The following is a 125939-nucleotide window of genomic DNA, read 5'->3' as shown; positions in this document are numbered from 1 at the left end:
CTCAAGCTTTCCTAATAGCTTAAAATTTCCTTCTTGACCGGTGATTAGTCCTTCCTGGAATTCCTCCTCTTATACTTTCATGGCCCCTCAAGTCAAAATTAAAGCCCACATTTTTCCCTCTGTAGTTTTCCACTTATAACCCTACCCACCTCTGCCCCGAAACACGTGCCTCTGGTGTGTGAAACCCTTTAACTCTGCTCTAGAGCAACCATCTCTGTCTGCCTTTATCTGGTTTCATGATTTTTTTTTCAGCTACACTGACCTCTTTGATAAAAACAGTTGTATTTTATATCATTCCCTCTTTCTGGCTTGCTTATCTTCTGATATATGAATGAATGATAGAAAGAAGTAACAGGACTGGAGAGATAGCACAGAGGGTAAGACACTTGCCTTGCATGCAGCTGACTGGGTTCGATCCTGGGTACCTTATATGATCCCCTGAGCACCACCAGGAGTTATTCCTGATTGTAGAGTCAGGAGTGAGTCCTGAACACTGCCTGGTGTGGCCTCAAAACAAACAAACAAAAAAAAGGAGCTTAATGGCAAGAAAGAAAGAAACACTAAAATGCTTCCTGTGGTTTCTGCAAGCACTTCTCCAAACAGTTTCCTGCTCCACAAGGGTTACAAAAAGCCCCTGTCTGGGGCTGAGGAATACAGAGGAGCCACATCTTTAAATAGAGAACAATACTAAAAGCACTATGATCCAGCAGGATAGCTCACTGGACAGCCTGCAGACTTTCCATGTGGGAGGTCTGAGGTTCAATTCCTGATAGTGTGAACAGTTCTTTCCACACAGAGATAAGAGTAGTTTTTGAGCACCATTGACTTTGGCCTTCGAGCAAAATGCTCTCTTAATTTCATGGATAAAGGTCTCTTTAGGTCTGAATGGAGGAGGAAGAGTTCTGAAGATCTATCAACATAATCACAGTATCAGGGCCCCATAAACAATAGGCTCACATTGCGGAATATGATCAACAAAGTTGATCAGGTTAGATCCTATATGTTTTGGAGGCCACATTCAGCGGTAATCAGGGCTTACTCCTAGTTCTGTGCTCAGGGATCACTTCTGGTGGGGTTAAGAACGGCATATGGGGTGCCAAGGATTGAACTTGGGTCAGCTGTGTGTATGGTATACCTGTTATACTACCTCTCCACCCCTGCTAGCTCAAATATGAAACTCATTAAATCTACCATAAATTCTTCCTGCTACAGAGTAACTCAAGAGCTTGTCACAGACCTGTTGTCCTTGATTATGGGCCAGCCAGGCAACTATGGTCTGAGTTAGACAGCAGAAGTAGTGATATGGTCTCTCGAAGGCAACTAATTGTTCACATACATGCTCCCCAAGGGCACAGATGAACCCTGGGCCTCTGAAGACATCAAACAGGTTTTATTTCTACCTTAGAACCATAGACTGCTGATGCTGACCTTAGTTCATGAAAGTTTATTTCAAAGGGGATGACACACAGGAAAGATTTAGCGGGAGGAAACTACAGCATAGAGAAGAGGCAGATCAGGGTCTGGGAAGGGGAGGTGGATCACCAGATCAAGAACACCACACAAATCCACACAAATATATTCTCTCTCCATCTTGGCAACAAACAATAGAGTAGTTAATAGCAAAATACTTTGATAACAATAGTTTCCACTTGTTGAGTGTTTATTATATACTTACTTTATTTGAATTATCTAATTTAGTTGTCACAGGGCTGGAGCGATAGCACAGTGGGTAGGGCATTTGCCTTGCATGCGGCCGATAGGGCCAACCTGTGTTCAATTCCTCCACCCCTCTTGGAGAGCCTGGCAAGCTACCGAGAGTATCTCGCCCACAAGGCAAAGCCTGGCAAGCTCCCCGTGATGTATTCAATATGCCAAACACAGTAACAAGTCTCACAATGTTACTGGGCCTGCTGGAGCAAATCAATGAACAACAGGAGGACAGTGCTACAGTGCTACAGTTGTCACAATCCTAATAAGTCTCAAGACAAGAAAGACAAGATTGGGCCAGAGAGATAGGAGGCCCTTGCCTGGCACATGACTGACTCCGATTAGATCCTCAGCACTGCATATGGTCCCCCGAGCACCTCCAGGAGTGATTCCTGAGCACGGAGCCAGGAGTAGCCCCTGACTACTGCCGGGTGTGACATAAAAACAAATAAAAAATCCAAGACTTATAGAAGTCACATTTGTCTAATGCTAAGCAGATTGTAAACTGTATCTTAGAACAGTGTTTCTCAACCTTTTTCCACCTGTGGTCCTGCTTCTGACCATGTTCCCTTCCTGTGACCCCCGTTGATGTGACTTTTGCCTGTGTTCCCCTTGGTCTCTCTTGGAGTTCACAGGGACCCAGATGACCCATTGTTGAGAAATGCTGACTGAGCTAAACCCAAGTCTACCCTCTGTTTTGTTTTGTTTTGTTTTGGTTGTTGGGCCACACCCTGTGGTGCTCAGGGCTACTACCAGCTCTTCGCTTGTGTGTCACTCCTGGTGGTGCTTGGGGGACTGTATAGTGCCTGGATCCAATCAGGCAGCCTATATGCGAAGCCTGTCCTGCAGCCCATTGAGGGGTCTTTCCCACCCTCTCTCTTCATTCCCGATTACTGGACGACATAGCTTTTTTGTTCTGTATTTGTTTTAGAGCCATACTCACTGGTGTTTAGGGTTTAGTCCTGGCTCTATGCTCAGGGATCACTCCAGGTGGGAATCGGGGAACTCTATGGGGTGCTGGGGATCAAACCTGATCAGCTGTATGCAAGGCCTTCCCAGCTCTACTGTCTCTCCTGCCCGGTGGCACAGCTTTACTTCTATCAAAGCACTGGGTTGTTAGGATTGGCTCCAGGCCAATAGCTATTAAAGGGCAGATCTGGGGTTTACACCAAGGCCCATGTGCTTCTGCAACCCTCACAGCTTATATGCTGGGACCACCTAGGTAGGTGAGGCCAGCAGAAGGCACATCTTCTATGGGTGAGTCACAGAAAACATTCCAAATTTCTCCTAACTCTGCCTTCCAGGGACTCAAACACACAAGATGACAGGTGAGCCACAAACCACCTCCCCGCCACCCAACTCCATTCCTGGGCTACTGCCCTTATGCTAGGAAATTCAAATGAGGCCAGAAGTCATCAGATACCAGCTTTATTCATTCTGTCCATCCATCAGACATGTGGCATACCCTGCTTGAATCAGAGACTGAGCCCTCTGTGAAGGACCAGAACAATGCCAACACTCACACCGTGGCTCCCGAGTAGCCCACAGGAAGTAGCTGCCAGGCAGGGATCCTTGCTTCTCATCTCTAAATGTGTGCTGGTCCTTCACATGGTCATTCAAGCTGCATCCAGAGACCAGTAGGTGACCTGGGTATCCAAAATCTTGTTTGAAGGACACCTCTTACTATGACTATAACCAAAAAGAGTCGTAGGAGCAGGGGTGGTAGTGGGTGGTGGTGATCCAGTGACAGAAATTCAGATGGAAATTCTTGGCACACCCCAGATGATATGTGTTGAGCAGCCTCCATGGAGAAACTGACCACGGATGGCCGGGGTTGCCCTGGAAACAATCTCCTCAGAGTCTACTGCACTGTGCAACCACAGTTAAGATTGACCATCCCTCTAGTGACTTCCTGTCACTCATTTTGCCTGCTACCCCCTATTCCTGCATGCTCCACTGGTGCCACTCAGGGCAAGCGAGGGGCGTTTCCTAGCACCGGCAGCTACTCCCTTCCCTCTAGTTTCTAGAAGGACTCTGGGCCTGCCCTGTGGGCAAAGAACACTGGCAGGGCAGCCTTCTTGGTGGCAGTTCCAGCGCAGGCCGCCTGAGGGCCTCTGGTACCCGAGCACAACGTGCCCACGGGCTTGGCCGGGGAAGGCCCCTGCGGGGAGGGAGAACCCGGGGCCAGTGGGTCTAGGGCAGCTCTGTTTCCAGCACCTGAGGGCGGGCCGGGCACACCACCAGCTCTCGGGTTTCAGGGGATGGCAGTTGCCTGTCTAAAGGCTCCTCTGTTCCTTGGAATTGTACAGAATGTCTCCTGCGGCTTTGCCGGCCTCCCTCCTTTTTCCTGTTGACGCGCCCCCATCTGCTCTGAATCACCCGACTCCACAGGAAGGCCGCACATGTTGACTTTACTTCCCTCAGGCCAGCTGCCTCCTGGCTTCAGATGGAGAGGTGAGAGGCAGAGGCGGGAACAGAGGGCGATGACCCACGGCCTTTTCAAACCAAGAAGGAGGACAGAAGGAATCTGATGGAGTTGAGGACCAAAGCAAAGAGTTTCTGACTCCCAGGAATAGGAGAATGGGGTCCCAGAGCAAGTCCCTGTGCTGGCTGAAGCACCAGGACCCCGAGGTGGGCAGCCATGGGGAGCAGGGCTCCTGGTGCAGGTGCAGGCCTGGGTAGTCGGACCTCCCCCAAACCCGCAGCTACCCCACCGCTCAAACACAAGTCAGGCTGAGATCTGGGGAGACAGTCTGGGCTCCTCTGCCTCCCCTCTGTGCCCCCAGACTGCTGAGCCCATCTTTTGGAGACGCTGCCAGAGGACACGCTTGGGCTTTTTTCTACATTCATTGCTCTACTTTCTCTTCTCCTTCTTCAGGGATTTTCTTACGGGCAAAGAAGCCAAGCTGCAGAAGAAGAGATAAGCGCCATTGACAAGTGCCCAGTCTGGGGTCACCGCCAAGAGCCCTCCGATGCCTCTGAAGTCTTCACGTTTGTTCTGCTTCCAAAGTGAGACTCAAATTTATTTTATTTGGCTTAGATCCGTCTAGCCCTTATTTGTGGCGTGCAGTGGAGGCGGCCCAGGCATGATCCCCACTGCTTAGCTGCCCAGCACAGGCCCTTGTCCTTCAGCGCTCATCGTGGAGTCCCCTAGCCCATGGGCACCCTGGCCCACACTCCGGGGAAAGCAGTTCTTACCCTCCAAAGGCAGAAGACGAGAAGGGTCAGCAGCAGCAGCCCAGCCAGTGCACTGCCAAGGAGGATCCACAGTGAGATGAAGACAGGATGGGTCTGGATCACCTCCAGGAGACTCTGGGAGAATTAGAGTGGGTTCATTTGGTTTCTTCTTTTTGGTTCTTTTGTGACACATGCCTCCTCTGAGACTACTCCAACTCCATGCTCCAGGGGCCTTATGGGGTGTCAGGGATTGACCTAGGGTTGACTGCACACAAGGCAAGCATTTTACCCCTATCCTATCCTCCAGCCCAGCAGAGTTGGTTTAATTTTAACCCATTAGCCCACATTTGGGCAAATACAGCCTTAAAAAGGAAGAATAAAAGCAATACAACTGAGGTGGCCATGGAGGCTGTAATAGAACCCCGACACAACGATTTGTCCTTTCTTTTCTCATTTCCTCTTATTCTTTTTTCTCTTCCTCCTCCTCCTCCTCCTCTTCCTCTTCCTCCTTCCTGTTCCCCTCCCTCTTCTCTTCCTCCTTCTCCCAGGCTGTCACACCTGCCTCCATGTGGGCCCTGCTCTGTCATGTCTGAATCACCAGCTGCTGCCTACCAAGGATGCTTCTGCTCTGAGAAACCCCAGAGATGCCTTGTCTCCTCTCCACCTCACTCTTTCCTGCACTCGCAATCAGCCTCCAGTCCCACCTCACTCCAACGGGCGGTTTCGGCCATTTGTAGAACACTGCCTTCTTCGACTCCCAGCTCAAAGGTGCTGACCACCATCAGAGATTTGAATTTGGCCTGAGGAACATGTGGGTGGGAGGAAATGGAACTTGACATGGATGATAGTGAGGATTCAAGAGCAGTTAAAGGTCATCATCATAGTCATCCAGTTGTAGGGATCAATATTGCACTTCCCTCTACACTCTGGGTTTGCTTATTTATTTGTTTTTGGGCCACATTCAGTGCGATCAGGGCTTACTCTGGCTCTACGTTCAGGAATCACTCCTGGCAGTGCTCAGGGGACCATACGGGATGCTGAGGATAGAACCCAGGTTGGCCACTTGCAAGGCAAGTGCCTTACCCACTGTACTACCTCTTCAGCCCCTATTTTCATTTTTATTTAAAAATATTAAAAAATTTTTGTTGTTGTTCTGATGGTACTTGAGGGCTCCTCACAGGATGTGTTTGTGGATTACTCCCAGCAGTGCTCAGAGGACCATGTGATGTGAGGGATCAAACCTGGGCCTCCTGCATGCAAAGCATGTACTTGGCGTGCTAAGGATCTTTGCAGCTTCACTCTTCCCCAATTAGAGATGAGGGGAAATAACAGTTAATAGAGATGAGCCATATGAGATGCTTGAGGTCCTCCAGTGAGTAAGGTACAGCTCTGCTCTTACACCCTGAAGTACTCTGGCCTCTGTGTTTGGGGATTGCTCCCAGTGGAACTCGGGGGCCCTGTGGGGCTGGGGATGACAGGCAGAGCCTAGGGAATCAAAGGCACCTCTCCGGTCCCAGAGGTCTATCTAATTCCGAATTCTATGCTACAGGCTCCAGATGAGGGCAAATGGGGAAGCGTAAAATTTTTACCCTCCGGAAAAACTCATTGTGAACCAGCCTCAGCAGTCCCACAGCGATGTCGGTCCCCTTTGCCAAGTGCCCCAGCTGGCAGCGCACCACCTGACACCGAGTGTTGCTCTCATTCTGCCACGGAGGAAGAGATATCAGGCCCCTGGAGTGGAGAATCCCGCCCCGCAGGCCACCAGCCTGGTCCCTCTCCTACCCATTCCCACCCTGTGGCTCCTACCAGCCTGCTTGTATGCTGAAGCTCCTCTGGATGAATGGGGGGCTCTGTGGGGCTGGTCAGGTTGTGCACTGTGCAGCTGGCCTGGAGGGAGATCCAATTTGAGGAGCAATGCTCAGGGGTTATTCCTGACTCTGCACTCAGGAATTACTCTTGGTGGTGCTCAGGGAACTATATATGGGATGCCAGGGATTGAACCCTGATTGTCCATGCGCCCTACTTGCTGTACAATAGTTCTAGCCCCTGAGTTCTAGAGATTTTTTTTAATAGAAAGGATTCTATTCAGCTATGAGACTGAACTCAGACAAGCAACAGCTAGAGGGAGATCCAATTTGAGAAGCTCTCTTAGTGGCCAGAGGCCAGCTGCCCTGAGCTGAGCTGGAACATTCCACCTGTGCTCTGAGGGTTCTTTCCTGGGAAGCCCCTTCCCTTAGTTCAAAGGGGCCACAAGTGTCTAAGATGGTCTCCAGGGGATGTGCCTGAGGGCAGTGGCCCAGCAGAGAGGACAGGAAGGGCAGAACTTTGAGAAATGCACTTGATTCCATCGGCTGGGCCCCATGCCTCAATCCACCAGGACTCACATTGTGAGCGATGACTTGAGATAGGGAGAGGAAGTAACTGCCCCCGTGGGCCACAGCGGGAAGAAGCGCAGAGATGATGAGGCCATGAACTGCGTAACAGCCCAGGTTCTGAACCTGAGGGTTGGAGACAGAACTAGTGAGGGAGGGCATCCTCTCTGAGGCCCCAGAGGTCCTCCTGTGGCCTGTCAGTGCTCCCGTCCCTGTTATGCCCATCTCTCCCTCCTTCTCACCCTGAGTGTGGTCTTGAATTCAGGGCCAGGATCCACTGGAAGGCTCCCATAGGGCTGAACTTCATAGCGGTGCAGCGTGGACTCACTGTGTGGCCAGGCACAGTGCAGACACCGGCCCCGGTGAGTACAGGGGTCAGGGGAGGACGGGCCAGCAGGTGGGTGAAGAGAAAAGAGGAGGGTGTGAACAAGTGTTATGCCATGTCCAACCCTCCCCTCATCCCACTCCCATCCCAGGATCCAGCAAAGCTCTGGAGGATGTGTGAAAGAGAAGGGTATACCCATGTGGGACTGAAGGTGAAAGTAAAATAAAGGCACTGGAGGGAAGGTCACACAGGTGGTTGGATTGGTGTTAGAACACTGAATGTCTGAAACAATTGTTTTATAAACAACTTGGGAAATCATGGTGTTATAAAAGAAAAATGAGAAAAAAGAAGGAGGGGCTGGAGAACTAGACCAGTGGGCAGGGTATTTGCCTTGCAAGGGGCTGGCCTGGGTTTGATTTCTGGCATCCCATATGGTCCCTCGCTCCCCACCCCCCAGCATCAGCAGAAGAGATTATTGAGTGCTGAGCAGAAGTAAGTCCTGAGCACTTCTGGGTGAGCTCAAAAGAGGATGAGGAGAAGGAGCGCAAGGAGAAGACTTCAAGATTTGAGGAGTGTGTGTATATGAGAACACAAGGAAGAGAGGGAAGAAGCAGAGCTCAAGTGCGGATGAGGGGGTCCCTGCAGGGCTGACCTGGAGAACAGGAGGTGCGGCTCATACTGGACATGGGCCATGGTCTGTGCTGTGTTGTCCCACAGGCTCTCATTCCTCTCCAGGCTGTTGCTGTGGGTTTGGGGGAGACTCACAGCTCTCCCATCTTGGCACCCCTCTCTCAAGCAGAGCTTCCTCTTCACCCTGTGGCCCACTGCCTCCACCCCCAAACCAGACCGGGCAGGAGAGGGCTGGGGCAGGGTCCCTCTGTCCCCACCTGGTGACACTCAGCCTCACCAGGACCTGGCGCAGGATGGAGGAACAGCTGAACTCAAACTCCAGCAAGAGGGTCACCTGGTGTGGGGTCAGGGACAGAGCCACGTCCTGAGGTCACTCCAAGATACCTCCCCCGAGCTCCCTGGCTATGCCCTCATCCTGAGCCCACACACCTTGGCTCCGGTCTGGAAGACGGGGTGCCCCACGCTGCAGAGCCGGGTGTGTGAGGCTGGGGCTGTACATTCCACCTTCATGGTGCCACCAGCATCCCTCTGAGAGGAGGAGTGGGGGGAGGCTGGGTCCAGGCAGTCCCTCCATACTGCCACCACCCCCAGGTGTTATGCCATGTCCACCTCCCCTCATCCCGCTCCCATCCCAGGATCCAGCAAAGCCCTGGAGGTAGAAAGGAAGACGTGTGAAAGAGAAGGATGTGCATATGTGGGACCGAAACTCCTCCCATAAAATGCCCCTCGCACCTGAGGGCTGAGACTGGCCAGGTGGAGGTTCCTGGAGAAGCTGAGACTCAGGCTGGTGTTATAGGCATTTTCCTGCCTGTTCTCCAGAGTTGCTGTCACCAGCACCTTCTGCCGCCCAGCGCGGACCACATAGGGGGCATTCCTAGGAGTGGCATATGGTGGGGGGCGGTGTCTCAGGAGTTGGGGAGTGCCCGTGTATCACTTCTGGTTATAGAGAGAGCTCCCCACCCCACAGCTTCCTTCAAGTCCCCTCTGGTCACAGGTCCCTCTGCTCTGACCAGTCCTTGTCCATCCCACCTGGAGCCTCTGATGTCCATAACAGCATGCAGCACCAGGTCAGTGACACACTCATTGTCAGGGCCACAGTCCTTGGAGAAAGGGATCTGGGAGACAGAGAATAGGCTGAGGGCCAAGAGGAGATCAAGAGTGATGGAATGGAACAGGAGAGGCAGTAGCAGCTGTTTGGGGCCCATCAGACCCTGCCACGCCCCTCCTTCCTCCCTCCCTGCCCAGATGGACCCTCAGCACGCATGCTGGCACTTCCCACTGAGCCCCTGCAACGCCACCCTCCCTCTCTCCTGGAGAAGGCATCAGGATGTGGTTCTGCTGACCAGCTTTCGCACAGATGTGACCGAGCCCTGGTCCAGCACTGGTCCCGGCTTGGTGGTGTTGTCTAGAGCAAAGTTGACAGTCAAGGCCACTGGCCGGAGGTAGTCAGATGTGTCCTGAGAGAAGCGGGGTCAAAGGTCACTGGGAGCCAGGTGTGGGAGCACCCAGGACCCCCAGTCTCCTCCCTACCCAGAACATTGCCATGACAGTGATCACACCACCAGGTGATTCCTGTGTGCCATGAACTGTTCTAAGGCTCTGTCAGCCCCACCGAATCCCATCACAGTCCCTATGATGTGGTCATCTTATCATTTCCCCTTGTGGGCAAGAAAACTAAAGTTTGCAGATGGTGCAGCATAGAGTTAGGAATTCTACATCATGTATATGTCATCGACATGTATATGTCATATGACATCTACATCATGTATATGTCACTGTCACTGTCCTCCCGTTGTTCATCGATTGTGAGACATTGTGAGACTTGTTACTGTGTTGGGCATATCAAATACATCATGGGTAGCTTACCAGGCTTTGCTGTGCAGGCGAGATACTCTCAGTAGCTTGCTGGGCTCTCCAAGAGGGGCAGAGGAATTGAAGGCGGAGGAATCAAACTCGGGTCGGCCAGGTTGACCGCGTTCAAGGCAAATGCCCTACCCGCTGTGCTATCGCTCTACCCCATCATGTATATGTATAGGCTCTATATCATACACACACACACATATAGCATACATATACAGACAGCCCTGGAGAGATAGCACAGCAGGAAGGGCATCTGCCTTGCATGCGGCCAACATGGCCGACCTGAGTTCTATTCCTCCGCCCCTCTCAGAGAGCCCGGCAAGCTACCGAGAGTATTTCGCCCGCACAGCAAAGCCTGGCAAACTACCCGTGACGTATTCGATATGCCAAACACAGTAACAAGTCTCACAATGTTACTGGGTCCATACGAGCAAATGGATGAACAATGGGAGGACAGTGACAGTGACAGTGACATATACATACTACCTTATATACGTATATAGGTTATACATCATTACATATAGAGGTTGTGTATCATATGCACAATAGGCTATATACATAGATAGGCTCTATATGAATCATAACATCATACATGTATCATGGATTACATATATGGTAACTGGCAGGGCTTGGGTTCAAGCCTGCAGGAGACTTTCTTCCTGCCTTTGATTTTCTTGCCAGCCCAGAGGACACTCCTCGACTGAGCTATCCCTTCTTCCCAGGGTGCCAGGCTTTCCTGCATCCTCCTCACCAGCACATGGAAGTGCAGCTGCTCACAAGTGACATTTCCCACAATGAGCCGGAGTCTCCGTGGGGACAGCCTCTGGCCAGAGCCGTCGAAGGCCGCGCGCACCCCAACTGTCCATTCATCCAGTGATGCTGTGAATTGCACATCTGGGCAGGCAGCGGGGAGGGGGTGAGACAGAGAGAGAGAGAGAGAGAGAGAGAGAGAGCATGGAGGGGGGTATCAGACAGGCAGGCCAGGGGCTAATGTGCTTTGGACACTCACAGAATCGCCGGTCCCAGCGGCCTGGGGTGCTGGATGTTGCCTGGAAGCAAAGCTCTGCGGAAAGGCAGGCTGCGTCCTGACCCCGCCGCCTGCAGTCCCGCTGGACCACGCTGATGTCTGATGGACTCACACGCAACGAAGGAGCCAGGCGGACAATGGGCCGGGAACTGGGCAGAGGGAAGGAAAGTCCAGCAGAAGGTCAGAAAGTGGTTTAAGGTCAGTCCCGGTGTGTGCCTCTCTGAGGCTGAAGGAGTGGGTCAGGGGCTATGTGCTTCTGCTCACTCTCCCCAGAAGTATAAGAATAGGGTCTGGAGAGATAGTACAGTGGGAGGTTGCCTGCTTGCCTTGCATGAACCTGGGATGGCCCGGGTTTGGTCCCCAGTATCCCATATGGTCCTTCAAACACTGCCAGGTGTAATTCCTGAGTGCAGAGCCAGGAGAAGCCTTGGGTATCACTTATGTGGCCCAAAAATAAAAAAAGAAGAAAGAAGAAAGAGTAAAGAAGAGGGGAGGGGAGAAGGAGGAGGAAGAGGAGGAGGAGGAGGAGGAGGAGGAAAAGGAGGAGGAGGAGGAGGAGCAGCCCAGCAGCAGCAGCAGCAGCAGCAGCAGCAGCAGCAGCAGCAGCAGCAGCAGCAGCAGCAGCAGCAGCAGCAGCTTATGGTACTTAATCCACAGGAGCCAATTGTAAGCTAGTGAGGCCAGGCCTGCACAGGAATCAGTGGCCTGGAGCACTGTCCTAGAATGCGGGCCCAGTGCCCTGGCATTTCCCTGCTCTGCACGCTGCTCGCAGCTCTCTGGATTTAGACCCTCACCTGAGCAGGACAGCTGCCCCGTGTGCTCCCACGGCCACATCGACCAGATCATCTCCATCCAGGTCCAGTCGACCATCCACACTGCGACCGAAGTAGCTGAGGGCCCATGGCATGGAGATGGCTGCGATCCGCTGTGGAGAGGAGCGGGAAGAGTGAGGAAGGTGCAGAACCCACCTTTCTAGCTTCTGGCTCTTTCTTCCTTCTTCCTTTTTGATTCTTTTTTGGTCACGCTCAGTGCTGCTCAAGGCTTACTCCTGGTTCCATGCTCAAGGATCCCTCCAGGGGATGTTTCTGCCAGGCACAGGAGAGAGAGCGAGAGACATCTGCCCGTCTTCAGGATTCCCCCCTCACCACCTCAACTTTCAGGCTACCAGTCAAAAATAAAGTTAAAAAACAAAAACATGGGGCTGATAGTACAGTGGATAGGGCACTTGCCTTGCATGCGGCCAACCTGGGTTCAGTTCCCAGCATCCCATATGGTTCCCCCAAGCACCGCCAGGAGTAATTCCTGAGTGCATGAGCCAGGAGTAACCCCTGTGCATCGCCAGGTGTAACCCGAAAAGAAAAAATAAAAACCCAAAACATGTATTTGTTTAGTCCAGGTCTCAAACTCAGGGAAACCACTGAGGAGCAAGGTGCAGTGGCCATTCCCTCCCTGTTCCCGCCAGCCCGGCTTTCCTGCTGACCTGGGCGGGCCGTGCCCCTACTCCGCGCTGGACCCCATGATAAAGATAGAGAGCCCCACGGTGCCCGTCCTCCAGGGGCGCCCCCACAGCCACATCTATAAAGCCGTCCTGGTTGAGGTCCGGGAGGGCAGCCATAGCGAAGCCAAAGCGGGCGTCTTGAGGGGGTTCTGGCTGCAGTACGGCCTGGAGCGTCAGCAGGGGCTGCTGTGGGCAGGAAGGAGAGGCCAGGGGCCATGTTGGGAGCCACCCTCACCACGTCAACACATGCAGTGCACTGCCCTTCACAAACAAGTTCTCGGGGTCCCAGCAAGTCTCACCTGGCCCACCAGATACACATAGACTCGGCCTGTCTCCTTGCTCTGGGGCCCCAGGAACATGGGGGCAGCCACCAGCAGGACGTCGGTAGTTCCGTCCCCCTCCATGTCCAGGGGGCAGAGCTCACTGCCAAAGTAGGAGCCAATCTGGGAAGTCATGAGGAGCGGTCACCCAGAGGAAGGGAAGGCAGTAGGGACAGATGGAAGGTAGTATGGACTGATGTGTGTGGTAGACAGGCAGAAGGTGTGTGGACAGATAGAAGTTGGTATGGGTGGGTGGAAGATGGTATGGACAGGTGTGTGGATAGATGGACGGTGGTGTGAATGGATAGAAGGAGGTAAGGACATATGAAAGGCAGCATGGATGGATAGAAAGTGGTGTGGATGATTGAAAGATGGGATAAATGGATGGAAGGTGGGATGAATGGATGGAAGGTGGGATGGATGGATGGATGGAAGGTGGTATGGATAGATGGAGGTATGGATAGATATGTGGATGGATGGAAAGAGGTATGGACGAAAGAATGGTCTGTGTGCAGACCGAAAGTGTTGTGAACAGCTGGAAGGTGGTGTGGACAGACATGTGCAGTGTTCCCCCATGATAGGCCCTGAACCAGGATCCAGCACAGAACTTTCTGGTCACTTTGGCCCCCTCAGTCTCTCCGCACCCCCAGTGGCCCCTCTAACCTGGATCTTGCCTTGCTGGGTGCCCTACCTGCTCCCCCTCAAGGCTCTGGGCCACACGCATGGCCCCGTCTCTCTTTAGCTGGAAGGCGATGACCTTTCCTCGGTGTTCAAAACGAGGAGCCCCAGCCAGGAAGAGGCGGCGTCCCCCCCGCAGGAGCATGGAGGACACGGAGTAACCTGACGTTATCAGGAACCGGGTCACAAAGAAGAGTCATGGTGGGGGGGTCATCAGGAGAGTCACCTGCCCCACCAGCCCTTCGCCCCGCCCTCCCTGCCCCACGGCTCACCCAAATAGGCCGCGTGGTTCTGCAGAGCAGCAGGAAATTCCTCTTCTAGTGCCGCCTGTGGGGGGGACAGGTGGTGCTCTCCTTCGAGCCACAGCACCGAGCCCCCCCAGTCGTAGGCCCCCACCATGCCAAAGAGAATTCCATCCTATGGGGAGAGGCAAAAGGAATTGCTGAGTGGGCAGTGAGGAGGCAGGGGAGATGCCCCGGGAGGGGTCACAAGGGCTGGCCTGGGAGGTTAGCGTGGATGTTGGTCAGAGACGGTCTTGGAGAATGGCCCTGGGAACTGACTGAATGGGGGCTGGGAGGAGTCAGAGGTGCCAGGGGCCATGTCTGTTCCAACCTTGAGTCGATGAGTGGAGAAACCAATCTGAGACATCTCCAGCCCGAAGGAGCTTTCATTCTTTTCACGGGATCCTGGGGCACGGGAGAAGTGGTGGAAATGTCAGGGACAGCCATCACTGTCTGGCCCTGCCCTTCCCCCAGTGCTGTCTCCAGAGTCCATCCTCACCTTCCAGGCCAAAAATCCGGTCTCCCAGGGCATCCACAATGTCTGTTAGAGCCGCTTCATCCGTGACATTGAAAAAGAATTTCTCATCAGGGTCACTGGCAATCGCTCGGATCTCACGGAGGAAAGAGCTGGGGTCTCGCTGCCGCCGGAGGTAGTGACCCAGGACCTGGGTGCAGGGTGGAGGGTGCTGTCAGCGCAGTGGGGCACAGCCAGCCCGCACCAAGCAAGGCACGGAGCTGGTGTCCCTCCTGCTCTTCAACCCAGCCGCTGCCAGATCCCACTCAGGTGCTCACCGCAATCCCATAGCGCGTCACCCTGCCTGCTTCACAGGCCTGCAGTGCCGCGGGCAGCTCCTCTCCGTCATGTGATTCTCCATCAGTGACGACCACCAGCAGCCTGGCAGCCTCTGGCCGCCCCCCACGGGACTCACTGAACCCTTCTGTGCTGAGAGGAGAAGGGTTGGTGGTGCTCAGAGCTCGGAGACAAGAGCGCCAGCGCTCAGCATGCATGGTGCCCCCATGACATGCCCCCTCCCAGCCCCTCTTCTGCTCTGTCCAGCTTGGAGATTGGCACAGTGAAAGCCCAGATGTCAGAATGGGACACATGGACGGCATCGTCTCAGTGACAACACGTGCAAAACCCAGCCAGCAGGGGTTGCCTCTGAGAGAACAAATATCAAAGAAATATGGAAGGAAGGACAATGGCCCGGTTCATGTGTGGGAAGTGAAGTGCAGACTGAGACCAAAGGGGAAGCAGAGAGAGACAGAGACAGTGAGAAAGAGAGAGGGAAACAGAAACAGAGGGAGCCAGAGAAGCCAGAGAGATAATGCAGTGCGGAAGGCTCTTGTCTTGCATGCGGCTGACCAGGGTTCGATTTCCCGGCACTGCATATGGTCCCTCGAGCCTGCTAGGAGTGATCCCTGAGTACAGAGCCAGGAATAAGCCCTGAGCACTGTTGGGTGTAGTACAAAATCAAAGAGAGAGAGGGAGAGAGAGAGAGAGAGAGAGAGAAGTGGGGGGGGAACAGAGCAAGAGAGACAGGAGAGTGTTTCTCTCTGTAACGATAAACAAGGCAGAAGCACAGGAAGCCACAAAAGTGGACACTTGGTACCATCCTATGAGGGCTAACAACATGCAGGTGGCAATAAGCATGCAGGACTCCCGTGTTGCCCGACCCTCCCTGCCCCGCCCCCACCCCGTGTCCTCACCAGGCCTCCAGTACTGCCTGTGCTGTCTTGGTTTCTCGTCCCTCGCGCCGACTCAGGTTCCTGGCTGCCCTGACCACCTCGGCCTTAGTCCGGAAATTCCCCAGAGACCACTCGTGCACAGGTCTCTCCCCGTACTGGACCAGCCCCACCTGTGAACGGGGCATGAATCACAGAGGTGAGGCATGCAGGGGGAGCCAACAAGGGGCACCATCTGCATTGATGCTATTTTTGTCTCCTCTCTCCTGCCTCTTCCGTTCTGCCCTCCACACTCTTCTTTTTTTTTTTTCTCAGTATTTTAGGGGCTCTGCACATGTCGGTGTTTTGTGAATGATTCCCAGGGGCCCTCGGGGAAGCCCAGGCCTACCACTAACTCTCAGTCAATCGGCTGTTGGTTCAATGCAAGGACCTGAGGATGTGGTGCTGCTCAGGCCCTGCAGTGTTGGGGTATCCAAGCTGTCCCTAAGGTCCCAGGAGCCTCTCAGACTGCTGCTGGTGATGCTTAGGGTCCATGTGGTGCCAAGAACTTAACCCAGGTGGGGTGCACTAGGTCTAGCCCAAATTGCCCTCTGGACTTCTGGCTCCACCTCAAGTTCTTTCATTTGGTTTAGGGATGGGGAGGGAGAAACACCTGGCAATGCTCAGGGTTTGCTACTCCTGATTCTGTGCTGGCTGGGGATGGTGCTTCTGGTGGGGGTCCAGGAGCCATGTGGAGCTGGACATTGAACAAGGCCTCCGTCGTGACACTCCAATTCTCCCTGGCCCCAGGAGTGCCTCCTCTTACCTGTATTTGCTCCGGGTCAATGAACAGTCTCCCTACCAGTCTTCGAAGGAAGGTCTGGACCTCAGACCAGGGGTAGATGCTGTTGGAGCCATCCAGGACAATCACTACATCCATGTATGTGGGGCAGCCTGGAGGGAGGGGCGTAGTGATGGGGAAGGTGGCAAAGGGACCAGGGCAGAAGGGTTTCTGGGAGAATATGCTGGATACAAACACGGGTTAGGTATTTCTTTCTATCAAAGTAAGTGTGCCAGTCTCTGGGTAAGTGTGGAAAGAAATCAGAGGAATAGGTCACTGTTACTGTCACTGTCACTGTCACTGTCCTCCCATTGCTCACCGATTTTCTTGAGCGGGCCCAGTAATGTCTCCATTGTGAGACTTTGTTGTTACTGTGTTTGGCATACAGAATAGGTCACGAGTAGCTTGCCAGGCTTTGCTGTGCCCGCGAGATACTCAGTAGCTTGCCAGGCTCTCTGAGAGGGGTGGAGGAATCGAACTCGGGTTAGCCATGTTGGGTGCGTACAAGACAAATGCCCTACCCGCTGTGCTATCACTCCAGCCCGGGGATAGTTATATGTCTGATTTACCTTCGGAAGAGCAAAGAAGAGGCAGGGAGAGTTCCAAGTGCTAGTGTGTTTGTTTTTCTTACTGGGAGCCGGCCTTAGCCCGGGGAGTAGCCCCTAAGCACTGTTAGGCACAGCCCCCAAAACAAAACAAAACAGGTAGGAGAAAGACAGGACAGGGGCAAGACAGCTGCCTCGCACGCAGATGACCTGGGTTTGATTCTTTGCATCTGTGGGTCTGCCAGGAGTGATCCCTGAGCACCTCTGGGTGTGGCCAAAAAAGCTAAAAACCAAACCATATAAAGTAAAGAAGAAGAAAAAAAATCAGTGCTAAGTAGAAACACAGACATCTTTATGCTGTGGGAGAATGAAAGAGAATCTGTTGTGAAGGTGGGGCCAAAGGAGGCAGCAACTGAGAAGCACTGAAGACAGAGCATGTTTAAAGAGAGGAGAATAGAGACCTCTGGATAAAAATACTTCAAAAAATGGGGGGGGGGGGCCACATCGGTGGCTGCTCCTGGCTGGTTTGGGGTGCTCCTGATACTGCTTGGGGGCCTCTTGGTGCCATGGGAAGATCTAATCCAGGCTTCTGGCATGCGAAGTATGCACATATGAACCCACTGAACTATCCTGGCCTATAAAGCTATTTAAACAGGAGAGTGGGGACAGAGCGAGAGGACAGCAGGGAGGGCATTTGCATTGAATGTGGCTGACCTAATGGAATACTATAAGGCTGTTAGGAGAGATGAAGTCATGAAATTTGCTTATAAGTGGATAGACATGAAGAGTATCATGTTAAGTGAAATGAGTCAGAAAGAGAGGGGCAGATGTAGAAGGACTGCACTCAATTGTGGAGTATAAAAGAACATAACATGAGACTGACACCCAAGGACAGTAGATACAAGGGCCAGGAGGACTGCTTCTTAGCTAGAAGCCTGCCTCATGAACAGAGGGGAGAAGGCAGCTGGAATAGAGAAGGGATCACTAAGAAAATGATGGCTGGAGGAATCGGTCGGAATGGGAGATTTGTGTTGAAAGTAGATAATGGACCAAACATGATGACCTCTCAGTGTCTGCTTTGCAAACCATAATGCCCAAAAGTAGAGAGAGAGTATGGGAAATATTGTCTGCCACGGAGGCAGGGGGAGGGTGGGGAAGGGGGGGGCTATACTGGGGATATTGGTGGTGGGGAATGTACACTGGTGGAGGGAAGGGTGTTTGATCATTGTGTGATTGTAACTCAAACATGAAAGCTTGTAACTATTTCACGTTGATCCAATAAAATTAAAAACAAAAATGTGGCTAACCTCAAAATCTGGAAAAAACCTGAGTGCCTGAGAACAGATGACTGGTTAAAGAAACTTTGGTACATCTACACAATGGAGTACTACGTAGCTGTTAGAAAAGATGAAATCATGAAATTTACATACAAGTGGTACTACATGAAAAGTATCATGCTAAGTGAAATGAGTCAGAAAGAGAGGGACAGACATAGAAAGATTACATTCATCTGGGGAACATAAAATAACAAAATAGGAGACTAACACCCAAGAATAGCTGAGATAAGTACCAGGAAGTTTACTCCATGGAGGCCAGCCGCACATGCTAGGGGAAAAGGCAGCTCAGATAGAGAAGGGAGCACCAAATAAAGGGTGTTGGAAGGATCCTCCCAAGATGGGAGATGCATGCTAGAAGTAGACTATAGACCGATGCCACCCAATGTCTCTTTTGCAAACCACAGCACCCAAAAGGAGAGAGAGAACAAAAGGGAATCCCCTTCCACAGAGGCAGGGTGGAATGGGGTGGGATGGGGGGGGTGGGAGGGATAATGGGATCATTGGTGGTGGAGAATGGGCACTGGTGGAGGGATGGGTACTCGATCATTGTATAACTGAAACCCAAGCACAAAAATTTATAAGTCTACAACTGTACCTCATGGTGTTTCACTAATAAAAATTTTTTAAAAATAAACAATCTGATGAATGAAAAAAGAAATGTGGCTAACCTGAATCCAATCTCTGGCATCCCATATGGTCCCCCAAGCATTGTCAGGAGTAATTCTTGAGTGCAGATCCAGGAGAAATCCTGGATCATCACTGGGTGTGAACCCAAACCCAACACCAAAACCAGAACAACAAAACTGAAGAAGATGGAGGTAGACAAACAAAGGTCATGTGGTAGAATGAGGAGGAGAATGAATGCTATGGCCAAGGCTCAAGACATGGAAGGAGCTGGGTTTGTGAAGCTGCTTAGATTAGATTATTGAATCTTCTATTTTTTTTTGTCTTTTTGTTTTGTTTGGAGGCCACACCCAGCTGTGGTTTACTCCTGAATCTGCACTCAGAGATCACTCCTAAGGGGCACAGGGGGCCCCTATGATGCCAGGAAATGAACCCAAATCAGTTGTATGCTCCCTAGATCATAGAGTCTTGACACCCTAGAAGAGTCTTCCTCTTTTTTTTGCAGGGAGGAGGGTTGATTGGAGGAGGGAGTTGTGCCACAGCAGCTGTGCTTGGGGGCTACTCCCGGCTTTGTGTTCAGGGTCATTCTCAGTGGTGTTGGGAATCAAGTAGGTCAGCCACGTGGCAGGCAAGAGCCTTAAGCCTCGGCTTTGTCTCTGTCCCTGGTAAGAGCAGTCTGCTCTTAACACCAGGCAGCTGCAACTGAGGGGCTTCACAGGCATGGTCAGCAACAGTGTGGACAGTCATGCAGGCCCCTCGCAAGGGTCCTGCTGTGGCCTCCTGCCTCCCCACCCTAGTCCCTCTGCTGGGGTCTGAGTCCTCTCCCAGGCCCCTGCTCCAGCTCACGTTGTGCGGTGGGTGCGAGGCTTCCCTGGAGCCGGAATGAAGCATCTACTCGGGAACAAATCCCAGAACTGAAGACAGAGGAGCCGCAGGCACGAGACCAGAGAGGAGCACAGGCCTGGAAGGTGCAGAGAGAGTCACTTCCAGAACAGGCTGAGCTGGAGGAGACCCTGAGACCCCCCTCCTGGCTTTCCCCTGACCCCCCATCCCCACCTGACCATATTATTCTTGTTTGTCTCGGGGTTTACTCTTCACTCTATACTCAGGGATGACTCCTGGAAGGACTCAGGGGACCCTAAGTGGTGCTGGGGATGGAACCTGGGTCGGCCACATGTAAGGCAAATGCCCTAAATGCTGTACTGTCTCTCCAGTCCCAATTACCATCCTAGTCTTCTCTCTACTACAGATTTCAGAGGACACGCCACCACTACTTCCTGTCCCGCCTTCCATAGCTCACCATGAATCCACCGTCATCATCTGTCTCTAGTAGAGACATCCCCAGGTGCATATTCAGAGCAGGACGAGATGAGTTTCCCAGTGGATAGTCACCTGGTCAGAAGGAGGTTGAGGGCACTTGCATTGAGGGGTTTGAGGAAGAGGAGGAGAAAGAATCAGGATCAAGTTGGAGACGAGGCATTTAAGAGAAGGTAAAGCATGAGTGCATGCATGGCATGGCAGCAGAACTGAGGCATGGTGGAGAAAGACATCTTACCTAAGTGACCCTTGACACATGGGGCATTGTGGGCACCTCCGATCAGGCATCGGTAGACGTCTCCCCTCCGGTTGCCTGAAGGCCCATCCCAGGGAGCACCCACCAGCATCCTGGGAGGAGGCACAGTGTGAACAGGACCCTTGGCACTGGCCAGAGAGAAAGTGCCAGGGGTGGAAGTGTGCCCCCCACCCACTCACATGAGGCAGAAAGGCACGCACTTAGTAGCTTGGCCCTCCATCCAGTTCCATGACTTTCAATCTCTCCTTACCATCGTTGTCCACCCCCAACATGCTGTAAGACACTGAATCCAAACTCGGCCTCAGGTGGCCCAGGAAACAGGCGTGGGTGATGCACGTCCAGGTTAAAGGAGGAGCAGAGACCTGGGAGCCGGGTCAGAAGGTTCGTTAGAGGCTGTCTGAGAGTGCAGAGGACACTCAGAGAGCCAAGCAGAGAAGCCCCGGAGGAGATTCAGCTCTCAGCTAGCACCCTGCTTCTTCCACATCAGCTCTCCTGGCCTCAGCCAGTGCCATGGACTCAGCGCTGCAAGAAGGATCATCTCCTTGCTGTGTCAGCATCCAGTCTGGCCTGGGCCCTCAGCCACGCTGGGGCACAGCTGTATTTCCATTCTCGCCCCTGCAATGTCATTTACAGATACATCTGGAAGGGTCAAGTTTCTCTCTTCCAAATCCTTCCTCCTACACAGCCTCCTCTCCAAGAGGAAGGTCAAAGGAAGGAGGGGACCATGCTGCAGCACAATTCTTCCAAATGCCAAAATTCCAACCAAATTCTCCCCTAGAACCCTGGGCCAGAGAAAAATAAGCAAAGGCTACAGGACTGCCCATCTTGCTCTGTCCGTCTTTCTTACTCCTAGTGCTTTATGCATTCACCAGTGTTTGGGGCGCTGGTCAAATCCAGCCCCAAACCTCAATGGTAATTAGCTGGGTGGGACCCCCCTGGCCTGCCTACGCAGAGTTTGCTCCATCCTTACCACATGCCCCTCACCCCAACTTCCCACAACCCACTTCCTTTCTAACTCATTCACCTCTCCAACTGCCCCTAGACTGCCGGCTCAACTTCTTTTACCCTCTAGTCCACCCCCCGACCATGTCCCAGTTATTCAGCCCTGACCCTTTTCAAATCAGGGCTGGTATTTTAGGAAACGGAGATTATAGGGCACAGGCAGGGAAAGATTCCTGGTCTCTGGTCTTTCCATGATGCTTACCCTTCACTCGCTCCTTCATTAAAAGCACACCCCTCTGAGGCACTCCACCCTACCACTGCCAACGGCCTCAGCTCTGTGTCAAACGTCTCATTTTCAGAAAGGTGTCTGTATGGGAGCCTTTTTGTAGCCAGAAAACTGGCAGGGCTTATGAACATGGACTGGAGCACATTGGTCAGATAAACCCAGAGCTCTGATCACACGCTCAGCTATGCCTCTGGCCCCAGAGACCACCAAGGGTATAGAGAAGGATACTAGAGATCAGACTAGCCACGTGGAAGGTCACGCCATGTTTACTGTTAGTCCCTCTACTCCTCCAGCACTCAGGACAGGACAAAGACATTAGCGACCAGAGACAAATCTTACACAAGTCGTTGCTGCACGGACTGAAGCAAGAGCACAGCAGGTAGGGCGTTTGCTTTGTACGCAGCCAACCTGGGTTCAATTCCCAGCATCCCATTATGGTCCCCTGTGCACCGCCAGGGTTAATTCCTGAGTGCAGAGCCAGGAATAACCCCTGTGCATTGCCAGGTGTGACCCATAAAGCAAATAAAATAAAATTAACAAAGATGTTGCCGCAGTTAGTACTGAAGTGGTAATACAGGTATAAGAGCACAAACGCGGGCTGGACTGACCATGCAAGGGGCCTGGAGGTCTGAGTTTGATTCCCTGTACCACAAAGTCCCCGGGGAGAGCATCACCAGGGGCATTTCCCTCCACCCCAGTGCCATAGCTAGCCCCCAAAATAACAACCACCAAAAAAAAAAAAAAAAAAGCAAACACAACCCACCTTGAGTGTACATGCACACATGAACACACACACAATACACACACACATACACACACACACACACACACCATACAATTGTGTTAAACACTCACCTGAATTCCCTAACCCCAAAATTTTGTTTTTTGGCCGCACCCAGCTGTGCTCAGGGCTCACTTCTGAATGTTCTTAGGGACCACTCCTGGCAAGTTTGGGGGGCCATATGTAGTGGCAGGATTGAACCTGGGTTGGCTGTGTGCAAGACTTGCACTCTACCCACTGTACTATCTCTCTGGCACCCAACAAATTTTTTTTCTGATGCCTGGTATCAAACTCAGGACCTCGTATATGGCAAGGTCACTCTTTACCACTGAGCTACATCCCCACCCAATTACTTTTCACCCTAAAGGTTCTCATGCCAACAACGCAAACTTCTTTCACTCGAACCAGAAACAAGAAGCGAAGCCCTCTCACCTGTCAGAAACAGCAGCAGCAAGCACAGGTGAGGGCTGAGGGGGCGCGCCATGCCCGGGGTGCTGTGTCCGAGTGAGAAGTCCTCTGGGTCTGTCCCTCTCCTTCTCTGTTTTCTTACTTTCCCTCCCATCCTGCCCCCTCCCACTGGCAGCTAAAAATAAAGTTGGAAGGAATGGGAGGGGTGATGCTGGGGAGCTGTGGGGAGTCCCAGACCAAGGAATTCCGAGCCATCTCAGTCCAGTTCCCTGCCCTGCTGCTGCCCCCTGCAGGCGTCATGCTAACACTGTTCTTGACTTGCTCCGGTTTCCTTCCTCTGCTTTGTCCAGCCCAGGCAATAAAGGCTTCCCTCCAATTGGAAGTAGAAGGTAGGCACTGGAGGTCAAGTCTCCTTCCTAACCTTATTTATCTAACTTAGGATATGAAAAATGAAGGAACAGCTGCATCTCCCCCATCTCTTCTGGAGTCCCAACATATAAAGATAAAACTTACCTACAGGGGCTGGAGTGACAGCACAGCCAACCCAGGTTCGATTCCCAGCATCCCATATGGTCCCCTGAGCACTGCCAGGAGTAGTTCCTGAGTGCAGAACCAGGAGTAACCCCTGAGCATCGCTGGGTGTGACCCCCCCCCAGCAAAAAAACTTACCTACAAACCAAGTTTGGTCTTTTTCAAGGGTGGGACCATATCCAGCAGTATTCAGGGTTCATTCTGGGCTCAGAAATTGAAGAGTGCTTGGGTGGGACTATGTTGTGCCAGGGATTGAACCCTGGTGGGGCACGTGAAAATAAGTACTTTCCCTGCTGTACTCTCTCACTGGAGATAGTACCATTATGAGATGGAGGCAGGGAGGACCAATAGATGATGGGATGAAGAACCAGTGCAGGTACGTCTGATAAACTATTAACTACTGTGGGGTATGTACATACACATCTGTCTCATCCCCCCTGCCCCGCTTAGGGCTTATTCCTAGCTCTGCACTCAGGCACCACACCTGGTGGGGCTTGGGGGACCTTATGGAGTGCCAGGATTGAACATGGGTTAGCTGAATACAGGGCAAGCACCCTACCCATTGCATTATTGCTCCATTTTGGAAGGACCACACGCAGCAGTGCTCAGGCTTCCCCTGGTTCTGTGCTTGGGGGTTGTTTCATGTGATGCTTGGGGGACCACGTGGCACTGGGAGCCACAAAACTCTTCCCTCCTCCACACAAAACCTTTGTGACAGCCTGTTTAGCTCTCTCTAGCCCACAGTGTATATATCTACTAGAACATCACATCCCATAATCTACGGGCCAGAGCGAGAGGTAGGATGTTTGCCTCGCACATGGCCAACCTGGGTTCAATCTCTAGCACCCTAATGGTTCCCTGAGGATTGTCAGAAGTGATCCCTGTGAGGCTGGAACGATAGCACAGTGGGTAGGGCGTTCGCCTTGCACATGGCCGACCCAGGTTCGATTCCCAGCATCCCATATGGTCCCCCGAGCACCACCAAGAGTAATTCCTCAGCACATGAGCCAGGAGTAACTCCTGTGCATCACCGGGTGTGACCCCCCCCCAAAAAAAGGGGGAAAAAAAGAGAAGTGATCCCTGAGTATAGAGCCAATAGTAACCCCTAATCACATCTGGATGTGAAAACAAACTTAAAAAAAAAAAAAATCCCATATTCTATCTTTGGCTATACACTCCTAAATTTAGTATCATGGAGTTTCTTTGATTTTGGTGTCTCTACTGCCTTAGTAACACACCCTGCAGGCTCTAGGGGCCCACTAAATGTGAATGATGATACCAGGGGCTGGTGAATGGACAACCCAAACCACAGTGACAGCAACACACAGGAGCAGACCAAAACATTGAGTCAATGAATCTTTAATTCGCTGACCTGGAAGACTTCTCTCCAGCATAAACACAGGCCACAGTTACTTACACAGAATCACTGTACAGTATTTACAGCAAGATGCTAGACACAGCATCATTCTGGGGAGGTGGAAAGGGGGGAAAACAGACTAGGGAACAAGAAGCCTACAGCTGTTCAGAGTGGAAGACAGGCCAGGTGACCAGGGAAGCTGGCTAGTAGCCAGAGAGGCATCAAACCATCTCTGACATCAAAACAGAGTGGACTAGGACACAAAGTCTTTAGGATATGGAATTTGAAGGAGATAAAAAAATCTGCCAGAGCCACCTTTGCTGAGAACAAAGAAAGCTGTTAGAGTCTTCCACCTCATCTGGCAAAAAGTAATTCTGAGGATTAGACAAATTCCTAGGACAGCGAGGAGTTGGGGGGTGGGGCGGGCGGGGAAGGGATGCAAAGACAGATTCTTAGACTTAAGAGACAAAGTGAAAAAAGCCAAGAGATACAGACAATATGATGAGGGAGGAAAAGAAGAAAGGCTGACAGATCTGAACACTGGGATCACCCTAAGATACCTTTCTTCATGTCATCCTCCCCAAAGTGGCTCCCTTGGCTCCTGAATCTCTAAATTTTAACTTTAACTAAGGAGTAGAGGAAGGAGCTGGTAAACTGGGGATGGATGAACGACAAGTCCATCTCACCAGTTCAGAGATTCCCTCCTTCTCTGGTCTGAGAATCTCAGGGCTTGAGTCGTAGCCAAGGGTAGATCAGGGTGAGAAGAGAGAGGATGGAGGACACTAGGCCGCAGAGCCCTACAATCCCAGGGCCACAGTGCCAGAGGCCCAGTTTGTCCAGGGGAATGAAGAGATCACAGGCATTTCTGATAACGTCCAGCAGAAGTGGGGGGTGACCTCGGAGGACCCGAGCCAGAAGCAGGATTTGGAACTGAAGCTTCAGAGCGAGCTGGGGCAGGCCTCCTCCTGGAGTTCCTGTACCCTCAGGTCCCCCAGTTTCAATCCCTCCTGGGGTGCCTCCTCCGGAAAGCTTCTGTCGCCGATTACAAGCTGAAGACTCTTGTTCCATCAACAGGCGGATTTCATAAGCATCCCGGCTCAAATTCATGATGAGGGAGAAGAGATAGTACCTGAGACACATGGGTGAGGGTCAGTGCAGGCAGGTTCATGTTCTCGGTGCACCCACTAACCCTAATGGTTTCTCCTCACTGTGCCAAGGGGGTCACAGCCCAAAGAGGTACTGTCCACCATGATTAGCAATGCCTTCCCACCATTTTCTAACATTCATGTCTACTTTAAGACTTTGACTTCACATTCATGAGTATCAAAAATAGTTCAAGAACTAGCACAAATTTCACATCCACTTGGCAACCCATTAGTATATATACACACATATAATGGCAACCCATTAGTATATATACACACATATAATACTGCAAGAATGTGGATGGGGACCACACTTAGCCAACCAGACCAGATGGTGCAATGCTGGGTCCCAGTGGTGCTGGGGGCCTCTAGGTCTACATCTGGTTAAAACTCAGGGGTCAGAACTGGACCTGGGGCATACTAAATACAGATTTCTGACCTTCATGCTCTCTCTCAGGCCCCAATTCTCCAAAAGTTTTTGGGAAAAGCAACAAAACTTAGTATTCAGAGATTTAAACACAACAAAATTTATTTAAACACAATGCTATGCTTCGGGACCGGAGTGATAGGTAGGTACGTGGCTGACTTGGGTACAATCCCTGGCATCCCATATGGTCCCCTGAACACTGCCAGAAATAATTCCTGAGTGCAGAGCCAGGAGTAACCCCTGTGCATTGCTGGGTGTGACCCCAAAAAGCAAAAAAATAAATAAATAAAAGAGACCCAGAGGTGAGTAGTAGCTTGACAAACGTGTTAAAACAATAAATTCCTTAAGAAAGTCCTGATCTGGGGGCAGAGAGAGCACAGCAGGTATGTTTGCCATCCACGTGGCATACCTGGTTAGATCCCCAACACCCCATATGGTACGCAGAGCCCACCAGGAGTAATCCCTGAGTGTAAACCCAGGAGTCTGGCTTTGAGCAAGCCTCAAGCCATCTCAAGCCAGCCTTGAGCAATGCTGGCTGTAGAGCTCCCCACATAAAAAGTCCTGTTTTTCTTTTCACACATGATAACAACAGTGGCTTACACTCAATACAATTTCCCTGCCACAAAACATACTCTGAATTCAACACTCTACCAAGGCTACATCACCATCATCTTTGGTCTGAATCAACCATTTTCTGCTTGGGTTTTTTGTTTGTTTTTTTTGTTTTGGGGTCATATGCAGTGGTACTGAGAGCTTACTCCTAATGTATGCTCTCAGGGGTCATTCCTGGTGGACTTGAGGGACCATATGCAGTGCTGAGGATCAAATCCAGGTTAGCTGCATGGAAGACAAGCACCTGACCTGCTATACTATCTCTCTAGCCCTTGGAGAAAATTTAACCAAAACAAAGAAAAAAAAATAACCCAACCATCTTCCCGTTGGCTAACTAACAGACCTTGCTTGAATGATCTATCTCTCCTCTTCGCTTTGAACTTATGCCCTTTACTTGGCTTCTATTGATTTTAACTTTATTGACTGAATTTCTGTGATTGGCAAAACTGTTAATGATGGTTTCCCTGCCCATAATTCCAACACCACACCCATCACCAGTATACCCAACTTTCTTGCTCAAGGACCCTAATGGCCTTCCCTTTCAACCCCTCCCCACAACTCATTTGTTTCACACTGGCTTTTAGTTCTGTTCCTAATTCCCTGGTCTTTCTCAGTGTCAAGTCTTAAAATATCCTATCTCCTGTTTGGGAAGGTCTTTTCTGGTATTATTTGCTTGGTCTAACTCCAACTCTGTCTCCTGGATTGAGCTACAGTATTACTTTCTTAGCCAGAGAGCTAAAGTTTCAATCTGAATTAATGGAGAGAGCACTGGCTTGGCACGCAGGACGTCCTGATTCAATCTTCATAGAGCATATGGTCCTCTGAGCTCCATAGCACAGAGCTGGGAAAAGCCCTTGAGTATTGCCAGGTGTGATTTGAAAATAAAATAAGAAAGAAAGAAAAAGCCACTTAAATTAACCCACCTGGATCTCAAACTCCCTGTACTTTTCCACAAAAACTATTTGGTTGGGTAATTTGTTTTAATCTCTGATTTTGCCGCTAACCTAGATGCTTCATAGGAGCAGGAGCTGATTCTGTTTGGCCCCTGCTTTACTTCTTGGCCCACCGTGGACACGTTATTTTCAGAATGACTGAATGAGCAGGCAATGCAATCACAACTTGTTAAACTACAAGCCAGCTGAATTAAATCAATATAATTTCTTCCTTTGCCCAGTCTCCCTCAACACATTCATCACCTGTCCTCTACCTGCCGCCATTCACTGTGCAATGACAGTCTGTGTTCTAGACACCGGAGGTCATGGGAATGACGAAGACATTATATTCCAGGCAGCGCCTGAGCGATCCTCCTCAGAAAGGTAAGCTTTGCAATATGGAGACATTCAACAGTGTAAAGAGAGAGCTAACCTGAATGAGCGCTGCGCCCACTTTTCCTGGTCCACACGAGGAGCAAGTCCAGACTTTCCAGCCCACAGGACATTGTCACAGGCAAAGTACAGAGCTCGGTTGAGGTGACTGACTGTGATGCAGAACCTCAGGACAACATCGGAGAGGTGTACTGCCCGCTTAGCGGACTCCAGGGCATCTGCTGAGTTACCCAGGCGGAGGACTTGTGGGAGTCCCGAGGAAAATCCAGGATTTGGAGGCGGAGCGCAAGCCACAGGAAGAGAGAAAGCAAGAGAGTTAATGGCCAGCTAGGGATAGAAGTATTAACAAACAAAATGACTTTTTAACTTTAGTTCTTAATGTTTCGTGTCCGAGTTTAGTTTCTGCAAAGGAGCCCCATTGTCTGTAGTCTTGCTCCCTTACCCACGGGGTCCTCCAGGGCAAAGGTGGGGCTGGAGTCTGGAATGCAACCGCAGAGACACCCAGAGTGGGGCAGAGCTGCGGTGCAGGAGGCGAGGGGACACGAAAAGAAAGGTCACTTACGCTTCCTCCCCAGGCTCAGATGGCCCTCGAGCTGGCGGACCTGCTTCTGCACCTCGGGGCTGGCCCCGTGTCTCTGCAGCGTGTGGCCGAGCAGCGAGCAGGCGTACTGGGCGGCCCTGGCAGAGAGAGCGGCGGGCTCGAGCACAGACCCCCGAACTGCCCTGCAGGCGCCCTCCGGGCCGGGGTGCAGGTCCCAGTTGGGCACCCCAGGTACGACCCCCGGAGCGTCCTCCTTGCTGCAACTGCAGCCCCTTCCCGCTCCCCCGCGACCTCAGCCTGCGGCTCCCACTATTCCTGCGGGCCCTGGAAGGGCGGCTGGGGGACACACAGGCCGGGGCTCGGGACTACCAAAGGGCAGCGGGAAGAGAGAGCTAGCGTGGACTGCACTGGCCAAGCCAGAGGGCTCGCCGGAGCTCATGGGCCCCGAGGTGAATGGGACGAACGTGGGGAGCGGAGACGCCGTTCCCAGGGTCAAGCGGGACGAGAGGCCCATGGAGGCCCGGAGCCCGATCGGGCCGCAGTCTGTGGATGGGGCAAACGCCCCCCAACCCCTGCCCCGTGGACCCCCCGCACACGGTGGTGAATGTGGACACGGGAACCCCAAGCGCCGTCCCCACGGACGCGCTCATGCCTCAGTTTCCCCATCTTCCCAGCCAGCACAAACGCAGCAACCCCACCAGCGCCGCGCGGGCCGTGCGGGCCCCCGTAGCCCGACTGACCCTCTCGGACCCCCGTAGTTGCGGTGACCGCACCTCCCCCACGCCCCCCTCCGCCCGAGGCTTTGTCGCCTTTGTCCCGTCCCCGTGCGGACCGTACCTGCACAGCCGCTCCCGGGCCTGGCTCTGTGCACTGAAGCGGACCCAGGAGTCCATGACAGCCGCAGCCCGGGCTCCGCAGCGCCGTCCCCGCCCCACTTCCCGCCCCTGGCCCCGCCTCCCAGGCGACCCAACGGCGTCTCGCCTGGGTCAAATAGCGCCAGACTAGCAGCTGCGCGGAGCCGCACATTCCGTCGGGATCTGGACGAGGAGCACTGCTCTCCCGGGCCTAGCCCGGCGTGCTTTTGCGCGTGTCTGCAGGCGCGGCCCTCGCAGACCGGATGGTCCGTGTTTCTCCTGCGCGCCGCGGGCTCAGGGTCCTCTTTAAGGTCCAGGGGCGGGGCCTGCGGTGCGGCGGCCGCCTTCTGGCGCCGCAGAGAGCGGGGCGGTGCAGTTTGGCGTAGCCCACTTCCCCCGGCGCGCCCCGCACAACTGCCGCCACGCACGCACCCCTTGGCCGAACCCAGGGCTCTAGGGGCTGCAGATCTATGGAAACAGAATTCCAGCATCAGATCCGTCCCCTGCGAGACCCTGACAGTCGGACAGGTGACCTCCCGCAGACTGATGCACATGCAGAGTCTCTGCAGACTGAGGCTTTGGTGGACGATATTCGCAGTGGCCTGCTGCAGATCATAATTTAAGGCAAGGAAGACTGACACTTCACCCAGACGCGGCGTCACACCCGCGCCTCCTTGCCCACTGCCCTCTTCCCTCCATCATGTCCGCAGGCAACCGCACCGCACAGGAGCCAGAAGCTGGGGAGGTTTGGGCAGGATCTGGAGCAGAGGTGGAGGGCTTGGAGCTGCCCACCTTCTCAACGGCTGCCAAAGTCCGGGTGGGAGTGACCATCGTGCTATTCGTCTCTTCGGCCACGGGGAACCTGGCTGTGCTGTGGTCAGTGACACGGCCACAGTCCAGCCCGCTCCGCCCCTCTCCTATCCGGCGACTCTTTGCCCACTTAGCAGCCGCTGACCTGCTCGTCACGTTTGTGGTCATGCCCCTTGATGCCACCTGGAATGTCACTGTCCAGTGGCTGGCCGGGGACATCGCATGCCGGGCACTTATGTTCCTGAAACTCATGGCCATGTACGCTGCGGCCTTCCTGCCCGTGGTCATTGGGCTGGACCGCCAGGCGGCAGTGATCCACCCGCTGGGACCCCGTTCAGGTGGAAGGAAGCTGCTGGGGGCGGCGTGGGGACTTAGCTTCCTGCTTGCCTTACCCCAGGTGAGTGACCCACACTGCCAAGGCTAGACTGAACAACATTTTGGGTGCACAGCATGAGTCGATATAACCAAGGCAGGTATGCTGGGCCTGGGAAAGCTGTTCATCCTCGGGAGGGAGCTGCTTCCATCCCCTCTGCAAGGGAGGACCATTGCATGCCCCTTTCTAGCTCTGGTGAGAAATTACTTCTGAAGGTCAGTATCCAACATCTATTTCTATCCCTTCAGTTTTGCTTATTCACCACATTTGGCTTCCATTCCATTGTATCCTCAGTTCCACCTTCAGTAAATCTTCGTTAAAAAAAAAAAGAGTATGGGGCTCTAGAAAACAGGTTAGGTAAGACTATTGTATCACACATCCATGGACTCAAAACATAACCAGACAAATATTAAAGATAGAGCAGTAAAGTCCGACCTTCAGGAAATTTGTAAAAACAAAACAACCCCAAGTGCATGCTTTTTAAGACTGGAACAATAGTACAAGGGTTAAGGCACTTTCCTTGCATGAGGCCAACCTGAGTTCAATCCCCAGAACCACCTATGGTACTCTGACACAACCAGGGGGTACACCCAAGCACAACCAGATGTGGTCCCAGAACAGTACAAAATTTTGTAGACTAGCCCAGAAAATAATTAGCATGAAATTACAAATCTGTGCAACAACTGTTATGCTAAAGGTAAAAACAGGAGCTAAAGAACGGTGGGGTGAGGAGTGAGATTCTGACCTGTTATTTGGTCAGGGTAAGCTTTCCAGAGATATAAAAACTTTACTGTGGCTGGAGAGGTAGTACAGTAGGTAGGGCTGTTGTCACACACACTGCTGACCTGGGTTTGATGCTCGGCACTCCATATGGTCCCTGAGCCCCACCAGGAGTGATCCCTAAGTGCAGAGCCAGAAGATAGGAATGAGGGTTTCCAACTGGCTGCAGAAGTTGAAGGCTATAAAGTAGTAACTGGAGGGGAAAGAAGGGCTGATACAAGTATCAAGTTTGTACTTAATCCTAAAAGCAGTGGAGAAACTGAGGTAAAAAGTGAAGGCTTGAGATTTTTTGGGGGAAGACAATGCATGAGGGGCAAGGTTTTGTTTTGTTTTTCTTACCACACCCAGCAATGCTCAGGGATCTGCACAAAGGAATTGCTCCTTTCAGTGCTGGGGGACCAACCATATGGGATGACAGGGATCAAACCCGGGTTTGCTGCGTACAAGGCAAATGCCCTACCCGCTATACTATTGCTCCAGTCCCAAAATACCTTATTTTTATTCTTTACTGTGAAAAGGATGTCAAAACAAAATGTAAAATATATGAATGAGTACCACTTAAGTCTCAATGATAAATATAAAATTTCTAGAGCTAAAAACTTAGGGGGTGGGGATGCAATCCCTTAAAATAAACCTTCTTAAGACTGAGTATAGAACAGTGTTGCCAAGAAACTAGGGATTATGTGTGGCCTAATATGTCTCTAAAATAATGCATCAGTCATAAGATCTGATCCCAGAGACTGGAGAGATAGTATAGGGAAAATGCTTGCCTTGCACACAGAAAACCCCAGTTCAATCCCTGGCACAGCGTAAGGTTCTCTCAACACTTGCTAGGTGTGGCCCACTTCCTTGCCCCCCAAAAATCCATATCCTGAAATCCTTGAATATTAAAAAGACAGCATGATAGTACAGTGGATAGGGCATGTACCTTGCATGCTGCCAACCCAGCCAACCTCCAGGTTAGAACCTCAGCATCTCTTATGGTCCTATGAGCATGGCCAGGAGTGATCCCTGAGTGCAGACAGGAGTAACCCCTGAGCATTGCTAGTGTGGCCCAAAAACAAATGCAAAAATTAGAAATACAACTGCAAAATTTAGTTAAGACTGTATTTCTCTAACAATATGTTGCGAATAGGAACTCTGCTCTCAACATTTAAAAAGCAGCTTGTCACCTCAGTGCCTAAGTAAAGGTGAATTTGTTCTGTGAAGCAAATTTTAGCTGCTGACTGGGAATTAGAGCTCCTCTGTCCCACTGTGCACTCATTTACTTTATGTTTTCCCTGGTCTAGGCTCTACTACTACCTAGCTATGTACTAAATCACTTGAAACCAATTGGCAGATGGGAGAAGATGAATTCAACCCTTTCTCATGGGCTAAAAATAACTGCAGTCTGGGTTTGCTTCAATGGCAAACAGGTAGAAACATTGATCATGGTGCAAAAGGTGACATTTTCAGTTCCAAAATTCAGTATCTGTTTGATTCCAAATTCTGCACCACTGTGTGCTAGACTTGAGCTATTACTGGCAACTAGAAACATTTTAAGTGTGGTAAGGTAGTATCTATGTACTTAGGAATGATTTGTACAGGCCCATTTCCAAGTATCAGAAGTAGTTGGGAGGAAGGAGGTGGCACACTGCATACATTGGAATGAAAAGGAGAGGCAGAGCAGGGATGCATACTCATCTCCAAAGTCAAGTACAAGAGGTAGAGTACTTGCCTTGTGACCCACCCTTATGGGCTGACCCTGTACCCTGGTTCAATCTGACATTCAATACGGTCCCCTGAGCACTCCACAGTGTAACGTCAGGACTAATCTTTGAGCATTGCTGGGTGTGACCCAAAACCAAACAAAAAAATCCCACCAAATTCCAAAGTCAACTTCCCTCTCACCTGTCTGGTCCCCTTCCAGACCTGGCTTATAGAAAGGGAAAGCCAAATGCAACTGTTTCAGAGAGGCCTCATTACAACTCCAGGCAGTTGATAAAACTGTCTGTGGGAGATACTACTCCCCCTTCCCTGATGGTTTGTGCTGACTAAAATCCTAACAAAGGCTTTCCATATAGGGACGGGATACCTACTGAATTTGTCTTTTTTTTTTTTTTCTGAATTTGTCTTTTATTAATGACTCATCTACTCTACTTGAACCCTAAACTAGACCCCAAGTTTGGTCCTTGGCACCACACAGGACATCTGTCCAGCACCATTGGGGGTAGCCCTGGCACCCTTCTATGAATCACTACCAAGATCCAGGTAGACCCCAGCACCACCAGACCCTTGCATGGAACCATAGGCCCCTTAGATCTCCTAAGCACTGCTTGGATGGTCCCCAAACAAAACCATCAACAATTTACAAAATGGAGGGAGCTGAAAAGTATAGAATAAGGGACTTCCCTTGTGGCCCACCCTTATGGCATTTGGTCTCCTGAGCATGGCCAAGTCTTACTCCTGAACAAAACCAGGAATAGCCAAAGGACCACCAGTTGTGGCCCCAAAGACCCTGAAACAAAATGGAGAGGGCAGCCATCAGCATTTGGGAAATGTATTTGATAATACTGAACTTATATAGCACAGCTGAACAATACTGAATACTAAACAATAGCACAGTGGGCAGGGCATCTGCCTTGCATGCAGCCGACCCGGGTTCAATTCCTCCGCCCCTCTTGGAGAGCCCAGCAAGCTACTGAGAGTATCTTGCCCGCAAGGCAAAGCCTGGCAAGCTACCCATGATGTATTCAATATGCCAAAAACAGTAACAAGTCTCACAACTTGTTGTGAGACATCACTGGTACCAGCTAGAGCAAACTGATGAACAGAAAGACAGTAACAGTAACAATACTAAACTTCATCTCACCATTACAGCTAAGACAAGTAACACTACTACTATGGGTCCCTTCTAAGTGGTTACAAAATGGTCTGAATTTTTAGCATTTTTATTTTCTATTTATTTTGGTTATTGGACCACACCGACTATGCTTAGGGCTTCTTCCTGGCTCTGTGCTTGGAAATGAAATGCCAGGTTGCAAGGCAAGCACCCAACCAGCTGTACTATTGCATGGGTCCAATTTTTAGTTTTTTTTTTAACCTTTCAGTTTTCTCACAGAACTAACCAAACCCACACCAGCAACATTTTAGCTAAGAATGCTGGTGAAAGGGTCGGCGTGACAGTACGAAGTACAGTGGGCAGGGTGGCATCCCATATGGTACCCCAGCCCACCGGACTGATTCCTGAACGCAGAGCCAGGAATAAGGCCTGAGCACTGCCAGGTGTGACCCCCAAAACAACAAAAGAATGCTGGTGACATGATAAAGGTAACTTAGCCTCCAAGCTTTCCAAAGGGAACTGCATGGGCTTCGGCATGGCATGGGGCTGCCTAGAATCGCAGCTGAATGGGAAGAGGCAGTGCATGACGGGGGCTTACAGGGGGTAGCCAGTTCTAACTGTCCTCACCTCACTCCCAGCTCTTCCTGTTTCGCACTGTCCGCCGAGCTGGCCCAATCCCCTTCACTCAGTGTGTCACCAAAGGCAGCTTCAAGGCTCGATGGCAAGAGACCACCTATAACTTCTTCACCTTCTCCTGCCTCTTTCTGCTGCCCCTGACAGCTATGACCGTCTGCTACAGCCGCATTGTCCTCAGCGTGTCCAGCCCCCAGAGCAGGAAGGGCAACCCTGGTGAGCCTCGGGCCCTGGGAATCATTGCTCCAGCCTGTCACTTCCTGATGGTTGCTACTGGACAGGAGGGAGGCCCTGACCTGCTCCATTACCGATGCAGTACACTGTCATTTTCCTGAATGTCTCAAGTTCTAGCATCCTTAGAAGGTGTGTTCACCCGGCCAAGGTTTCAGGAAAGGTGACCAGCTGGCTGGTCTATAGTCCTAGATACTGAGTTTTAAAGGCAACTTAGTGGAGTCTTGATACCTTTTCTCCAGCATGTCTGTAACACTGGGAAGGTGTGTGTGTATGGGTGGAGCAAGGTTGCCCTGCTACTGCAGGTGGGGAGGAATCTCTACTGTACGGTGAGAGCATCAGCCCCTGCTGCCTGTTCACCACCTCACCCTACTTACATAGACCAGGACCTGAGTGGTCCCAAATCTAAGTCTGTCTGTTTTCTACATTCCCAGCCCAGGCCACTGAACTTGCTCTCCGCCGCTCTTCAGACAACCGCCCCCGTGTTCGTCTCCGGGCCCTGCGACTGGCTCTGCTGGTCTTGTTGACCTTTGTCCTCTGCTGGGCACCTTACTACCTGCTGGGTCTGTGGTACTGGTTCTCTCCCGCCATGCTGACTCAGGTCCCGCCTAGCCTCAGCCACATCCTCTTCCTCTTTGGCTTGCTCAATGCACCTCTGGATCCGCTCCTCTATGGAGCCTTCACCTTGGGCTGCCGGAGAGGGACCCACGAACTCAGTGTCGAGAACTCCAGGGAATGTGGGTCTGGGAAGATGATCCAACAAGAGATTCAAGTCCTCAGACAGCTGGAGACACAAGCAGATGCATCACCCAGGGCGGCAGGAGAAACCAAAGAGGCACTCATGTAGCATCCACTGGCTCAGAGTAACAGGAAGAGTAATGACTCTCTGAAACAACAAAGCTCTCTCCTTTCTTTCTCTGCCCTCTCTTAGTTCCCAACAGTAGGCGGCATGCCTGCCTCTGTTCCAGTCTCTACTCAGACTGGAGCTGAGCCTTATTTATGGTAAATAAATAGTGCTTCAGAGCTTGCAGTGCTGGGGCAGCAAAATAATTTTAAATGTAGAAAACAAAAATGGGGCATTTATTCGTAATTCAAAAAAAGGGCTAAGCAAATAGGAAAACATTAAATATATGCAAACGAAGTTCCACCCCAGACCATTTCTCCAAGGCTGCGGTGTCAGATGACCTGTGCAGCAGTACCCCAGGGAACCTAGAGAGCCTCTCAGCGCCGTCTCCGGTCTGGACTTCTGCTGCGTCTTCGGCCACCTCTGGGGAAGAGGAAGAACCCATTAGAAGGACACACACACACTGTCCCTATCCATCTCACTACTGCTTCCTTCCTTGAGACAGTGCTGTCCTTTCCCCTTTACCTCCGTTTGCCCTTGGGAGGGCCCCGGACAAAGCACCAGTCCACGCTGATGGGTTGCCCCATCAAGTCCTGGCCATTGAGCCCCTCCATGGCAGCCTGCGCTTCCTTATAGGTCTCGTACTCCACCAGGGTATATCCCTGCAAGGAGAAAGGAGAATGCCAGTCCTGATCCACAGGTGCCCTTCCCTGCCTCTCCCCAGACCCAAAACCGGAAGACAATGAGCGGTGCCCCAGGGTCCCCACTGTGCAGACAAAGCATCTGCCACAGCCCTCCCAACAACATCCGCGGGGTTCTGCGCGTAGAAAGGCCGGCACGCGAGGGAGCACAATGTGGGCGGCAGATACCTTCAGGTAGCCCGTTCGTCTATCCAGGTTTAGGTGGATGTTTTTGATTTCCCCGTATTCCGCGAACTTGTCGTGGATGTCTTCCTCCGTGGCTTCCTCGTGGACTCCCGTCACAAAGAGGATCCAGCCTTCAACAGCTGTTGGGAGCAGGAGGGGAGTGGTCCGTGAACAGGGAACCTCCAGCAAAGAGAGAGGGGACCCGATCCCGATAGGCGCCCCGGGACTCACAGCGCTGCGGCCCGGGCTCGTCTCCGTCCTGCTCCACGCTGTCATAGTCCTCTCGCATCCGCGCTCGGGACCCCTCTTCTGCAAGGACACGCGCCGTCACCGGGAAGCCCCTCCTTCCCGCCGAGCGCAAACTCCACTTTTCCCCCGCGACTCACCCGAACCGAAGCCTCGGCCCTTCCGTTTCTTCGCTTTTTCTTTCAGTTTGTGGATGCTCTCTGCAGGGTAAAAGCGTGCGGTGCACGGGAGACAGTTACTCTCCCCGGGAAAGCGGCTCCTGCACCTCCCTCCCTGTAGGTAGCCCGGCTCCCGCAGGGGAGGAGTCTCCGACCCGGCCGCGGCTCTGCCTCACGGGCTCCGCCCAGCCGGGGAGCGCGAGCTCAGCTCCGGCCCTTTCCTCGCACTCTCCCCACTTCCCGCCAGCGCCTCCACTGTCCTCACCGTCCCCATCCTCGTCCATGGCGAAATCCTCGCCTCCCGCTTCGTGAAGATCCAGCACGTCCGCCATCTTGCCCAGATTCCTTGCAGCCCGTGCTCAAGGCACCACGGGAATTGTCGCCAGTCAACTTGACCAATCAAAGCCCAGCTCTAGGGCCCGCCCTCGGCGCAGTTAATAGACGCAATGAAGGCGGAGCTAATTGGGGAAGGCGCCGGAAGTGTGCCTGTAGCCATCTTGAGTAGGTCGCGAGCCGAACTTGGTCGTACTCTGACGGACAGCTAAGAGGAAGGCGGAGTCGGGGAGTGTGTGGGGGAAGAGTTCTCTTCGACTACGGCCACCGACAAGGGAAACCTTTGGCTGCTAAGCCTCCCTTTTTCTCTTTTCAGAGGATTGGTTCCTGTCTCTTTTTCATTCCATACAAGGAGCTGCAAGTTGGAGGTTTTGTCTCTCTCAAAATGATCTGACCTGTTTGCTGCTCTGAGGATCACATAGGTTTGCTAGAAGAGTTATTTAAAAAACAAAAATCAAACAAAAAAAAAACAGCATAGGGATCTAGGTTGGGACTTGCCTTGCGGCCCGTGTGCTGGGACCTGGGTTCAACCCCACAATCACCGCACCCCCCCCCCCCCACACCAAAAAAAAGTCTGCGGTGCAAAAAGGTGTTTCAGGACTTTACAGAAATCAACTGACTTGGTAGTAAATGTGATCGGTGAGATGGTACCAATCTTGGGAGACAAAGAAACCTCCAAACTCTCCCTACCGCCTCGGGGAATTTAAAAAAAGTCACGATTTTAAACAAAACAGTAGCTGTTATCTCCTATGAGAATAGTGTGGTTAGTTACGGTTCAAAACCCGAATTCTGGAACCTCAATGGAGACTGAACTACTGCAGACTTGTTAGATTTCCAGGCAGTTCCAAATACTCCGCTAGGTGCTAACAATATAAAAGAATCATTTCACTATAAAGCAAGCATTCCATGAGGACGTCATGGAAGCGATCACTGCTGCCACAAGTACTATGACAAGTGGATTTTTTTCTCCCAAAGGGTTTTTGGGCAGTGGATGAATGACTTACTGTAGAATGACATTGCTTTGTCCTTCCTCCACAAGGAGCTTAGGTTTAACAGGTTACACCCATTACAGTGCTCCTGAGGCTGAGCCAGGTTCAATTCCTCTATCCCTCTCAGAGAGCCTGGCAAGCTACCGAGAGTATTCAATATGCCAAACACAATAACAAGAAATCTCACAATGGAGACATTACTGGACCCGCTCTAGCAAATCGATGAACCCGTTACAGTGCTCCTGAGGCACTTCTATTCCATTGTGTTTATCTGTAAACATTCTTCCCTATGCTCCCCTCCCCAACCAGTTAATCAGCTTTCCCCCTAATCAGACTCTGCTAACTTGTAAGGTTAGATTCCTCAGAAATCTATGATTTTATATGTATGAGTGAAATATTGCCTTTCTCTTCTCCTTATGCCTTATGAACAGTTTACTTTAAAGCAATGCCCTTTTTGTATAGATACAGGAAGACCGTTAACATTATGCTTTGTAACAGGATTTGATTGGCTTTGAATATTATTCACTGCCAGTCATCTGCTTTCTCAACATAAGCCTCAGTTGCCCTTAGTTCCTAACACCCCAAAAGCAGGGTCCCAACGAGGGACTGAATGGACCCAGGGCAAGCGGTGAGCTACCCTGGCATCGAAATGGGCCAGGACAAAGTACCACGATTCTTAACTATAAGAGTTTGATCATAGACAAATGCTGTCATGATCCAAAGGTAACGACAAGACTAGGATCCTGCTAGGGGTGAGAAAGACTATCTGGCCTGAGCACTGTAGTCTGAGATCGAGATGGCCCTAGGAGAACAATTCTATAAGTTTAAGATATTTCTTACTGTATCCATACAAAATGATTTATATTATATATGCTTATATGCTTGTTGGACAAGGAGAGGAGAAACACACCCATGGGATACCGCTCTAGGGTGGATCGTCCTGCTGAGAGAGGATCTGTCCTAGGAGCGGCTTTCGATGAGGGAAAGAATTCTATCCCTATTGATTATGACCACACCTATGTGTAATTGTTCCCCCAATTCATCATGGAGAGAGATATAATGAGACTGTAGAATGAGCAAGGAGAGGCAGAGGCAGAGAAGGGAGACTGGTGTGATTGGAATAAACTGCGACTAAGACCAACCAGCCTGGCCTTCGTTCCTTCCCTTGCCTGCCCATTGGCATCGACCTCCCCGGGGTGGGGGAAGCGGCGTGAGACTACCGAACACGGGCAGCGGGAGAGATAGAGCCACCGCCGCTGTGTGCTATGCCTCTTTCTTGAGTTTACACAACTTACAAACATACCGTATGCTTAGAGTCAGAATTATTTACCTGATAGCTCTGGTCAGTGTTTGGGACCCAGTATTTCATATCCTGACCTCACTCCAGTTTCTGGGTTCAAGGTCTCTGGAAGTTCAGGCTGTCTCTCATTGGTGTGTCTCTGGACTACACGCCTGCTCTGGAGACCCAGACTATTTGTGCCCTTTCCCTGTCCCTGTTCCCTCTCCCTACTGCCATCTGCTGTCCCTGCCCCATTCCTACTGCAAGCTCATGGGTGACAGTCCTGTCCTCCTGCTCCTTCAAGTGTGGGCTCTATCTAAGAGAGAGAGTTACCTATACGGGGGCTTGCTTGTAACCCACTATTTACTACCCTTAGTCATTCTGTCACATTTTAAAAATTTGTGTGTGTGTGTGTGTGTGTGTGTGATTTTTCTGCCTCTGTGCTCATGATGCTTGCTCCGTGGTGCTAGACAGATTGTGTGCTAGACAAGCGCCATACCCCTGTCCTCTCCCCCATTACCTATTTCTTTGGATCCCTTTCCTGGAGGTTGAAAGGAGTGAGGGGGTGGGGGTGCCCTCCCTCCTCTCTCAGCAGCTGCAGTGCAGAGTGTTTCTGAGACAAGTTGGTGTAAAGCTTTCCATATGTGCTGCCACGGGGGTGAGGTTGTTTTCTAGGGAGAGCAATTGGTTGTATCAAGGTGAGGGGACACTAAGTCCATTGGCAAGAGAAGACAGTGTGATCTTTTAGGAAAACATTGGGATCACACCCCTGCTTGCAGGTTTCTGACCTTACAGCCTACACCACCTCTTGCACCACCACTTAAGTTCTCCCAGTACTTTCCCTCTTTGAGTCAGACTCTCCCCTCTCAAGGCCTTGGTCCTGATTTTCTGTCCTGCTTTCTTTACTTTCTCCTTCAGCTGTTTCATCCTCATTCTTTTCAGGTTCCTGAAATGCTCCTGCCACACAGAGGGGTCTTCTTCGTCTCCTTCCCTTCACTCTATTTTCTTTACAGAACTGAAGTCTAATCTTTAATACAGTGTTTACTTTCTAACTTGTTTGTCTGCTTTTTCCACAGAATGTAATCCTTAGGTCAGGAACTCTTATTTACAGATATCCCCAAAGTTTAGACTAATGTCTGGCTTATATTAGACATTTGGTAAATATTTATTAAATGAATAGATATTAAAATGGCAAGAAATTCCCTATGCCTCAGACTGCATGACTTAAAAAAATAAAGCTGTAACTAGTATTTAGAGCCAAATTGTATGCCATACTAAGGGCTTTGGGATTTATCTTGTAGGCAAGAAATTTTTCTACTTGAGTATTTGCAGATTCATGATTTCTTGCATATAAATAGCCCCACACTATTTTAATAGCATTTTTCCTTAAGTTGATTTTCAAAATATATACTTACACTAAATTTAAATGTCAATGTCATAAATGGAAAGTTCACTACAAACTCAGATAAAATCATAACCAGTAATTTTTCTTTGTTATGTTTTGGGGCTATGCACAACTATTCTCAGGGCTTACAACTGAGTCTATTCTGGGATAACTCTTGGCAGGGCTCAGGGGGCAAAATGTTGTGCTAGGAATTGGACCAAGGTTAGTCATATACAAGTGCCATAATTCCGTCCTATCTCTCTAGACCCTGGTAAATCTTTTTTAATGTTTGTTCCTTTACCACCTAAAATCATCTCCTAGTAATACTAGGAATTCTCAAATTTTGGGAAATGCTATAAAAATAGTGAGGAGATGGTGAGTGGTACAATCATAAATGTCTTAAGAGAAATCTGAAAATAGGGACTGGGGTGATAGTATAGCAGGTAGGAACTTGCCTTGCATACAGTCGACACAGGTTAGATGTGGTCCCCTGAGTCTACCAGAAATGATTCCTGAGTGCAGGGCCAGGAATAAGCCCTGAGCACCACCAGATGTTGCCCAAAACCCAAATAAAGAAATCAGTAAATCTGTCAGTAGCATGTAGGATGTTAAAAATGAAGATTGGTGGGGCTGGAGAGATAGTACAGCAGGCAGGGTACTTGATACTCCTAAGCATCATCGGGTGTTACCACAAAACAAAATAAATAAATAAGTAAAAAAAGACATACTAGTGACTGGTTTAGCAGTAGAGCACTTGCCTTGCATGTATGAGGCCCTTGGCTTGATTTCTGGCATCACCCCCCCCTTTTTTTTTTAAATAAGACAAGAAGTTATTGCAAAAAGATGGCGGCCGCATGGGAGCCTGGTGGAGAGCAGGTCTGAGCCGGGGGTGGGGGTGCGACTGAAACCTCATGGGACGGAGGGCGCTCCGGCCGTCCTTCACGCCCGACTGAGGTCACCAGTTGCCCCCCACGAGCAGCTCTCCAACACGGCCACGGCCCCAGAAGCACAGAGACCAATCTCTTAATTATCTGACTCTCAGTAGAAATACTTGCAGGGTTAATAAATAAAATAGCAGAAATCCAAAACCGCGCGGCCAGGATCCGCGCGACATCATTTAATTCTTGAACCCAGCTGTAGAAAGCAGATAATTTCACAACGCTTTTTCAGCATGGCTGAGTTTGGTGGGTGGGGGGCTAAAGTCTAAATAATAATGGTGCAACTTTTATCAAAACAATGAAGCTAGTCAAAGTAGACAGAGTGTTAACTAGAATTCATCTACCCCACAGACATTGGGGGGGTTGGGAGGGTGGGGGTTTATTGGGGTTCTTCGTGGTGAAAAATAAGTATTGGTAAAGGGAATTGTGATTGATATTTGCATGACTGAGACCTAAACTTGAAAGCTTCGTAATTTTTCCTACAGCGATTCAATAAATAAATAAATAAATAAATTTAAAAAAAAATTTTAAAAAAGAAGTTATTGCAGTAGTCCAGGCAGAAGCAGTGAAAGGACAGAATCAAGGCTGTCAATACAGATAAAACATATCAGATAGCTTTCCTTTTGGGGCTTGCACCCAGTGGTGCCTAGGGCTTGCCTCTGACTCTCTACTCTAGGATCACTCTTGGCAGTGTTTTGGGGACCATATAGGAATAGACCCAGGGTCAGTGGTGTGCAACACAAGTGCTCTACCTGCTGTATTATTGCTCCAGTCCCTATTTCCCCTAGAAAGTTTATAAAGGAGGCACATGCACTGGTAAGTGATGTTACAGGATGGTAGAGAACAAATGAGGACAGTCTACCTTGCATAAAGGAGTAGTTCATGGCAATTAAGATTTGGGGAGTCAAGTCAGAAGCATGTATGAAGAAAGGGACTTAGTACTGGATATGGAGTTCAAGGAATTTCATATTTAGATAATGATTTCCAATATGTTGATACATAGATGTAAAGGCGCAATATAGTTTGGGGTAGAAAAAATTGATTTGGGAATTGTGCATATGAGAGCATTAAAGCCATTGCAGTGAGAAAAATTGCCAGTGAAAATGGTAAAGCCAAGAGCAAAATCAAAGCTCCTTAAATATCTGGACAAGGGAGCAGAATGTCCTACCCAAGTAGTATAACATTTTTGCCACCCCAAAATACTAATGATTTTTTAAGTATGTATGTAAGAGAAAGTGTCATTTTAGAACTCGGATATACAGGCCTCAAGAATGAGTCAATATGGCTCACTAGGCAAAAATCTATTTTTAATTGTATAAAATTAATAAGTATAAAATACATAGAAAGTACTAAAAAGATAAGTAAATCTTTAACACCAGAAGTGGAGAGATCAGGGAACACTGTTTATCAAGTTCTTCAGGATCTGACTGGTTAGTATTCGAGAAAAATAACAAATCCAGGAGGCTCGCAGAAAACTCTTCCCTACAACTCATTTCCCTGAGCACTTCCCAGAGAAAGAAGCATAGAAGGGCACCTGGATTTTGAATGATAAATATCAATAGAAACAGAATAAATGCCCCTGTTACTTACGAAGGAGCTTCTACTCAGGTCCTGCAAGAACTTCAGAGAACACTGGGGGGGGGGGGGGGGGGGGACTTTGGGAGTTCTTGGAAACCTCTTTCAAGCATAATTTGTTATATTTCTTTTTTCTTCTTTTTTTCTTTCTTTTTTTTTTGTTGTTAGATTTCTTACCTCTGATCCCATACAGACTGGTCACAAGATGACTTCATAATGCAAGAAATCTGACTTTAATCTTGTCCCTCTGTTATGATCCAAAAGAGCACAGTGTGGGCTGTTTCCTAATATATTTCTAAAAGCAAAGTGTGTAATCATTAAGTGGCAAGTAATTGTAGGAGCATTATACTCCCCAGCTCAGTTTAGAAGGTGCACTGAACTATGATATATAATATAAAGGAGATTACAGAAATGGAAGGCAAATAAATCTTAGTGCTATGCTTTAACTGTGCTTTATAACAGTTCTTTTTCTCTTCTATTTCACCCGGAGAGACGAGGGGGAAGGGAAAAGATGAATTCATTTTCCTTTTCCTCCAGCATTCTCTAGTTCCAAGTGCTAGAATGCATCTAGTTTCCCAGAACAATTCATGAATTTATGCTCTAATAATGTGAAGGCCCAGGAGGAGAGCATATGCTTTGCGTGTGCAAGGTTTGATCCCCAGCACCTCATCAAAAATTAAAACAAATCATGGTGAAGGAAGAGAAAAGAGAAAACAAATGTGAACTTAAGGTATGTATATCTCAGGGAGTAAACAGCAGCAACTTTGTTATATATATATATATATATATATATATATATATATATATATATATCATGGTTCCAGAGAGCAAAAGGATGAAAGAGGGTACAAATATATTTCTACTGATCTCTGGAGGAGTTTAGCTTAACTAAACTCTGGGAGCCCGGGGCAGGTTCAAAAGGGAATGCTGGGGGCTGAAACGATAGCACAGTGGGTAGGGCGTTTGTCTTGCATGCGGCCGACCTGGGTTCGATCCCCAGCAACCCATATGGTCCCCTGAGCACCATCAGGAGTAATTCCTGAGTGCAGAGCCAGGAGTAAGCCCTGTGCATCGCCGGGTGTGACCCAAAAAGCAAAAAAAAAAAAAAAAAAAAAAGGAATTCTGAAAGAAAAGCAACTTCTACCCCGACCCCTTCTGCACTAGAGCGCATATCTGGAAATCTGGACTCCCTATCAGGTAGCTACAGAAGCACTTTAGCGGATAAGCTCCTCTGAACTATGTCTGTAACTCATCTTTTGTTCTGGAGAAGTTTCCCAGGAATAACTATTTAAAAAAAAAATAAGAAAATCAGAAACGTTTTCTAAGGATTAAGGTACAGAAACCTCAAAGTAAAATACCATTTGAAGGCAGAGTAAGGTGATGGTGAAGAGGGGGTAGTGTTAGCAAGGAAATATCTGAGGAACAACTTGGTTTGTTTGAGTCCCAGACAAAACAGGATTGGGGGGAGGGGTCACAGAGGGGGACAGAGAGTTCTTATACAAGCACCATGTTATTGTGGAAGGCGGCATGAATGCCTGGTCAGTCATTTCCTGCTACTATAATGACAACCCAGAAGCCGGGCTGTTAGCTAAAAGGCAGCTAAGCTCCAAAGATGGGCTGTCAATCTTATAAAGTGAAGTGGAGCTGTTTTAAAGGAAGCTCCATCCAAAGACTAGAAATAAGAAAAGGGATCTCTCGGCAAACAGGAATCCAGGGGTGGGGTTTATACACACATATAGAGCTCTATATCTTAAAGTATAAAATTGGGACCATCTGTACAGAAATCACACTAAATCTTAGAAAGGACCTATCGAAAGGTCTGGGGCAGGGGTGGAGGCCTAGCAGTTGGGAGGATGCACGCTGCCCAGCTGCCCTGCAGCCAGCGTGAGGATGTCTTTCTTCTCCTTGTGGAAACGCAGCTCCTTGCCCGCCAGCCGGGCTTCGTCCAGTTCCTGCTCTGTGGCAGCTAGCTCTCTCGACAGTGCCCCAGGAACACTCTGCTCCCGGCTCACCCAGTCCAGTGCCATTTGGTGGCGAATGTCATCATCCAAGGCCCGGTGGGAATAGTGGGCCAACACTTCCTGGATGGGGGAAGACAAGTATGAAGGTTACTGACTTTGGGAAGATTCACACTGTGTCTGTACCACAGGAGCCTCTGGAAGCTTTGCTGAGGATCCTGACCAAAGTCATTTCTCCAGTCCTCGCTGGAGCTTTCTTTTTTTTTTTCTTTTATTTTGGGTGTCACACCTGGCTGAGCTCAAGACTTACTCCTCCTGCTATGCTCAGGGATCACTCCTGGTGGGACTCATGGAACCATATGGGATACTGGGGATCGATTCCCAATCTGCTGCATGCAAGGCAAGCACCTAACACACTCTACTATTGCTCCAGCCTTCTCTACAAAATTTCTTTTTTTTTTTTTTTTGCTTTTTTGGGTCACACCCGGCAATGCTCAGGGGTTAATCCTGGCTTTGCACTCAGGAATTACTCCTGGCAGTGCTCAGGGGACCATATGGGATGCTGGGAATTGAACTCGGGTCAGCCGCATGCAAGGCAAACACCCTACCCACTGTGCTATCACACCAGCCCCTCTACAAAATTTCTTAAGGGATATATCTCACTTGGGGGTGGGGGGATGGAGCAGGGAAGATACATCGCTGGCAAAGGAGTCAAGATCTAAGTAGACGATTGATGGAAGTGACATGGACTCTCTAAAGAAGCCTTTCATGATTCACAATGTGAACCACAGCCAACTTTTTTTTGGGGGGGGGGATGGAATGGGGAGTTGGTTTCCCCTGGAACTCTGGAGTTCCAGGAAGCCTCCCAGCAATGTTCAGCTAGGCCAATGGTCCAGTGCAAAGACCCAAGGACAGGGCACTACCAGAGGCCCACCTGCTTCTCACACATCTCTTCTACAAGTTCTTCCCGCCACGTTCTCCTACCGAGGTCCTCACCTGCCGAGAGCACTGCCTTTCCCGCATGGCCTTGAGGCTGCCATTCCAATGCAGCAGCTGGAAAACGGTCATGAGCTCCTGGGAGAAGAAGACAAGCAAGTGCTGGGACAAGGGTGTCTCCACTGGGGGCCCCCATCAGGGTGACACATGGGGGAGCTTTTTACAAAACATACTGTGGAAGTATCTCTCACCCCATTTCTGATATGCCCATGGGGGTAAGGGAGAACTTTATATTTCAAACATTATTTAACAAACTTCTCTCCCTTTCTGACTCAGTTTCATTAGTCAGATGTTCAGAGGAGGCTTGTCCAGCAGGCGGTTATTAGAGCTGGGGGAGCAGGCGGACCAATACCTGGAACTCCAGCATTGACTTGCCCTTGTTGGATTCCAACATGAACCGGAAGGCACCAATCCCTGTGTTGGGGTTGTCTGCTTCCTCCCTGTTGCCCTGGTAACAAAGGGGGTGGGAGGGGGGAAACAAATAGATTTTCTCTTAGGATGATCATGTCATACAGCACTGCCTATATACTTAAATTTAAAATGTCTGACTCAGACTTCATAGTTGATCTCAGAGAGATGCCAACAGCTGAGTTATCCCAGGGGACCCCCCCCCTGCAACCATAGGGCCCAGCTCTCTGGAGCCTTAGTGGGATGGGGGCAGTCCAAGTGCCCACCCTGCCAAAGGTTCAGCACTCCACCCACTCACATCTGGCTCCCACCACTCCCAGAGAAATGGCCTGGCTTCACAACTGATCTCAGAGACACCAAAGAAACACTGGTAGCTCATTGTTCCAGCTCCAAGTCCTGAAGCATGCAGCCTGCAGCCACATATGTGGCCACACAAAACTTTCAAACTTCACAGAGCTGACAGCCCAGGAGAAATGCAGAAAATTAGATGGGAAAATTGAGTAGAAGTCCACTAAACTCAGTGAATGAACACAATAAAGCAGGAGGCTCATCCTGGTACTAACAGCTCAGTAAATCCTCAGACTATGACTTTAGTAACACTGTTTTACATGTTATATGTTGTAACAGGAAACAGGAGTGATAGCACAGCGGGTAGGGCGTTTGCCTTACAAGCGGCCAACATGGCCGACCCGAGTTTGATTCTTCCACCCCTCTCGGAGAGCCCGGCAAGCTACAGAGAGTATTCGATATGCCAGACACAGTAACAATAAAGTCTCCAATGGAGACGTTACTGGGCCCGCTCGAGCAAATCGACGATCAATGGGAGGGCCTTTACCTTTACCTTTATGTCTGCTAAAGGAGCAAATTTGGGGGAATGAGAAACTGGGGACATTGGTGGGGAAAAGGGCACATTGGTGGTGAGACTGTTGTTGGAGTATTGAATACCTGAAACAATTATACTGTGAACAACTTTGTAAATCATAGTATTTAAATAAAGTTTCATTCAAGGATTTAAAATATATATATCTAACTTAAAGCCCGGGTAATAGAATAGCAGGGAGGGCACTTGTCTTGCATGCAACCAACTTCAGTTGCATCCCTGGCACTCCTGAGCCCCACCAAGAGTGATCTCTAGCACAGAGACAGGAGTAGTGACCCAAAGTCCTAAATGAGTAAATAAATAAAGACTAGCTGCAATAGCAATAAGCAAGGTAACTACTGGGTACTATTTTGCCTCCTTTGCTTCTGCCATAGGCATTTTCTGGGTTCCACGGGCAGAAGTCAGATATACTGTCATGCCTGATCTACAAGCCTAGTGTGAAAAAAAATGAAACTGTAGAGGGGAGCGTGGACTAAGGTTGCATGTAAGGAAAACACCCTACTCACTGTACTATTGCTCTGGCCCCCCCTAATTTATTTTTAATTCCTTTATTCTGTGCTGCTCCTAGCAGTGTTTGGGGGCCCAACTGGTGCTGTTTTTGAACCTGAGGATTCCACAGGGAAAACCTATGTTCCAGCCCTCTGAGCTGACTCCCTGCCTCCCAGATGATTTTTCAAAACAGAGTAAAGAAATTATTCTCCCCATCTTCAAGGGAAAAAGAGACAAAGACACTATATTACCAAGTGTTTTTTATAAATAAGATGAAATAAAGGAGGCAGGAGAAAAGTGACAGTACAAACAGTCGATTAGTAAAATGAACAGGGGCTGAGAGATAATATGAAGATAATAAAAAGCTTGCCTTGCATGAGACAAACCTTGACTCCATCCTCAAATATTCTCAGATATGGGACAAACCCCCACCCCCAAATAAATAAACCTTAACAAGAAGAAAGTGAAAGAAATAGAGACTAATGGTTTTTGTTTTGTTTTGTTTTGTTTTGTTTTTCATTTGAGCCATACCCAGCAGTGTTGGAACTATTATGAAAGATCTGGGGGAAGGGGCCATCTCCTGGTGGTTCCTGGGGACCCTGTGACCCCAGGCTTCTTGCTCTGAGTACCATGTGACTTTAGACCTCTTGCATTCAAAGCATGTACTCAGTTCTTTGATCTAACTCTCTGGCCCAGGGAATAAGGTCTTAAGCAAAAAGTATAAAAAGCGAAATTCAAAATCAAAAATTTTTTGAATATCTCTAAAATTCCATAAATATTTTTTTCCATAAATCTTAAATTAAAGGTTTCCAGATACGCAAAAGACACAATGAAGAGAGACCAAATAACTGTAAACATACACATGTAATTACAGACAGACATATGGAGCACATAACCTGACAGAATAAACAGAGCAGAGATGCAGACGGGAAAGAAAACAAGAATTTGTGCCGTTTCCCAGTAATTTCCAAGACTTCCCAGCCAGCCAGTTCTCCCATCCCCCAACGCTTCCTTCTGACTCCAAATCACTCACATTGAAAGATGCCAGCGCCTCAGAGACACTCTTCTCAATGAATTCATCAGTAATTCTTCGGGAAGGGTGTTCATTAAACACAGAGTTCATGAGGGCGATCTTCGCAGCACTCCTTCGGGCTTCAGCTTTTGTTGGGCAAAACTAGGTGTTGGGGGGAAGGTTGGTAGAGGGAGAGGGGCGGAGAGAGAGGAGAGAATATGTGTATCTGAGAAAGAAGAAGGAACGGTGGGTGGAAACACTTAAGGTGGAAGACATTAAACAAAGCCTACATCAGTTTGTGCATTCTCTAAAGTGTTTATTGCAAAAATGACTGGGGCCTTTGGAAACAGAATTTTGATTTGACATCCTAAAGTCATTAAGGAGCTGGAGAGGGTGGCAGTTCATACCAAACTGAATGCAGAATGAGGAAGTTTGCTGAAGTCAGCATATGATCACTAGATGTGGAAAATACCCCTGTTGATACAGCCAACAGAATTAATGAGTTGAAAGTCAGATTCTGGGCCACTTATTAGGAATCACTCAGCATCTGGTTCTTCTGTTCTGACAAACAGGCAAGATTTTTTTTCCCATCCTTCTAAATAACCTAAGGTTAGAAAAATGCTGCGTCTAAAGGACTTCTGAAAAGGGGGTCTATTTCTCTACCATCTGGGACTTTTGGGAGATGAGGGCCACATCCAGAGTGCTCAGGGGGCTACTCAGCATGTGCTCCAGCCCACTAAGCTATCTCTCTACCTCCATCTGGCATTTTTTACTTTTATGCTTATTTTCTTTATTTTGTTTTGTTTGGGGTCATACCCAGCTGCGTTCAGGGCTTACTCCTGACTCTAAGCTCACAGATACTTCTGGGGGCTCAGGGGATCATATGTGATGTCTGGGATAGAACCCGGGTCGGCTGCGTGCAAGTCAAGCACCCTGCATACTATACTTTAACTCCAGCCTTTACTTCTCTTTCAGCTGTGAGAAAGAAGTTCCACGCTAACACAGAGAGTAAAGGAGCTGTCCCCGAACAGAAACTAAGGTCTGAATAAGAAATTTTCAGTTATCCTGCTGCTGAAGAAACAAGGAGGAGAGGGTGGCTAGGGGAAGGAAAATCTGCCCCAAGAAAAACACCAGAAATACAGAACTCTGAAGCAGAACAGTCGTACAACCAGAAGTGCTGAGCCCTGCTGGGTTTGCTCTGCTAAAAATAAATAAAATTTCGGAAAAAAAGGAATTCATGGTAGGGTTTTATTTATTTATTTATTTATTTGCCATACCACGGTGCTCAGGAGCTAGCCCTGGCTTGGTGCTTGGTAGTACCTGGAAGTTACTGGGAGAGAATACAAGGTTCCCTCAACCAAAACACATGCTCGAGCCTGTTAAGCTACTTCTCCAGCCCAAGAGTTTTTGTTTTTTTGTGGTTTTTTTTTTTTTGCTTTTTGGGTCACATCCGGTGATGCATGGGGGTTACTCCTGGCTCTGTACTCAGGAATTACTCTTGGTAGTGCTTGGGGTACCATATGGAATGCTGGGAATCAATCCGGGTCAGCCACATACAAGTCAAACACCCTACCTGCTGTGCTATTGCTCCAGCTCCCCAAGAATTATTTTTGTTTGTTTGTTTTTAAAAACGTGGTATCCAAATAGTATCATAAAAGCAAGTCTGAATTTCTGACATCATTCAACTCCAGATTCCTAGGCACCACCATATTCCTTTATGATCTGTCTTCTTTGCCTCAAAGGCCTCTGTGCCCTTTGTTACTCATGATTAGGGGAAGAAATAAAGTAATATTACAGTTTTTAAAAAAACTAATTGATTTTTCTTGGTTGGGAGGCAAACCTGGTATGTTTGAGGGATCAGATGCTTTGCCAGGGACTGAACTGCAGCCAGGCACATGTAAGCAAACACAGTCCCCTGTACTAAGTCTCTTGACCAGTATTGTCACTGTCCTCCCGTTGTTCATCAAATTGCTCAAGCGGGCCCAGTAATATTGAGACTTGTTACTGTGATTGGCATAGCGAATACATCATGGGTAGCTTGCCAGGCTTTGCCGTGCAGGTGAGATACTCTCGGTAGCTTGTTGAGCTCTCTGGGAGGGGCAGAAGAATTGAACCTGGATTGGTCGCATGCAAGGCAAACGCCCTGCCCACTGTGCTATCGCTCCAGCCTGGAGCAATATTATAGTTTTTAAAAGTATGTACTTGCTACTTATCTTTAATATCAATAATGCCACATTTATTTTAGTTGACTGTTTTCTTGGTTTGTTTTTGTTTGGGGGACACACCTGGTGGTGCTCATGGATTATTCCTGGGGTTGGAGCGATAGTGCAGTGGTAGGGCATTTGCCTTGCATGCAGCTGGCCTGGCCAAGCCGGGTTCAATTCCTCCGCCCCTATCGGAGAGCCTAGCAAGCTACCAAGAGTATCTTGCCCACACGGCAAAGTCTGGCAAGCTACCCATGACATATTGAATATACCAAGCACAGTAACATTAAGTCTCACGAGGGAGACGTTACTGGGCCCGCTCGAGCAAATCGATGAACAGGAAGACAGTGTCAGTGACAGTGCAGTGCTCAGGCATCATTCCTGGAGGTCTTATGGCATCATGTGGAAAGCCAGGGATTGATCAAGACAAGTGCCTTCCCACTGTCCTGTCTCTCCAGCCCCCTAACTGACAAATTTTGGAGACAGCTTATAGATCTCAATACTGTGACCCTGTCTTACTGCTCCTTCAATTACTTTGTTTTGTGACCAGGCCTGGTGGTACTCAGGGATCACTTTTGACAAGGCTCAAGAGACAGTTTAGAGTGCCAGGGATCAAACTAGAGTTGGCCATTAGTAAGGCAAATGCTCTGCCTGTTGATCTATCTATTCGGCCCATACTCCTTCAATTTCTGTTTCCACTTCTTTTTATATTTACAAGTCTGATGCCCACTCTACAGGGAAGTGCTATTTCTGGAAAGGCATCTATGAAGAAACTACTGGAAAAATGTCACCCGCTAAATAGAAAATATAAAATTTATGGTAATAGAAATCAAGATAGGTAATCCTGTTCTGGAAACAAAAGAAATCCAATTTCTATCATATTCTGGTTATGAGCATCATTGTACAACCAATATGATGAGAAGGGAGTAGAAGGAACTTATTTTGTAGGAGAGAAAATGTAAACATTAGTCATCCTGAGCATATTTTCTGAAATGATAAGGATTTTGCGGGGGTGTGGGGGACGAATTTAGCCACCTGTTTTTGTTTTGGGGTTTTTTTCCCCTTTTTTGGGGGGTCACACCCGGCCATGCACAGGGGTTACTCCTGGCTCTGCACTCAGGAATGACTCCTGGCAGTGCTCGGGGACCATATGGGATGTCAGGGATCGAATCCGGGTTGGCCGCATGCAAGGCAAATGCCCTACCCACTTTGCTATTGCTCCAGCCCCTTGTTTTGGTTTTATATCAGGAAACTCCCAGCAGCACAGGGATGAACCTGTACATTCCATACTTGCTCCAGCTCTTTGAGCCATCTTCCCAACTCCGAGCCACACAGTGTTCATGAAACTTCCCTTGGGCTATTTCTGTTTGAGGCAGGAATTGAACTACACTCACTAGTGGAAAAGACGTATTAAGTTCCTACTCTGTGTTGGACACTGAATTGAGTGGTAGGGAACTAAATGGAACAAGAAGGAAGACAGAAACCATCTACCTCCGTGGCGATGGGCACCAGGAGAGATAGTTGGTCACGATATACTGTGATCAGGGATGTGATGGTAGAACTTGGGGTGGTATAGCAGCACACAACAGCGGCAACAGCTTTGTCTAAGAGTCTCACAAACCATAGACATGGAAAACACAACAAAAGTGTGTGGTATCTAAATTCCTATTAAAATTCTAAGTTGGCATTTCAAGCAGGTGATTTCCTATCTGCAATTATATTGCACTGTAGCACTGTCCTCCTGTTGTTCATCGATTTGCTTGGGCGGGCACCAGTAACGTCTCCACTGTGAGACTTGTTGTTACTGTTTTTGGCATACCAAATACGCCACGGGAGCTTGCCAGTCTCTGCCATATGGACGGGATACTCTTGGTAGCTTGCTGGGCTCTTCGAAAGGGACGGAAGAATCAAACCCAGGTCGACTGCGTGCAAGGCAAACGCCCTACCACTGTGCTATTGCTCCTGTCAATTATGTTAGCCTCAATTATATTAGCCAAGTTTTTTTTATTTCGGCCAAGTTTCTCACTACATTGGATGAGAAATTACTTCTTTTCTTATCATGTCATCAACCTTTCTTGCAGTTGTAGACTGGGAATATTAGAAAGCAATTTAGAAATGACCTAACTTAAGTCCTTTGTGTTTTTATTTATTTTTATTTAGGCACCACCATGACTTACTACCATTTTAAAATTGATGTTTCAGGGCCAGAGAGATAGCACGCTGTGTAGGACACTTACCTTGCATATGGTCAACTTGGGTTTGATGCCAAGTATCACATATAGTTCCCTGAACACTGCCAGGAGTGATTCCTGAGCGCACAGCTAGGAGTAAGTAAGCCCTGAGCATTGCAGAGTGTAGCCCCAAAACAACAACAACAAAAAAACTAAACTAAAAAAATTGATGTCTCTGGGCCAGAAATTGTACAGCCAGTAGGGTGTTTGCCTTGCACACAGCTGCCCTGGGTTCAATTCCTGGCACCCCATATGGTTCCCCAAGCCTGCCAAGTGTGATCTCTGAGCAAGCACCGCTGGATTTGACCTTCCCCCCCAAAAAAAATAAAACCACAAAAAATCCCTGATATTCAGAAACACAGAGTTACCACATGGCCTCCCCTCTGCTTAATAATTCAGTTCTACATATGGACTCCAAGGCCCAGTCTTCACTGGCCATTGTATATTCTCTTACTAATTTTTTTTAATTAAGGCACTGTGATTTTCAAAGTTATTCATAGTTGAGTTTCAGAAATACAAATGGACTAGCACCAATCCTATCACTAGTGCCAGTAGCCCCAGTTTCTCTCCCAACCCCCAGCCTGACTCCTTGGCAGGCATTTTTTTTGTGGGGGGAGGGTACCCTGTGGTGCTCAGAGCTTACTCCTGGCTCTGTGCTCAGGAATTACTCCTGGCAGTGCTTAGGGACAATATGGGATGCTGAGGATCAAACACAAGTTAGTGGTGTTGTGTGCAAGGCAAGTGCCCTACCTGCTATACTATTTCTCCAGCCCCTGGCCATAACATATTTATTAAACATTTTTAAGTTTAGTTGCTGTATTCTGGGTCTCCTGCTTGTGGTGTTGTTGATTCTATGGTTTAGATATATACTATATATCCCACACCTTTACCTCACTGATGTCCCAAAGGACCTCCCATTCACCGTGTTTCTTTACATTCGACAGATGAGTGAGATAATTCAGCATTTGTCCTGTTCCCTTTGACTTACTTTTCTTGGTGCAATGCACTCCAGTTCCAGCTAAGTTGCAGTAAACTGTAAAAGTTCACTTTTCTTTAGAGCTGAACTATACTGCTTCCTGGCTGGTGTATGGGGAACTGAAGTCCAGAGAAGTAGAAATTTCACATTTAGGCGAGTCAGAATCTGGACCCCTACCTCTTTAGGTGAGCATCACTTCAGTTGCACAGAATACCTCACCTCCCAGCAAACTTAAACATTGCTTTCTTGAGTAACTGTCTGGAAAAAGGACCCTGAACAGCATCAGTTCCATGTCCTCACAGTGAGAAAGCGGGAAGGTGGGAGACCAGACCAGGAAGTGTTTATGAGTGGCCTAATATAAAGAGTAAAGGCAGAGTAAGGACTTGGTGTGCAGGTCTGATCCCTGACACCATAGGAACCCCCGGGCACATAGCCAGGAGTAGCCCACAAACACAAAACGGGTTTGAGTGTTTGCAGGCTGAAGTAAAAGCATGCTCTGTGGTCCAACGGGCTTCAGATGCGAACAGAGTGACTTCCCTGGAGTGAGCTGCGGTTCTTAAATATGTGATTGCAGACAAAGAGCCTATGGCCAAAGTCACAGAGAAAGTCACCACGAGCAGCACCTGAACATCCATCCATCCTTCCATCTCACTCGGTCTTATGCCTCCTACCTGGAAACTCCCGAAGCAGCTGCCCCCAGGCAGGGTGACATAGCAGACATAGGGAGGGCTGCTGGAGGGGACCATCTCATAGACCACCAGAGCTCCGTTCTTCAGGTCGGCCCCCCGGGACTGCTTCATCTGCCAGAATTCCTGAAGGGCCTCCACCACGTTCACTGAAAAAAGAGAAGCAGTCAAGTTGAGGCATGAGGACACGTCCAAGCAGTGTGGCTCCTCCATAAAGTATCGGCTGAAGATGCAGTTCTGGTGCCTATACCACATCTCACCCCACTTAGCTATCACCATGGAAAAGCCTTTGCATGAGCAAACTAGATTGTAATTAGGGCCTTTTGCATGGGGAAGCCAGGAGAGGTCTGCCCTCCTCTCTTACCTCTCCTTCACCTTTGCAAGGGGTGGGGGCACTGGAGGGAGGCTGAGAATTGAGTTCAGGGCTGTATCACACTTACAAGGCATATGTTTGACTGACTCACTTCCTGGCCTGCTAGTTCACACTCTGATGAGTCCTAGACACTAAAGGAAAGTCACTTAATTGTTAGAAACATAGTTGTCAGCATGAGTGACCAGCATTGCTGCCTGATGAAGTACTGACGGTCCAAGTTATTCTACAGTTGGTCAGCAGCCTGAAATAATACACACTATAGCAGTTAGTGCTGGGGCCGAGAGGTAGGACAGGAGAGAAGGCATCAACCTCATGGCTGCACCACTAACAGCTCCAGTTCGAATCCCTGCATCACATATGGTTCCCAGAGCACTACAAGGGGTCACTCATGAATACAGATCACTATTGGCTCCAAACCCAGTAGTAGTAGTAGTAGTAGTAGTAGTAGTAGTAGTAGTCGTCGTCGTAGTAGAAATCATAATAATAATAGAAGGAGGAGGAGGAAGAGAAGGAGGAGGAGGAGGAGGGGGAGGAGGAGGAGGAGGAGGAGGAGGAGGAGGAGAATGCTAATTTTAATTAACATACTGGATGAAAGAAGCAGAAACAGAGATATGAGTAATAAAGTCCTTTGTGACAAAGGAACAAGCTAACTTAGTATTTGTAAATTGGGTAAAGTCAAACTCCAGACCACAAACTGTACTCCAGAACAATTCTCCTCATCCTCCAATACTTTCACAAATATCCTGAGTATCTACTCTATGCTCTTAGTAGAATATCTACTAAATGCCAGTCTACCACAGTGAACAAAACAATTTACTTTCTTTTCCCCTATCTGGGTACTGGTCAAAAGAGTTGTATGAATAATCTCAAATAAATGAAAGATTGTGATTGTTATAAGCACTACAAAAGCGCAGTGGATGGTGTGAAGCTGTGTTGGAGCATCTGACCTAATTAAGATAAAAAGAAAAGTTACCTTTGAGCATGTGATATTTAAGCTCCACATGAAAATAATCAATCTAAGATTGCTCCATGCAGAGCCTTTGCTCTGGCCTTCTGAGCTATGCCTCTTGCCTCTACTAACGAGTTTCATTTCTTTTTCATTTTTGTTTTGGGGCCACACCTAGAAGTATGGAAGGCTATTCCCAATTCTATGTCTGGGTGTTAATCCTTGAGATGTTGGGGACCATATGGTACATATCATAGGTGTCCTTTAATATCTTCCAACATAACTGGTCTCTAGTCTTCTTTACAGAGACTCGCTTATTCTCTGACATTGTATTAGTTCAGATCTTCCCAGAAGATGCCACGATGGGACAGACATGCAAGTGATCATTGCATAGGAAGCAGGAAAAGAAGAGTTGTCAGACCATGTTAAAGAAAGCTGGGTTGGCTGATACACAGGACTGTAGCAATAGTAGGATGGATAGGGATCTTTCCTTGCACAGAACTGACCCAGGTTTAATCCCCAGCACTCCATATTGTCCCCTGAGCCCCACCAGAAATGATCCCCGAACATTGCCAGGTATGGCCCCCAAACAAAACAAAACAAAAAAAAAGTGGAAAGGGAGGGAGGAAGGGAGAGAAGGAGGATATTTGGACAAAGTCTGTAGTACAGTTCCAAGAAAGGTAAAGCCAAGGTGAGAATGATAGAACAGTGACAGGGCGTTTGTCTTGCACACAGCCAACCTAGGTTCATGCCCTGGCCCCATAAGGTCCCTCAAGCATCACCAGAAGTAATTCCTGAGTGCAGAGCCAGGAGCAAACCCTGAGCATTGCCGGGTGTGCCCCCCCCCCCAAAAAAAAAAGAAAAGAAAGGTTAAGCAAGATCAAAGGGACCTGATCAAGCAAAGGTTTCCCACTTTCACCAGGTTACACCAGGGCTGGAGCGATAGCACAGCGGTAGGGCGTTTGCCTTGCACGCAGCGAACATGGCCAACCCGAGTTCGATTCCTCCGCCCCTCTCGGAGAGCCCAGCAAGCTACCGAGAGTATCTCGCCTGCAAGCTCTCCGTGACGTATTCGATATGCCAAACACAGTAACAACAAAGTCTCTAATGGAGACGTTACTGGGTCCGCTCGAGCAAATCGATAATCAACGGGAGGGCCTTTACTTACTTTTACTTTTTACCAGGTTACACCTGCATCAGTGACCGGCGTTGTGCTCAATTTTCAGCTGGGATAGCCCAGAGGACATGCAGCTTCAGTTTGCTGTGGTGCTGGACCCAAGGGAAAAGCAAACTGAGGTCTATCAGTAACATATGCCTCCTCGCTGGAACCATGAATGGCCTATTCTCCTGGCCACCACACACATTAAGTAAAAAATATGAGTACTTCAAGGCCTACAGTTCTGTCTCAGGAGCGGGGATGCAAAGATAAATGAAGTCTTCCCTGTCAGGAAGGAGTTCGACATCGAGGCCAGGAAGAGCTATCCACCTGCAGCTGAAGCAAGGAGGCCCTATACAAGCCAACTCTGGAAAGAAGCCACATTCCGTCTGACACCCAAGAGTTGACCGACTTTTCACATTCATTCTGCTATTAAAAGACGGCGTGAGGGGGTATGGTGCCGCCAGCAGGTCAATCTGTACCTGTGAGGCGAGTGCATCAGCAGCCTGATGGCACCTTCAGACTTCCAGATACCCCAAAATTGCTGCTGTGCCTTTGGCCAGACCCCAAAAACTTGGGGCAAAGTTTACCAAGAACGTAAACAGCCAAAAGTTAGGTATGTGGGAAACACACTCACAAACCACCTCTGGCTCAGCTATATAATTGGAGGCAAGGACTCTCTGGTTCCTGATTGAACTGCTTAATGGCCATGATCCCAGAGAATCAGAAACGAATCTTGGAAATCAGCGGCTTTAGGTAGAAATGCATCTGGTCCCTGCAGTAGGTTACCGGTGCTGGGCCAACCCAGGTGGGAATAGGTTTCGTGCCTTGGCCTGTTCCCCCTGGCGGCCCAGTGGCCACCATCCTTCAGAAGCCACTGGATAGTCAGGTTTGGGCCCCCAGTGACGAGACACACAGGGCCTCACAGGATGGGGGTGGAGCCGGGCTTGTCCTCCCCACCCCAACGAGACCCCAAGTCATCACCCACGAATGGCCTCTCTGGCTCCTGATCAAGCCATTTAATGGCCATGATCCCAGAGACTCAGAAACATCTCAAAACCCAGTGGCTTTTGGCAGAAATGCGTCCGGACCCCACAGTACGTTACTGTCGCCGGGCCACCCCAGTGGGGAAAGGGTGCTGTCCCTCCGCCTGTTTCCCCCTGGTGGCTCGGTGGCCGCCATCCTCCAGAGGCCATTGGACAGTCTAGCTTGGGCCCGCAGTGATGAAACTTGTTGGGCTTCACGGGATGGAGCCGGGCCTGTCCTCCCCACCCCAACGAGATCACAAGTCATCGCCCACAAACGGCCTCTCTGGCTCCTGATCAAGCAGCTCAACAGCCATGATCCCAGAGACTCAGGAGCAAATCTTGAAACCCAGTGGCTTTTGGCAGTAATCCCTCCAGATTTAAGAGTTAAAATTTTGGAATTTCAAAATCACATGGCCCTACTGCAGCCACGCGACATCATATGTTATTCATAACCAGCAATAGAACACAAATTGTCTATTGTTGCCTTTTCAGCATATCTGAATGTTGGGGTAAGATCTCAAATAATAATGGTGGGTCTGGTGTCGAAATATTGAATGTGATCAAAGTAGAGAGAGAGTAATGTGGAAATCATCTGCCCCACAGGTGGGGGGAGGGTGTGGGATGGGAGTATACAAGGGTTTTTGGTGGTGGAGAATGGGCACTGGTGAAGGTACGGGTGTTTCATTGTATGACTGAGACCTAGACCCAAAAGCTTTGTAACTGCTCTCACGGTGATTCAATAAATAAAATTATAAAAAATGAAAAAAAAAAGTAAGGTGGAGTTCATGCACAATTCAATCAGCTAATCAGTGGCTGAATAAACAGCAGTACTCCTACCAAAAAAAAAAAAAAGGGCGTGAAAAGGAAACTCTTTCCCACCCTTCATTTCAGCAGAGGTCACCGAGGCCCAGAAAGCTCAGCCATCTTTGTACTTTCCTCAGAGATCTTTTCAGCCCCACTGGTCCCTGGGAGCCCGTCTGGCACAAGGCAGCGGTGACAGCTCTCCTGTCATGTTAACAACAGGGAGAGGATCAGAATAAAGAAGGATGGGAGGAGACCACAGCAACGGCTTCTTAGTAAAGCACTGTCCACTCTAGGGTCCAATGAATCACTCTTGGCACCACACAGTAAAGAATCTCTTTTTTGCCATGGGGAGACAGGGAATGGTCCTCCATGGCTCTGTACTCATTTCTGGAGTATTGGGGGACCCTAGGAGGTGCCAAGGACTAAACTTGGCTTCTCTGCATGCAAGGCAAGAGTCTCAACCCCTGTACAAGTTGTCTGGCCTTTTAAATGATGACTTAAAACCTAAAGAAATAGAGAGGGGCTGGAGCTATAATAAAGCAGGTAGGGCGTTTACCTTGCACGCAGTTGATCTGGGTTTGATTCCCAGCATCCCATATGGTCCCCTGAGCACCGCCAGGAGTAAGTTCTGAGTGCAAAGCCAGGAGTAACCCCCAAGCATCACTGGTTTGACCCCCCAAAAGAAAAAAAAACTAAAGAAATAGTGAGTCTTATTTCAGAAATGTGAATATCAATAGGGAAATCGGGTGATGTAGGCAGGAGAAAAAGCAATGGTTATCTGCACTTAAAAATGCTCAGAGGGACTGGAGAGATAGCACAGCGGGTAGGGCATTTGCCTTGCACGCGGCCGACCCGGGTTCGATTCCCAGCATCCCATATGGTCCCCTGAGCACCGCCAGGAGTAACTCCTGGGTGCAGAGCCAGGAGTAACCCCTTGTGCATCGCCAGGCGTGACCCAAAGAGCAAAAAAAAAAATGCTCAGAGATGGGTTCATTAAGGTTGCTGACAGGGATTTTAGGGTCATCTAGTTAAACTTCAGTCAAGGAAGATATGACTTGCTGGAGTCATATTGGAGTGTGAACAGAGACATCTTGTCTCCAGTTTGAGAATCTTAACCCAGGATCCAAGATCTAGCCCATGGTTGAGTTTCATGGAGTTTCCTAACTTCCCCCAGGCTTCAAGTAAAATCATGTGCTATGTATGACTACTTACATGTGATTGAGTGGGTGTTGACCGTGGTTTTCCTTGGTTCAATTTTGTTTGTCTGCTCAATTTGGGGGGCACACCTGGCAATGGCAATGCTAAGGGATTAAGAATCACTCCTGGCAGGTTTGGGAGACCATCTAGATACTGGACATTGAACCTCAGTTGGCTGCATGCAAGGCAAATGCCTGACCTGCTGTACTAGCTCCCTGGTCCCAAGATGAATGATGAAAATCTTTTGTTTTTGTTTTCAGGTCATATCAGTGTTCCCAGGACTGACTCATGGGCTTTGCACTCAGGAATTACTCCTAAGGGGCTCGGGAGGCCATTTGGGATGTTGGGAATCGAAGCTGGGTCAGCCATGTGCAAGGGAAATAGCCTAATCAATGTACTTTCGCTCCAGCCCTCAATTTTTTGTTTGGGGCATACCTAGTGGTGTGCTATTCATAATTTGTTGCTTGGAGGCTGATTCCAGCATTGCTTAGGGGATCATGTGGTGCTAGCCTGCATGCCAGCCCTTTGAGCTTTCTCCCTAGCCCAGTGCTCACAGTTTTTTTTTTTTATGAGTTTTAGTGAGGGACATAAATATATTGATTTGTACAGGATAGTTTGAGAATAGTTAGGTGAAAAGGGCAGTGAAGGCTGAGACATACACATCTCATAGTTATGTTTCTTTCTGGAAGTCCCTGGCAGATGCTGGGCTGAAAGGGAAAATAAAGATCAAGATAGGAATATTTGAGGGTTTATAGTATAGTGTTGAACAACCACAACATACATAACGTTGACCCGGAACAATACTACAGTGGGTAAGGTGCTTGTCTTGCATGTGGCTGACCTAGGTTCAATCCCTGATACCATATATGGCCCTCTGAGCCCCACCAAGAGAGCACAGAATTAGGAGAAGTCCTGAGGACAACTGGGTATAACACAAAACAGAAAAAACAAAATTAACAATGTTTCTTTGTTTTCTTGGACTACATCCCATGGTGCTCAGGGTTTACTCTGTGCTCAGGGATTACTCCTAGAGGTGCTCAGGGGATCACATGGGGTGCCAGGGATTGAACCTGAGTCAGATGCATGCAAGGTAAGCACTCAACCCAGTATACTATCATTCAGTCTCAACAATGTTGTTTTTGCCTTTAGGAGAAAAATATTCGATAAACGTTAAATGGAACAAGAGATGTATCTTTTATATTCACCAGAGTAAAAACACTAAAATAGGGGCCGGGGAGATAACCCAAAGGGCTGGAGCACATGTCTAGTATCAAAAGAACGCAGATCCAATTCCAGGTGGTCCTGAGGGTGATTCTGGTAGCTTCCACCACACAGCATTGAACCACTGGAATGGTTCCTGGAGAGCCTGAGCATTATGTGGGAGTCCCCCACTAACAAACAAATAAACAAACCAACATTAAAATAACATAAATGGGAGTACAGTGTCACCCAGCAGATCAACCTGTACTTGTGGAGTGAGTGCATCAGCAGCTTCTCAGGCTTCCTGATATTCCCAGATTGCTGTTGTTCCTCTGGCTGGACCCCAACAACTTGGGACCAAATTTTCCGAGAAATTAAATGGCCAAAAGTTAGGTATGCAGGAGTCACTCCCACAAACCACCTCCAGTTCAGCTATAAAGGCTCATTTTTTCGCCTTGCTTCAAAGACCCATAAACAAATCTCAAAAGAGATCAAAATTACAGAACTGAGGGACAGCACAGAAGGTAGGGTGTTTTCCTTGCACGCGACCGATCCAGGTTCGATTCCCAGTATCCCATATGGTCACCTGAGCACTTCCAGGAGTAACTGCTGAGTGCAAAGCCAAAAGTAACCCCATGCATCACTGGGTGTGACCCAAAAAAGTTAAAAAAAAAAGAGAGAGAGAGAGAGAGATCAAAATCAGGCCATTTAAGCACATTAATGGCCATGATTCAAAGACTCACAGATGAATCTCAGAAGAGAGCAGCACATAGCAGAGATGCCTCCAGACCCCAAATATATTTTAAAAATTTAGAATTCTAGGAGTTTTGGTGACCAGATGACATTTCATACAATTCATAACAAGCAATACAAAATAAATTATTTAGCATGTGCCTATGGGGCAGGCTTGAGTGGTGGTGGGAAAATTCGAAATAATGCTTGTGGGAAGGTGAAATGGTGGGATTGGTGTTAAAATGTTGAATGTAAACAATGTGAACAACTTTATGAAAATAAAATTTTAAACATTTTTTAAAAAGTAATGTGGAGGGGCTGGAGCAATAGCACAGCGGGTAGAGCATTTGCCTTGCACGCCACCTACATGGCCGACCCGAGTTCGATTCCTCCGCCCCTCTCGGAGAGCCCGGCAAGCTACCGAGAGTATCTCGCCTGCATGGCAAAGCCTGGGAAGCTACCCGTGGCGTATTCGATATGCTAAACACAGTAACAAGTCTCACAATGTCACTGGGCCGGCTTGAGCAAATTGATGAACAATGGGAGGACAGTGACAGTGACAGAAGAATAATTACAGCGGACCAGAGCAATAGTAAGTAGGTATGGTGCTTTCCTTGAGCGCAGTCAACCCAGGTTTGATCCCTGGCATCCTACATGGTTCCCTAAGCCTGCCAAAAGTGATCCCTGAACACAATGCCAGGAGCAAATCCTGAGCAGCACTGGGTATGGGTGCAGCCCAAAACCTCAAAATAAACAACAAAATGTTCTCGTGTTGTTCTTAGTTACAAAATTTGCAATCGTTTGTTAGAATAGGTATAGAAAATTAATACAGGGTTCTAATCAATCTTTTTTTTTTGTTTTGGAGCCACATCCAGCAGTGCTCAGAGGTTACTCCTAGTTCTGCACTTAGAAAATACTCCTGGCAGTGTTCAGGGGACCATATGAGAGGCCGGAGATCGAACTCAGGTTGACTTCATGCAAGCCAAATGACCTACCCACTGTACTATCACCCTGGCCTCAACATTTCTGAAAATTGGAAATACCCAGACCCTTCAACTTAACTCCATTCATTTATTTAAAGGCAAAGGGGTGGCCCATGATCTGGAAAGAAAGGATCAATTACACAGCGCAATTTCCATTAGTCTGCTCCTGAGCACAGTGCCAGGAGTAAGCCCTGTGCACAGTTGGGTGTAACCTCCCACAAACAAACAACAATTTTTTTTAATTAAGGAAACATATAGATCCCAGAGAGATTAAGCAAAAAAAAAAATTGTGCGTGGGGGGACATTTTGGGTCACACCCAGTGATGCTCAGGGGTTACTCCTGGTTCTGCACTCAGGAATTACTCCTGGTGGTGCTTAGGGTACTGTATGGGATGCCAGGGATCAAACCTGGGTCAGCCACATGCAAGGCAAACACCCTATCTGCTGTGTTACTGCTCTGGCCCCAAGATTAAGCAATTTATTTAAGATCACACAGTCACCTATCCTGCTAGTACTATGTTTTCTGATTATTAGCCCTATGTGCTATTAAGATTCAATAGCCTACTATACATGCCTGATTCAGGTTTGATCCCAGGCACCCGGCATGGTATCCTGAGCCCCTCCAGGAGTGATCCCTGAGTGCAGAGCCAGGATTGAGCCCTGAATGAGACTACTGGGAGTGGCCCAAACAAAAACAATAATAAAATATTAAAATCAGGGGCTAGAGAGATAGCACAGTTGGTAGGGCACTTGCCTGATATGTGACCAACCTGGATCCCTGGAATCCCATATGGTCCCTTGGGCCCCACCGGGAGTGATTCCTGAGTACAGAGCCAGGAGTAAGCCCTGAGTGGCACAACAACAACAACAACATGTGTGAGTGAATGTCATTCTAAGTGACTAGGATACATTTGGAGCAGACAGGAAGAAGGATGTGAACTAAAGATGGCTCAGAAAAGCAATGCTAAATCCAGTAATGGTCTGGGCAAAACCCAGAGTAAATTATATTCAAGGGAGAAAAGCCAGCCCCCAACACCATGCCATCAGTCACAAGAGTATACGGGTATGTGCCAAAAGCAGCTTTGCCTATTAACCGAAGCAGAATAAGTGATTCCATGTGGTGAAGAACTTCTGAGCCAAATCAGCAGAGACTCTGCTTGCCTGAAGCTGAATTATGTGCCAAACTTCCCCAGAGTTCTGGCTGGACATGCAGACAGGGAATGAGAAACTGGAGAATTCTGAGGACTAAGAGGGAGGTAGCAGGTTGGATCGGAGATGCAGTGCAAAGTCTGAAGCCTGATGGATTGCTCTGTGTCAGCACAATCCCCTCCCTGAACTCTCTATAAGACAGTGGAAAGGTGTTATACAGGATACTCGGTTGAGAAGCCAAAGCAGGGAGAACTCTCTGGAACAGACTAAAAACAAACAAACAAACAAAAAAACCCCAACAACAATTGGAAGCCAGGCCATGGAGATAGTACAGTGGGTAGAGCAACTGCCTTGCAATGTCATTGATGAGGGTTCCATTACTGGCATCCTGTATTGCCCCCAGGCCCTGCCAGGAATGAGCCCTCAGCACAGCACCAGGACTATTCCCACCCCAGCAGCCAGGAATGATCCCTGAGCACATGGCCCAAACACAAAACAAAGAAAACAGAAAAGAAAACAAAAATTAACAATGAGTTTCTGAATCAAATGTGTGCATTCTCCGTAGTGTTATCCCAGGGCTGGAGTTTAAAATGATGGGACATTGATAGTAAATGTATCTCGGTACACATTCACATATGTGCACTATATGTTAATGTAAAAGTGAAAAAAAGTAAAGGCCCTCCCGTTGATCATCGATTTGCTCGAGCGGGCCCAGTAACGTCTCCATTGGAGACTTTGTTGTTACTGTGTCTGGCATATCGAATACTCTTGGTAGCTTGCCGGGCTCTCCGAGAGGGGTGGAGGAATCGAACGCGGGTCGGCCATGTTGGCTGCGTGCAAGGCAGACGCCCTACCCGCTGTGCTATCGAGCGATGTTAATGTATAAATAGTAAAATGTATCGCTGTACACATATTGAATATTTTCATAGGAGTCTTTGGGACCAGGAATCTTTGGGAATCTGATCCCATAGGAATCCATAGGATCCCATGGGAATACTTGGGACCAGGAACAATAAGGAGTTTAGAATGAGAGAGCTTATTCTGGGGATGTAGCTCAATGTAGAGCAACTTGCCCTTGCAAGGACATAAAAGGGAGAGAGATAGAGAGAGAGAGAGAGAGAGAGAGAGAGAGAAAGAGAGAGGGAGAGAGAGAGAGAGAGGGAGAGAGAGAGAGAGAGAGAGAGTACAAAGGACACCTGAGGCCAGGGAGATGGCTCAAAAGACTGGTGTTAGGCCCTGGAGCACTACTGCGTGGGGCTCAAAAATAAAAATAAAGAAAAGCAAGTATGACCAGAGAGGTAGTACAGGCATTAAGACCCTTGCATGGCAAGCAGCCAACCCTGGTTCAATCCCCAGCATTGTACAGTGCCCTCCCTCCAAACACTGTATTCCAAGCACTGATGGTTACGGCCCAGGCCCAAAATAAGTCCCCTGCCACCAAAACAAAAGACAAATTAATAGAACCAATAAATTTTAAACAATATTCATCCCTTAAAAGTATCTATTATATTATTATGCGTCAGGCACACCATCTCATTTAATTCACATATCATTTAATCCACATCATAATCCTGGAGGAAAAAGAGTTAAGTCACTTTACCAAAGAGAAAGAGAGAGGATTTAACCCAGACTTTCATAATTCCAAACTCTGTTGTACTCTTCTTCTTTGTTATTGTTGCTGTTTTCGAGCCACACGCAGTAATACTCAGGTGTTACTCCTGGCTCTGCATTCAGGAATTACTCCAGGGAGTGCTCAGGGAACTATATGGGATGCTGGGGATTGAACCCAGATCAGCCACGTGCAAGACAAGCACCCAATCCACTGTACTATCGCTCCCATGTTTATACTCCTTTCTCTCTCTCTCTCTCTCTCTCTCTCTCTCTCTCTCTCTCTCTCTTGCTCACTGTCTCTCACTCTCTCTCCCTTCCCTCCCCCTCTCTTTCAATAAAACTATTTTGCTTTACCAAAAATTATTATTTTTTTTTTTTTGCTTTTTGGATCACACCTGGCGATGCACAAGGGTTACTCCTGGCTCTGCACTCAGGAATTTCTCCTGGCAGTGCTCAGGGGACCATATGGGATGCTGGGAATCGAACCCAGGTTGGCCATGTGCAAGGCAAATGCCCTACCCGCTGTGCTATCTCTCCAGCGCCCCCCCCCCCCAATAAATATTTTTTAAAAAACTGGAAAGTTAAAAATACAATCACTTCCAAATTACACAGAACCTAGCAAGGCAGTCAGAAGTGATGTTTCAGAAATTCTGGGCTAGGGCAGGTGAGATAATATAGCCGGTAGGGCTCTTGTCTTGCATATGGCTGACCCAGTTTAGATTCCCTAATACTGCATAAGTTCCCCTGAGCCCCGCTAGGGGTGATTCCTGAGCACCAAGCTAGGAGTAAGCTCTGAGCACTGCTGTATAAGGCCACCAAACCAAAGAGATTCTGAACCTAACATCTGTATTCTACTTCTCTCAATCTGTGTTCTTTGTTATGCTAGAAATCTGAAGCTAAAATTTAAAAAAGTCTGCAATGGCTAAACAGAAACAACAAAGGAAGTCCTTACATGCCCCTTTTCAGAAACCCTAGAAATTAGGCATTTTTAAGACGAAGATTTCTAATGGAAATAGGGTTTCTGCTTGGCTTGTTTCCACAGAATTTAACATTGAAGGGAGCCAAGGTCTGGGATTTATCCTGTTCCTGGGCAAGGGCCAGGAAAACAGAGCCAGATATACAGAGGCTTGAGCTGTAAGGCTCCTTACTACAAAAGACACTAGAGGGGTGGGGGTGTTGAAGTCACAGGGAGCTGGGTGAGTTCAGTGGCATGTATCCATATTATTTTCTTTATTTAGGTTTGGGGGCCATACCAGGCAGTGCTTAAGGCTCACTCCTGGCTCTATGCTCAGGGATCATTCCTGGCAGACTTGGGGGACCAATGGGGGTGCTAGGGATCAACCCTGGGTCAGCGACAAGCAAGTCAAGAGCCTTCTTCACTGTACTATATTTCTCTTTTTATTTTTTTAGGGGTCACATCAGAAGAGGGGCTGTCACTCCCAGGCAATGCTCCCTGGTAAAAGGTAAAGGTAAAGGCCCTCCCGTTGATCATCGATTTGCTCGAGCAGGCCCAGTAACGTCTCCATTGGAGACTTTGTTGTTACTGTGTCTGGCATATCCAATACTCTCGGTAGCTTGCCGGGCTCTCCGGGAGGGGCGGAGGAAATGAACTCGGGTCGGCCATGTTGGCTCCGTGCAAGGCAAACGCCCTACCGCCCTACCGCTGTGCTATAGCTCCAGCCCCCAACATGGCCAACCCGAGTTCGATTCCTCCACTGTGGCTACACTCTGCACTATTCAGGGGCCTGCAGTGCTGAGAACAGAGCATAAGTCCTTACCCATGACAGCCCTTGCTCTCCCTGAATCATACTTAAAGACACAACTGTTGTAAGCGACTCATGAAGACACTACTGAGCCACTCAGCAAACCTGAAGTTGCCTTGGAAATTTCAGAGTAATGGATGTTATTTAACAAAAGAATTGAAAAGTCAAGGTTAAGATGGTGGGGTGTGTGGGAGCTGCTGAGTTCACGGAAGGAAAATTGAGCAGGGTTGTAGGAGAAATGGCTTGGATATACAATCAAGGAGGGAGAGGAGCCCACACAATGGGACTGTCCTCAAGTGCAGAGAAACGTGAAGGCACTCAACTACAAGAGGAAATCCATTTTTGAAGGAAAGAAGGTTGGGGGGGGAGGGGGAACGGTTGCATGTGTCTAAAGGGGTCTCTAGAGAAGAGGCAGTAATAAAGAGGAGGGGGTGGGAGGCCTACTCTAATGAGTGAGCGTCTGAGTATGAACACGTGCACATGAGTATGCGCGCATGAATGTGCACTTGAGATGGTGTGTGTGTGTATGGGCATGAGTGTGTGTATAAATATGTGCATGTGAGAGCATGAATGTGTGCATGTCTGTATATATTAAAGTGTGTATGCATGAATGTGTACATGAGTGTGTGAGTGCGTGAATGTATGTGTATGTGCATGAATGCGTGCGTATGAGAATGATGGTGTGTGTGTGTGTGTGTGTGTGTGTGTGTGTCTGTATCTGTGCTCGCGCGTGTGCGCGCGCGCGCCTAGCCTACAAGGAAACTCCCAGAAAGGAAATGCATGGGAGGGCCGTTCGCCAGAACAGCGAGGCGGAGGAGGCTGGGAGCGAGGCTCCGTCGCCGAGGGTGTCCCGCAGGAGGCCGCACCCGCAGACTCACCTCGGCCGTAGCCCTGCGTGTGCTTGGCGAAGCTCCTCACTACGGCCTCCACTGCCTCCCGCAGCACCGCGGGGCTGCCCGCGGCGCCCGGCGGCAGCGGCAGCCCGGGGGCCCCCGACAGGAGCAGGGGCGCCGGGGGAGGTGCGGGAGGCGGCGGGGCCGGCGGGTGGCCCGCCGGGGGTGTGGCGGCGGGAGCCGCGGCCCCCGTCACTCCGGGCCGCAACGCTCGCAGAGTGGCCCTCCCGCCGGTGCCCACTCCTGGCTGCAGCCGCTGCGCTCGCATCGTCTCCATCCCGGCCGCCGGCAGAGAGGCGGCCCGCAGCCTGCCAGCCTGGCGAGCTAACGGTCTCAGCCACCCAGCCCGCTAGCGCCCGGGGACTGAAGGCGGTGCCCCAGCGCGCAGTCAGTCATTAGGGGGCGGGGACGAGCCGGCCACCTGCCAATCATCGGGGAGGAGGCGGGACCCGCGGGCTCCTGCGAGGCTATAGGCGAGTGCCTAAGAAGGGTGGGATCCAGAGCTACCAATGGCAGCAAGAAAAAGCGACACCTTTTAGCAGGGAACAGATCAGCTTGGGCGGGCCTTTGGGAATCCCTTGGCGAGCACTAGAATTCTGGACGTGAGTGGGATTGGAGGCCGAGGGGAAGGTTGAGAGAACTGGAGAGAGAGCGAGGGGATTTGTAAAGATCATTTGTCCTACCACTTGATTTTAAGCATATAGAAGAGGAAATTGGCTCAGAGAAAACGACGAAACTTATACGAACTAACAAGCAATTGGTAGCGGAGGTAAAACAAGGAAAGATACTGACTTGTAATGATCATATACTTAGATTAGACGCTATGCAATGTACTTTAGTGCGTTGTCTGTATAATCACAATCACTAACTAGATTTTATTATTTTTAAAAAAATGTTTGCTCTTGGGGACTCCAGCGATAGTACAGCTGGTAGGACGCTTACCTTGCACAAGGACCTACAGGAGTTCGACCCCCAACATCCCATATGGTCCTCTGAGCCCGCCAGGAATAACTCCTGAGTGCAGAGTCAGGAGTAACCCCTGAGTACTGCCGCTGTGGCCCAAAAGGGTAGAAAAAAAGTTATAAAAGTTTGCTGGAAGTTCAATCTCTAGTACCACATATCCCCCCTGAAGCACCGGATGTAGTCCAGGAGGTCCCCAAGCACCTCTAGAGTAGCCCCTAACACTGAGGGCCTGAGCACCAAATGGTCAGAGCCCCCCTGCCAGGCAGAGTATGGCTGGGAGTGGTCCCGTTCTGAGTACTTTCGTGATCTTCTCTAAAATATGCTTTTCATTATAGGCAACTCAATAATTTTCTATTTTTAAGGGGCCACATCAGATCACTCCATAGCACTCGGTGCTTAGGGTCACATGGTAGCAGGGCTGTGGGTGGAACTTAAAACTCAGAGGACACAAGGCATGACTTGTCATCTATCACTTGTTCTACATTCTTAGCCCTTGGTTTCATAGTTTTACATGCAAGAACATCCATAGAGGATAGATTTATTGACAGGAATTAGATAGGGGACAGCAAATTGGCCAGAATTAATAGGGGGAGTATTCTGATCCTCAAAAGTTTGGTCTTTCATTATATCACATTATTGGGTACTTTTCTGATTTTACCTGTTCTGATTTGAGATGGAGAATAAGAAAGAGTAGAATGGACTGTTTTCTTTACCTCCCATCAAGTACATCCTTTGTCAGCTGACCATCATGCAGTTTACCTAGGTAAAGTTATCTCTATCTCCTCCCTACAGTGGCTCAAAAGACAATACTGAGAAACAGAACCCAGAAATAGAAAAAAAATGAGTGAAGTTCTGAAATTCATCTCAGGAGATTTAAACTAGACCCCAAGGAAAGCTATGAGTGGCCTAGAAATAGAAAGTTTGAAAGAGGAACAATTAATTTACCAGGATCTCCTGATGGCCAAGGGAAAAGTTCTTCGTAGGAATATCCAAGAACATGAGGATGGACTTAAGGGAGACTCAAGAAAATGAAAACCTGTCAAATGCCTTTACATCTCCGGGACTCCAGTTTGTTCTTGACTTTTACAACCACAGTTGGTCAGATGGTCTCCCAGAAGGACTGTGGTTGGTACCCTCCCATTGTAGCCATAGTTAACCTCACTCTCCCTCCCCATTCCTCACACCCCACTGCCCACAACCCCAGGCAGGACTGAAAAACCAGAGAGTTCTGAACACATTTATTTGTTAATGTCAAGTGGAGAGAGTAGTGATGTCGGGTTGATCCCCACTGCCCCCTATGGGAATGTTCCTAAGCTCAGACAGACAACAGAAGAGCAGCTTTACAGCCCATGACCCCACCCATGGGAAAAGGACTCGACCTGCTGTATGGGTTGGGAAACTGGAGGAGAGGGGATAAAAAGTGGGAAGTTGAGAGGTAAAGCTGAGAGCAGGAAGGGACAACAGCAGAACTGAGGCTGGGGGTTGCTACAGAAACCCTCTGGCTCCCCAGGAAGAGTGAAGAAGATAATCCTGAAAAGTGGTTGGGGTTGGAAGCAGGGACTGAACAGGAAACCAGGTTGACCTGGAGAGAAGCAAGACCTGCAGAATGGGGTGGGACCATTACGAAGAGGGAAGAGTGTGCAAAATCATGAGCGGCCTGTGTTTGCAGGCTGTACATGAACAGCAAGGGGTCGCTTCTGCAGGAAGGCAAAGACTGGGGGACCACCAGTGAGGAGGAGGTCCCAGTGCTTCTGAACAAATGCAAGTGAAGTTTGGGACCCACGGGGGTCCTAGCACAAGTGACCCTGTGAGTGCCTGGCCTCCGGGTCCACCAGTAATTCCCATATGGACGTGGAGTGACCAGGGCATGGAAGCATGTGTCTGGACACCCGGAAATTCCAGTACTTACCCTCTCCTGCGAATAAGCGCGCGGTGCTTGTGGACACATGCCTACCCTCGTGCATGCGCGCACCGAGCCCACGAGTACATGGAGAGCCCCCGGCGGTCGCGCTGCGTGTGTGTGTGAGCTGGTTCTCCCTTCGGCTCCCCTCCCTCCTCCGCTCCTCTCGCCCCCCTCCTCAGCGCCCGGGCTCGCCGGACCCACCCAGACTCTGGAAGCCCCCGAGCAGGCGGATCTGCTCAGTCTGCATGGAGTGGCGCCTCACCAGCTTGCGCTTGGTCCTGGGCGAGGTCGGCGCCCCCGCCTGCGGAGGGGCGGGCAGCGACGGCGCCCGGCCTCCGGCTTGAGGGCGAATGTCGGGGATGGGGGGGTGGGGGCTGACGTTGAGCGGGGGCAGGAAGCCAGGCCGCGTCTGCGAGATGTGGTCCAGCAGCAGCGTGCCGGAGCCCCTCCGCTCCAGCAGCCCGGGACTTCGCCGGCGCCCGCTCAGCGGGGACACGGCCCCGGGCAGGCTCTCCTGGGACTGGCGCGGGGACTGGAGCGAGCCGGCGAGCGGGAGCGTCAGCGGGGAGGCGCTGTAGCGCCGGCGCTCCAGGGCAGGGCGGCTGCACTCGGGCGAGTCCGGGCAGAGGCTGCCGGGGCCCTCGAGCTCCACCGGCTCCATGCGGCTCAGTTTCTGCCGCAGCCCGGCGGGGGGCCCTGGCTCCTGCGCCTCGGGCGCGGTGTTCCGCCGCGACAGCAGCCCCGCGCCCGACACTCTCTCCGCCCACGGAGGCGGGTCCCCGGCGCCCTCCGTGCTGTGACGGCGGGACAGGCGCGGCCGGCCGGACAGGGTCAGGCCGTGGAACTCGGCGGTCAGGCGCTCGGTCCCCGGACGCCCTTCGGTCGGCGGGACAGGTTGCGGAGGGGCCACCAGGCCCCAGGGCTCCGAGTTGAGCCTTTTGAGCGGCTTCGGAGGATGGCGGGGCGGCTTGGGGAGGGGCTCCGCGGGGGAGGAGTCATCGGGGGGCTTGGGCAGGGGGAACTCGAATACGTCCCGCTTCTCCTCCTCTTCCTGCGCGCGGGGCGACAGCACGGTGCGGCCTCCGCCCCCTCCCGCAGTCTGCAGCTGGATCTCCGAGGGCGACGTGCACACGCCCGGGCTGGGCGGCGCGGGAGCCGGTTCCTCCACCCCCGGCGACGGCGGCGAGTTGAGATACTGCCGGGTCTTCTTGGTACCCGAAGGCGAGGTGTCGGTGGTGATGATGATGACCTCCGTGCCCTTGGCCTTGCAGGCATCTAGCAGCGTGGCGAGGGTCTCGCGGTCCCCGCGGTCCAGGGCGTGCACGAGCGCCGAAGCGCCCGCGTGGTCTCGGACCGAGGGGTCGGCGCCGTGGGCGAGGAGCAGCGAGGCCACCGCGGCGCCCCCGCCGCCGGCGCAGGCGTGCATCAGCGCCGTGCGCCCCAGGCGGTCGGCTATGTTAGGGTCCGCGCCCTGCTCCAAGAGGTAGCGTACCATGCGCGCCTTGTTCTGGGGGTCGTCGTAGCGGGCGCGACAGGCTGCCATGAGCGCCGTCTCCCCTTGGGCATCGCCTTCGTTCACGTAGGCGCCCCCCTCCAGAAGCAAACGGGCCAAACGGAGCTTACCCTGACCCACGGCTCGGAGAAGAGCGTGGCCCTCGGTGTGCAGCATTGCTGCGGCTGGGGCGAGGGCGCCGGCCGAACCGGGCTCAGGACCTGCTGCCGAGGCCAGCGAGGGGCGTGAGGGTGGCGACTGGCAGAGGCCTGGGGGCTCAGCGGTGAAGCCAGTCCCTGCGGGAAAACAGAGAAATCTTAACTACACACGCAAGCAGGGAAACGCAGCCCTGGTGGCAGCCCCCTGGCGTGGGGTGGGGGTCTCTCCTGCACCGCGCACAGCCCCTCCTCTAAGTCATGCCTTTGGGCCGCCCCTCTCCCCCAGCGCATGCCTGGGGAGGTGGAAGGTGCACCCGCATCGAGAACGCGCGCGCGTGCAAAGGCGGCCGTGCACGCGCAGGGATACCCGCACCCCACCCTCACCCCCACGGCTTCTCAGACCTTTCCAGCACCCCCTATAAACCCCCCGTACTTGGAATCCCCCTTGCTAGGATGCCGAATGCCACCCACCCACACACATGCACCCATACATTCACACACATTCCATTCCTAACCTCTTTTAGGTCGCCACCGCCCCAGAAATTGAATGGGGGGAGGGAAGCAGCTTGCGTTTGGGACCTAAAACGGGTGGGGGTAGAATTGGGGGTTTCTTTGGCCCCGCTCTGTTCCCCTATCACTGGCTTTTGCCCCACCCAGGCTGTGCGCCCGAATAGATACCTGAATGTCCGCAGAAGCTCCGCTGCCGGGCCAGGGCCGGGGCCAGGGCGGCACTTCAGCCGGGGTGGCGGATCCGGGTTTCCGGGGGCCCACATGGCGGGGGGGGTGGGGTGGGCACCCGGATTCCCCTAGTGTCAGTCTCTGCACCCAGGCATCGGGTCCTGGTCCCTCCTCCCGGTGCGCCCCGGGCACAGCGCCGGCTCTCGCGGAGAGAAACTGGGGGGGGGGGGGGGGGCGGAGCTCTGTCCTGCTATTTATAGCCCAGTCTCGGCGGGTGGGGGCGGCAGGCAGCAAAGCGGCACCCACCCCAGCACACACACAAGCCCTCGCAGCCTAGGGCTCCAGTCCTAGCTTCCCTTGCCCAGAGACTCTCCTCAGCCCCAACAGACACAAGTGTCACTGGGGAGACACCTCTGAGACCCAGATTGGGACCACCCCAACCTCTCCTAGAGCTTCAGCAGGTCCCCTTTCTCGCGCGTGGGTGGGGTGGGGGTGCATGTCTGTGCGCAAGATCTGACCTGCCACACACTGCACACTTATCACATGTGACACACGACACAAACTGGCACAAACTGCACACTGCCACACAGGACACACTGCCACACATGCAAGTTCTGCTACACTCGGCACACATATGCCACACACTGTATCCTCTGCCACACACAGCACACACTGCCACGCAAACCATACCAGCACAAATGTCATACACTATACCACTGCCACATATGCCACACAACATATGCCACATATGCTACACACCAATTCACACATGCCACATTCTGCCACATAAGAAATGAATTGCTGTATATGGCATGTCACATACAACACAACCAGTCACACTGCACACACAGCCACACTGCACACACATGTACCTTAAGGGAGGTGGAGAGAGGTCATAGGTCCATAGGACGTTCTGTGAGGAGAGCAAGCCCTCTGACTGCCCTCTGGGGGTTAAGTGTGTGGAATAACTGAGGTTTGACCCAGTGGCTTATTCCTCATACCACCTCCCAACCAGAGCACAGACATCTGGACCTCAGTTACCTCATACAGATGTCTGAGATGTGAATGAGGTGACTGTCGGTGGCCTCGTCGTTTTTGCACATTCATTTTGGGGGATTTCTAGATGCCTCCTCCCCACATACTTGGGGGGAAGAGAGAGGAAAAGGACAGAGAGAAAAGTGAACCTTATAGCACACTGTCTCCCATTTTCCCACCTTGCTTGAAAGTGGATGTCCAGATCACTTCCTGCCTCTCCTTTCTCTCTCTATCGAAGTTGGTCTCTGTGTGTTGCTGCCTCACCCGCCAACTGCCCTGTCTCCATGGTTACCATAGCTTTCATCTGCATATTTTAGGAATCAGTTTGTGTCCAGCTGGGAGGCATCAGAGGGGAATGAAGTGTGAGGGAAAAATAAATCCTAAGGATTACTTAAAATTTTGAGATCATGTTGAGACTGACTGCCACCAGACCAAAGATATTAAAACAATGTTCCTGGGGCTAGAGACATAGTACAGTGGGTAAGGTGCTTGGCTTACATGCAGCTGACCCAGTTTGATCCCCAGCACCAAATGGGGTCTCCCAAGCCTTACCAGGAGTGATCCCTGAGCATAGCTGGGTATGGCCCCCAAACATAACCATGATGATAATGTCCCCTGAGAACAGAGAGGGATATTGGGTGGGAAATGATCCATTTTCTCTTAGCTACCACTTACTGGACACCAACTGTAAGTCAAGTCCTTTACGGATATGATATCAAATTTGCACAATGCCACAGGCAGACATTATCTTCTTGTTGCAGGTGAGAAAATGGAGACTGACCAAGTTTCTCCAAAGCCTTACAACTGCATTGCTGCCCTATTCCAATGACCTGTACTTTCCACAACACCCACAACCCTCTAAGGTCAGTATCTAGGATATTCTTATGGGCTAGCTCCTAGATCTCCAGACTCAGTTCATCACTTCAGTTCTATTTCTAAGGAAATAGGATTTCTCCTCCCTTTACCCAAGGTGAGGAGGAGCTGGAAGGCCAGAGGGAAAATCAGGAACACAGGACACCCCTGCCTCGGTCCCAGCCCTGGTTCTTGACCCCTGACCCTTCTTTCTCAACATACGCGTGGCAGCATCATACGGAAGGGGTAAGGTTGTAAAAACAGTATTAGCTGGTGGTTCTGGAGGGAAGGGGTGGAGGACTGGAGAAAAGTTGGATTTGTAAAAGAGAGGCCTCTGTGAATCAGCCAGAGCCCCCAAAGGCTGATCCTTCAGAAGATGATCTGGGGGGTTCGTTTCTCTATCGGCGCCCTCCGGTAGAGTGGATCGATGAGGTCGGAACTTCCCAGACGCGGTGGGAAACCACCGTTCTGCGTATTGTCCTGCTGCCCCAGTCAGCAAGTCAGCCCGGGTCCCGACTCCCTGGAGCACGCCCTGCTCCTCCACCCCGCCCTCAAGGGGGCGGGACCCGCTACGCTTCTCCTAGATTGGCTGAGAGAACCCACCAATAGGGAACTCGGGGAGGCGGGCGGAGAACGCAGCGGCTGGAGGAAGACGAGCTGGATTCAGGTTGGCTTCTGCGAGGGCTCCGCGTGGGGGAGGGGAGCAGGTAAGGCTCCGGCCAGGTGCCTCGTACCTGGTTCAGCCTCCACTGTCCCAGCTAGTTCGCCAGGCCCTGATTGCTGCGATTCAAACAGGACACTCTGAGCTGCCTGTTGGATCAGCCCCTTTCTCCTTCCCTACCCTTCCTTCTCCCGGGCCCCCTTGGCTGTAATGACCAGAGCACCCTGGTTTTCTTTGGCGCCTAGGGGCGAGATATAAAAGCAGAAAGCAAGAAAAACTCACTCTAGTTCTTCTGGCTTTACAGTGGCACCCACTTCTCCTAGATCCTTTGATATTATTTCCTTGGATATGCAAACTCCCTCTCGCTAATACCTTCTACCGTAGCTCTCCTGGCCCACCTTTCATGCAGAATTAGCTTTTCTTACAAGGCATTGTATAATAGATTCTAGCACATAATACAAGATATCCAGTAAAAGTTAATTAAATTGACTGGGAAGGCAAAGCATAGCCTGTATCATAATTAGGAAATAATAAAATACAATAGTCTGTAATTAAGCTCTCTTAACAGGGTGGCTCATCATCCTAAGTCTAGAAAAAAGGAAACTACAACTAGACTGTGAGGAATCACAAGGACTCAAGTTTGGAAATGTTCTTAGCAATCATGTATTCATTCAACATATATTATTTGTGGAGCACCAGCTATAGGCCAGATTCAGTGCTAGAAAATGCAGGTATGAGTGAGCTCACTGCTCTAAGACACAGCTTCTTCCTCTGATAAATCAGATTTTGTATGTTGTTGTTCTGCTTTTTTTTAAACATCTTTAGTATGAGAACTTTATTTTACTTCTCAGATCATCCTAGTTTGTCACAGTAGGTCATCAATAAATGTCCAGCAAATACTCTAACCAAGAAGTACATGATTCACCAAAAGAATCCCATACTTCCATTGTAAGAGCAGGAGATTGGCCTTAATAGTAGCATTCTCTTTTTTGGGGGGGAGGGGGTGAAGGATGGGGCCTGGAGTCACACCCGGAAGTCACTCCTAGCTCTTTGTTCAGGAGTGACCCGCAGCAGCATTTGTCTTGCCTGAGGTTTGAACCAAGATCAGCTGCATGTAAGGCACGTATCCTACCTCCTGTACTATCTCTCTGGTCTCAGTAGAATTATTATCATTAAAGAAAACATCCCTTTTATTTATTTTATCCAAGCTTTTGGGCCATTCCTGGTGATGCTCAGAACTTAACTCCTAGGCCACAATGCAAGGAAAGAGCCTAACCCCTATAGTGTCTCTTGGCCTGCAACAACTATAGTTTTAATATGTATCTTTTCTTACTTTCTGTGTGTATACATATGTATATATTTCTACTTGATACATACATATTATGAAATAGAACCATATGATACACTTTAACACAATTTTCCCCTTTTTACATTATATTGTGTACATTTTTCTGCCTTTAGATATCATTTGAATTCACTTTTGTGGCTACTTTGTAGTTTAAAGTGAATGGCTGATTTTGTTGGTGGTGGCAGTGGATCATGTAAATTGTGTGAGGATTTTCCTACTATTTTATCACTGACCCTGATGATTTCTTTAGGATAGTTTTTTTTTTTCAGGTGGGTCAGGAGCCACAGTAGTGGTGCTCAGAGCTTACTCCTGGATCTACACTCAAGGATCACTCATGGTGGGGCTAGGGACCCCTTTGTCATGCTGGAGACTGGGTGCAGGTTGCCTCATGCAAGGCAAGCACCCTTCCTACTATACTAGCTCTTTGTCCCGATTCCTCCCTTCTAGCTTTGTGTCAGACTATAGCTAGTATGCCATAATTATTTACTGAATGGATACATTATTTTTAAGGAATTCTCAAAATGCTCCTCACATTCAAGTTGTAGCTATTCTCTGGACTTGTGAGAGCTAGTGTTCTTTATATGATGAACCACTCTATTAGGAGACCATAATTATGCGCTGCATTTTATTTCACTGTTACTTAACTAGCATGTTCTTGTTGTGTGCTCTTAATATGATGTGAGGAAAATGGCTCTCTGTGATCCTCCTGCCCCACCTGTGACCCCCCAATATAATCAAGAGAAAAGTATTAGATTCTAACAAATGAGTTTTCCAGGACATCCGTGCAAATATTCTTCAAAATGGTTACAGTCATTAAGCCCCAGAAAGGTGGGATGGAGAAATAATATAGTGGTTAGGGTGTTTCCCTTGCATGCAGCCAACCCTGGTTCCATGCCAGGCACCCCATAAGATCCCCTGAACACATCCCTGTTCCTCCTCCCCCCAAAAAACCCACAAAAAAATCAGGAACATCTGAAAATTTTGAACTAATACTCATTTTTAAATAGATCTTATTTATTTTTAAAATGTATTTCTGGGGGAGCCCGGCAAGCTACCGAGAGTATTGGATATGCCAGACACAGTAACAACAAAGTCTCCAATGGAGACGTTACTGGGCCCGCTCGAGCAAATCGACGATCAACGGGAGGGCCTTTACCTTTTTATTTCTGGTACTAGAGCTCGGACTCAGGGCATCTTACATGTGGAATGTGTACTCTCCACTGAACTTCATCCATCCTTGGCCCTTATAGATTTATTTAGCAGTGCTGGTATCAAACCCGCATGTATGCAAGACCTGCCATTCATCTCGGAAGCACACACCTAATCCCTAGATGTGATATATTTTATGTATTTATTTTTGTAACTCAGAGGATCAAGCTCAATAACTCAGACCTGGTAAATGGCTCAGAGAGCTGGAGCACATGTTTTGCTTTTAAGAGCTCTGGGTTTGATTCCTGGCATTGCGTGGTATTCTGAGCAATGAGCTGCAAGTAGCTTCAGAGTACCAAAGTCTGGATCTCACACATGCAAGACCAGTACTTTATCACTGAGCTCAGGGCAGACTCCTGGCTCTTCGCTCAGGGATCATCCCTGGCAGGCTCAGAGGACAATATATGGTGCCAGTGATCAAACTCAGGTCAGCAATGTGCAAGGTAATGTACAATATAAAACCTGCCTGCTGTACTATCACTGATGACTACATCTTATTTTTTCGTATAACAGTTTAGAATTTAGGACCCCGCGGTAGGTTACTATCACCAGGCCACCCCAGGGGGGAAAGGGTGCTGTCCCTCGGCCTGCCCCCCCTTGGCGGCTCGGTGGCCACCATCTGCCACAGGCCATTGGACAGTCAGGGTTGGGCCCACAGTGATGAGACAGGAGGCTGGGGAGGTGGGGGGAGGGGGAGTGTCTCACGGGATGAGGGTGGAGCCGGTCCTTTCCTCCCCATCCCAAGGAGACCCAAGTTGCCGCCCATGAACAGCCTCTCTGGCTCCTGATCAAGCCATTTAATGGCCATGATACCAGAGACTCAGAAACAAATCTCAAAACCCAGTGGCTTTGGGCAGAAATGTGTTCGGTCCCTGCAGTAGGTCACTGGCGCTGGGCCAATCCAGGTGGGAATAGGTTTCGTGCCTTGGCCTGTTCCCCCCTGGTGGCCCGGTGGCTGCCAACCTCCAGAGGCCACTGAACAGTCAGGTTTGGGCCTGCAGTGACGAGACACACAGGGCCTCACAGGATGGGGGTGGAGCCAGCCTTTTCCTCCCCACCCCAATGAGACCCCAAGTTGCCACTCATGAACAAACGGCCTCTCTGGTTCCTGATCAAGCTGCTTAATGGCCATGATCCCAGAGACTCAGAAACAAATCTTGGAACCCAGTGGCTTTTTGCAGAATTGTGTCCAGACCCGCAGTAGGTTATTGTTGCTGGGCCACTCCAGGGGTGAAAAGGTGCTGGTCCTCCACCTGCTCACCCTAGGTGGCTCAGTGGCTGCCATCCTCCAGAGACCATTGGACAGTTAGGGTTGGGCCCTCAGCGATGAGACACACAGGGCCTCACAGGATGTGGTTGGAGCTGGCCCTTTCCTCCCTGTCCCAATGAGACCCCGAGTCGCCACCCATGAACGGCCTTTCTGGCTCCTGATCAAGCTGCTCAACGGCCATGATCCCAGAGACTCAGGAACACATCTCAGAAACCAGCAGGTTTGGGCAGAAATCCCTCCAGATTTAAGTGTTAAAATTTCGGAATTTCAAAATCATGCAACCACTACTGCAGCCATCCGACATCATATGTTATTCATAACCAGCAATAGAAAACAAATTGTCTACTGTTGCCTTTTCAGCAGATCTGAGTGTTGGGGTAAAATCCCAAATAATAATGGTGGGTCTGGTGTCAAAATATTGAATGTGATCAAAGTAGAGAGAGAGTAATGTGGAAATCATCTGCCCCGCAGGTAGGGGCAGGGTGTGGGATGGGGGTATACTGGGGTTTTTGGTGGTGGAGAATGGGCACTGGTGAAGGTATGGATGCTTCATAGTATAACCGAGACTTAAACCCGAAAGCTTTGTAACTGCTTTCATGGTGATTCAATAAATAAAATTATAAAAAATGAAAAAAAAAAGTAAGGTAGAGTTCATGCCCAATTCAATCAGCTAAACAGTGGCTGAATAAACAGCAGTACTCCTACATTTAAAAAAAAAAAGTTTAAGGGCTGGAGAGATAGCACAACGGGTAGGGCGTTTGCCTTGCATGCGACTGACCCGGGTTCGATTCCCAGCATCCCACATGGTCCCCTGAGCATCACCAGGAGTAACTCCTGAGTGCAGAGCCAGGAGTAACCCCTGTGCATCGCCAGGTGTGACCCAAAAGCAAAAAAAAAAAAAAGTTTAGAATTTAAAGTTGAACTTTTATGTAAATTAAGTAAAGTGAAATAAGTGAAGAGGAAGACAAGTACCATATTCACACATAAATGGAATATTAAGAAACAAAGCAAACAAAACCAAAACGAACCCTTTGATTCTGACAATAGGATGGCAAGTCCAACAGAGAGGCTATATGCAGTGTGGCATATATATATCTGAGTAGATGTGAATTCTCCTGAAACTTACAGTGCTGTAAACCAATGATAGAAAAAAAGGAAAAACTAAGCAGGAAGTTTTTGTCCTGGAACACAATTTCCTCTATAATAATTGTGATGTATTAGAATAGCACCTTGTTATAACAAATGAACCAATAATGATACATTATAATTGTACTGTAGCGCTGTCCTCCCGTTGTTCATCGATTTGCTTGATGGGGCACCAGTAACGCCTCACAACAAATTGTGAGACTTGTGACACTTGTTGTTACTGTTTTTGGCATATTGAATACGGGGAGCTTGCCAGGCTTTGCCGTGCAGACATTATAATAATTATAATGTAAATATTTTTATATTACATTATATATATTTTTTTTATTGCTTTTTGGGTCATAGCCAGAGATGCTCAGGGGTTACTCCTGGCTCTGAGCTCAGGAATTTTCCCTGGCGTGCTTGTAGGACCATATGGGATGCCGGGGATTGAACCCGGGTCTGCCACACGCAAGGCAAACGCCCTACCTGCTGTACTATCACTCCGGCCCAGTACATTATACTTATTTTAATATCTATGTTTGATTCAGATTTCCTGAGCCTTGTCTAATATTCTCTTTCTGGTTCTAGGTTGCCATGCCACATTATCTGCTATGGCATTGTTATGTGTGCATATTCATGTGTGTACGTGCATGTGTATATTTATATACATATGCACATATAGGTACATACACAAAAATGAAATCGAAATTATATGTGTATTAAAATTTAATAATGCTTTTCACTATATGGTCATGGTGAAATAATAGGTTTTTTCTTCCTTTCCTTCCTTTTATTGCTTCAATGATCAGAGGTACTGGTTGTGGTTTGCGGTGTTCCCTGGTATCATGCTTCTGGCCCTGGTTCTCAAGTTCACCTGATTATGTGCTCTGGAGGTGGCACATTTGTCACCTGTATACTCTGGATGTGTCACATAGGACCCCAGACAGCTCCCTGGGTACTGAATGCATGCAAGGCAAGCACTTTTAACCACTGAATCATCATTCCCCTAGGGCACTGGATATTTGAAAAATATCTGTATGAGGAACCAGAGAGATAGTACAGCAGGTAAGGCAGTTGTCTTGCATGCAGCCAACCAGGGTTCTATCTCCAGCATCCATATGGTCCCCTAAGAACCTCCAGGAGTGAGTGATTCTTGAGCTCAGAACCAGGAGTATCCCCTGAGCATTCCCAGGTATGGCCCAAAACCAAAACGGTTTTAAGAAAAAAATCTATGATTCCAGGTTTTCTAGGATAAATATATATTGCTTCTATGATCCAAACAAAGGAGTATTTTAATTTTGGCTCATGGTGCTTTATCAGCTACACCCTTCCAGTGAGGCTGTGGGCTTGTTCCTAAAAATGCTGGTCAGGATGTTACAGTCCCCGTTGGGGTGTGTCTGGCACTTCCATCCCAGCCAGACTGAGGTGATGAAAAAGTGCCATTTTCCTCATATCTGCATTCGGGGCTTGCTCTCACAGCAGAATTCAGTACTGTTGCCCTGGCCCTGCCACTTGAGTGAAGCATTGTTTGTCTAATTTCTCCACTGTACAGCCGCCCTGGCTCTCCAGAATGGTATCGAGCAAAACTGCATACAGCCCAGTGAGCTGTCCCCAAGAGGAAAGATGGTGCGGCTTGTACCTCCCTGGTTTGCTGTTCATGTTGTCCGTTTCTCTGAGCTTCCCTTTGTTTCTGGTCTTTAGCAGGTTTTTCTCATTGGAGCTCTGAATGCCCAGGCCCCCTCTGCCATGGCCAGCCGGGGTGGGGGCCGGGGTCGCGGCCGTGGCCAGCTGACCTTCAACATGGAGGCTGTGGGCATCAGCAAGGGGGATGCGCTGCCCCCACCCACGCTGCAGCCTTCTCCACTCTTCCCTGTGAGTGTCTTGCCCCCTCCCACCCCAGGACCTCCTCAAACTGTGCTTAGCTTGCCACATGCGGTCTCTGTGCCCAGCTCCCAGTGGGCAGGCCTCTCCCGCTTCTCACTCCCCAGCTGTGAAAATGCCATGTTGCTCCACCCGCACTCCTTTAGCCCTCTGCAATGGCAGGAGTGTTGAATTCCCATGGCAGGGGGTGGGGGGGTCAGGGAGTTCTCCTTGGCTTGTCCACCAGCACCTTCTTTCTGAGCTGACCCCTGTCCCTGCTTCCTCAGCCCTTGGAGTTCCACCCTGTGCCCCTGCCCTCGGGGGAGGAAGGGGAGTACGTGTTGGCACTGAAGCAGGAGCTCCGAGGGGCCATGAGGCAGCTTCCCTACTTCATCCGGCCAGCGGTCCCCAAGAGAGGTCAGTTTGGATGTTCCCTGTGTTCTGCAGCACCCCAGGGTGCAACCAGCAGGAGTCAGAGAGACTCCAGTGTAACCGAGGATCTGCCACATATCATAGTGGTTGTGTCTAGGTGTTATTCTGGTCTCACCGTGGTCTTGGGACAGTGGATTATGGGTTAATCATTTTACAGGTTTGGGGTCAAGGGGAGGTGTGTGAAAAATGTTAAGTCAGTGTTTGCTCAGTTTTTCTGAGTAAAGTACTGCCCCCCCCCTCTTTGGTTGGGGGATCCTGGAGGCAATCAGGAGGTATGGGAGAAGAGCGTCCTTGGGAGAATGGATGTTCATCAGAACTTCAGTGATACTCAGGCTTTCCTGCTGACACCCACAGAGGTGTCACGCTTGCCCAGGATGCCCCATGAAAAGGAAAGAAATGCAACCCTCTAGAAGGAACTAGAGGGCCAGAGATAGTGCATGGGGACCATGCTTGCCTTGAATGTGGCCCATGGTGGTTCAATCCCCAGCACCACAGAGAGTTCCCTGAACATCTCCAAAAGTGATTCCTGAGCACTGAGTCAGGAGTAAGCCCTGAGCACTGTTGTTTTGGTTTAGGGTGTGACACCAAAACCAAAAACGAAAAAGAGAACTGAATCACTTGGCCTGGGTGGTTACTTGGGAGAACAACCCCACATCCCCACAAAAGGAAGGAAATGGAACCCATGACTTTGCACCTGCAAGGAATACCACTTCGACTAGGTCCCCAGCACCAAATGCTCCCCCAAACCATCCTAGCTTGATTTGACCCAGGAACATCACTGTGTAGCTGTCCTTAACACACACACACACACACACACACACACACACACACACACACACACGGAGGGTCAAGGACTTAGCTCAGTAGTAAAACAGTCGGCACCAGGTCCAATCCCCAGAACTGCAGAAAAAGAAAAAGGAACCTCTTTGTGGGAGAGAACTCTCAGAAGTGACTGGAACACATGTCTGACATGCACCGGGGCCTATGTTTGATCCCTGGTACTCCATGACCTGCAAGAAAACAAAAACAAAAGTAAACTTAAGAAAAAGGCACACGCAAAAATATTATCATTGTTGTCTGTTTTGGGGTCACACTGAGCAATGTTGAGGGGTTACTCCTGGCTCTGCACACAGGAATTACTCTTGAAGGTGCCCCGGTGGACCATGTGGGATGCTGGGACCGAACCTGGGTTGGTCTCATGCAAGGCAAGAAGCACCGTACCTACTGCAGTTTTAGGGATGACAAAAAGGCAGTTCAAGAGCCTTCATTGAGCGTCCTTGGGCTCTGGATGAGGGTGGGGGAGCCTGATTCCGCAGTGCTAGGGAGTCTACTTCCAGGATCACTTTGACCCCAGAGTGCTTTGACTCCAGAAAGATGAAATGCTGATGTGTGACCTCTGACCCCTCAGATGTGGAGCGTTACTCAGACAAGTACCAGATGTCTGGGCCGATTGACAATGCCATCGACTGGAACCCTGGTAGGTGGTGGCCCTGCCACAGACTGCCCTGTCTTAGTTGTTTGAGAAGCCTCCAGGCCACAGCACCCCCTCCTGTCTCCTGAGTCTCAGATGTGCTCTCAGACTCTACTTGAAACCCTGTTATTTAATGGTTAGCTCCTGCTCCCCCTAAACAGCCGAGCCACAGTTTTGTTCTAAGCAGTTCTGACCCAGCACCTTCCTTCCTTCCCTGCCCTCTCCCAAAGGAGACTGGCTTAAAAGCCAGTCCTCATTCCCCGGAGGCTCCTAGACATCATCGAACTGACATTTATATTTTCACTGTCCCCAGACTGGAGACGTCTACCCCGGGAACTGAAAATCCGTGTGCGGAAGTTACAGAAGGAGCGTGAGTGTCCCTGGGAAAACGAGGGAACTGGTGAAGGCACCGCCACTTCCTGCCCTATCCCCGTGGGACATGGCTCATGTCATCATGACCACAGGAGGGCAGCAGAGTGCCGCGGTCTCTGCAGGGGTGCTGGGAACAAACCTCACTACTAGAAAGTTCCTTCTCTTTGTTTGCCTCATCAGGAACCACCATCCTCCTCCCCAAGAGACCCACTAAGAGCACAGAAGATAAGGAGGAAACAATCCAGAAATTGGAGGTACGGAGGAAGAGAGCCCAACACCACCCTGACCCCCGTGGACCCTTTTGGCCCTTTTAGCCCTGTGAGTTGAATGGAGTTTCTCTTCCTGTTTACCTTCACATAAGACCCTGGAGAAGAAGGAAGAAGAAGTAACTTCAGAGGAAGAGGAGGAGAAAGAAGAAGAAGAAGAGAAGGAGGAGGAAGAGGAAGAGGAGTATGACGAAGAGGAGCATGAGGAGGTGATGGGGGCCCCACCCTTCGCCATTTCCCCTCTTTGTCAATCCCTGGCTCTCAGCTCTCCCCACAGGCTGGCTTCTCCAGAAGCCCGCAGGGTCATGGCGACATGCCCCAGAAAAAGGACTTCCCTCCCTTTCGCCTGTGCCTGGGCTCTTCCAGTCTCACTAGAGCTGCCATGTTTCCAGATCTGGAAAGGCGTGCACCAGGGGAACGGCCTGGCACACAGGAAGGAGGAAGAAGGTGGAGGTACACCTGAACTGAAGTCATTGGGCCTCCCACGGGCTGCACAGGAGCCCCTGGGGCCCCTCCTGGCAGTTCTCGGCCCACAGGGCTAGCAGGTCAATGTAAGGACCCAAGATTTGGGTGCTGTGAAGACCCTGCCTTGCTGAGGAAATGAACCGGGCCACTAATGGGGGCCTCCAGGGCCACATTATATGGAGTCAGGGATAGAGCCAGGTTGCCCATTTGCAGGACAGGCAGTATAACCCCTGTTCGATCTCTCTAGCCACACCCCACCCCAGGGCCTGATTTTAAATGTTTTTTTTTCTTTTTTTCTGTTTCAGGAAACTGATTACATCATGTCCTATTTTGACAACGGAGAGGACTTTGGGGGTGACAGTGATGACAATATGGATGAAGCCATCTACTGAAGAGGACCCTGATCAGTACCTCACACTTCATGTCTTTTTTGAGTCAGGTTACAGAGAGGCACTTGGCTTTGTGGACTAGCAGATCATTTGCTCACTGTCCATCTAACCTAATAGGAGGACAGACAGCTCTCTCCTGCCAGTCCCCTCTTTCTACCCCTTTATCACTCTGATATCTTGGGGAAACGGCAAAGGACCCATGTCTTCATTGTATGAAAAGGAAAAAGAAGGGTTTTAATGGACTAGAGTGATAGTACAGAGGAAAAGGCATTTGCCTCGCCTGCAGCTGACCTGGGTTGGATCCCTTGCATCCCATATGGTCCCCTGAACACCACCAGGAGTGATTCCTGAGTGCAGAGCCAGGAGTAACCCTTGAGCAGCACGGGATGTGACCCAAAAAGCAAAGAAGAAGAAGAAGAAGAGTTTTAAAGAAGAATAGGTGTTGTTAGGGCTGAGAAAGCACTGCATATGGCCCCCCGACTCATTTTTTAACAGTTTGATGTGGAGTTCAGTGTGAGTGCGAGCAGGTCAGTTTCATATTTTTAAATAAAAGGTGTTTTTTTAATCTGTTTCCTCTCTCAGCAAGGAATCAATGGGAGAGTGCTGAGAAGTGAAGGAGCTGACTAATTGAACCAGGGCCCTGCCCTAAGAGAGGCCAGGTGGATGTGGGGGGGTCCCACCTTCCTGTCCCACACCTCTCCTCCCTCCCCCAGGCAAGCACACACTCCTAATGGCGCCCTGCCAAGGAGCGCACAGGAGTGATCACACCATGCATGGTGAGTGGTAAAGAGCAGCTCAGACTCTGAAGTTCAGCTGGCCTGCGAGGGCAAGTCCGCCGGCCACAGGAACACGCTTGTCTTTGTTCACATATGTCCGCTGAAACACAGGCCTTTCCTTTCTCACACTTGACCTTGATCTCATGTTTGTCCTTGTTTACAAGGAATGACCAGGCAGCTATTTCTGTGGGGATCCTGGGGAAAGCCAGGTGCTGGGAAGGGAGAAGGTGCTGACTGTTATGAAGCCTGGGCACCACCTCTGGGCACCCAGAGCCCCTGGGTTGATGGGAATTCTATCTGGAGGGAGTTCCCCAGAGGCCCTGCCCCACTTCCAGAAGCTGCAGTGCAGCCAAGTTGCAGTTTCTCTTTTGGGTTCCTTTCTGTCGGATTTAGTTAGCCTTTCTCACTCCCTTCTGGGAGGCTGGCGCTGGTGGGGCTGATTTACAGGAAGTGGGGAGGGTGAGGAGAAAAGGAGTGACTTAGGGACACTCACAGCTCAGAGAACTGCCTTCTCGCCCCCACAGCACTCACTGGGTGAGGTCACTTGCCTGGGACCTGATTGGCTTCTGAGGAAGCCCTTGAGGAGCTGATTGGTTCCAGCCACTTGACATGCAACCAGGCCGGCAGTGACCAGAATAGGAACTAAAGAAGGAGCTGAGAAGGAGGCAGCCACAGATAGTGAAGGTGCTGTCATAGCGACCCTGCCAAACACTCAGAAGCTGCAAAAACAAGATATAGGAGAATCTTCAAGAAATTCCCCCACCATATTCAGGCAGGAAGACTGCATTTCCTTTTGTATCAGCTGATAGAAACTAGCCATGGGATGTTAGATACTGTCCTTTGTAAACACTTAGGGTCTGGGATTTATCAGAGGGAAGTCACCTTAAAAGCATAGTTTTTGGGCTGGGGAGATGGCTCAAAGGACTGAGCCCAGCTTTGCATTCGGAAGCCCTAGTTTGACACCACCACCACCACCACACAGAGCACCTCATGTCACCTGAGCACTGACAGGAACAACCTCTGAATACCAAGCCAGGAGAACACCAAACACAAACAGCAGCAACAAAGGCCTGGTTTGTGGAGGCCTGGGGTGTGGCTCAGCAGGAGACCACTTGTCTGGGGGGGGGGGGGGGGCAGTGTTGGAAGACCCTGGCTCAAATCCTCAAAAGGTTTAAAGAAAGAAAAAAGAGCCTGGTTTGTGGCAGTATGTTCAGAGAGACAAAGAACAGAGAAGTAACAGGAACAGAGACGGAACATTCCAGAGTCATTGAGCAATTTGTGATCATTGATGTGCTTCCTTGTCTTACTCTTGAGTTTTCTGTGAGGAATGGGGGGAGGGCCTGAGAACCTGTCGCTGTGATTTCCTGGGGCCACACTCTCACCTAATTGCAGCAGGGAGAAGTCTATGAGAAGACAGGAAAGGGACCAGAGATTGCACAGAGGGGGCGGCATTGCTGTGCATGTGGCCGATCCTGGTTATGTCCCTAGTACCACATGATCCTTGAGCCCCACTGGGAATAGCTGGGAGTAGCCCCAGAGCACTGCTAGGTATGGCCTCAAAAACAAAAGCAAAGGCCTTAAAAAAAAATGTCATTTTACCTTTCACCGATAGGCATGACCAGTCCTATTCTGGTCAGCTATCATAGACACTAAGTTAGGGGTACAACTAAACCTACAATTATTAACTTCTTTTTATAAAGCCAAGGATCAGTGCCAGGGCCTCACACATGCAAGGTATGTGTTCTCTGCCACTGAGCTCCATCTCAAACCCACCACCAAACTCAACTCCCCCTTACTGCCCACCTCCCAGGAAGCTTCTGGACAAGAGGAGGTATTGTCCCCACTTCTGTACCTTCTCAACCCTTTTCCCATGAAACGGGGAAAGGAGGGCAAAGGTCATAGTGACCACTGGGGATCAGCTGTCCTGCTCAAAGTCAAGTATCGGAAAACTCAGGCCATTCTTGAACTCTTTCCTGTCTGGCCTGCTGCCGCACCTGGCAGATGACCTTGCTGAGCAAGCCAGAGACATGGGACCTAGCAGCTTCCCACATTCCAAGCATTTCCAGGCAAGAGCTCAATTGTTTCTATGACCTCTCCCCTACTCTGTTCTTTCGGGCAGTTTCAGCTGGGGCCTCAGAGGTCTCCACAGAGCCAGAGCTATTCTGGAAGACTACCTGAGCTGTCTGAAGTTGAGGCCCTGCTCACAAATATGAGCGGTCACCCGAGGAGCATGCTAGGACCTGCTTCTGTCCAGCAGGTTGCTCAAACCACCACAGTCTGCACCACGCTGCCCCAGGCAGTGCAGGCTCTTTGGCAAAAATTAGTCCTTCCCTATGTCCAACCCTCTGGGTCTCTCCTACCTTGGGCAGTTGCTTGAGAGTGGGGTCTGCAAACATAAACATGGACTGAGGTGGTTGTGGCTGAAAGGCAGACTTGGTAAACAATGAACTTTAGGGGTCCAGAAGTGGGGTTCAGAGCCGATCAGAGGGTTAAACATCAAGCAGATGGGGTACCCATGGCTTGGTGAGGAGATACAAATATATTTCTCACCAAATTTGTTTTTGCTATTTGAACTTTGAAAGAAGAAAAAACTTTGGAACTGGAGAGATGGAACAGTGGGTAGGGCGCTTTCCCCATATTTGGCTGACACGGGTTTGATCCCAGACATCTCATATGGTCCCCTGAACACTCTCAGGCGTAATTCATGAGTTCAGAGCCAGGAATAAGCCTGAGTGTTACCAGATGTGGCGAGGAAGTGTGGGAAGGAGGAGGAGGACAGGTAAGAGGAGGAGATGTTGAGGAGAAGAAGGAAGGAAGGAAGGAAGGAAGGAAGGAAGGAAGGAAGGAAGGAAGGAAGGAAGGAAGGAAGAGAGGGAGGGAGGGAGGGAGGGAGGGAGGGAGGGAGGGAGGGAGGGAGGGAGGGAAGGAAGAAAGGAAGGAAGGAAGGAAGGAAGGAAGGAAGGAAGGAAGGAAGGGAGGAAGGGAGGAAGGAAGGAAGGAAGGAAGTGTGGGAAGCTGGCCCTTTAACTGACCAAGGCCTAAGTGCCTGTGCTCCGTGACCTGCAACAGGCACAGCCTGTGCCACGTGACTTGCAACAGGCAAGGCCAGTGCTAGGTATGGTTACCTTGAGGTATGGTGATAACAAGAAGTAACTATCTCTTGCCTAGTATGTGATGCCTATAAATCATACGGACATGGCCCTTTGTGTAACAAACCTCCCTAACCATATATGGGCACGACCTTCTGTGTAGCTGCCTCGCTAATGAATATATACCCTGATTGCCCCCAATAAAGTCTGTCCCTTTTTCTCTCTGTTTCTGAGCTGTCTCTTGTGTCTCGAGTTCATTCGGTTGGTCCTTCCCAGCACCTACGGATCCTAGGGCCACCTCCGCGGGCCGGAGAGTGGTCTGGCGGGGCCCCCTGCAAGGAAGGAAGGAAGGAAGGAAGGAAGGAAGGAAGGAAGGAAGGAAGGAAGGAAGGAAGGAAGGAGGAGAAGTAACTTGTAGGCATAGACTGATTAGGAACTTATCATGGGGCTGGAGAGATAATAGAGTGGTTAAGCACTTGCCTCAATTTGACCATCCTGGGCTCAATCCCTGGTAACACATATGGTCTCCAAGTCCCACCAGAAGTATCTCTGAGAACAGAGCCAGGAGTCAGTCCTTAGCACCACTGGGTGTGGCTCTCAAATCCCAGAAAAACAAAAAGAAAGCCAAGTTTCATCTCCACTCGGTACTGCACTGGTTTATGGACCTGATTTCACCACTTGCTTGTTTTGTGTCCTTGAGAAAGTCAGATCAAGTTTCTAAGCTTTAATTTCCTCATGTGTGAAACAGAAGTTGGATGGAGCCCTTCCCCAGGAACTCTCCCAGCTGATGTTGATTTGCCCGCAAGAGTCCAAATGGTTCCGAGTACAAAGATCAGCATGGACCCAACTTCTCTGAGCACGTTCGTTCTGCTGGATTTCTCCACTTCATTTTCAGCTTTGCCAAGCTAAAGTGTCCTTAGGCGTCTAGCCAGGCCTTTCCAAGAACTTGCCAGAGCCCACAGAGGAGGACTCCATCCAGAAGCAAGGAAGGAGATAATGCCAAGCAGCAGAGTTCAAGGTCACAAGCTGCCCGCTAAGAAATTTCTGACTGAACGAGATGCCCAGGGGGCAAGTCCTCTCATCTCCTCTCGTGTGTCGCGTCTGGCTGGAGGACAAGAGGAAATGAATGGATAGTAATAAGTCACTCTGCGAATCTGGCCAGACACTGGTGACCCCTTCTCCACTGACCTTTCCCCCACTGAAGCTTCCCTACCTTTCCCCCAGATTTACTCAGGCCAGAAAACTGGAATTAGGAGGTTTTAGTTTCTTGAAAGAGCTTGGCCTTACCCCCAACAGGGCATCACTTGCTGCTCCTAGCCTGCAGGGAAAGGTGATGCCCCCCTGCAGCCTCAGTGGGAGTGACTGGGGAGATGAGGATCCAGTTCAAACTTCAGGGTCTGCGGGACTGAGTGCTCTCACCCTGGGGAACCAGGACTTTGGGAAGAAACCCAGAGAGCAATTATGGAACTGTGAGCCGGAGCTGCTCCCTATGCTCAGCACCCCACTGTTGTCTCCTGGGTTGTTCTTTCCAAACCTTGCATCCCTGCCTCTCCCTAGAACCTCCTCAGCCTGTGATCTCATCAATCCTGATAGGCAATGGGGGAAACGTCCAAATCCTGCCCAGTTTTCCTGGTTACTCAGGGCAGGGCCGGTGGTCCTAGAATGGGAGGGATGTTAATTAGATTTGTCTTCACTGTACCCAGAGGAGTGTGAGTAAGGGAAAGTGTTGGGAACATGGAGTTTGGGGACTTTCCTACCATGGAGAGGATAAATGAGGTCCCATCTGTACAGGGAAGAAGCCTTAATTCTCTTCCCCTTATGCCAGTTGTGTAGCTATTCTGGAGAGGAAATTTCCTCTGCTAAGGAGGTCAATGTAACCTCGTTACTTCGTTTTTCACGAGCAGGAGTGGGAAAAAGCAATTAAGACGGCCTCTGTGGGAGAAAGGGCAGGTGCTCATCGGCCATTTTCCCAGCAGCTGTGTCCTGTCTTTGAGCTTCTCTCCTGGCCCGAACATTCTTTCCTGAATGACCATACTTGGCTGCTCTTGCTCTCAGCCCCTTCACCTCTCCCTTACTTGGCCCAGCTCCTGTTTTGAGTCTTGTGTTGTCCCCTAAGCCTTGATTCCAACACCTGTGCAGCGATATTGGGGGTGTGTGAAGTCTATTAATGTCTCAGAGGCTGCACTCAACCAGATCAGGAGGTGCCGTGCTGGGGATGGAACCCAGACCTCACACATGCAAGACTAGTGTCCCCCTGTTGAACCATCCCCCTAACCCACTTCTCTTCCTGATCCGGCCCTCCCAGTCTCTCCACAGAACTGCACTGTGTAAGTCGAGTTATTTACGGGGTGGTGTGGTGAGGACTGCTTGGAAGCATTCACTGTATGTGACATCGTCCAGATTTTACTTTGAATCTTTGATCGGGAGAGATAAATTATATCTGGGGGCAGTACCCTGGGGACACTTCTGGTGACACTTGGCCAACTGGGCCAAATGGTTCAGTGCTCAGGCATGATGAGGCAGCATTGCTCAGACGGTGATGCTGGAGAGGAGGCCAGGCAGTGACAGGAGCCAGACTCAGACCTCTGTGCATATGGTGAGGCATGTGCCCCTGACTCCGAAGCCCTAGTAAATCATCTTTATAACAAAACTGTTATGAGTGGTCAGCGAAATAGCACAAGGGGATCAAGTGCATATTCAAGGCCTGGAGTTCGATCCCTGACACTATGTCATGCTTTGAACACCAACACGCCCAGAAGGTATTAACACTATCCACCCTCACCCCTGACAGAGGATATTTTTGATTGGTGATTTCACGTGTTCTTTTTATTACTTTCATAAGATCAATAGCAAACAGGGACTGGGTGAATGAGTCAAAGGACGAAAGAATATGCCAGCATTGAGGAACCCTGGGTTGAAGCCCCAGCATGAGCACCACCAGGTATTACTCCAAAACAAACAAAAAACAAACACGGCAATATCAACAACAACAAAACATTATTTCTAGGAACAGAACAATAGTACAGCAGGTAAGGCTCTTGTCTTGCATGCGGTTGACCTGGGTTCAATCTCCCAGACCCACCAGGAGTTGATCCTGGATGCAGAGCCAGGAATAATCCCTGATCACCACCAGATATGCCCCCCAAACAACAAAACAGAGCAAAACAAAATTATTTCTAAGATTTTGAAGTTCAAACACTAAATAAGTTAAAATTTGGGATTGGGGGATAGAGAGATGTACACTGTACACTGGGGTACAGTGGGGAGGGCAGTTGCCTTGCATGTGGCCAACTCAGTTTCAATCCACAATACCACAGAAGGTCCCCTGAGCCTACCAGGAATGATCCCCGAGCACAAAGCCAGGAATAAGCCCTGAGCACCCAGGGGGTGTGGGCCATCAAAAACAAACAAAAAATTAGGATCATGGAACCATAGCGATAATACAGCAGGTAGGGATTGGTCTTGTTCATGGTCAGCCTGGATTTCTTTGATAACTCATCGGGTCCCCAATCCCCACCAGGAGTGATCCCTGAGTGCGGAAGTCAAGAGTAAGCCCTGAGTACTTCCAGATGGTCCAAAAAAAGAGAAAGAAAGAAAGAAAGAAAGAAAAAAAGAAAAAAAGGGAGAAAGCAAGAAATCAAGAGAGAAAGAGAGAAGGAAAGAAAGGAAAGAAAGAAGGAAAGAAAGAAGGAAAGAAAAATTGGGATCAGGTGTATGACTACAGTAGTGGCACACAGGCCTAGCGTGTGTGAGGCCTGGTTTCTCCCCAGGTGCCCCACGCTGGCTGGCATCCCTGGGATTTGGCCCTTTTGAAAAAATACAAAAATTAAAAATTAAAAGTACACCAAATAGCATGCTGGGTAAATAAAATGTTGTACTGGGCTGGAGCGATAGCACAGCGGGTAGGGCGTTCGCCTTACAAGCGGCCAACATGGCCGACCCGAGTTCGATTCCTCCGCCCCTCTCGGAGAGCCCGGCAAGCTACCGAGAGTATTTGATATGCCAGACACAGTAACAACAAAGTCTCCAATGGAGACGTTACTGGGCCCGCTCGAGCAAATCGATGATCAACGGGAGGGCCTTTACTTTACTTTACTTTAAAAAATGTATTTATTATTAATATTATTATTTTGCTTTGGGGACCATACTCAGTGATGTTCAAGGGTGATTCCTAGTTTTACACTCAGAAATTACTGGTGTGTTCTGCTGGTGCATCCACTGAGCCACACACACAAACCCCTGTTGGCTGTGTGCAAGGCAGATGCCCTACCTGCTGTACTATGTATCCAGCCCCAAGGTTGTACTTCTTAAGCAAAAAAAAAAAAAAAAAAAAAAAATCAGTATTTCAAGTATTTCAGGGTTAAGGAGTTAGCACCAAGGAGCCCCAGAGTTTGGTCCTGGGTATTACTGGGAGCAGATGTGGCACCAAAAACCAAAAAAGGGTAAAAGAAAAGAAATAGATTTTTTTTTTCCTTTTTGGGCCACACCTGGCGATACTCAGGGGTTACTCCTGGTACTGCAGTCAGGAATTACTCCTGGCAGTGCTCGGGGGACCATATGGGATGCTGGGAATCAAACCCAGGTCAGCTGCATGCAAGGCAAACGCCCGCTGTGCTATCGCTCGAGCCCCAGAATTAGATATTTTAAAGACATTTCTGATTCGTGACAAGCTATTTTTATTTTTAATTTATTAAATTATTTTTGCTTGTTTGGGGGCCATACTCCGTGATGCTCAGGACTAACTGCTGGCAGTGTTCAGGGGATCATCTGGAGCATTGTGGATCAAACTCAAGTTGACTGTATGCAAGGCAAGCACTTAGACCATTGTACTATCTCTCAGCCCCATAATTAGATTTTGAAGTTGTTTTTTTTTTTTTTGGTTTGTTTGTTTGTTTGTTTTCTTTTTGGGTCACACAAGGCGATGCACTCAGGAATTACTCCTGGCAGTGCTGGGGGAACATATATGGGATGCTGGGAATTAAACCCACGTTGGCTGGGTGCAAGGCAAACGCCCTACTGTGCTATTGCTCCAGCCTAAATATTTTGTTTTTGCAGGACCTCATGTGGGAAGCATCCACTGAGCCATGCATAGCACCCCCTCCCTCCTCTCCCCCCCCCCCCACACAAATGTGAGACTGCTTCAGATTTCTCTGGAAGCCTTGGGGCAAATGTTCACTCTCTCTAATTCTGGGGGTTTGTCAGAGAAATTATTTAAGCAGAGAAGACTACTGAAGACGAACACAACACAGACAGAGCAGTTACAGGCATTTACAGAGAGAAATGCAAGAGGAAGTGGTGAGAACCAGATCAGCTTGGTTGGTTGAAGTTATGAAGGGATGTAAACTGAGTGTAAACCAATTGTCATTATTTCTTTTTCTTTTCCTATTTTTAAATTTTTTTTTTCTCTTTGGGACACACCCAGCAGTGCTCAGGGTTTAGGCCAGGCTCTGCACACAGGGATCAGTCCTGACTTGGAGGATGCTTCGTGGTGCTAGGACTCAAATCTATATCAGCCAGGTTCAAGGCAAACAACTTACCCCTGTCCTATCTCTCCTGCCCCAGAATGTGATCTTTTCTTAAGAGAAGCCACAATAATACACTTCAGTGAAACCTGGCTTTTGCTTATTCAGTTTTCAGTTTTGGGACCATAGTAGGGAGGACCCCACAAAACAAAGTATGTGTGTGTATTGGTCCTTATATGTGTGTAGCTCCACAGTCCCAAAATCGGCTTTTATGTCTCCAGATGAAATCCCCTCTGGGCATTGATTGTGACTTTGGTTGAGGATCTTCTCCAGACATTTTTTGCTCACTGACCTCAGCTCCTCCAGTACAGAGGAGAAAGTCTGATTCCAGTGCTATCTGGCCTCTGGTTTCTCTCCTGGTCTAGCTCCCCTCTGGTTCCCCATCACTCCCGGAACTTCTGCACCAGGGGCTTTCTTCTCCACGCAGCCAGGCAGACAGAAACAGAGGTGGCCGAAATGAGACAGGGGAACACAAGCTTTGTGGGAACCTGTATATTTTCTCTAGTCTTGGGGGTTTATCAAAGAGAAAGTCTTTAGGGGCTGGAATGATAGTACTGCAGGTAGAGCATTTGTTTTGTTTGATCCCGGCAAACCTGTGCATTCCCTGAGTATCACCAGGAGTAATTACTGAGCGCAGAGTCAGGAGTAACCCCTGAGCATCATTGAATGTGAAGAGAGAGAGAGAGAGAGAGAGAGAGAGAGAGAGAGAGAGAGAGAGAGAGAAGTCTTTAGGTATAGAAGGATAAAGTATATTCAGTCTAAAGTAAAGGTCAAAAGAGTATGAAGCCTCAAGTTAGAAATGTCATTGTCTTCTTCCTGACTTCATTCCTTATCTCTAGTTCTCCTCATAGTCAAAAGACCCTTCCTGGCCTGCCAATGATCCACCTCTCTCCCACGCTCTCCACTTTCTAAGTGCTTCATGTTGAAGCATGTAGAAGCATCTCATGTCTAACACCAGAGACAGCTACTCTTGCCTTAGCTGATTTAGCCAATATTTTCCATCTCTCTGACCTCTACCATCTCCATCTCTACTTTCCAAAAGTAGATGCGGCTCAATTCTGAACTTTCAAAAATTTAAAACTTCTGTTCACTAGAGCCAGCAGCAGCAAGAGGCATGAGCTTGCAGGAGAATGTGGAGCTTTCCTGCCAGACAGCTTGGGGAAGGAGAGCAGAAGCCCGTGGGTCCCACTGGCAGGTATTGTTATTCTACAAAGGGAGCAAGCGGTCATGGGTCATTGTCCCTCCACACGTTCGCTAATCTACGAGGATACAGAACTAAGCATTACTTGGGGTCTAGAGCAGAAACCAATGTTTTCTCAGAGTCAGACAGTGAAGGAAGCATGAAAGATCAGGAATAGGGGCTGGAGCGATAGCACAGTGGGTAGGGTGTTTGCCGTGCATGTGGCCAACCTGGGATCAATTCCCAGCACCCCATATGGCCCCCTGAGCACTGCCAGGAGTGATTCCTGAGTGCAAAACCAGGAGTAACCCCTGAGTATCGCCATGTGTGACCCAAAAAGAAAAAAAAGAATAGGGCAGTAAAAGAGTGGGGGAAAGATGAGCTGCTGACATTGTGGAGAGATGGTAGAGATCAGGACTGAGGCAAGTAAAGGGGCAGAGGTAAGAGTTTTTGACCACAGGACCACACCAGGAAAACACAGCTCTCATTCCCTAAAATCCATCTCCCCTTTCAGTAGATGAAATCTTTTCTCTGTCCATCTGTCCAAAGATGTTAAAAATATCCAAGGCCAGCACCCAGACAGCCATTTCTGACTGATTTGGAGAGGTAATGGGCAGCTCCCTCATGCAATAGGCACAAGAATGGACCTTGATTTCCACTCCAGGACCCAAGCCAACATGTATGGCATGTCCTTGTCCTCCTCTGTCCCCTCTCCACTCTCTGGAGATTACCAGTCAACTAGAGTGAGAAACATTTGAGTCTTCAGAGTCTGCTCATTCTTTTCTCCTTACATAACAGGCCCAGCAGAGGCTAGCAGAGAGAAAGGTCGAGACAGGAATAGACAAAGTAGGCTAACTCGGGCCTCCTCCGTGGGCTTATCTCCAGTGACCTCTGTCCTACTCAGTTTCATTCACTCCAGGGACCAAGTCCAAGAGGATGCAGTACCCTTGGGTGAGGAGTCTGGGAGTTCTCTGAGTGCTGTTCTGCTTATCACTCCCCAAAGCAGAATCTCTCCCTGGAGCTGTGCACAGAGGAAATAGGAAAAAACAACTGACTTCCAGGTGTCAGGGTTAGCCAAGAGGCCGGTGAGATACAGAAAGAATGGGAGAGGAACTGGTGGTACTTCCCCTCAACATCCAGCGTGCCTTGAGCCCTGGGATGCCTGTCCCCATCACAGGCTCCTGCTTCCCTCCAGTAATTCATTCCAGGTCAAATCAGTCCCTCTGTACTGACATCTTCTCACAGTGTTTTGTTCTATCAACACCAGAAGAGAATCAAGAGGAGCAAACGGAAATAGCCTTTATCCAGGCAGGCCAAGAGGAGTAATTCCAGGGCCACACTTAGGTGATGACTAATCGAGGCACTGGGGGCAGATTGGGGATGTTGATTTTGCATAACAAGAACTAACCATTCTTCTAACACTTCATATCACTTACCATTTAAAAAAATTACTTATTGATTGGTTTTTGGGCCACACCCAGCAATGCTCAGAGGTTACTCCTGGCTCTGCACTCAGGAATTACTCCAGGGCACTGGAGAGATAGTACAGGAGATAGGGCTCTTGCCTTGCATGCTGCTGACCTGATTTGATCACCATATCCTATATGGTCCCCTGAGCATTGTTAGAAGTAATTCCTGAGCACAGAGAGAGGAGTAACCACTGAGCATCACTGGGCATGGCTCAAATCCTAAAAAGAAAGAATAAAACCTGGGTTGGATGCATGCAAACCAGCTGTACTATCACTTCTACCCAAGCCCCCCATTTTTATAGAGGGTGCAGGGCAAGCGCGCCACCCACTATACTTTTGTTCTGGCCCAGTGATCTGCAATACTGTTAATGACTGTTTCCTGTATACCTGGTTTCAACACCACACCCAACACCAGAGTTCCACTCCCCTTAGTTAGTGTCCCAAAGACCCCTCCCATCTCAATTTTTTTTTCTTTTTGGGTCACACCCAGCAATGCACAAGGGTTACTCCTGGCTTTGCACTCAGGAATTACTCCTGGCAGTGCTCAGGGGACCATATGGGATGCTGGGAATTGAACCCAGGTTGGCTGCGTGCAAGGCAAACGCCCTACCCCTGTGCTATCTCTCCAGCCCCAATCTCAAATATTTTTAATGATCCTCACAATATCTCCTGAAACATTTGCTATTTTAAATTATTCAACTATTTTATGTTTGTACCCACAGTGGTGCCTGGGACTACCCCCACCTCTGTGTTCAGGAAACCAGGCAGTGCCAAGGATTCCATCCTAAACTTCCTGGGTGTGAATCATGCTTTGCATGCACTCAGATCCTTGAGCTCTCTGACCAGTTTGGGGTGTTTTTTGGGGGGAGGTGTGGAGGTAGGGGGCATACCCAGTGATTCTCAGGGGTTACTTCTGGCTCTGTAGTCAGGAATTACTCTTGGCAGGGTTCAGGGGACCATATGAGATGCCAGGAATATCAAATCTGGGTCATCATATGCAAGGCAAATGTTGTACTATTGCTCTGGTCCTCTCTCTGACTAGATTTCCTCCCCCCCCTCCCCCCCGGAACTGAACCCAGAGCCTCACACCTGTAAGGCCTGTTCTCTGTATCTGAGCTACACCCCCTTCTCTAGAGTCCTCTTGTTATCTCCAATATTCCAGATAAACTACCGTTCAGAGTACAGGCAAGTCAAACAGAACATAATGTCACAGAGCTTCACTGAAATCTCAGTGATTTGGTTCCAGGGTCCATATGTTTAACTACCGCACTATGCTAGTTCTCACCAGCTCAGAAGACCTGTCACTGAAGGCTCGTTGGGCCAGGACCCGCACCCCTAGATCTGCAGCCATCTCTGAGAGGGACTTTTTCAGTTAAGGAAGTAGTGATGGATGTGAGGGTAGAATAAAATCTATTGTCCCAGTCCAGAGTATTGAGGTCAGAGTACATGATACAGGGAAAGAAGAGAGCTAGGACAGTGGGCAGGGCTCTTGCTTTGCATGCAGGTAACCTAGGTTTGATATCTGGCATCACATATAGTACCTACTCTCCCTAAGTCTCACCAAGAGCCAGGAGTAAACCATGAGCACAGCTCGGTGCAGCCCCCAAACAAAATGCAAATTAAACAAGAAAGGAGGTCATTGGAGGGTCAAGAAGAGCATTTCCTTCTTTTTTGATCATTTTTTAGTGAATTAACCAATTCAAGCAATACAAAATAAATTATTGAGGACCTGCTATTGGGGTAGGTTTGAGTGGTGGTTGGGAAAATAGGAAATAATGGTGGGGGAAGGTATAATGGTGGTGGGATTGGTGCTGGAATATTCAATATAATAAATCACTAGGAACAATTTTCTAAAAATAAAATAAAATTTAAAAGTAAGGATGCTGAATTTTTTAAAAAAGAAAAAACAATTTCCTTACCCACCTGAAACACCCCATCGCCTAGTCCAAGGAAAGAATGAAAGAACTGCTTCTCCACACCCTATGTACCCTCCTTCAGTCTCAGTGTGATCGATTTTGGCTGACTGGATACTTGCTTAGACACCAGATGCAACCTTTCCCTCCAGAGCCTCAACTCCTCTCACATTCTGTGTTTCCACTCTCTTCAGAGGAACCAAGATCAACAAGCACCCTAGTAGTGGAAACACTTGCCCTTTTTTGGAGGGATGGGGGTGCACACTTGGTGGCACTCAGTACTCAGAATGTGCTCAGAGATCACTCCTGGCAGGCTCAGGGGAATATAAGGGATCCTGAGGATTAAACCTGGATCGGCAAAATGAACAAACTACCTGTACTATCACTCCAGTCTTGTACTTCTCATTTTCTTTTCTCTAGCTCTGCTCTTCTCCTTCTCTTGAGTTTTTTTGTTATCATATCTTAGATCTTCCTATACCAGATGGAGTTTAATGAATAAATAATACTTAGAACCAGATCTCCTCCAATGGCTGCACATGGTGCTGCAGGTGTAGGTAGAATGGGGAGTGAGAGAGGTAACCTCAAGAAAAAGCGCTTCCAGGAGCCAAAGCAATTGTACACATCATACAGTGGGGAGGGTGTTTGCCTTGCATGCGGTCAACTCTATGGTCCCCCAAGCACCATCAGGAGTGATCTCTGGGAGCCAGGAGTAACCCCTAAGCATCACCAGGTGTGGCCCCAAAACAAAACAAAGAAGAAAAAGAGAAGAGTTTTTTCATCTCTCCGTTTGACCCACCTTGACCACCCGAGAAAAGGTTGGCTTGGATCAATACTGGTAAAGTCTGCTACAAGCATCTACCCAGCATGAATGCTCATGTCCCATCTGCTCTAGGAGGCAGCCGGCAAGCTGTGCCTGAAGTCCACTTGTTCTCCATGGCTAGGTTGATGATTTCTGTCACCGAAAACTCTGAGAACTGTGGACTCAGGATGTAGGGAGGAATTGCTGTTTTCAGGAAAGGAAGTCAATCCTAACTTCAGCACAGCATCCCAGGCCAACGCTGTTCTTCACAGAAAAGAATTTCAGAAGGAGGTGAAACACTGAAGCAAGAGAGTTTTTTTTTTTTTAATGTAGTAGTACTGCTTTCTATTCAGCCATTGATTATGTTGATTAAATTGGGCATGAACTCCACATTATAGCACAGCGGTAGGGTGTTCGCCTTACAAGCGGCCAACATGGCCAACCCGAGTTCGATTCCTCCGCCCCTCTCGGAGAGCCCGGCAAGCTACCGAGAGTATTCGATATGCCAGACACAGTAACAACAAAGTCTCCAATGGAGACGTTACTGGGCCCGCTGGAGCAAATCGTCAATCAACGGGAGGGCCTTTACCTTTACCTTACCTTTAAAAAAACTTAAAAAAAAACTTAAGCTCTCTCTCCCCCTCCCTCTCTCTCCCCCTCTCCCTCCCTTCTTCTCCCTCTCTTCCTCTCTCTCCCTCACTCTCATTCTCCCTTTCTCTCTCCCCTTCCCTTCCCTCCTTCTCTCCCCTTCCCTCCCTCTTCCCCCTTCCCTTCCCTCCCTGGCCCCTCTCTCTGCTTCTCTCCAGCATAAAAAATAGTTAAATTAAATATCCGTGAGAAAGACCATTACAAAATTGTTCAAAATTGGATTTCAGTCATATAATGATCCAGCACCCATCCCTCTCTCTACCAGTGTACATTTCTCACACCATCCCCCATTTCTCTACCACCATCCCCCAACACCCCCCCCCCAATCCCAGCCTCCCTCTATGGGAGGCACTTTCCGTCTTGCGCTCTCTCTCTCTCTCTCTCTCTCTCTCTCTCTCTCTCTCTCTCTCTCATTTTCCTTTTGTGCATTATGGTTTTCAACACAAGTGCCAAGAGGTCATGGTGTTTGTTCAGGGCATTCAGTATTTTTATCGGGAAGGTAAGGCTGGAGAGTACTTTTCAATTGGGTGGCTGCTTTGAGTTATGAATGTGACTGCTGAGGCTTCCGGAAGTACAAGGAGGTGAGGGGAGGTATCTCATACCAACTCCAAGAAAGCCTGGAAATTTCAGTCACAAAACCTGCATACCTAAGTTTTCAGCAGATTATATCTTGGTGTATTAAGTGTGTTATAATGTGTCACAATTAGAGGCCGCCCCAAAAGCCTCTATCCCTCTCGGAGAGCCTAGCAAGCTACTGAGAGTATTCTGCCCTCACGGCAGAGCCTGGCATGCTCTCCGTTGTGCATTACATATGCCAAAACCAGTAATTACAATGGATCTCATTCCCCTGACCCTGAAGGAGTCACCAATATGACAGCATTAAGAAGGATGAAGAAGGAGAGGCTGATAAAATCTCAAGGCTGAACTAGGCTGCCAAAACGAAGAAGGACAAAAATGATTGTCTGTACTTTCAATGCACGTATGCTGGCATCAGTTGCATCCATGGAGGACCTGATGGTACAAGTGCGAAAGATCAAGTACAGCATCATTGGTCTGACCGAGACAAGAAGGCATCAATCACATCACGCCGTTTTCGACACTGGAGAAAAATTGTTCCTCAGAACATGCGATAAAAGAGGCATCAGAGGCGTCAGTGTCCTTGTCAACACGAACTTGGCCATGAGCATTGATTCATTTGAATGCCTAACAACCCAAATCGGATGATTACACTTGAATAGATGTGACTCACTGCCGGCCACATTAGATATGCCAAAACCAGTAATTACAATGGGTCTCATTTCCCTGACCCTGAAGGAATCACCAATCTATCTTCATTGTCTACGCACCAACATCCAATTATGATGAAGGAGAAATTGAAAAGTTCTACATGGAGCTGGAGAAGTTCTATAAAGAAGACCACATCTTCTGCAAGATCATTGTTGGTGTTTTTAATGCCAAGATAGGACCGAGAAGATCAGCCGAAGAACTCCACATCGGGACCTATGGCCTAGAATGGAACGAACAGGGTGAGAGACTGTCTGAGTTCATCATGTCGACCAAGGCCATCCATGGTAATTCACAGTTCCAGAAGGTCGAATCTAAATGTTGGACATGGGAGTCTCCCTGCGGACGGTTCCACAACGAAACTGACCACATCATATTCAACTGATGGTCTTGCCTGACCCATGTCGCCATTGTCCCAAAATTCCAAACGGGATCGGACCACCGTCTCCTTCATGAGAGATAGCCACACACACACACACAAACACGCACACACACACACACACAAAAGCCTGTCTTCGAAAACTCTTGAGCTTATTCACCAATGCGGTTTGGCGCATGCCTCAGGCAACCTCAAGCAAACATCTGAGCTCGCAAAGCAGTGCAAAGATGCGATAAATGAAGACCTCAAAGAGAGAAGAGCAGAAGTGCTGAGAGATGCAGCAGAAGCTGGGAAGTGCATTCGCAACGCCCACCTGTCCTTCACCAACTACAAGACCAAGATGACTGCCCTCCGACGTCCTGATGGATCTATCACATCTTCCAGAAGGGCAATGGAGAAGATTATCCATGACTTCTACTCAGATCTCTTTGACAGCCATGTCCACCTACCAAATTCCGCAGGATGGGTATGTCATTCCCAATGTTCTCCCTTCCAAAATCCGACACACCATTTCATCGGTAAAGAAACAAACAGCACCTGGCCCAGACAAGGTCAGACCTGAACACCTGAAGAACCTGTCGTCAGTACTGGCTTGGCTCTTCACATGCTACCTGTCTGAATGCAAGGTTCCGTCTCAATGGAAAACCAGCAGGACTGTACTACTGTACAAGAAGGGAGACATCCACAACATTGGCAACTATTGCCCGATCTGCCTATTGTCTGTCATCTACAAGCTATTCACTCAGTCATCCTGAATAGGATTGGCAGAACACTAGATGAAGGACAACAATGCGAGCAAGCCAGTTTTCAAAAAGGATTCAGCATGATTGACCATATCCACACAATAACCAAGCTCATTGAGGTTTCTCGGGAGTTCAAGATGCCGCTCTGTCTAATGTTCATTGATTTAAAGAAGGCCTTTGATTCTGTTGAGACAGAAGCAGTCATTGAAACCCTAGCCAATCAGGGCATTCAAACTCAATACATCAGGATCCTCTGTGAGCTGTATTACAGATTCACTACCAGGATCTTACCATTCTACAAAGAAGTGATCATCCATGTCAAGAGAGGGTTTCGGCAGGGTGATACCATTTCACCAAAACTCTTCAGTGCCACCCTTGAGAACATCTTGAGACTACTGGAATGGGAAGGAATGGGAGTGAAGATAGATGGTCGGAAACTACACCACCTCCGCTTTGCTGATGACATCGTTCTAATAACATCAAACATTAGCCAAGCGGCACAAATGCTGGCTGACTTCAACCGTGAGTGTGGAAAGGTCGGACTACAGCTGAATCTCACGAAGACAATGTTTATGAGAAATGGTCTCATTCCTGATGTTCCATTCACTCTCAACAGGACAAACATCTCCAAATGCAACAGTTATGTGTACCTAGGTCGAGAAGTCAACGTGATGAATGACCTGGCACCTGAGTTGCGCAGGAGGAAGAGAGTGGCTTGGAACACCTTCAAGAGCGTGGAAGAAATAGCTAAGAGGACGAAAAACATCTGGCTCCAAGCACATCTTTTCAATTCCACTGTTCTTCCTGTATTAACATACGCTTCAGAGACCTGGGCCCTACGGAAACAGGATGAGAACGCTATTCGGGTCTCCCAAAGAGGAATCCAAAGAGCTATGCTTGGAGTATCACGTTTCACTCAAATGAGAGAAAGAATTTGGAGTTCCGACCTCCGTCGACAGTCAAGAATCTGGGACGCTGTTTCATTTGCCAAGTTGTAGAAAATCAGATGGGCTGGACACGTAATGAGACAACTGCTGGACTAGAGCCGTTACCAACTGGATTCCACAGGATGTCAAAAGACCGCGGGGCCGCCCACCTACAAGATGGTCAGACTTCTTCGTCAAGACCCTAACGATGGGTTTGAGGCTCTTCATGTTCCTAGAACAAACAGATGCCATTGGGCTACACTAGCACACAACAAGGATAAATGGAGACATTACTGGCGCCCGCTCGAGCAAATCGATGATTAACGGGAAGTCAAGTGATATCTTGGTGAGGTCCATCCTGAGATGGTAGAGTCAGGTTGGGGGTACAGGGGTGATTTTGGATTGTGGAAGCAAGCAGCTGCTGGGGGCTCTACTTGGGCAGGCCCCTGGCCAACCTGACCCCATCTGATTTACCTGGGTCTGTTCAGCCACGCATTGTTCCGAGTTTAACTGTGGGTTTTGATTTCTTTTGAGATTTATTTATGGGTCTCTGAGCAAGGCCAGTGGTAGAGTTTACATGGAGGCATTAGAGTTGGTTCATGGGGGTGACTGCCAGTGCTTCTATGAGTATTGGGAAGTAGAAGGAGATAGTCCATCCCAACTCCAAGAAAGCCTGGAGTTTTCAGTCACAGAATGTGCATACCTGAATTTTTATCAGATTATATCTTGGTGAGGCCCGCCCTGAGACCGTGGAGTCAGGCTGGGGATACAGTGACAATTTTGGATTGTGGAAGCAAGTGGCTTCCAGGGGCTCTATGTGAGCAGGCACCAATCTAACTTGCTCCCCTCCGATTTACCCCAGTCTGTTCAGCCATGTGTGAGTCTGAGATTAACTGCAGCTTTTGATCTCTTTCAAGATTTATTTATGGGTCTCTGAAATAAGGCCAATAAATGAGCTTGTGTTGCTGAGCCAGAAGTGGTTTGTGGGCATGAACCCCACATACCTAACCTTTGGCTGTTTTTTTGGTAAATTTGGACCCAAGTTGTTGGGGTCTGGCCAAAGGCACAGCAGCAATTTTGGTGTATCAGGGACCCTGAAGGCACCATCCGGCTGCTGGTGCACACTCACCCTGCAGGTACAGGTTGACCTGCTGGTGACACCATAACCCGCCCCCCCACCCCCAAGCTAGAAAGTTTCTATTGAATGTGAGTTACTTAGAAAGATGTGGGGGAGAGAAAGAAAGAGAGGAATATGTGTTTTAGAGAAAACACAGATTTCGCTAGAGTGGACAAGGCAGAGAGAGAGAGATACATGTTCAAGAAAGAACTGGGGCATGAAGAGAAAACCCCAAATAGTATTTGGATGAAGCTTTTATACAATTCTTCCAAATGTTCTTTTTACAGCCCTCCACCACACACACCCGGGAATTTGCATACATAAAAGTTCATCTGGGCATTGTCACAGGAAAGCCTGGCACTGTTGATGGTCTTCTCAGAAGACCTCTTGATGTTTGTCTTCATAATCTCATAGATTCTTGTATAGCTTCTCCTTTTCTGAGGGGGCCATTCTTCTCTGAGTGGGTCCTTGGATTTCTGCATTGAGTAGAGCATCGATTTTTCCCCTCCAAAGAACTCAGGATTTGCATGCCAAGGGGCTGTGGTTTTCATGTCTTTGGGTTGCTTCAGGGTTTAGCAATCTCTTAACATTTATTATTTCCCAAAAGTACAATACCAGGACCACTTACCTATCCATCTGCAACATTTCCTTCCCCTCTAGAGATTCCTGCAATGGAGGTATGGCTCCTTAAAAATTAAATGGAGAGGCATTAGAAAGATAGAACAGCAGGTTTCATCCTGGTACCCCTTATGGTCCCCCAAACCCACCAAGGGTGATCCCTGAGCACAGAGCCAGGAGTGAGCCCTGAGCATCACTGTGTATGACCCCAAATCAAAACAAACAAAGAAAAATCCAATCAAATGAGGTATGACAAGAATATGAAAAAGGAAGACCCAAAATATCTCCCAAGTGAAGAAATAGCCAGGTCAATAGCCACCGGAGAAGTGAATTTAGGCCTTTATATAAATCTCTTGCCTGAGGTGTATATTGTATATGGAAAGTAAAAGGATGGGATGCAGAGTAGAACACTTTGGGCTCTAAAAAATATATATCCTTGTTTACTTCTTAGCCTTTATGTTCCGCTCTGTGTGGTAGCCACCAGTTACATGGAACTATTTAAATGAAATTAAACAGAAATAGGCATTCGCTTGACCAGTCATAGCAGCACATATCAGAGGTCGATACCCACATGTGGCTCATGACTGCCTCACTGGTGTGGCTGAGGAACATTTCCCACGTTTTAGGAAGCACTCCTGGACAGAGAAGGATTAGAGGTATGAGGGCACTAGGAAGTGGTGCTTAAGTTCTGCCCCTTCCAGGACCAATCTCCTAAAGGACTTTGGGTGAAAGTTAACCTGTTTTCTCCCTGCTACCTCCTTCTCACATCACACAGAGCAGCTGAGCTATGCGTATAGCCAAGCTGCCTGGCCCACGGCCTCTCCGTCCCTCTCCTGCTTGTTGGGAGGCTGGCTCCCTACTCCACCCGTCTAGTCCCTGGAAAACATTTCCATCAACTTTCACCTAGTTTCCTGGTCCCAGAATCAAAAAAGGGCGTGGCTTAGATCTAAAATCCTGAACAGGTAAGAAGAGAAGGCAGAGCTTGGAGTAAAGGTAAGGAGCCAGGGAGGTGGTTTGAAGGACTGGAGTGCAGACTTTGCATATGGCACCCAGGTTTGATCCCCTTGACTCTCATGGTCCCATGAGCAATTGAGAATTGTTCCCTAGTCCCACTGGATCAAAACCACCATAGCAACTGAGCTAGAAAACAGACACCTTGGTCAAGAAAACCAGACAGAACCAGGAGAGAGTGAAAGGTAAACACAAATGACTGACATAGAAAACAATCTGTCTCTTAATCTCACTTTCTATTCAATTTACATGAATTTTATGGAGTCTGAGGTTTGGAATTAGCAATGCGACAGTTGGTAGGAAAGCTAACACCCAGAGATAGGTCTGTCTGCAAAGATTTCAATTAGCCAGTTCAGCATGATATCGGTGGGCCCCATGGGTGGCTCATGTGAGTGGGAAGGAGATGGTCACTATCTCCCAATACACCTCTGCCACCCAGGACCCAGGCTTACTGGGTTCTTGTCTCACTCGCAGAAAGGAATTTCAGGAGTAGACAAGTAGTGAAGTAAATAGATTTTATTTAGAGGGTTTTTGAAGGTGTGGAGGATTAAAGGGACAGAGAGAGAGAGAGAGAGAGAGAGAGAGAGAGAGAGAGAGAGAGAGAGCGCAATGCGCTCAAGAGAGAATGTGGGTTTCTCCAAGAGTGGAGAGAGCCACTACATACATCCCATCATTAGATAGGAAAGCATAAAAGTACACATCTCAAGAGGGGAGATGCGGGTGACACATGTGCTCGGGCACCACATGTGCTCGGCCATGTGGGCACAGGCAGCACATGCGCTTGGGCAGCATATGAGTACTTTCCTTTGTTCCAGGTGTCTTTTATAGGCTCTTCTAGGGTTGTCTTGATTCAGGAGTTCTGGAGTCTTCTTGGGGCTGGATCATATTTTAATCAGATTAAAGGAGAAGTCCCAGAGTCTGAGGAACTTCATGGGGAAGGGTCCAACCTCCTCAGGATCTGCTAAAGGTCTTATCAGGTCTGTTTTCTGTAACCACAGGGTGGATCAGTCTTCTTTCCTCCCAGAAGTTCTGTTGACCTATGTTTTATTGCTGAGGGCCTTACCCTATCTGCCTACATCAAGCAAACCATCCTCCACTTCAACTCAACCCCTGCCTCCCAAAAATGGAGGCCAGTATGTATAGCTCAATCAAGTACATGCTTTGCATGCAAAAGGCCTGGGTTTATCCCAGCACTACATAGTCTTCTGCACAGCAGGGAGTGACACTCCTGGGCCTCGAGCACCCACCTAGCCAGGTGTAGCACCCAAACAAAGACTGGGTCAGGGAGATACCTCAGAGGACTGGAGTGTGTGGGAGCACCTGCTCCATTCCGGACCTCATAGGGCTCCAAGTACCTCATGCTATTAATTCCCTCCCCCCCCCCCCCCAAAGAAAGCAGTCAGGGATCAGAAGTATGCAATCTTTTGCTACATCAGAAGTCTCATCCTAATCACTTATGTTTTGGGGTCATACCCCACGATGATCAGGGTTTACTCTTGACTTTACATTCAGGAATTCCTCCTGGCATGGCTCAGGGGACCATATGTAGTGCCAAGAATTACAGGTTAGTTGTATAAAAGGCAAGCACCCCGCCCGCTGTACTCTCTCTCTGGCACTTTGGACACACATGAGGTCCTGGATTCAATTCCCCACATTTAAAAAAAATCATTTTAATCAGAGGTGAAATGGTGGTATCCATCTATTGTTTTCACCCTATAAGTGAAAAAACAGGAACTGCAGAGGCATATCCTAACGGATGAGGGTGGGGTTGAATCGTCAGCATTACTGACTCGTGATAAGTGCTGGGAGGGGCGCCGAGCTAGAACTCTTGAGTAAGAATAGCTGCCTGGGAAAAATTCAATACCCACAACTCTGCATCATTAAGTCCTGAATAATTATTTTGTTATGTCTTAGTGCATAAAAGCTGGGTTTAAACTGGGGGTGGGGAAACTTAGAATGAAACCACATTGAGTAGCAATCTCTATTTTGCTCTATTACATTCCTTTACAAACTTCGTTTTCCTTTTTTCAAAAGTTCATTAAATTATGCCCTCCAGGGGCTGGAGAGATAGTACAGTGGGTAGGGCATTTGCCTTTTTGAGGTGTTCCACCTGGGTTCCATCCTCAGTATTTCATATGGTCCCCTGAGCACCCCTCCTGAACACCCCCCCAAGAATAATACCCAAGTACAGAGACAGTAATCACCCTGAGCACTGCTGGGTTTAACCCCCAAAACCAAAAAAAAAATAAAATACATTCCAAAATTAAAAAGGTTTGGTATCAGCTATAGATGTAGCTTAATACTAGCTTAATAAAAACTCTACGATTTTTTTTTTTTTGCTTCTACAATTCTTTAGGGCAAGGAAGTAATGTAAAATGCAGTTTAAATTCCTTGCCATTTCACCCCCAACACACACCAGCCCACATTAACTACATCTGTCATTCGTGTTCCAAGAGAATATGGTCTCAATATTTCCAGAACATGAATTGTGAAGTAGAATTCTCTGAAGCACACTTCGATTAACTTCTCTAACACCCTTCTCACAGACAAGAAAACACAACTTTGACAATTAAAAAAAAAACTTTTTATTTTTTAATTTTTTTTATAAAGAATAACTCCACCTGGGGTGAAAATAATATCTGGTTATATACAAAATAGTTTTATCATACAAAAAGATAAACAATTTAAAAAACAAAAGTGTGAAACCACCTTCAGTCCACCTATTTTCACAGGAAAGGCTGGAACTCAGTGCTCTGACACAGGACAGTGAACAAAGTGCTAAGGCTGAAGGTGACTAAACAAGTGTGGGGTCCACGTCTGCCAACGCTGAGAGGAAGGGGGCTCGGGGATCCTGGAAGATGTACTCTGTAGTTTCTCGTGGCACTGTGGGAGGCTCAAAGCAGTGTTTGGATGTCTCCACCAAGTCCTCCTCAGGTTTGAAGTCACAGTGAGCAGGAAGACAGCAGCACCCCTTTCTCTGCGTAGTGTCAGAATTTCATAATTCTATACACTAGAACAGTCTCCAAAGTAAGGAGTAACACTTTTTTTCTTTTGTCATTGTACTCACTCCTAGAGGCAGACTAGATTTCGCTTACACTTGAGATAGATAAACCAAATAATAAAAAAAAAGTTTACAGAACTAAAGTGCGAAGAACATCACCTTAGAATCAATTCCAAGGAGTCACATGAAAAAAAAAAACCACATTTTCCCATATAAAAACCGTTTGACACAGAACACAGTGCAGAAAGTTCTGAAATTGGCTTAAGACCTTTGGTGGGGTTTAGTTACTATTGCTTTAAGACAGAATAAAGTACATTCTAAGCAAAGACAACCTGAGAGTGTCTCCCCTTTAATTCACATAGGAAGCTCTCTCTAAAGTCCACACCAAATCAGCCCTAAAGGGGTTATTTTTTTCTTCTTTCTGTAATAGTGTACAAAAGGCAATACTGATTTGAGCACCTTCTGTCCCTAAGTTTTAGCCATTGTTTGTTTTTTCCTTTCCTTTTTTCCCCACTTGCTAAACCCACTCTGTGCCATGTAATACAGAAGTTCAAGATCTGATGTTGATACAATTTGTAATCCCTTTCAAAATGTCTTGGAAAGACCAATGAGAAAGGTTACTTCCACCCCTTACACTCAAAACTACTGAAAATGCCTTAAAGTTTTGAGAATCTGAGAAAGGGCGATGGGCCTGGGCTTTTCTAGTTGTTTTTAAACCCATCCGATAGCAGAACCCTTATAGCACGCATCTCACTGCTTGAGGATGGATGAATACCCTTTAAGGCCCAGGAGACTGCCAGCTAATCACCTCCAACATCTGGGGAGTGAGAGGCGGGGTGGGCCCAAGACCCCATTGTAGAAACTGCAGAGTCTCTGAAAAGGCGGCCAGGAGAGAAGGCAGAGAGAAACAAGTAGGGACAGCTAGCTGCTGCTTCTGTTCCTCGTGTTCACTGCACATTGTTGTTGAGGATGGAGGGATCCACCTGGGAGGAAACACAGATTTGGGGTTAGAACTCCAAGAACCCAGTTGAGCGATCCTAAACCAAGCCAACTTCCTATACAAGACAGTAGTACAAAACACCATAGGATAAAACAGCGAGTCTCACCTCAGTGTACGTGGGTGGTGGCATGAACTTGAACTCAGGAGCGTACATGAAAATAGGGCTGTCCTGAGAACCTTCTGCGTCTTCTAGCAGAGGAGTGGTGGGGCTCTCCAGTCTGTGATCTTCAGGAATGATGTCCATATAGCAAGGGGGAGCTAGGCAGAGAAAATAGGGAGGTAAGCAGTCTGGTCCCCAAAGCCCAACGATCCCACTTCCATAAACCCAGGCAGGCTAGAGGTGAAGAAAACATCAGATCTGGCTCACCTTCTGGTGTGTCGGGGATGTTCAGGTCTACCCAGCTCATCTCAGAGCTCGTTCTGCTGGCCATGCTGGATGTTCGACTGCTGAGACCCGACCGGCTGCCAATCACCAAGGGCAGGTCAAGGATGACTTTCTTGGATCCAGGAACACTCACGTAGATCTGGAAAGGAAGGAGGTAGTCGTTAAACATAGAGAAAGTAGAGAAAACACCTCTGCTTTTACACACGGGTCAGTACTCTCTGGGAGCCCATTCCAGCCACTTACCAATAAGGAATATTCAACTCGAAGGATGTTGCAACCCAGGATAGAAGGCCTGATCTTCTGTACCCGCAGGCTCTTGCCCCGCCATGAAGCACAGGTTCCTGAGATAATATGGTTGCCTCGAACTGAGGACAACTTCTGGGTTAGCACCTTGGTCTGGCCATTGGCAAGATAGGTGTGCCGGGCTACAATGGCGGCCTTGGGGACCACAATGCGGGAACACGTATTCTCAAAATCAGCATGGATGGAAATCTCATCCCCTAAGCAACAAGAAAGGTGAAAGCTTATTAATTGATGCTGGTTAATAGGAAATGAGTTTCCTTCTGTCCCCCACCCCTCTAGCTCTCACCTCCTCCCCCAGTCCCATAATTCTGAGGGTACCACAAAGTTCTTACCTTCACAGAAGCCTTTTCTGTCAATGCGGGCAGACACAGACACCCGCCCATCAGGAATGAACATGCAAGAAACTCTCTTCTCTTTTTTTGCAGACACAGGCGCCTATGAAGGAGCAGGGGAGAAAAGGTGTTTTGAGTCTTTCTGATATTAACTTCTCTTTTCCCACTTCCTGCCCTGTCTGCAACTTTCCTTCCCCACTTCAGGCGTTAGGGCTGGCTTCTTTGGTGAGCGCTACACTCAAAAACACTTGAACCCAGGAAAGAAATCTCCAAATGAACCTCACCATTAACTCAGGAGTGGTGACATCCACTAGATCCATCACTTCAAAGTTCTTCTTTATCTCTTGAGTTGGCTGGCTAGGGCGATCCAGAAAAGCTTTCACCCAGTAGTCTACACATCCGTACTTTCCTTTGAAGGATGTTCCCAGAGGTCTGTGTGGAAAGAAAGGAAACCGCCATAAAATGCTGTCCAAGAACAGGGGGGACTGAAAGCAAGAGACGGGTCCAGACGTGTATTTCTAAGATACCTACCCCTGAGGAAGCTCGAAGCCAAACTTGTACTCATAGGTGTTTCCAGGCCTCATGATTACCATCTCGTTCTCACCTGAAGAGAGAAGCAAGCAGGTATTAGGTTTCTCCTTCCACTTAACATGAATCTCCTGGGTCAGGGATTCTTGGGTAGTATGTGTCGAGTGCAAAGGTGCCTGTCCCCATTCCACTCCTTATGTTCTTAAATGGGGTGTGTGGGGGGATTCCCTGGGCAAAAACTGTAGGAAAATGCAATGCTGAGAGGCTCAACAAGACCAACAAAGTCACCACCATCTAAAACTGAAATTAGGTAAAGGTCGGTGGCGAAATTCACAAGAAAAAATTAAAACATCTAAGGTAATGGTAATCTTCGCAGCACAGTGCCTTAAGAAACTACACAGAGCACCAGGTTTTTGGTTTTTTTGTGATTTTGGACGGGGAGGGGGGGCGCTCTTTGTAAATATAAACTGGGAGAGGTAAGGAAGCAACAGAACTCTAAACACTCAAAACACTCAACCTAAACAACTTAAGAGCATTTGCTTAGGGGTGCATTATGCCTCCCCCGGTTTGATTTCCCAGGCCACATTCAATCGCGGGATGGAGACTGGAGGAGGGGGGCGCACTCACCGGCCGGCTCTTCCTCCAGGACGAGCGTGTCTTCGTAGCGCAGGTAGTCGAGGGTCTGCTTGCACTGCTGCGAGCCCTGCATCCACAGGACCTTGGCCACCCCGCATGCCAGGATCCGCACGGCCTTGACGCGGGTCACCTCGCACACCTCCACCGCCACTCGGCCCGTCACCTTTTCCCCGCTGCCGTACACCTTTTCTGGGTCATTAAAGACCACCTCGAAAGACTTAATCTTCTTGAACATCACCATGATAGGGGTGGGTGGCGCTCGTGGGGGGAAAGCAAAACCCCAAATTCCCAAGACTCCTTGGCAGTGAATGAAGATGGGTTCACTCGGGAACTGTCTACCGAATGTTGGGATGCGTTCCCCAAACTGGAATTCGCGGGCTATGCCAAAAGAAGTCGAGGAAAAGACTCTTTCTTGCCCCCACCAGCTGGAGCACGGCTCGCAACCTGAGTTCTCTCCGAGGGCTCGAGAGGACAATTCCACCCGCAAGCCGGAAACGGCTTTTTATAGTGCCCGGGGCTGGCAGGGCAGCAAGAGCGGCGTCCCGGAGGCTCGTGCTGCCCTCGTGCACAGCGCTCCCATTGGCTGCCCGGTGCTGTTTACCGGGCGTTCGACCAATCAGCGGGGGCGCCGCGGCGCGTGGACAAGGTGTGCTCCTGGCGGTGGAAACGCTGGTTCGCCTCTGCCTCGTTGGGAGGAGGGGGGGCAGAGGCGGCCCGTGGGCCGCGAGGACTCGGGCGTCGCCCACCCCTAAATTTGCCCCGAATAAGAAGCCGCGGGGGGGGGGGGGGGGGTCCTATGTTGGGTGCTTCTGGGGGTTCTTAGCTAAAAGGACATTGTGCTTGGAGAAAAGGTCAAGCCCTGCCAGTGCCATTAATCTTGGGAGGCAGCCGTGCCCCTCCTGGCTCACAAATTGCGAGTCGAGTGAAAAACAATCCCGCGGCCCAGAGGAAAACTTTCGGATTCGAGCGGGGGCGGGGGGGGAGGGGAGGAGGGCGCTGTTGTTGCTGGCTTGGAGGCACTCCTTTGTCCTCCGTCCCGCAACTCCATTAAAAGATAAAACACAGAAAGGAAAGGGCTTGGTGCTGAGACACCTGGCCGCGAACGTTAGTGCTCCCCTCGCTGCGGTGTGCAGAGCGCCAGTGCGGGTCTCGGGCTGGGGCGGCCCCCCACCGCGCCCCTCTTGGCTGTTGTGTTTTTTGTGCTTAGCCTCTGTCTCTCGGTCTCCACCTGTATGGCTCGGCTCGGGACACTATGTTCTCGCGGCCGCCTCCATCCCTCTTGGGTAAGGTGTGTCCTTTGCACTCGATTATTTGTCCCCGAGGACGGATGTACAGGAGATGCTGCTCTCGGGACGTCTCCCGGCGCTTCTTGCCCGCCTTGCTCACCGCCTCTCAAAGACACCAAACCGAAGGACATTTCAGACCTGTTGCTTTCCCGTTAGTTAAGGGAAAGTCTCGCTTACAACCAGTGTCAGCGGACAGACCGTACTCCTGGTTGAAGGAAGAATTTCTGTCTCTAACCCTCCACGCCACTAAGGTGTTTAGAAATTAGGAAGAAAGGAAAGAAGACATTTGGGGCATTTGGACACTGTAAACTCAAGCTGAGAGACTGGCAGGTTCCTCATCCTGTGTTTTTCTTTTCAAGAAGATGTTTTCCTAACTGACCTTAAAATGTGGGAGCGGCCAGATAGGGCAGTCACCCACCCAGGTTTACTGGCATGTGTGTCCCCTGAACACCTCCACGAGTGAGCCCAGAGCCCAGAATAAGCCCTGAGCACCTCCGGGTGTGACCGCAAACCTCCCCAATTATTCATAGTAAAATTATTCATGAATGCAATTTAAAAAAAGCTTATTCAAGTGATACAAGGATTTGGGGCCAGAGCATTAGTACAGTGGTAGGGCACTTGCTTTGCATGCCTCTGAGCACAGCTAGTTTACTCCCTACACACACACACACACACACACACACACACACACACACACACACACAGATTCATCACTTTTCCTTTGATTTCTGGGTTCCTGCAAAGTCTGTGTTGGGATATGAGATTATCACCCCATTCCTTGTGCTAGAAAAATAGCATCCCCAAGACTGAGATAGGGAATGAGAAGCACAGGAATGTACCAAAATTCTGCATCTCAATGCAAAGAAAATAGTTGTTAGGATCCTGCTTTCCTCTTTGTGCGCCCTAACCGGGTTGACACCCGAAGGCTAACAAGTCACAACTCCACCTCAGTATTGAGCAAGTTTAAGAATCAGGCCTCGGGACTGTTGATGAGAACATACACATGCAAAGCAACATCTCCCAGGGACAGAGAAGGAACATGCTGATCCTTAGGTGTGTGGGTTTGAGGTGACACCTGTTCTAGAAAGGTAGCCAAGAAGCTCTGCCTTATTCCCAGTCAACAATATTGACTGCATTATGGGAGCAGGGAAGCTGACACTCTCCATGAAAGTGATTCAAAAAATTCAGAACTATGACCTCTGGGGGGACTTTTGCTGGATATTGAAGTTTGGTAAGTATGAAATACCAAAATCATTATAAAGAAAGAGCATGACCAGGGCAGGTGAGATAGCTTAGTGCGTAGGGCACTTGCCTTGAATGTGGCTAACCTTGGTTCAATCCCCAACACCCCATAAGTTTCCCCAGACTCCATTAGGAGTGATCCCTGAATGCAGAGCCAGGAGTAAACCTGGAGTATATAAACCCTGATCTTAACACATAAACAAATAAACAACAACAAAAAAATAGCATGCCCCAGAGTCTGCAACATAGCCTAAAGGGCTGGAGTTCAGGCTATGAGTGCCGGAGCACTGTGGGGAGCTGGGGGGTGAGGGAGGGGAGGGCGGGCAAAGTCCTTGATCCTCACCCCAGCGGGGTGTGGCAAAAAAAAAAAAGGAAAAAATCTTCAATTGGAAGTTAAGAGATAGTTAATGGGGTAAAATAGGTTAGTTTAACAAGGGCTAAAGCACTATCTTTCTTGTAAGCCTAGCTGGAGTTTGATCCCAGCACCATATAAGGATCCCTGAGCCCATCCAGGAGTTATCCCTGAGCACAGCCAGGTGTGCACTCCCACCCCCCCCCCCCGCCACACACACACACACACACACACACACACACACACACACACGCCAAAGCGAAAAAAGAATCAAAAAACCACGAATCAATATTGTTAAACAGCTTGTGATATGCAGCTTCATCAATTTTGAGGGCATGGGAGGAGAAGCAAGTAGTAATAGATTCAGGTAGTACTGATTGGGGACATTTTAGACCGAAAGGATTGCTGGTATTTACCTATCTGAATACAATTAGGAAGTTCTGAATTTTTTAGTTGGAAAAAATCTAAATACAATTTTCTCTTGCTCTAACTTCATGCCTTGGCCACAGTTTCTCCTTTCCTATTTTGCAGAACATCAGTCCAGAGCACTCGTTTGCTCTTTGTTAGGCCTGGCTTCCCTTAAATGCCAAAAAACTATTTGACTTTGGCAGCAGCAGCTGCTTATTCGGACTGCAGCCAAAGCATGTTCTGAAGTGGAGCCCTCCCAGACAGTTGTTTACGACCTTTCACCTTGTAACCGCTATTCTGAACAGCGGGCCTCCTCTTCTTTCTCAGTTCCTAATGTCACCTATGTCCTGCAAAGAGGGTTTGAGCACTTGTGGGATGCAAGCAGGTGACAGCGAAAGGGTAGAACCAGAAGTAACAGCAAAGTAGGGCTAAGACCAGGTGTTTTGCAAGTTCCATCATTTACCTGCTGCTTCCACCTCCATGGACACCCACTCTTAGTACCAGTAGGAAACCAAGTATGATTGGTTTACTGAGGTGACTGAGTTAAACCGAGGTTTCTGGAAGGAAAGTCCTCTCCACATTTAACTGCCACTGAGAAGCAGGCATCTGGTTGCTTTTTGCTTTGACCTCTGGCCTAACATTTAGATTAAAGAGCCATAGTTCCTAATTGGAAGCTATGAATAATGCAGTGTCAGAGCTCTCTTTTAAATTCTTATAATCACCTTCACTCTCTTTAATCTTCCCTTTTACACTTATCCAGAGCCTTTCCCATTTCCCTCAGTCAGAGAGTATGTGGAATTTAAAACTGCTGGATTGTCTTCATGCATCCACTGTAGCACTGCACTGTCCTCCCATTGTTCATAAATTTGCTCGAGTGGGCCCAGTAACGTCTCCATCATGAGACTTGTTGTTACTGTGTTTGGCATATCGAATACATCATGGGTAGCTTGCCAGGCTTTGCCTTGCAGGCGAGATACTCTCGGTAGCTTGCCGGGCTCTCAGAGAGAGGCGGAGGAATCAAACTTGGGTCGGTCGCTTAGGCTGCGTGCAAGGCAAACGCCCTACGCCCTACCCACTGTGCTATGGTCATGCATCCAAGTCACAGCAAAATAAGAATTTTATTTGTTTGTTTTGTTTGGGGGCCACACCTGGTTGTGCTCGGAGCTTACTCCTGGCTCTATGCTCAGGGATCACTCCTGACAGTGCTCGGGGGACTATCTGGGGTGTGGAGGTCAGACGTGTGCAAGGCAAGCTCCCTACACACTGTACTATTCAGCCCCATACATAAGAATATATTAATAACTGCATGGTTTAGGGCAGAGAGTCTCTCAATAGGCTGAGCAAATGCTTTGTATACAGGCATGCAGAAGGCCCCAGCTCAAGCACCAGCACCACAGGTCACTTCAGCTTTGCCAGGAGTAAACCCCCAAGCACTGAGTCAGTAGTAGCTCCTGAGTACCACTGACCCAAAAGCAAATAATAATAATCACCAAAAAATTGTATGTAATCAGAATTCAAAGTGACTTGTTTGATAATTTATAAATAAATGAATCTGTGATGAGCCACATTTTTTACAGAAGATCTCAATGCTATTTTGTTTATGTATTTACTGTCATCCTGCTCTAGAAAGGATTTCAGGTTAGATTATTTCACAAAATTTTCTCAGTAACCTGTGACTCAGGGCTGATTAAGTCACGCTCCTCTTAGGTAATTTGCCTGAGGTCACATACTTTGTAAAGAGAGAAAGGTTTTGTTTTCTCTCTCCCAGTCTCCTTACCCTTCTTTGTTCTTTGTTTTGTTTTGTTTTTTGTTTTGGGCCCATACCCAGCACTGCTTAGGGTTTACTTGAGGCTCTGCCATCAGGAATCACTCGTGGTAGTGCTCAAGGAACCCTATGGAGTGGCAGAGATGGAACCCCAGGTCAGCTGTGTGCAAGGCAAGCACCCTGTCCCCTTGTACTATCTCTCCAACCCCTCTTCCCTTCTTTGTTATTGTTTGTTGTTTGGGGATGGGCTTGTGCACAACCCTGGGGGACCAGGAGGTTTGCAGGCTGCTATTGGTCCTCCTGTGAGTCCCTGCCATGCTCTCACAGTGCTCACTAGGGCATCCTTTCTGGCTGTGGTGCTCACACATCTTTTCAGTCGCAGTGCTCGCCAGGGGTTGTCCCTTCCATGGTTATGCTCATAGCCCTGGCTGTGGTGTGGCTGAAACTGCTTGAGTTGACAGGATCCCAAGCAGCTGAGCTCTGGAGATTACAGTCAGTACAAACAGGACCCTGAGGATTCAAACCTGTGACCACACATTGGCAAGGTAGATGTACAAAGTAAATCCTGCACGATTTGAAAGCAAGATCTTGAGCCCTGGGCTGTTTGATCTGAAGTTTGTGCTCTTTAGTTGTTGCTGTTTTGAGGATTTTGGTTTGTTTTTTTTTTTTTTGGAGTCTTCCAAGAGGTGCTCAGAAGGCCTGGGTACCACTTCTGATGATACTCAACCAAACCCGGGTCAATAATTCATTGCTAGACCCCAGAATGTGGTATTATTCAGGCCTGAGGTACTGGGGATTCTCCCAGCCGCCTGTAAAGTGGTGGTGGTGGTGGTGGTAGGTGAGGTGGGAGTCTCCAGGTCCTTCACCACAATGCTTGGAAGACAATAGTGCCAGGGATCAAGCCCAGGTTTCACACATGCCAAGGTCTCTAACAACTGTACTATCTCCTCCGACCCCTGAAGTTTATTCTCTTACAATCATATTGTTCTGTCTCTCAGCGCTTTAACCCAGGACTGCTTAAACTTGTATATTTGCAGTTCCTTTTTATCCAAGAAATTTATACAGGAACCTGAGTAAATAGGTATATAAAATGGCATCAAATCAAGCATTTACTGATAATAAATAATAACTTATTTTAGGGATGAGAGAGAGAGAGAGAGAGAGAGAGAGAGAGAGAGAGAGAGAGAGGAGAGAGCACAGCAGGTAAGATGTTTGCTGTGCACATTGCCAACCTCAGTTGGCACCACATAGGATCCCCTAAACCCTGCCAGGAATGATCCCTGAGCACAGAGTCAGGAGTAAACCCTTACCACCTCCAGGTGTGGCTCAAAAAACAAAACAAACAAATAAATATGTTTTATTTAATAGTTAACAACATACCCTGAGACAACCACTTACCCTGGGACATACAGGAGTCATTCTTTAAGCTCAGAATTTCCTCCTACCCTGGCACTAATCCAAGCCTCACACATATTCATCTGTCACCGATGACTCATATCCCTGCCAGGATTCTTAACACTAGTACAGAGTTGTTTGTAAGACCCTTAGAATTTTGGGTTTTACTTAATTATTTTTAAAGCTTCATCTGGAAGTTTATATTTATTGAGGCCTATTTTTCTGTTTGAGGAAAGAATGGAAATCCAAGAGCTGACCAACTTTAAGAAGAGATGGGGAAAGAGGTTAGTTTACTTGTTCAGAACTGTGACTTATCTAAGGTATTTCTCTTTTGCAGGGAGCCTCAGGTGACTGTGAGGTATCAGGTGTGGAACTCAGGCCCTCCACATGCACAGCTCACAGCTTTGCCCTTGGAGCTATCTCTGCAGCCCAGATTTAAGATCTTTCTTTTTGTATTATTACCTTTTATTTGTATTATGCTAAATAAAAGGTTTATTTCCCTTTTTATGCTTTCGTCCCATATGTTTTCTTCCCCTAATTATCAAATTTCACAAGAGAATAACAGCAGCTTTTTCTGTTGACTAAACTTGTCCCTTTGTAGTCTGACTTCTGCTGAGTAGTTTTCTTTCAGGGTTTTCAGAGAAAAAAATGGTTTTTAAGGCTTTTAAGACCTTATTCCCATGACTTCTATATTATTTCAGTCTGTCAACATTGATATACCCATTGGCAACAGGGAAGGTGGAACTTTCACTGTGGTAATTTTATTTATCTGTTTTTTTATTTTGGGGCCTTCCCAACTTTGCTCAGGGATTGAGGTCCAGGTGTTTCTGTGTCGTGCTGGGGATAGAAGCTGGGCCGACCACGTGCTGGGCAAGTGCCTTAACCCCTTAACCCCTACACTATCTCTCTCTAGCCCCAAAGTTTTATTTTTTTAAAAGTATCTGTCTGTCTCTGTCTGTCTGTCTGTCTGTCTGTCTCTCTCTCTCTCTCTCTCTCTCTCTCTCTCATCTTTAATGGGTGGGGGTGGTAGGGACAACACCCAGCATTGCTGAGGGTTTTTTCACTTGACTCTGCACTCAGTATTCCCAGAGGGGCTTGGGAGACTATATGTAGTGCCCACAGACTGAGCTCAAGTCAGCTGCATGCAAGGCAAGTGCTCTACCCATTGTACTATCACTCTGGTCCCTCCTCTTAAAATTTTTATTGTAGGTAGGTGACATGGTTACAATAGTGTTAATATTTATGGCTTTATGTACAAAGTTACTGCACCTTGTTGTTTTGGATGCCATACGCAGTGATGCTGGGAGGTATCTTGATATTCTTGAAGTTCTGGGGGACCCAGCAGCTCCAGAGACCAAGTTAGAGCTTCCTGTGTGTACAGTATGTGCTTGACCTGTTGAGATATCCCTCAAACCCTAATATAATTTTGTATTAGGGCCACAGCAGGCAGTGCTCAGGGTTTACTCCTGGCTCTGTGCTTAAAGATCATGACCCTCTTGGTGGGACTTGGAATGGCATCAAAGTCAGTGGCATGCAAGGCAGAGATTATACAGGTAGCTTTGAACTGACCTTTCTACTAGATTTATAAACACTATGAGTTTAATTTTCAAAATAGAATTCCTATCCATTCCTGTGATGCTCTCAAAACTATTTTTTACTGAAAAATAAATACTTTAACTTGGCATTTCAAGCCTTACAAATTAGCCTCTACTAATTTTCCGTTCTCATTTCCTATTGCTTCCTCATTTATGTACTTAATACCTTGGCAAAACCCTGGTACTTGGTGTTCTCTTCATATATCCTTTTCTGAGTTTGACATCTTTGTTTATGTTTTTCTCTCAAACTGAAATGCCTGACTTTCCTCCCCATATCTGCTTTTGAAGTCCTATGACAGTCAAATCATTTTCTCTCTTTCTGAGACTCCCCATTGCTCCATTTTTTCACATGAAACCAAATAGGATTTTATTCTCTATTGAATATTCCAGAACACACATTCCATTTATAGATCTCACATGGATATATATGTTTTTGCCTATAGATAAATCCTTAAAGATCAGGAACCGTCCTATTTTTTTTTCATCTTTTTTTCTATTAGTGAAACACCATGAGGTACAGTTGTAGATTTACAATTTTTTGTGCTTGGGTTTCGATTATACAATGATCAGATACCCATCCCTCCACCAGTGCCCATTTTCCACCACCATGGATAATATCCCCCCGACCCCCATCCCCCCATCCCCCCCACCTCTGTGGCAGGGCAATCCCCTGTGTTCTCTCTCTCCGTTTGGGTGTTGTGGTCTGCAAAAGAGGCAAACATGGAACCGTCCTGTTTTAAATCATTGTATTCTGTATAGCATCTGGCAAAGTACACTTCATAAAGTAAATATATTATCAGACCAACTCAAGAGACGAAGAGATAGTACAGCAGGTAGGGTGCTTGCCTTGCTTGCCTTGCATGCAGCTGACATGGGTTCGATCCCCAGAGTCTTGTCAGAGTCAGGAATAAGCCCTAAGCAGTGCTGAGTGTGGCACCAACAATGAAACAAACAAGAAATAAATTGGAGGCCAGAGAGATAGCTCAATGGGTTGGCACACACTTTACATACAGGAGGCTTAGATTTAATTTCTGGCACCCAGATCCCCCAAGCAGAGCCAGGGGTACCCTCCAAGCACTACCAGCAGTGGTCTCAAAAATAAAATACCACAAACTGATTCTGGAATATAAATGCAATTCAGAAGCTAGTTTCATTATTAGCAGTGTTTAACTCGAAAACCGCAGCCTCAGTTCCTTCTGTTTTACAGATACAACATTTTTTTCCTCAAAGCCTACGGCCAGGGGGAGGCTGTAGTGAAGGATTGTGGTCAAAGTATTATAAACCACAATTATAAAATTAAAAAGTAATTTTTTAAAGAAAATAAAATAAAAATCGCTACTAGACATGAAACAAATTGATTAGGGGGGGAAGGAGCCTGTGGTCAAATAAATTATCAGAGCAAGGGGAATAAGGCAGTGAGAAGCAATGGTTTGTTTTTCTTTGAGAGGAAAGTTGGACTATGCTGATGTTTATAAAAAGCTCCAGGGAGATGGGACATTGCGTACTTAGTCCAACTTCCCCTTTTCTGAGAAATTTTTCCTTACACAATTCAGTGATCCAATTGGCTCAGTCCTGCCACCCACTGGGTAGATGAAGGCACTGTCAATTTCCTTAATCCAAGAATTGCCTCAAACCCTCTTCTGGCATTTCTGAAATCTGAAACTTAATCTAGAAGGGCAAAGATGCCTCTTCATAGGTGAAGAAAGTATGGTGCTTAGGATTGAGGCGAGGGAAGGGGGATGGAGGGAGGGGAGACACATTATGACATTATACTAAATGTTTTCTGGGAGCATCTTTATGTTGACATTTACAAACACGTTCTTTGTTCATAGTGTTCTATTGTATAGGTAGGACTATTTGCACGTGAGCAGTATGATGTCATTGCACAAACATTTGATTCTCAGGAGATTGCCAGGGAGATATTTTGCTGAAGATAACATTGTGGTTCAGAGAGCTCAAATCACTTACATAAAATTGCATGATAGGATAATATTCATATGACTTATGATCCAAATATTTTTTTCTCTAATGTATCCTTTTTTTTGAAATGTAAGTTTGCTGATAGATTTTTGTTTTTTTAGTTTTGGGGCCACACCAGCAATGCTCAGGGGATATTCCTGACTCTGCTCAGGAGTCACTCCTGGCAGTGCTTGGGGGGACCATATGGGCTGCTGGGAATCAAACCCGAGTCAAGGCAAGCACCCTACCTGCTGTACTATCTCTGTGACCCCTGCCTATAGAGTTCTTTGGATGCAAATATTTATCTGATTTCTATGAGCAGATCTCGTGGTTATTTTGTACTTAAGGTATGTTGGACATACTTCTAAGTACTATGAATATTGATAATTTATTGTGCAACTACTTTTTTTTTGTCAGTTTCTTCTCCCAGAACTGATCTCCCAAGGGAGCGAGCCTTGTTTTATGCTTTAGCATAGTTTAGGTGCTTCAGAAATTCAAAACCAAGTCATAAGATTGTGTTAGCCTGGGCAGCAGGCTAATATGTAGCTATGTAGCTTTTACCTTATTGTTCATTGCTCATCTTTCTGCTTTTGTTTTCTTCACTAGCACTGATGGCTTTCCTTCTCCTTAGGAACAGGTTGAGTTGTGGAAGGCACAGAACAATGATTTCCATATAGAGAAAAAAAGCACAGTAGAACACACTTTGTTTCAGATGCTGTCATTTT

The 125939-nt window shown here is 48.7% G+C and overlaps 8 protein-coding genes across 12 annotated transcripts; 2 read left to right on the top strand and 6 right to left on the bottom strand.

The window, feature by feature from the left end:
- Nucleotides 1-4422: 4422 nt before the first annotated feature.
- ITGA10 (integrin subunit alpha 10) lies at nucleotides 4423-22950 on the bottom strand. The gene is made up of 30 exons (XM_056123266.1): nucleotides 22899-22950; nucleotides 20708-20819; nucleotides 20440-20549; nucleotides 20185-20276; nucleotides 19731-19845; nucleotides 16364-16491; nucleotides 15583-15731; nucleotides 14668-14818; nucleotides 14375-14540; nucleotides 14207-14280; nucleotides 13867-14011; nucleotides 13608-13756; nucleotides 12896-13039; nucleotides 12579-12782; nucleotides 11893-12023; nucleotides 11081-11247; nucleotides 10823-10965; nucleotides 9555-9668; nucleotides 9241-9326; nucleotides 8944-9085; nucleotides 8641-8739; nucleotides 8469-8545; nucleotides 8234-8323; nucleotides 7499-7583; nucleotides 7269-7382; nucleotides 6691-6771; nucleotides 6474-6587; nucleotides 5589-5684; nucleotides 4906-5019; nucleotides 4423-4613 (listed from the first exon to the last, which is right to left on the bottom strand). Exons 1-30 carry the CDS (start codon nucleotides 22948-22950, stop codon nucleotides 4554-4556), a joined length of 3504 nt encoding a protein of 1167 aa, XP_055979241.1. The 3' UTR covers nucleotides 4423-4553.
- Nucleotides 22951-24746: 1796 nt separating this feature from the next.
- On the bottom strand, nucleotides 24747-29806 carry PEX11B (peroxisomal biogenesis factor 11 beta). The gene is made up of 4 exons (XM_056123259.1): nucleotides 29650-29806; nucleotides 28834-28949; nucleotides 28312-28513; nucleotides 24747-25891 (listed from the first exon to the last, which is right to left on the bottom strand). The coding sequence occupies exons 1-4, from the start codon at nucleotides 29703-29705 to the stop codon at nucleotides 25486-25488; spliced, it is 780 nt and encodes a 259-aa protein (XP_055979234.1). The 5' UTR covers nucleotides 29706-29806; the 3' UTR covers nucleotides 24747-25485.
- Nucleotides 29807-30356: 550 nt separating this feature from the next.
- Nucleotides 30357-36348, top strand: LOC130031764 (gonadotropin-releasing hormone II receptor-like). The gene is made up of 3 exons (XM_056123257.1): nucleotides 30357-30873; nucleotides 35089-35299; nucleotides 35749-36348. Exons 1-3 carry the CDS (start codon nucleotides 30367-30369, stop codon nucleotides 36159-36161), a joined length of 1131 nt encoding a protein of 376 aa, XP_055979232.1. The 5' UTR covers nucleotides 30357-30366; the 3' UTR covers nucleotides 36162-36348.
- A 25-nt stretch (nucleotides 36349-36373) lies between these two features.
- Nucleotides 36374-37927, bottom strand: RBM8A (RNA binding motif protein 8A). 2 transcript variants are annotated; one of them, XM_056123265.1, is made up of 6 exons: nucleotides 37694-37927; nucleotides 37411-37470; nucleotides 37256-37330; nucleotides 37028-37164; nucleotides 36684-36820; nucleotides 36374-36581 (listed from the first exon to the last, which is right to left on the bottom strand). In XM_056123265.1, the coding sequence occupies exons 1-6, from the start codon at nucleotides 37758-37760 to the stop codon at nucleotides 36536-36538; spliced, it is 522 nt and encodes a 173-aa protein (XP_055979240.1). In that variant the 5' UTR covers nucleotides 37761-37927; the 3' UTR covers nucleotides 36374-36535. The 2 variants fall into 2 exon arrangements, with proteins under 2 accessions (XP_055979240.1, XP_055979239.1); XM_056123264.1 differs by having other exon boundaries at nucleotides 37256-37333; nucleotides 37694-37860.
- Nucleotides 37928-45063: 7136 nt separating this feature from the next.
- LIX1L (limb and CNS expressed 1 like) lies at nucleotides 45064-69962 on the bottom strand. Its single transcript, XM_056123258.1, has 6 exons — nucleotides 69587-69962; nucleotides 55752-55915; nucleotides 49691-49831; nucleotides 47233-47328; nucleotides 46881-46958; nucleotides 45064-46007 (listed from the first exon to the last, which is right to left on the bottom strand). Exons 1-6 carry the CDS (start codon nucleotides 69876-69878, stop codon nucleotides 45765-45767), a joined length of 1014 nt encoding a protein of 337 aa, XP_055979233.1. The 5' UTR covers nucleotides 69879-69962; the 3' UTR covers nucleotides 45064-45764.
- A 2481-nt stretch (nucleotides 69963-72443) lies between these two features.
- ANKRD34A (ankyrin repeat domain 34A) lies at nucleotides 72444-75008 on the bottom strand. 2 transcript variants are annotated; one of them, XM_056123253.1, is made up of 3 exons: nucleotides 74796-75008; nucleotides 74633-74696; nucleotides 72444-74255 (listed from the first exon to the last, which is right to left on the bottom strand). In XM_056123253.1, exon 3 carries the CDS (start codon nucleotides 74134-74136, stop codon nucleotides 72643-72645), a length of 1494 nt encoding a protein of 497 aa, XP_055979228.1. In that variant the 5' UTR covers nucleotides 74137-74255; nucleotides 74633-74696; nucleotides 74796-75008; the 3' UTR covers nucleotides 72444-72642. The 2 variants fall into 2 exon arrangements, with proteins under 2 accessions (XP_055979228.1, XP_055979227.1); XM_056123252.1 differs by lacking the exon at nucleotides 74633-74696.
- Nucleotides 75009-76820: 1812 nt separating this feature from the next.
- On the top strand, nucleotides 76821-88180 carry POLR3GL (RNA polymerase III subunit GL). Of its 3 annotated transcripts, none has more exons than XM_056123260.1 (8): nucleotides 76821-76928; nucleotides 84000-84170; nucleotides 84446-84575; nucleotides 85999-86067; nucleotides 86375-86431; nucleotides 86614-86687; nucleotides 86795-86908; nucleotides 87470-88180. In XM_056123260.1, the coding sequence occupies exons 2-8, from the start codon at nucleotides 84045-84047 to the stop codon at nucleotides 87554-87556; spliced, it is 657 nt and encodes a 218-aa protein (XP_055979235.1). In that variant the 5' UTR covers nucleotides 76821-76928; nucleotides 84000-84044; the 3' UTR covers nucleotides 87557-88180. The 3 variants fall into 3 exon arrangements, with proteins under 3 accessions (XP_055979235.1, XP_055979238.1, XP_055979237.1); XM_056123263.1 differs by lacking the exon at nucleotides 76821-76928 and adding an exon at nucleotides 77304-77349; XM_056123262.1 differs by lacking the exon at nucleotides 76821-76928 and adding an exon at nucleotides 77304-77389 and having other exon boundaries at nucleotides 87470-88179.
- A 23418-nt stretch (nucleotides 88181-111598) lies between these two features.
- On the bottom strand, nucleotides 111599-115672 carry TXNIP (thioredoxin interacting protein). Its single transcript, XM_056123256.1, has 8 exons — nucleotides 115204-115672; nucleotides 114580-114652; nucleotides 114333-114480; nucleotides 114049-114151; nucleotides 113657-113913; nucleotides 113396-113552; nucleotides 113135-113286; nucleotides 111599-113011 (listed from the first exon to the last, which is right to left on the bottom strand). Exons 1-8 carry the CDS (start codon nucleotides 115451-115453, stop codon nucleotides 112976-112978), a joined length of 1176 nt encoding a protein of 391 aa, XP_055979231.1. The 5' UTR covers nucleotides 115454-115672; the 3' UTR covers nucleotides 111599-112975.
- Nucleotides 115673-125939: the final 10267 nt, after the last annotated feature.

The sequence above is a fragment of the Sorex fumeus genome, unplaced genomic scaffold (assembly GCF_029834395.1).
Source record: "Sorex fumeus unplaced genomic scaffold, SorFum_2.1 ptg000047l, whole genome shotgun sequence".
Taxonomy (NCBI): domain Eukaryota; kingdom Metazoa; phylum Chordata; class Mammalia; order Eulipotyphla; family Soricidae; genus Sorex; species Sorex fumeus.
The sequence above is the reverse complement of the archived record's forward strand: the minus strand, read 5'-3'. Positions and strand labels throughout refer to the sequence as shown.

Bases quoted from the DNA above. Each gene is read 5' to 3' on its own strand.
- RBM8A (XM_056123264.1), bottom strand. From the start codon at position 37,760: ATGGCGGACGTGCTGGATCTTCACGAAGCGGGAGGCGAGGATTTCGCC. The intron at 37,471-37,693 runs GTGAGGACAGTG...TTTACCCTGCAG, and splicing joins CATGGACGAGGATGGGGACG to AGAGCATCCACAAACTGAAA. The intron at 37,334-37,410 runs GTGAGTCGCGGG...GTGTCCTTGCAG, and splicing joins GGGCCGAGGCTTCGGTTCGG to AAGAGGGGTCCCGAGCGCGG.
- ANKRD34A (XM_056123253.1), bottom strand. From the start codon at position 74,136: ATGCTGCACACCGAGGGCCACGCTCTTCTCCGAGCCGTGGGTCAGGGT.
- TXNIP (XM_056123256.1), bottom strand. From the start codon at position 115,453: ATGGTGATGTTCAAGAAGATTAAGTCTTTCGAGGTGGTCTTTAATGAC. The intron at 114,653-115,203 runs GTGAGTGCGCCC...TTCTCTCTTCAG, and splicing joins CCTGGAGGAAGAGCCGGCCG to GTGAGAACGAGATGGTAATC. The intron at 113,553-113,656 runs GTAAGTGGCTGG...CTTCCTTTCCAG, and splicing joins GAGTTGAATATTCCTTATTG to ATCTACGTGAGTGTTCCTGG.
- LIX1L (XM_056123258.1), bottom strand. From the start codon at position 69,878: ATGGAGACGATGCGAGCGCAGCGGCTGCAGCCAGGAGTGGGCACCGGC. The intron at 47,329-49,690 runs GTGAGTGATTTG...CTTTGTTACCAG, and splicing joins AGGCGCTGGCATCTTTCAAT to GGCAACAGGGAGGAAGCAGA. The intron at 46,959-47,232 runs GTATTGGTCCGC...TTCTTCTCCCAG, and splicing joins AGTCAATGCTGGAGTTCCAG to GAGCTCATGACCGTTTTCCA.
- LOC130031764 (XM_056123257.1), top strand. From the start codon at position 30,367: ATGTCCGCAGGCAACCGCACCGCACAGGAGCCAGAAGCTGGGGAGGTT. The intron at 30,874-35,088 runs GTGAGTGACCCA...CCTCACTCCCAG, and splicing joins TCCTGCTTGCCTTACCCCAG to CTCTTCCTGTTTCGCACTGT. The intron at 35,300-35,748 runs GTGAGCCTCGGG...CTACATTCCCAG, and splicing joins GAGCAGGAAGGGCAACCCTG to CCCAGGCCACTGAACTTGCT.
- ITGA10 (XM_056123266.1), bottom strand. From the start codon at position 22,950: ATGGCGCGCCCCCTCAGCCCTCACCTGTGCTTGCTGCTGCTGTTTCTG. The intron at 16,492-19,730 runs GTGAGCTGGAGC...CCCTCCCTCCAG, and splicing joins CCTCGCACCCACCGCACAAC to GCTGCCCCACATACATGGAT. The intron at 8,740-8,943 runs GTGCGAGGGGCA...TCCTCCTCTCAG, and splicing joins TGGCCAGTCTCAGCCCTCAG to AGGGATGCTGGTGGCACCAT.
- POLR3GL (XM_056123260.1), top strand. From the start codon at position 84,045: ATGGCCAGCCGGGGTGGGGGCCGGGGTCGCGGCCGTGGCCAGCTGACC. The intron at 86,432-86,613 runs GTGAGTGTCCCT...TTGCCTCATCAG, and splicing joins GCGGAAGTTACAGAAGGAGC to GAACCACCATCCTCCTCCCC. The intron at 86,909-87,469 runs GTGATGGGGGCC...TTTCTGTTTCAG, and splicing joins ACGAAGAGGAGCATGAGGAG to GAAACTGATTACATCATGTC.
- PEX11B (XM_056123259.1), bottom strand. From the start codon at position 29,705: ATGGACTCCTGGGTCCGCTTCAGTGCACAGAGCCAGGCCCGGGAGCGG. The intron at 28,514-28,833 runs GTAAGTGACCTT...GACTCCCACAAG, and splicing joins TCTGAGCCTGGGGAGGAAGC to TCCTCCGCCTGGGTAACTCA. The intron at 25,892-28,311 runs GTTAGCTCTCTC...CATGTGTCTCAG, and splicing joins TGGGCGCAGCGCTCATTCAG to GTACTATCTCTTCTCCCTCA.